Genomic DNA, 138,239 nt, shown 5'->3' with positions numbered 1-138,239 from the left:
TTGGCAGCTGAGTTCAGTAAGAGCCAATCAGAATGCTCCATTCAATCACGAGACATCCTTTCTTCTGGGATGTAGGAGCCTATACATACGGCCAGAACGTTTACCATTTCGGAGACGTTTGTTGAAAGTAAGATTTCCATGAAGGTTAACACGTGAATCTTTAGGACCATCACGAGCAATGCATTAGGCGTTATTCTCGAGTATTTTTGTAAATGGGTCCTGTTGGGACCAGAATTTATATGCTGACAAATACAGAAGCAGCTACAGCAACAGCAAAAGCGACCAAGAACTACTTCTGTGGCACTTTACTGTTTCCAGGAAAGGTTGATATTTAATGGATGGGCTGTCCCGTTAGGATCGCGAGGAAGAATGCGTCCTGTGTTATTCTGGGAAGCATTGCAAAAAATTTCTGTATCTCCTCCAGAGGGAGACTTCACTCTCATTTACTTAGACATGTGACGTCAGTATGTCACTGACAATCTTTTAGCTGCGTTTCAGACTGTGAGTCGCTCGGCAATTAGGTCACTGCAGGACTGCAGGTACAAAGGCACCAGCAATGGTGGTTAGGGAAAGCCGTGCGCACGGCTGGAGGCATCTCACGTGTGGGACAGCCGCGCTCTTGTCACGTGACGTGCATGCCTTGGGGCCTCTGTAGGGGACAGTTCGCTGATACATCATGGTTGAATTTATTAACGATTATTCCTATGCGCTTTTATGTGCAATGAGTGTTTGTGCACTGCATTATTTCGGCTGTTTAATCGTTGTGGGCGTGTTTGCAGAGCATTATACAGGCATTATGCCGCCAATTTTATGTCTAGTGAACGTGTCTGTTGCATAACTTTGCGAACATGTCTGTGGGTTGTGCAATGCATTATTTCGAATGTTTACAATTGGTGAGCGTGTTTGAATATCGTTTTACGAGCCTTATTTTGACACTTTACGAGTTGTTTCCGTGTCTGTACGTCAGTGTACTCCATTATTTCGGTGATTAACGAGTAGTTTGCAAGTCTGTAGGATATTTACTGTGACCCGAAGCACCCCAGGGCAAGTTTTTTGTATCACCATAATAAATATACTATGTGAAATCTTCCCTAAATAAATTGTTCAAACTTACCACTGAAAAAATAAATACACTCCTGGAAATGGAAAAAAAACACATTGACACCGGTGTGTCAGACCCACCATACTTGCTCCGGACACTGCGAGAGGACTGTACAAGCAATGATCACACGCACGGCACAGCGGACACACCAGGAACCGCAGTGTTGGCCGTCGAATGGCGCTAGCTGCGCAGCATTTGTGCACCGCCGCCGTCAGTGTCAGCCAGTTTGCCGTGGCATACGGAGCTCCATCACAGTCTTTAACACTGGTAGCATGCCGCGACAGCGTGGACGTGAACCGTATGTGCAGTTGACGGACTTTGAGCGAGGGCGTATAGTGGGCATGCGGGAGGCCGGGTGGACGTACCGCCGAATTGCTCAACACGTGGGGCGTGAGGTGTCCACAGTACATCGATGTTGTCGCCAGTGGTCGGCGGAAGGTGCACGTGCCCGTCGACCTGGGACCGGACCGCAGCAACGCACGGATGCACGCCAAGACCGTAGGATCCTACGCAGTGCCGTAGGGGACCGCACCGCCACTTCCCAGCAAATTAGGGACACTGTTGCTCCTGGGGTATCGGCGAGGACCATTCGCAACCGTCTCCATGAAGCTGGGCTACGGTCCCGCACACCGTTAGGCCGTCTTCCGCTCACGCCCCAACATCGTGCAGCCCGCCTCCAGTGGTGTCGCGACAGGCGTGAATGGAGGGACGAATGGAGACGTGTCGTCTTCAGCGATGAGAGTCGCTTCTGCCTTGGTGCCAATGATGGTCGTATGCGTGTTTGGCGCCGTGCAGGTGAGCGCCACAATCAGGACTGCATACGACCGAGGCACACAGGGCCAACACCCGGCGTGATGGTGTGGGGAGCGATCTCCTACACTGGCCGTACACCACTGGTGATCGTCGAGGGGACACTGAATAGTGCACGGTACATCCAAACCGTCATCGAACCCATCGTTCTACCATTCCTAGACCGGCAAGGGAACTTGCTGTTCCAACAGGACAATGCACGTCCGCATGTATCCCGTGCCACCCAACGTGCTCTAGAAGGTGTAAGTCAACTACCCTGGCCAGCACGATCTCCGAATCTGTCCCCCATTGAGCATGTTTGGGACTGGATGAAGCGTCGTCTCCCGCGGTCTGCACGTCCAGCACGAACGCTGGTCCAACTGAGGCGCCAGGTGGAAATGGCATGGCAAGCCGTTCCACAGGCCTACATCCAGCATCTCTACGATCGTCTCCATGGGAGAATAGCAGCCTGCATTGCTGCGAAAGTTGGATATACACTGTACTAGTGCCGACATTGTGCATGCTCTGTTGCCTGTGTCTATGTGCCTGTGGTTGTGTCAGTGTGATCATGTGATGTATCTGACCCCAGGAATGTGTCAATAAAGTTTCCCCTTCCTGGGACAATGAATTCACGGTGTTCTTATTTCAATTTCCAGGAGTGTAAAAGAACTCATGTTTCTCTCTGCTGCACCTGGATGCAGACTGAGTCCTTTTTCCAGCCATTTTTCCCCAGACCGCCATTTTGGATTATGTCACAGGAGAGACGACAGCGTCCCATGAAGGCGGTACTGTGTACTGGGTCAGCTGAACTCCAGAAAATAAATGCAGTTGCGGTCTTGCTGCGCCGACTCGGTTACTATTACTGGAGGCTCTTGCCCAAACAGTCTCTCAGCCTCCAGCTGAGAATCTAGATTAGCCAGCATCTCAGGGATGAAGGCTCTGAGACAAGAAAAAAAAAAGCAAGGGCTGTAATACCAACTACAGAATAAAACTGCGTCACATACTAAAATTACAGCAATGAGCTTTTAAAAGCCTGGTAGTGTGCAGGTTTGCCTCTACTGACAACGGCCTAAACAAATACTGTCATATGTACTAAAATTACGGGGTATACATAGGTAAATTGAATGATTAGAACAATTGACTTGCGTGGTAGACTGTTCTGGCGAAGGCGTTTGCTGCTCCCACTGCTGATGCTGTCGCTGGCTGAACTCTTCATCTTGTAATGTAAATGAGTAGCACACACAAGCGACCAAGGGGAGGCTGGGGATGCTGGTAAGCACACAGTCAACCACTCAGGTGAACTGACGATGTCGGAATGAGAGCGACTGCACATCGATGAAGGTTTGTATAACCTCCACTCCCTCCACCCGACATTTAACCTGGGGAGCCAATAGGAGTGCAGCATTCTACTCCACCTGCAGATGAATGCTGGCCTGAGCATGCAGGACAAGTTGATGCTTGTCTGGTTTTGACACACTAGTGGATCCAGCCATAAAACCCCACTCTGAGGCGAACTGTGTCCACAACAACAATGTTTAACAACATTATTTTTTACATGATACAGGATCATCTTCACACTTTTGACACTAAAAGGGAACGAAGTGGGATGATTTCACAAGTGTGCCGCGATCTGTTTAGAGTCCGTGTTCAAGTGTGGAGGTGGCGGTATTCCTGAGAACAAAATTTGTGATTACGTCACAGACTGTTTATTCTTGTGTCATCTGCGAAGCTCTCTCTCTCTCTCTCTCTTTGTCCAGCGGCACATTTAGTTCCTGTGACCAAGTTATGTATATGAGAATGTTCCACACATTGCTCACACACCAGATGTAATAACTTCCAAAGCAGGGAATGGGAAGGACAGCTGCGGGTATTTCCAACACAATAGGAACTACGCGACTGCTTCTTCGGCTACCACACGGCCCACAACCGCCCTGCAGCTACTGCATGTCCTCTTCTAGCAGGCACGGAGACTCCTGGGGCAGGGAGCTCGGAATATTACCTTTCTTCCAGTGGGACACAGATACTCTGGGGTGAACATCTTGGCTCTTGTGCTTCGGAAGACTGGACTTTTACTGAACGACCTATAGTTGCAACACATGTATTTAGCAGAATTAGTTGCAAGTTCATTATTTGATGAAGTGCATTCATCTTCACCAAATATATATCAGAGCTATGGACACAATCCTCGGCTACATGATTACAACTCCAGCACAGACACCTCAACCATTGAGCACAGTAAACAATTATGCCTATCCTCCTAGTCTAGCAGCTAGACGCAGACTGAATCCTTTTCCCACCATTTTTGTACCAGACCACCATCTTGGGTTACATCACAGGTGGGGAGGGGGAGAGCCAACAGTGCTCTCTGGTCATGGTGTTGTGAACTAGGTAAGTTGGACTCCAGAGCTCATGGTGAACACACAGGATGGAACTACCATCTTTGACAACTCAAATTGCTTAAATCAGCAAAGCTTACTTACAACCATCCTATCTGACAGCCCAGCACAGAGTCCTTTTCCAGCTGATTCCCAGATAGGGGCAGAGAGGGGAAGGGAACTATGCATACAAAATAAAGACTCACATCCATCCTAGCTGGCACCCCATCGCAGACTGAGTACTTCTCCGACCAGTTTCCAGATGGGGTAGGGGAGGGGAGAGGGAGGGGCGAGGGGAGGGAGGTGGGGTTAGGTTAGTGGAGTAGCCCAATACACCTATTTTCCCGACATATTTTGTTTTGTGCAATGGTGTCACTGTGCTGTTGCCACATCTATGGCCGCCATATTGGATCCGCCATCTTGAATAAATTTGGCAACAATGCCGAGTGGGGCCATGCCTTCTTTGCCCTAGTGCTAATGTCGCACTCGTGGACCCTGGCAGCTCCAGGAAAATGTGGAGGGTGCGCCATGAGCAAGCGATTGCTGGTCGAGGTGGGATTCCAAAATCACTTCTTCTGACGAAAATGAACATGACAGGAAAACGAGACGCCGAAACAGCGAAACCTGAACTGTGAATCAATAGAAGAAAGTCTGCACACTGTTTCCAACTTCTGACTGAGTTTACATGGGATGAGTGAAACATGGCGGAAGTTCGGTGACCACTGCGAAGGATTATGCGACCATTTTCGCTGATCGGGTCGATCTCATCATACAATGTTTGTCCTCCAGTGCTGAGGCTGTGTTCAAAGACGGCAGAGTGCTGTTCACTCATCTCGCATCGCCCAGGACTGGTTTAGCGAGCGCAGGCCGCCATCATCGTTACCTGAAGTTGCCACTGTTTCCCAGACACAACGATGTGAGGTTCCCTTGAAAACGAAACAGGCTCTGCCTCTATCGATTCCGAGATTTTTTGAGTGCCAGCGGGTTTCCTACATGTACTAGCCAGGGTACTGTACTGTGAAAAGCATTCCACTATATCTGATGGATTTTTCCTATTCCGCCGGCCGCGGTGGTCTAGCGGTTCTGGCGCTGCAGTCCGGAACCGCGGGACTGCTACGGTCGCAGGTTCGAATCCTGCCTCGGGCATGGGTGTGTGTGATGTCCTTAGGTTAGTTAGGTTTAAGTAGTTCTAAGTTCTAGGGGACTTATGACCTAAGATGTTGAGTCCCATAGTGCTCAGAGCCAGCCATTTCCTATTCCATTTGAATATGGATTTGACAGGATAACTGCGTAAACGCGTCTGTGTATGTTCTAATTAATCTAGTATTCGTTGCCAGTACAATATCGGTATGTACTGATTCAGAAAATGGCTCTGAGCACTATGGGACCTAACATCTGAGGTCGTCAGTCCTCTAGAACTTATAACTACTCTGAGCTGTGGGGTTGTGATCTGTTATTCTGTTATTCTACACAACGGACTAATCTGAGATGTATCCTTTACCCTGTGGCTCCTGCAAGATGCAATTTCCACCCCCACACTACTACAGAAGTCAGACAGACGCTCATAACATTCTAAAGAGATATGCCTGAAAAACTTTCAGCAATAAATATCTTCTGGAGTCGTCCGCTGTAAGGAAATGACACAAAAATTCACAAAATTTCTTACGTAACTAGTGGGATACTTGGGTACTGGAGTAGTGCTAGTTAGTGTAAGAAAAACATGAAACTAATGAAAGTTATTATTTATTTTGCAAAAATTCTGAGAAATCACAATGACACTTTTAGTTATGAATTGAACATGTTATATCCTGATTCTTTTCGGAATGTGAAGTTACCTTTCAAGGATAGGATTTCTATACAAAGTTTAAGATGCTTGTTGCCTTGGCAGAATGGCTAAGAGGCGCGCCTACTCACCTTGAATAATTATCCTTTAGAATGTTGTTAGTTACGGTCGAGGCTGTCGCGTGTGAAATGCAGTGAAGTGTACTGTTGTGGAGGAAATATGGGGCTCATAATAGCTGTAGCGCACAATGCTGTAAGCTGCGATGACTGCTGTCTGCGCCGCTCGCTGCTGACAAATAAGATTCGTTCTATCTGGATTGACCTTGGCCAATCAAACTCTCGCTATGCCTTGATGAAGTCAAGGATTACTATTCGCCCCTAGTCTAACTATTGGTGTGGTACGGCGGTCACATAACCAGCCCACTGCGATGGCACTCAAAATTCGCTCGCAGGCGTTTAACCATAACTCTGTCCGTTCGCACCACACAATAAGTGTGTCGGCCAACACAGTGAACAACGCTTAATCGCAAGGACTCAATATAGAGTCGCCCTAAATTCGCTCTCGACAGAGGTGCTCTCCCAGTGAAGTACTGAGGAGAGACTTGTTCCTCGCTCTTTCGAGTACACGTACGAGCGTGCACGCTCTCGTTACGTATTCTCGCTCCAACAGCGACAGCGGAACGGCCCCTCTCCACGCCAGACGTGAAGGGGTATATCTTGCGGTTTCTTCCATTATTCCTTCACTTAAGGCGTCAGAAATAGCGTCTGCCAATCAGCATTGCTCTTCTAAAACGGGAGAATGACGTTTCGTTTAAGGCGACCAATCCGGGAGCTTGTAGCTTTGGCATTTGGCGTCTGCTGTCTCCCTGTGAAAATCTCTGAAACTGCATGCTATGTGTAAAGAATGCATAGGCTGGCCGCTCCCACACAATGTAGCGGAATTTGCTTTTAAGCCAAACACTGGGTTGTTCACCCCCTTTCCACTCGGGCCCACACTGTTCGCTACGGGCGGTCACTGGCCGACATGGGCTGGGTCGTCCTCTGAAGGGCCTGGCATCCCATTGTGCGGCCTCTCTCCTGAACTAAAAGCCTCTGTGACCGTCGTGTCTGGAATGTATGTGTCCACGCCAGCCTCAAGTATTTCAACCACGGTGCGCTCACTTGTCAATTGCATATCATTTACATGAATTTGTGCAACATTGACTTTATCTTATCGAGTTTGGGTTCGAATGAAGCACCTTGATGTGCGGAAGATGATTGTGAGGTCGGAATATGTAAGCAATGAAGGTCAGGAGACCACGACGTCTTACACTACTTAAACCTAACTAACCTAAGGACATCACACACATCCATGCCCGAGGCAGTATTCGAACCTGCGACCGTAGCAGCAGCGCAGTTCCGGACTGAAGCGCCTAGAACCGCTCGGCTACACGTAGTGATTCAGTGTTGACTAACTTTGCGCAAGAGAATTTCTGTCAGTATGTGAGAGAAATCTGCGACTTTGTTGTTCCCTCTCTGAGCCATGAAATGGAGTGATGCATTGAGCCATAAACCGTGGACAGTTATTTGTAGTAAGAATGGAGTATGTCCACTAGCAGACGTGATCGACAAAACTACCTTCCAATATAACTCACATCCATCTCTTTGCAGAAATTCAGAACATATTGTGAGCTCAAAAGTGGAGTTTCAAAAACTGCAGCAATATTCTAGGAAGGATTGCTCGACTACTTCGTAAGATCCTTTGCACATTAGGCAACACAGTTGAACGGTCACTTTTTCGAAACCACTTTTGGTACAGACATGTTTGAAATTGGGCGCAAAGGTGTCCACAAATTTCCGCTTTAATGGTGTAAAAACGTGGTTCTCTGCGACATCACCCTCTGGCTCTGCCACGCTTCAAACAGGAGGTGTCGACACGTGAGAGAGAAAGCTGTCACATCGTCGCTTAGGAATCAATAACCAACTGCAGGTTTCCTTTGGTGCTGACCTTACATATCGAATGCTGTTGGCGTAGCTACGACAACATGCTCCCATTTCCATCAAATGGTCAAAAAACGGTCCTGTCGCACTAACTCAGTTTACCCTATTTCCACACAGGTTGCAGAATGTGTTAATATAGCTCTAGCTCTCTCCAACTTCTTCTTAGTTCCGACTTAAACTGGAACGATAACATGCGCAAAGCTGCAGGATGACAGTGCAGAATCTGAGGCGTAGCTGCAAGATGCATAGGGACCATCTAAAATTTTACTGTAGCAGGTATTTTCGAAAAAGGTGACTCGTTTCGAGATATGAGAGTGCCAGAAATATGATTCACTAGTGGCTGTAATCATTGATAGACTTCTCCATAGGATCCAACGCAGATCACTATGTGATCAAAAGTATGTGGACGCTCCCAAAAACATACTTTTTTCATATTAGATGCATTTTGCTGCCACCTACTGCCAGGTATTCCATATCAGCGACCTCAGAAGTCATGAGCCATCGTGAGAGGACAGAATGGGCGCTCCACGGAACTCACAGACTTCGAATGTGGTCAGGTGATTGGGTGTCACTTTGTCACTTGTGTCATACGTCCGTACGAGGGATTTCCACACTCCTAGACATTTGTAGATCCACTGTTTCCGATGTGATAGCGATGTGGAAACATGAAGGGACATGTACAGCACAAAAGCGTAGATGCCGACCTCGTCTGTTGACTGACAGATTCCGCCGACATTTTAAGAGCTGTAATGTGTAATATGAAATCTATCCACACCATCACACAGGAATTCCAAATTGCATCAGGATCCACTGAGAGTGCTATGAAAGTTAGGCAGAAGGCTGCTCATAAGCCACACATCACGGTGATAAATACCAAACGACGCCTCGCTTGGTGTAAGGAGCGTAAACATTGGACGATTGGACAGTGGCAAACGTTGTGTGGAGTGACTAATCACGGTACACAATGTGGCGAACCGCTGGAAGGCAGTTGGTGTGGCGTCTGCCCGGTGGACGTCATCTGCCAGCGTGTGTAGTGCCAACACTAAAATTCGGAGACCGTGGCGATGTGGTGTGGCTGTGTTTTCCATGGAAGGAGCTTGCCCCTCTTGTTGCTTTGTGTGGCATTTTCACAGCACAAGCTTACCTTGATGTTTAAAGCGCCTTTTTGTTTCCCACTGTTGAACAGGAATGCGAGGATGGCGGTTGCATCTTTCAAAATTGTCGAGCACCTGTTCATAACGCACGACCTGTGGCGGAGTGGTTACACGACAACAACATCCCTGTAATGGACTGGCCTGCACAGAGTTCTGGCCTGAATCCTATAGAACACCTTTGGGATGTTTTGGAACGCCAACTTCGTGGTAACCCTCACAGACCGACATCCATACCTCTCCTCAGTGCAGCACTTCCTGAAGAATGTGATGCCATTCCCGAAGAAACCTTCAGCACCTGATTGAACGTATGCCTGCGCGAGTGGAAGCTGTCATCAAGGTTAAGGGTGGGCGAACACCATATTGAATTTCAGCATTACCGATGGAGGGCACCACGACCTTGTAAGTCATTTTCAGCCAGGTGTCCGGATACTTTTGGTCAAATAGTGTATATGTTGAATGGAAAGACTTGATTCCAAAACAAAGACATCATTTCTACCGGAAAGCGTAGCGGTAAAGACCTGGAAAACTAGTACACATTTCTTACGTTCTCAATCAGCAAACCATCTACTGTTTGTGATCCTTTTGAATCAACCATCGCCTATAACCCAGTGGATATATCGCAGAACCTCTGACGTGAATTTGAGGCAGAATGAGTTGCTGGTTCCGGCGGAGGTTCGAGTCCTCCCTCGGGCATGGGTGTGTGTGCTTGTCCTTAGGATAATTTAGGTTAAGTAGTGTGTAAGCTTAGGGACAGATGACCTTAGCAGTTAAGTCCCATAAGATTTCACACACATTTGAACATTTGAGTTAGAAATACTGGAGAAATATCTAGTAGCAGCATGAGGCAGTTGCAAATACCGGCTTCATACCTCGTTCCTTAGCCGAATCATTTTCTAAATTCGGTGATTTTAGTAGGAGTTTAAACCCATCAGCGACATGTAACCGCACTGTTGGTCTGGTAATAAACACTCCGGCGGTCACCAACTGTATTCAGTGTCGCTATCTTTGTCTGGAAAAACTGCTTCATTCGGAGATAATGCCATACCTCGATTTATAAGGCTTGTATAGGTTTTGACATGGATATCGTTAGCGGTGCTTCTGAGCACCTGTAGAAACAAGACTGCTTGTGACATTAACATCGTCTTTGCCATCGTTTTTTCAACATATGGTGGCTTGTAAGACGATTAAGTTTCTCTTTTGAAGACACAGTGGTACCACTCACAAGAAAAACTTATGAGACATCGCTGATTTTCTGTCAGTATTGTTGCGTATCCCCAGCAATCACTTATTGGGCAAGAATTATATTTAGTAGTAGGGGATGCGTGATAGTTTCGCCTTGACGATCAGGCTTATAAAGTATGTGTGTGTGTGTGTGTGTGTGTATGTGTGTGTATGTGTTCTGAGATGTGCAAAACAATGACTGTGTCTAATAGTAAGGGAAAGTATGGATCTGACGTGGAATACTGCGATAGCAAAGGGAATGGGAGATTTTTTTTTACTTGGAAAAGTATGTCAAGTCGTAAGGATGGTACAGATATTTCTATTTCCAGAGCCGCAGCCATCAGCAGGGTATATTAAAGATACTTCGCTCATTGTCGAATGTCGTCCAGTTTAGACCGTGATCATAATATTTAATTGTAAGTATAGCGATCAAATATATATGTAGTCGGTTTCCTGGGACGATTCTGTCTGGGGGGTGTGTGGCGCTTGGCGGGCGGCTGTGGCCTTTGGCGGGAATGATTCACGTTTCCGGCTAACGTCAGGAGCTGTCCGAATGGAAAGGCCTGTTGGGGTAAAGGGACGTACCTGACCTAACCGTGTCGTCCTCCAGACGGCTGAGTAGAGAACAAATACTCAGCACGTGTTGGAGAGTCTACGTGATCGCGCGAGTCCCCCTTGGAAAGCTGAGAAGATGCAATATGGACGTGTGTCTGCGCTGGACCGTTTTTCCCTCCCACGTGAATTGTCCAGTTGACTGCTTCTGCACATCTTTATTTGGTTGAGAGAACATAGATTGTGGTACATATTGTGTGCATCTAGCAGGTTAAGTCGGATGGAAGACATATTTACTGGTTCTCTAGACATAAGACTCACCTTATGTGACCTTGTAAATTATAAAGATGATTTGGAATCTGTTATATCACCGACGTCGGTATTTGCGAGTGGAAATATCAGTTTCCTCTACTTTTTTCGATTTTTCACCTAAAAGTCATCACTGACGAGATAAGTTTCTAGTTACTCAGTGGTTTAAAGCACGCTCCACCTGGCTAAAGTTTCGAGTTTCTAGAGAAATAATTTCCAGTCTATATCTTTAGAATCATACTGCGCAAGCGATACTGCTATGCAAGCGATATTGCCATGTTCTTCATATCGAGAAGTATAACATAAATGGTATGGTACTCTGGCAAAGCATGTGAAAATACATACTTTTTTGTAATCCCAGAGTCTGGAGATGGGTGTAGAAAACAAACGAGCAAGCAGGCCGGAGCCAGAAGAAGTAACACCTTTGTGCCAAGGGGATCGACCCAGCCTTTGTACAACAGTTCAGAGAGTGACCCCGGTTCACTGAGATTACTCTGGTCATCTGTCGGGCCGGTGGATGTGCGGGGCCAGATGACCAGTGACTGTCAGCTGAGGTGGATGACCACCCGACCTCATTGGAAATATCTAGTGCTTCGGCTGTCTGTCTAAGCGGTATATGTACGAGTGTGGCTCTGAGCACTATGGGACTTAACATCTATGATCATCAGTCCCCTAGAACTTAGAACTACTTAAACCTAACTAACCTAAGGACTTCACACACATCCATGCCCGAGGCAGGATTCGAACCTGCGACCGTAGCAGTCGCGCGGTTCCCGACTGAGCGCTTAGTACCGCTAGACCACCGCGGCCGGCATATGTACGAGTGTCTCGCGGTCGATAGCTATATGCATGATGCAGAAGTGGCGATTTTGTATGGCGCAGCACACAAATTATATGTTTACTGCGTCGACACGGTACATGGTGATATATACCTGGGTTTGTGTTCGGCTTCAGTCTGTAATATTCAAGCTTCCGTCCTCAGCGGCAGAACAGTGTAATTGAGCAAGTGTCTTTCCGTATTTGACAATCTGTATACCACATTTTCAGGTTTAAGTGTCAGTGCAATATAGGCATCTGTATAAAATAGTTATACTGCAGGAAGTGTTATCTACAGAATTCAAAATGGAGGATAGTGCTCTGGCACTAGTAGCAGCAGCAGTTTGGCAGGTAAATTCCATAAAACCGAATCAGAATGCACCACTCATTCACAAGTCATCCTTTGTCTGGGATGTAGGAGCCTCTACTAGTGGTTAGAACGTTTGCTGTTTCCGAGGCGTTTGTTGAGGGATGTTGTCACGATTTCCAGGAAATGTAACATAGAATGGTTGGGGTACCTCGTTAGGACCATCAGTAGGAATACAATCGGCATTATTCTTGGCTATTTTCTTAAACGGGTCCTGTTAGGACAAGAATTTCTATACAGACAAAAAAAAATGGTTCAAATGGCTCTGAGCACTATGGGACTCAACATCTTAGGTCATAAGTCCCCTAGAACTTAGAACTACTTAAACCTAACTAACCTAAGGACATCACACACACCCATGCCCGAGGCAGGATTCGAACCTGCGACCGTAGCAGTCCCGCAGTTCCGGACTGCAGCGCCAGAACCGCTAGACCACCGCGGCCGGCTCTATACAGACAAGCTGAGGCATCGCGAAAGCTGCTACAGCAACAGCAAAAGCGACTGTGAACTATTTCTGGAGCATTTTACTGTTTCCAGAAAGGAACAGGCTGTCCCATTAGGATCGCTAGTAAGAATGCATGCTGGTATGGGTGGAGGTTCGAGTCCTCGCTCGGGCATGGGTGTCTGTGTTAGTCCTTAGGCTAATTTAGGTTAAGTAGTGTGTAAGCTTAGGGACTGATGACCTTAGCAGTTAACTCCCATAAGATTTCACACACATTTGAACATTTTTTTTTGAAGAATGCATCCTGTGTTATTCTGGGAAGGATTGCAAAGAATTTCTATAGTGCGTCCAGAAGGAGACTTGGCTCTTATTTACAAAGACATGTGAGATCAGTATAGCACTGACAACCTTTAAGCTGCGTTTGAGATTGTGAGTCGCTCGGCAACTAGGTCTTTGCTGGACGCCAGCAGTAGTGGTTATGGAAACACGTGTGCACAGCCGGAGACATCTCACATGTGGCACCACCGACCTTGCGCTGCCCAGCGTGCTCTCCTTAGGGCCTATGTAGGGTGCAGTTTACTGACACATCGTCTTTGAATTTCGTAACGATAGTTTCATACTGAGGGAATTAGAATAGGAAATGAGACATTTACTGTAGTAAAGGAGTTTTGCTATTTGGGGAGCAAAATAACTGATGATGGTCGAAGTAGAGAGGATATAAAATGTAGACTGGCAATGGCAAGGAAAGCGTTTCTGAAGAAGAGAAATTTGTTAACATCGAGTATTGATTTAACTGTCAGGAAGTCGTTTGTGAAAGTATTTGTATAGAGTGTAGGCATGTATGGAAGTGAAACATGGACGATAAATAGTTTAGAAAAGAAGAGAATAGAAGCTTTCGAAATGTGGTGCTACAGATGAATGCTGAAGATTAGATGGGTAGATCACATAACCAATGAGGAGGTATTGAATAGAATTGGGGAGAAGAGGAGTTTGTAGCACAACTTGACTAGAAGAAGGGATCGGTTGGTAGGACATGTTCTGAGGCATCAAGGAATCACCAATTTAGTACTGGAGGGCAGCGTGGAGGGTAAAAATCGTAGAGGGAGACCAAGTGATGAATACACTAAGCAGATTCAGAAGGATGTAGGCTGCAGTAGGTACTGGGAGATGAAGAAGCTTGCACAGGATAGAGTAGCATGGAAAGGTGCATGAAACCAGTCTCAGGACTGAAGACCACAACAACAACAGTTTGAAAGCGATTTTACGTGCAATGAATGTTTGTGCACTGCATTATTTTGCCTGCTTAAGTATTTTGAGCGTGTTTGCAGACCGTTATACATGCTTTATTTCGTCAATTTTACACATTGTGAATGTGTCTGTTGCATTATTTTGTGAACATGTCTGTGGGCTGTGCAATGCATTATTTTGACAGTTTGCATAGTGTTTTGCAAGCAATATTTTGACAATTTACTGGTTGTTTGAGTGTCTTTACATCAGTATACTGCATACTTTCGGTAATTCACGAGTAGTTTGCCGGTCTGTATTATTTACTGTGACCCCAAACATGCCAGGGTGAGTGTTTTATGTCAGCGAAATAAACGTACTCTGTGAAATCCATTCGAAAATAAATTGTTCCAACTTCCCACTGAAAAAACAAATGAAGTACAGTCCTTCCTTGCTCCAGCACCTGGATACAGATTGAGTCCTTTTCCCGTCATTTTTCCTCAGACCACCGTCTCGAATTACGTTGCAGGAGGGACAACAGTGCCCTCAGGTGGCAGTACTCTGTACTACGTCAGTTGGACTCTGGACCTCATGGTGAACACAGTGGATGGAGCTACTGATTGTGACAGCTCAAACTGTTTCAATAAACACTGCATGCAAAATAAAGACTTACATCCATTGTATCCAGCTGCCCAGTACAGGCTGAGTCCTTTTGCTACAAAATCCAAGGAAGAGGTGGTGGCCGAAAGACTTGGGTTAAAGGAGGTAACCCAGGTGCCCTACATTCCCACCATTTTCTTAGGTTAGTGGAGGTGCCCAATTGACCTTTTTTCCTTACAAAATTTGAACTTCCTGCCAAGACGTCATTGCGACATAGCGACTTCTATCGCCGCCATCTTGGATCGGCCGATTGAACAAATTCGACAACAGTGCAGACTGAGGCCATATGAACTTTGTCCCACTAATGTCATTATGGTATATAATTATTATTGTTATGAAATGTTTCTATTTGTGTACATCGTATCTAATTGTTGTGAAAAATCTTGAGCATTGTACTTAATTTGTACTCGTTATTTGTATGTTACCACAGTCTGGCGACCAGCACCACAACAGCTGGCTGTGGTACGACTGCCTAGAGCAGTGGTTGTGGGGGGCAGGAATGAAATTCACCCGAGTGTCATGCACCACTGTGCAAAGCACCACTGGCAGCTGCAGGAAAGATGGCAGCATCAGCTGCGGCCGCTGCAGCACCTGCCCTGTACCATCACCTATTCCCTGGCGTCCACGAGGGCTTCAGTCAGAAGAAGAAGATGAACAGCAACGGTCTGCCACCCCTCATGTGGGCAGAGGTGAAGGTACCGGCACGCAACAACAGCAGCAGCAGCATCGCCGGACACGGTCCCCACAAGCAGGGTGTTCCCACTGGCCCTCACCGCCGCCGCCTCATCCTACTCTGGCTCTGACTGGTCGCCATCGCCGGTCACGGAAGGTATGTGTGTCTCAGTGCATACCCCTGTACACTGCGCCGATTCCATCGTCGGCAGGATGGACACCATCACCCTGTAGTAGAAGTATTATGAGTAATAGAGAAGATACTGTGGTCATCGGCAGTTCCCTCTCCCATCCTTTTGGTGGTGGACCACAGGTGAGTGACACCATTCAGCAGTTATAATGCTCAGTAATTGCAGACGCCTTCGAGAAGCGAATCTCGTTCACAAGGTTCGAGAATCCAGCAGGAGGTACCGCGACCCTGTCCGATTTCTAAGGGTGTGCCTTCCTGTCATGCAAACATAGCTCCTCAGTGTAGTCAATGATCCGTGGCATCCCTCCATTAAATGCAGTGCGGTACTCTGCGTCGAACTATGGCACCACCCAAAGTTGTCTCTGGCACTGAAAAGACGTCTCCATTATCTCTGGGTGGGGTGGGGGTGGGGGGGGAGGAGGAATGGCGTGATATTGCGGAGCACACCAGTCGCCGAGTGGTTTCGTAAATTCACCTTGGGTGCTGTAATGGGCCTGTTTTCCAAGATGGAAATGAGAGGGTCAGCTAAAGCACTCAGCCGCATACTAAACCTGGACATCCATACACATGTCTATGATCCGGTAAATGGAGGGTCTAGCCCTCTGAGGATATAGTTAATAAGCAGACATGCATTACTGTCGAAAATAGAAAGGATCAGGCTTGTTTTGCATGGTCAGTCCTGGCTTTGGAGAGATATGACGATCGTCGGGATCATCCTGAGAGTCCCACTACATACCATCTCAGTGATAATATTCGTGGGCGTTATAACCTTGATGGTACCGAGTTCCTCGTCAAGATCCAGGACATACCTAAATCTGAGGCGCAGAATATCGGAATGTCGGCTCATGTTTGTAGTCTGGAGAAGAAGAGCAAGTCAGATGAGCAAGACAAGCACATTGTCGTTAGCGGCATCTATTTCTCAAAATTTATTGGTGCGTTTGAGATACATTTACACATGCTACTCTTCTCTGAAGCCGCGTGGGGTAGACGTGCGGTCTAGCGCGCTTTGCCATGGACTGCAGGGCTCCACCTGTCGGAGGTTCGAGTCCCCCCTTGGGCCTGGGTCTGTGTCTTGTCCTGCTGTCCTTAGCATAAGTTAGATTAAGTAGTGTGTACGCTTACGGATCGATGACCTCAGCAGTTCGATGCCATAAGATTTTACTACAAATTTACGATTCTTTTCTAAAGGTGATAATTATCATCATGTTTCGATCAAAGACATGTCCCACCTTCTCGCCTCCCAGATGAGTAAACAAAAGGGTAAACAACATATTCGCTTAAGGTGCTTGAATTATTTTTTCCCAGACAAGTTATTTGTGGTGAATCTAGTAGACTCCTCTTCCAAGGACCCAGCATATGTTATTAAGTCTACTGAGGAAAACTAATTCATAAAGTTTAAAATTGCCCATCACCAGGAGCGACACCCGTTTATAGGGTACGCCGACTGTGAATGCCTCCTCACGCCTTTGACCTGCTGCAAAGGTGACCCCACGTTGCCTTGATGTGCCTGGGCATTGAGTCAAACAGAGCTTGGGTGGCGTGTACAGGTACAGCTGCCCACGCAGCTTCAACAGACACCACAGTTCATCAAGAGTAGTGCCTGGTGAGAGATCTGGAGAATGTGCTGGGCAGGGCAGCAGTCGAACATTTTCTGTATCCAGAAAGGCCTGCAACATGCGGTCGTGCATTATCCTGCTGAAATGTAGGGTTTCGCAGGGATCGAATGAAGGGTAGAGCCACGGGTCGTAACACATCGGAAATGTAACGTCTACTGTTAGAAGTGCCGTCAATGCGAACAAGAGGTGACCGAGACATGTAACCAATGGCACCCCATACCATCACGCCGGGTGATACGCCAGTATGGCGATGACGAATACACCATTCCAATGTGCGTTCACCGCGATGTCGCTAAACACGGATGCGACCATCATGATGCTGTAAACAGAACCTGGATTCATCCGAAAAAATGACGTTTTGCCATTCGTGCACCCAGGTTCGTCGTTGAGTACACCATAGCAGCCGCTCCTGTCTGTGAGCCAGCATCAGGGGTAGCCGCAGCCATGGTCTCCGAGCTGATAGTCCATGCTGCTGCAAACGTCGTCGAACTGTTCGTGCAGATGGTTGTTGTCTTGCAAATGTCCCCATCTGTTGACTCAGGGATCGAGACGTGGCTGCACGATCCGTTACAGCCATGCGGATAAGATGCCTGTCATCTCGGCTGCTAGTGATACGAGGCCACTGGGATTCAGCACGGCGTTCCGTATTACCCTCCTGAACCCACCAATTACATATTTTGCTTTCAGTCATTTGATCTCGACCAACGCGAGCAGCAATGTCGCGATACGATAAATCGCCATCGCGATAGACTACAATCCGACCGTTATCAATGTGGGGAAACGTGATGGTACGCATTTCTCCCCCTTACACGAGGCATCACAACAACGTTTCACCAGGCATCGGCGGTCAACTGCTGTTTCTGTATGAGAAATCGGTTGGAACCTTTCCTCGTGTCAGCACGTTGTAGGTGTCGCCACCGGCGCCATCTTTGTGTGAATGCTCTGAAAAGCTAATCATTTGCATATCACAGCATCTTCTTCCTGTTGGTTAAATTTCGCGTCTGTAGCACGTCATCTTCGTGGTGTAGTAATTTTAATGGCCAGTAGTGTTACTGCATTGTCCAGCAATCTTACAGGCGGTCCCATAACGGATGCAAAGTATGAGTATGCGGTGAATGTCTGGCGGGAATTCAACATCTCCACATTACCAGAGTATGCCCGGCTTTATTTGTATGCAGACGTGTGCTTACTTACGGACGTTTAGGAGAAATTCTGGAGTCTTTGCATGACAACATATTCTCTGGATACCGCCTTTTATAACATGGCACCTGGGTTGTCTTGTGACCCAATGCTCAAGAAAACGAAGTGCAGCATTGAATATTGAGCGATGCTGACATGCTCCTCTTCTTTGAACGAACGATCCATGGGGGACTTTGGCAATGTGTCCACATGCATGGGAAGGCAAATAAGCCATGGTTGGGTGACAGGTTCAACGCATTTCTTGATTCAAGGTACGTAATGTACTTGTATGTAAATAACTTATATGGGTACGTCATACAGAAATCACTGCTGATTGGATGGGTGCCCGAAGACGAATGCAAGGAATTCGGTGCAAAAATCATTGGAGGTATGGCAGTTGATTCCGATGTAGTGTATGCGGTGGAGGCAGAATTCACATACCCTATTAGTTTGCATGATACGCACCCCGATTTGTCACTGTGTCCAGAGCAACTAGTTCCATAAGGAGCCTCCATGGCCGGCCGCCGTGGCCGAGCGGTTCTAGGCGCATCAGTACGCTACGGTCGACGGTTCGAATCCTGTTTCGGGCATGGATGTGTGTGATGTCCTTAGGTTAGTTAGGTTTAAGTAGTTCTAAGTTCAAGGGACTGATAACCTCAGATGTTAAGTCCCATAGTGCTCAGAGCCATTTGCACCATTTGAGCCTCTATGCCAAAACTGATGACAACACTGGGGGATAAGCGGAGATACATCGCTCATTGTCGTAATCTCCAGCAGTATCTCAGCTTGGGTATGAAGCTGGTTGGAATCACCTGGGCTATCTCCTTCAAGCAGTTCCCCTGGTTGCAGGAGTATATTGATTTGAATATGAGACAGTGAGCTTCGTGGCGTGTGACTTTGAGAAAGACTTTTACAAATTAATGAATAACTCCATTTGCGATAAAACAATGGAAAACTTGAGGGTACGACGTGAATTTTGATTAGGAACGAATGGGATGGCCGTTAAAGTGTTAGAAAATGCACTGCTAGACCAATTTTTAATTCAATAAGAACTTTGCTGCTGTGGAGATGGCAAAGACTGCAGCAGAGTTTATGAAACCTATTTATGTGGAGATGTGCAAACTAGACCTATCCAAATCTACATGTACCACTTTCATTATGAGTTTGCGAAAACTCATTTTGCAGATCCTGAATTGCTTTATATGGATACAGATAGATTCATCTATTGGGTGAATAACTGCGATCCGTGTGAAGTAAAAAGGTACCACGGTAATGAATTCGACATTTTCTCATACACGATCGATAATGCTTATGGTATTATTCCACAGAACAAGAAGGTTATCGGCATTATGAAACACGAGGTGAATGGATTGCCGAATGTGTAGTTTGTAGATCTGTGATAAAAAAATGTATGCGTATCGCCACCCAGAGGCGGGTTAAAGGTGTGCATCGTATTGCCTTCTCTATTGAAGACTATTTGCGGTGCCTGTTCGCTGTGGTGCACCGCAGCCTCCACTCCGCCCTGGTAGCTGAGTGGACGCCGGCATGGTAGATCAGCGTGTTCGGTCAGAGGGTTACGTGCCCTCTGTAATAAAAAAAACTGAGTTAATCGATCAACAACGAACTTCAATGGATGCCTTACGACGTCCGCCCCGAGCAGATGAAACGAACAAAATGAGTCTAAAAAAAAAAAAAAAAAAAAAAGGTGGTCAGCGTGACACACTGTCAATCCTAAGGGCCCGGGTTCGATTCCCGGCTGGGTCGAAGATTTACTCCGCTCAGGGACTGGGTGTTGTGTTGTCCTAATCATCATCATTTCATCCCCATCGACGCGCAGGTCGCCGAAGTGGCGTCAAATCGAAAGACCTGCACCAGGCGAACGGTCTACCCGACGGGAGGCCCTAGCCACACGACATTTACATTTTTACCGCAGCCTCCGCATGTGGTACGTCAAACTAGTATCCAATAAAGAGGACACGAGGTGTACATTGTGCCGTCGATTAGATTTTGTTTCTAAGGAATTATTTCAGCTTCATTTAATGATGGCGGCTAACGTTTCTGAATTTCTTGGGATTGGGTGGACGGTGCCTCTTGGTCGCAGTCTGACTGGGAATTTCAATCCGTAGCTGCTCGTCATTCGGTGAAGTTTGAACGTTTCCTTGGCTCAGTGTCTAATTCTGATTCTCGACGTTCTGTGATCAATCTCACGGAAAAAACGTTTGACGACGCAGCTTTGTCTGTGCTGGGGAAAGATTTGCACTTCGCACCGACGCCTAACAGTTTGCCAGTCGTTGATTTTATTAGTCCTATCAAACAGGCTGTTTATAAACTACCTTCCGAGGCTGCGGAAGAGGTTAGGAGGGAAGCTTGTCGTGTGTTGACTGGGGCCCGTCCACCCAAGTGTAACATTACAGCGGCTGAGGCGGCTGCTTTACGTTCACTCAGAATGGATCCTGATATTGTTATTTTACCTGCGGACAAGGGTAACGCCACCGTTTTGTTGAACAAGCACGATTACATTCAAAAGATGCAGTGTCTACTTTCTGATTCGGCGTATCGCAAAATCGGTGCTGACCCTACTAAGAGTGTTGAGAGAAAGACAAATAACCTCCTGAAGAAAAGTTCTTTGTCACAGGAAACTATCAAGAGTCTTAATTCTTACTGTGCTGTACCACCTAGATTATATGGCCTCCCTAAGGTCCATAAAGAGCCGGCCGCGGTGGTCTAGCGGTTCTAGGCGCTCAGTCCGGAGCCGCGCGACTGCTACGGTCGCAGGTTCGAATCCTGCCTCGGGCATGGATGTGTGTGATGTCCTTAGGTTAGTTAGGTTTAAGTAGTTCTAAGTTCTAGGGGCTGATGACCATAGATGTTAAGTCCCATAGTGCTCAGAGCCATTTGAACCATTTGAGCCAAAGTCCATAAAGAGGCTGTCCCGTTGAGGCCTATTGTTTCTAATATTGGTGCTCTTACATATCGTGTAGCTAAACATCTTGCTAGTTTGTTGAGCCCACTAGTAGGTAGATTTCTTACGTCGATTGCAGGGATTGCGTTTGAATGACTCTGATATTTTAGTCAGTTTTGATGTGGTTTCTCTTTTCACTCCCGTTCCCCTCTCTGATTCGTTGCAGCTAATTGAGGTTGAGTTTGGTGTCGAGTTAACAAATTTGTTACGACATGTGCTGACTTCCACTTACTTTTCATTCAATGGTCAGTACTACGAACAGACTGATGGAGTTGCAGTTGGAGGCCCATTGTCACCTATTGTGGCCAATTTGTTTATGGAGGACTTTGAGTAACGTGCATTGGAGTCAGCGACCTTGAAACCTGCGTGGTTCAAATGGTTCAAATGGCTCTGAGCACTATGCGACTTAACTGCTGAGGTCATCAGTCCCCTAGAACTTAGAACTAATTAAACCTAACTAACCTAAGGACATCACACACATCCATGCCCCAGGCAGGATGCGAACCTGCGACCGTAGCGATCGCTGGGTTCCAGACTGTAGCGGCGAGAACCGCACGGCCACTCCGGCCGGCCCTGCGTATTTTTTTCAGATATGTAAACGATACTTTTGTTGTGTGGCCTCATGGTAGTGAGAATTTAAACCGGTTTTTGGAACATCTGAATTCAATCCATCCGAATATTCAGTTCACTATGGAGGTGGAAAAGAATGGATGCCTTCCCTTCCTTGATGTGTTGGTCAAAAGGAAGACTGATGGTACGTTGGGACATTTTGTTCATAGGAAGCCCATCCACATTGACTTGTATCTGCGAGTTGATAGTTGTCACCATCCGGCTCAGCGTGAAGGAGTACTTCGCACCTTGGTTCAAAGGGCCCACGTTATCTCAGACCCTGAAAGTTTGGCAGCTGAGCTAGCACATCTCGAAGTCACCTTTCGTCAGAATGGTTATAGTGAGAGGCAGATCAAACGTGCGTTGCGCCATCAGCCTTCTGTGCAACGGGTGAGTGACGACAGCAACGAAGTGGCACCTAAGTCTACGGCCTTTTAGCCTTACGCAGGAAGAATTTCCAACAGGATTGCCCGTATTTTACGGAAATATGATGTGAAATGTGTTTTTCGACCACCTTCCAAGATTAAGGCCCTGTTGGCGTCCGTAGAAGATGATCTTGGTTTGCGTAAGACTGGGGTCTATCGGATTCCTTGCAGTTGTGGCATGTCATATATTGGTCAGACAATCAGGACTGTGGAAGACCGGTGTATTGAACATAAGCGTCACATACGCTTACAACAGCCGAGCAAATCCGCTATTGCAGAACATTGCCTTGACACCGGTCATCCTATGGAATACAACAACACGGAGATTCTGGCTTGCACGTCCAGCTACTGGGATAGTGTTATGAAGGAAGCTGTTGAAATCAGACTATCAAGCAACCTTATTAACAGAAATGGTGGATTTTGTTTAGATGCTGCTTGGAGTCCGGCTCTGTCTCTCATCAAAAAACAGAGGGGCAGAATTAGTGCTACCTCACCTGTTGACTAATATTAACTATCGATATTCTGATGTTGGTTATCTTTGGTTGTGTTGACACTTGTTCTGTGTGTGGTGTCTTCCTTGTTTCTCCTCTGTGAACCGAGGTATTAAATTTGCTTGCACATTTCTTTTTCCTTGCATTTGTGCCTTGAGAATGGCAGGGTGTGCTCCTGTCGAAATGTCGGCGGTGTTCGACGACGTCACCCGGCAGCAAACCCGTAAGTCATTTGAACAATATTATTGTTATTGCTAACCGGTTTTCAGTTTACAAGGCTATCTTCAGACACTTACTGAGTATTATCACCAAAGAAGTTTCTTTGCAAACATTGTAACGTCTTTGGTGATAATACTCAGTAAACGTCTGAAGATGGTCTTGTAAGGCGAAAACCGATTAACAATGAAAGTAATATTGTAGAACAAAAGCAAACTTTTGCTTTTCATTTATTATAACTTCTATGTTTATTTATTCATACGCAATGTATGTGCTGCCTGTAAAAATATAAATGTCTACGCACCATTTGCTTCTTGTAAATACAATAGTTTTTAAGTTTTTAACTGCTGCTAGCCATCCATCCAAGTCAAATTAGTTTTTAATTGTATATGTCGATACATCGATATAGCTCACAGTCCATCAAAATTACTATTATTGTAAAAACCTTTGCTATTGGAACTGTTGAAATTATATTCTAAGTGTACACAGTCCATCAGAATTATTGTGAAAGCTGTACTACTAGGACTATGGAATTTATTTGTAGTAAAAGTATCTCCATATTAGTTTTTAGCGTAGATGTATACAGCTGGAAAAATTGTAAACAATCTCATCCAGTGCTACTGAGAAAAAAATTGTAAAATAATATTCTCGACTGGTGTTACTGTTGTAGCGTGTAACTTAAATGTATCTCTGCACTGGAATAGCAGAATGAAATTGTACCACAAGTACCATATTGTACCTCAAAAACTGAATTGTAATCTCAAGAATAAGTTGTACTTGTGTGAACTGAATAAACGAAAAAATTCGTTACCATACGTCTTTGTTGTTGCTGTTATTTACAAAAATAGCCTATCCTCTATCGCATTATGTATGTATATATAAAGACTGTTCGTGACACAAATGACATTAGTTTTTCTGAAGATGAGTGCTGTTAATAAGGTGAAGTGTAAGACTGAGAATAACGAAATACATGGAATGGTTGCATGGAATTATACCCACTGTGCAGCATGAACTGGGTTATGGGAGCAGGAGGTACGTGACTGCGTCAGCAAACATTCTAAAATTATATTTCCTGTGCTTGAAGAAAACCACAGACACACTATGTGGACGAAATTGTACACTATCAAAGTGGGAACAGGGCGAGGAGAATACACATATTATGAGGTAAAAATTCATTTATTTCTCAGCCAACTTAAAAGTAATTCAACATTTTCATAAGCAGACACAGCAACATTATTTTCACACATCTACTTCCTGAGCCAATGGAGAACAGGACACCTGTAGAATTCCGGGTCCTGAATAGCAGCAAACCTGAAGATTCCATGCATCCATGAGATCTTCTTCCCCTTCACGTATCCATGTGAACGAATAATCGAAGAACGTCACGATATTTCTATAGGGTATACCAGGATCATCCCAGTGAATTCAATGGTAGAAATGTGTTAACAACTTTGCGCTCTTCTGTGTTTTAGCGCGCTTCACATCCTCGAAACACATCAGTGACGCAATGTTTGCTGAGAAATTATTCTGGCATCTTCTGCGTACACTACGAATGCAGCATCTTTAAGTATGAAACTGTCTACGCTCATCACCATGGAAACCCTGAGCGTCTGCAATGACGTTCACACCTTGAGATGCCATTATGGAGTTCTCTGGGTATGGTGCAGAGCTACACCACTGAGCGGGCAGTAGGTAATCACACAGTTATGTAGAATTACTGCATATGCTGCAGTGTCTTCCGGGAAATTTGCTGAAAGTTCAAATTCACTTTGTACATCTACAGGTCCACTCTTAATTATCTCGTTCTCTTTCGAGCAGTCTATTACGATGGTGGGTGATAGCTCGTTGAATTTCCGTGGACCCAGTAGACATCCGCCTTCTTCTTCAGCACGTCATAGTAGGAAGTACGGAACCTCGGATACATGTCAAATGCTATGCTTAATACATTTTCATCCCTTTGTAGTTGTAAATTGTCATATGGGTAGAATTCTGAATTCAGGTAGACTCTGGCATTAGTTAACTTGCAGTTGTCGAATACATTGGAATCATTTGCTATATCCCTTATTTTATCAATATGAAAAGCAAGTGTAATGAAACTAGGCATCTCTAGCTGCAAAGAGGTTTTAACAGTCCATGTTTGTCTGGTTGCAGTCAGTAGCACTGAGTATTCGAAAACATCCCAAGAGCAGAATGTTTCTGATAGATATGTGTCAGAATTCATAACTTTTAAAAGCTTCAAACGCTCCTCGTCTGATTCACTGATTTGAGGCTTTTTCCATATTATCTTGCTGATTGTGATCATATTCTTCTCTTGAGCTCCTTGAATGTAGGAGTTATTATTCCTCGCACTCCGTACCAGAATAAGTTCCTGCTTAGCACTCATAATAATCTGCTTCATGTCCTCAAAGAAGCCCATAAGCATTTTTAGGGGTGTGAATGCAGTAAATCGTTTGCACCTTGCAGCTGTTCTATCCACCGTATCGTCTATGAACCATCCCGCATTTTCTAAACCATTCAAATCCGTGGGTGATGCAGAGACGTATGTTTTAAGGGTTGATGTTACGCTGACATTGCGTGTACGCTCGATCTCAGACACACTGAGTTCACAGCATATCTCTTGAAACAACAACGCTAAAGCATTATTTGTAAGTTTGGATCCGACTGTAGCGCTTCCGTCGGTTTTCTTGAATAATCCCTCCGAATATATGAGTCTCTTGCATGGAAACGTCAGTGCGTATTTGTGTTGGATGACAATCCTAATTTCATCATTTCTGTTGAAAGTGTTATTCACTCATCATACTCTACTGGACTGATTATATTCGGTGAAGACGTCATTGCGAGGTTTGAAGCCAACTGATTTTAGAAACTCGTAGTTCGCATGTGTTATCACATTGTGATTCGGTAGGGAAGCGATGTGCTGTGGATTGTGTGCACTGATTTTATACCTTACGCCCATCTTGCCTTAGATGCAATCGTATAATGTTTTCCTCACCACGAAAGTCAACAAATTGATTATTCTGGTCCAAAATACGCAATTCGAAATATTAATGTCTGAACTGTCGCTAGAAGGGTTATCGCATTGGTGGGAGTCCCAACAATTCTATTTCCTGTTGCAACTGAGAGGAAGAATCTGTAAAAAGTATGAATCAGACTGTGGTTGAGATAGGAGTTCATTGCAATGTTACTGAGCCAAGTTGCGGCTCGCTTTGTTCCCGTTGGTAGGTTGGCATCGTGTAATAGAGGTTAGGGACAACTGCACCGGTAAGCAGTACCAGGCCCATCTTAATCAAATTAAGTTTCGTTAGGCCAGTTGTTGGGTTACGCCCGAGTTTGAGGGGGGGGGGGGGAGGAGGTTCAAATGTATTGCGGCTCGCGTTGTTCCCGTTGGTAGGTTGGCATCTTGTAATAGGGATAGAAGCATCTCGTTTTCTTCTCGTGTTTACTGGCGCCACCACGTTTGCTAGCGTTGTCTGTCCGCGAATGGCAGCAGCAGCGGTTGTATTTGGAAGGGCGTCAAGTGTTTACCGGGTCAGAGTGTGTCGGGTAGTTCGGTTGGGACGGAGCAGCAGTGGGGTCCGGCAGCGCGGGGCATGCCGGGTCCGCTTTCGGCAAGCAGGCACTGCCGGATCGAGGGGCTGTAGTTGCGAGGGCCACAACCTCGTCTGCACCAGACCCAGGACGTTTGAGTTGAGTGAACATTAACACAGTACTGAAACCTCCACTATTTTGAGATCACGCCGTTTGTTCACGCGTTGCTGCTCGCAGAGTCGCTGAGACGAAGAGCAATGAGTGGAGTGTTTGGAGATGGCGAAATTAATTAGCCATCCTCCACCTTTCATTATTAATAATTGAATTCCTTGTGTTGGGGTGAAGCTCTACCAGCGGTATTTTTCTGCCTAATGGCCGCCAACGCCCCAGTTATCTGCCGCGGAGGTTAGCGTATTTTCGCCGCAGTGTACCTTTCCTCGTCTTGCCGTTGCTGTTCGGTAAGGCGTGTTGTTGGACAGCCTCCTTGTTTGTGGTGCGGACGTTTGTTTCTTTTGTACTACTTTGGTCGTAGTGGGCCCTTCTGCTTCTGGATGTTCTAAATTCCGGATCCGGAAGACGCAGTGCTGTCCGCCGGTTCCGCCTTGCCTGGGTTATTCCATCGTTGTGTTGGTTATCAGGCGTTAGGTAGATGTTGCAAAAGTGTTGGCCGGCGTTTAAACTGTCACTAGTTTTAGTCGCCATCCAGTTAAGCGAATACAACTCTTGGCTGCCTGTCTCATCGTTTACGAAGCTGAGCGACTTTCCCTGGTCGATCCTTGGAGCACTGTCTGAGGCCCACTTCTCTCTTCATTTGGGCACATTGTGATGATGGTCAATAATGCTGTCAGCCGTGAATGCAATTTGTTTTAAGAAGTTTTAATTAGATGTTGTCTCTTAATAGAGAAAATTTGATGATTGTCCTTTTTACAATATTTCAGTATCTCCTGGAGATGTTAACTCGTTCTTAAGAATTTGCTCTCTAGGCCTATTATTCCTGTTATTACTGTTGGGGCCTTCAGCCGACAAATAAGTTGAGTTTCTGGTCATAAGGCCTTCAGCCGTGAGTGCAACTTGCTTAAGAAATTTTTTATTAGACATTGTGTCTTAACAGTCAAATTTGATAATTGTTCTTTCTTGTCAACCTTATTTGCAATTATTTTTAAATAATGTGTACGTGATTATTTAAAAAAACTGAGCAACAAACGGTAGCTGAGTACGGCCCTGTGCGGCATCTCAGTTACACTCGACTGGGATTGTACTGACGGCCAGTATGTCCACAGTCTGATCTGACTTGTAAAATTTACTAGGATCCTCCTTCAAAAATGTCCATTTGTGGAACTCAGTAAGTTTTAACCTTTCTGGTTAAAGTCAATCGTTTCATTCACAGTCCTTATTTCAGATTTAAGTGTACTCAATGTCTTCACGTAGCCCAATACCTTTTCCAGACTGTTTTAAGACTTTGTTTAAATTGTCGATATCGTATACACCAAGATCTATTTCCACAATACCCGTTTCACCAATAATATACAGATGCAGTTTGTTGTTAGCCTCGGTAATATCTAGGATGCTGCTGTACATCTCCAATCCAATCAATGGAATACTCCATTCTCCTGCGCTCAGATCAATTGCCGAGAAGTAATTTGCAAGTAATACAGATGATGGTTCTTTTAAAGTCAAAGTGTACGACATTGCATCTGAACTTCAATTGATGAAGGTATGTTTAATGTTTCTCCTTATATATTCTGCTTCTTCTTCTCTGTGAACGTCAAGAGAAACATGATGCATAGATGCCCAAAGTCCCGAGAGTTCCGAAAATTATAGAACACACGTCTTCTGCAAGTGATGTATCGTTGTAATTCTTCTGGTGATTGAAGCTCACATGAGTCGAAATAGTAGACGATATTTGCATTTTTCATAACATATAACACCCAGTGGGTGTCGAAACCTCCGGCAAAATCTAAATTCACAATACCACATTCACCAGTTTTCCACGTAGTCTTCCGTAACGTATCCCATATAAACACACCACGGAATCTTTGAATATTGAACTTTTTTCTAACAAACTTAAGATCAGTAATTGTGAGTGGCGGATCTAGTAGACAGCTAATGAGCTTCTTTCATTGATGAATAAACCAAGCTCTTTCCTGCACGGTTTCGAGTGTAGTTATTTTCCAATGGCTAAGTATTCCATCATGCGGGTATGTCTTTCTTGCTTTTTCTAACTGCACTCGGGAGTTACAGGTTCTCGGCTCTTCGAGCAATAGTTGCAGCACCACCAGTGAGGGACCGTACCACCGAGAGAGTGGAGAGGGCTGGGATGAGGAATCGAAGAAAATCACCAGAGGTCTTGGGTGTTGGTAGAACTCGAGTTGCTTCAACCGATCCTGCACCATTCTGCTTGAGAGCGTCTTTAGATGCATACGTCGCAGTCACGGTACAGTTCTTCAGATACCTCTGCTTCCAGCTCTTCTTCTTCTTAGTGCACAACGTGCAGCGTTCATAATTCGCTTGAAATTCATCACACCTAAACTAAACTTAATTTTTCCATCCATGGTTTTATCAATTGCAAATGCTGCAATGCGTTGACCTATACCAATATCCTTTCTTGTGCGTATCGCCTTAGTCTTATCTGCTAAAATCCTGTCTCCAATGTGACGACTTGGGAGATCTTTATTTGCAGAATATGCAATATGATGTTCCACACACGCTTCGTCGAGCAGATTAATCCCCTTATCACCTGGTGCCAAGTGTTTTAAAGCTTTGTTCCTTGTGCATAGGCCTATTAATTATGTCCCGGAATGTGTAGTTCCATTCATAGCTTGTCTAGAATACCACGCCATCTCTTTGCAAGCATGTTATGCTACAGCGGTGGTTATGGAGTGCGCGCCCCAACATGTAGCAGATCGTTAGCATCAATCCAACTGTTCCGTGCTGCAGGAATACCAAGCCATTTGACTGGCGCTCTATTTGCCCGATGCATGTTGACTCTCTCCACGAGAAACACATTCGGTTCTGAGCTTTTCTGCAGCTCCTCGGTGTAGAAGAAATCTGAAACTTCTTCATCGTTACTGTCCTTCAAGACACAAGTTCTAGAATTCGTTCTTTGCACCTTTGAAACTATCTCTGTTGACCAGTTCGGTAGATACGATTTCTCAAATGGTGTCCTGTGTTTTGAAATACATATCAAATCAATTACATTAAATTTCTGTTAGCGTGGATACAGCATTTTACCACGATACTACACCATATCCATGAGCCCACTATCTCTATCATCGATTCGTCTCGTTTTTATTGTACTATGTTTGGTTCGATTATACTGATTAACTATTTCTGGGAGGATGTCTGTCCGTTTGTATCAGCCATGAATATTAAAACGCATTGTTCTGTTCATACGTTCCACCATACTCGGCTTTACTCGATACAGCGGTATTCCATATCGCTGGATCAAGGTCTTGGAAAACCTAATGTAAAACTCTCCACCATGATCGGCTTGGAGGTTGCCCAAGTATCGATACGTCCCTATCTGCAGCAAATGCTCAAATACATCCTCAACATTTCTTCCCGTTTTTGTTTTAATAGGTAATGCCCAGGCAAATTTGGAGTATGTATCAATAAGCATTAAAATACATTTGAATCCATTATTATCATGTGAATATTCCCTCATAAGTACAAGATCAGCCTGCCATAAGTAACCCAAAGCTTTAATCATAACACGCCTACGAGGGTATATTTGGCATGCTGGTTTGTGCATTTCTTCAACTATTGTCTCCATAATTATTCAATGATAACTTTCTCTCTAAGCTAAGAGAGTCTTGAAACAGCGTCATTCGAATGAGTTGTATTACCTGCAGCAACTGATGCCATGAGGAGCCGTAGTCGACCTATTAGCTCGTTGTATTCGTCATAGTATATATACTACGGAATTCGATTGTCCATTGCTTTATGCTCAATGTCAACACCATCGCCGCTGCTGCTGCTGTTGTCATTTTCACAATCAGTTATTGGTTTTTTAGTGATTTTGTATTTCTTGTTGCTCAGGCTTTTTGCGATATTATGTACGTCAGTCAAATGCAGTATTTCACTGTGATTAACTGAGTAATTTATGGATTATTTCGCGCGTCTTAGGAAAATAAGATTCATGAAGCCAGGTGTTCTCTCAAACCGCCTATCAGCAATCTGTATTGTGTCATCAGTTACACTTATGGGCTGCATACCCAGCACGTACGGTCTTCTCCCGCTGACACCGAACTTCGTGTCCACGTGGCCAGGGGCGTGACGGATAATGAATTCGTCAACGGCAACACCATCGTTATCGTGTGGTTTTGTTTCTGCTGAGAGCTGCCTGAGAGATTCAGTAACCGGCTTGAAGGCCTCTCTTAATGTTTGTTGTCGATCAGTATGCCCTAAACGTAGCAGCCGTAATTTCTCTCGAACGGCTTTTCGCCCTTGAATGACTTTTTGCTTCGTTGACATATCGGTGTATACTAATTAGACGTAACTGCAGCGTGAGGCTTTATATATTAGCTCTGCTTCCTGTTATTATGTTCCGCTTCTCAACCAGAAGAGATCCTACCTCTATTTTCCCCTCAATAGTGTCAACCTTTCTAGTTAGGTCTGTTACTTTCTTACCGATTCCATTGACTAACTCATTTAATGTGTTGATAATTCTCAGAAGAGTCTAGTAATACGTCTGTAGTACTCTGCGCATACCTCCAACTTTATGCACAACAGCTTGAATTACCGCATTCATGTACAGGCGAATGTTCCGTCTGTGTACACCCATTCTCTCGGGTTGAGAGCTAGACATGCGCGCTAATTTGTCCATGATGTAGCGTATACTGATGAACTCACCTCTCTTAACGGGTTATATTTCGAGAAACTCTTGTAAGTTTATCCTGTACCTACCATCATTCAGTTTTCGTAGTTTATCAATAAAGAGAAACCCATGCTGTAAATTATTCCAGCAATCGGCACATATCTTTACAAAATCATTGAACGACCTGTCAGTTCCTGCATGTGCTTGGTAAATGTGTTTTAAATTCACATTGTCTTGTTTGAAGCCCCAAAAGAGGTTTGAATTATCGCTAACCAACTCTTTTGGAATTCTCGAATATGTTTGGCTCGATAAAATATTTTCGAATATGGTTTTGGTTTTCCACAGCGACATCATCTAATATGAAGACAGTGTTTGGTTTTCCTTTTTAAGATGTGGAGGATATCACAGCTTTCACTGAATGTCGTGTATGTAACACCATCTACAACGCGCAATATCTCCTGAAATGGCTGATACTTGGGCTGAAACACTGTCTTTGAGAATACACAAACATGTACAAATCGGACTCCATCTACATGTGTTAGCAACGTCGTAAGGACGTTAGTCTTGCCGCAATTGAGTGCACCTACAATAATTGCTCTTCTATTATCAGGAAGGAGTATTCTGTTCTTCTTTCTCTTCAGGTCTTCTTTGGCATCTTCACAGGACCAGTCGCCGACAGCAAAGTCCTTGTGATGAGGATGTTTCGCCCACCCTGCCATGATACTCACTATGGCAGGTACTGACAAGCAGTTGGCACATACAGGGTGTTACAAAAAGGTGCGGCCAAACTTTCAGGAAACATTCCTCACACACAAATAAAGAAAAGATGTTATGTGGACATGTGTCCAGAAACGCTTAATTTCCATGTTAGAGCTCATTTTAGTTTCGTCAGTATGTACTGTACTTCCTCGATTCACCGCCAGTTGGCCCAATTGAAGAAAGGTAATGTTGACTTCTGTGCTTGTGTTGACATGTGACTCATTTCTCTACAGTACTAGCATCAAGCACATCAGTACGTAGCATTAACAGGTTAGTGTTCATCACGAACGTGGTTTTGCAGTCAGTGCAATGTTTACAAATGCGGAGTTGGCAGATGCCCATATCATGTATGGATTAGCACGGGGCAATAGCCGTGGAGTGGTACGTTTGTATCGAGACAGATTTCCAGAACGTAGTTCTCCCGACAGGAAGACGTTCGAAGCAATTGATCGGCGTCTTAGGGAGCACGGAACATTCCAGTCTATGACTCGCGACTGGGGAAGACCTAGAACGACGAGAATACCTGCAATGGACGAGGCAATTCTTCGTGCAGTTGACGAGAACCCTAATGTCAGCGTCAGAGAAGCTGCTGCTGTACAAGGTAACGTTGACCACGTCACTGTATGGAGAGTGCTACGGGAGTACCAGTTGTTTCCGTACCATGTACAGCGCGTGCAGGCACTATCAGCAGCTGATTGACCTCCACGGGTACACTTCTGCGAATGGTCCATCCAACAATGTGTCAATCCTCATTTCAGTGCAAATGTTCTCTTTACGGATGCGGCTTCATTCCAACGTGATCAAATTGTAAATTTTCAGAATCAACATGTGTGGGCTGACGAGAATCCGCACGTAATTGTGCAATCACGCCATCAACACAATTGTCTGTGAACGTTTGGGCAGGCTTTGTTGGTGATGTCTTGATTGGGCCCCATGTTCTTCCACCTACGCTCAATGGAGCACGTTATCAAGATTTCATACGGGATACTCTACCTGTGCTGCTAGAACATGTGCCTTTACAAGTACGACACAACATGTGGTTCATGCACGATGGAGCTCCTGCACATTTCAGTCGAAGTGTTCGTACGCTTCTCAACAACAGATTCGGTGACCGATGGATTGGTAGAGGCGGACCAATTCCATTGCCTCCACGCTCTCCTGACCTCAATCCTCTTGACTTTCATTTATGGGGGCATTTCAAAGCTTTTGTCCACGCAACTCCAGTACCAAACGTGGAGACTCTTCGTGCTCGTATTGTGGACGGCTCTGATACAATACGCCATTCTCCAGGGCTGCATCAACGCATCAGGGATTCCATGCGACGGAGGATGGATGCATGTATCCTCGCTAACGGAGAACATTTTGAACATTTCCTGTAACAAAGTGTTTGAAGTCACGCTGGTACGTTCTGTTGCTGTGCGTTTCCATTCCATGACTAATGTGGTTTGAAGAGAAGTAATAAAATGAGCTCTAACATGGAATGTAAGCGTTTCCGGACACATCTCCACATAACATATTTTCTTTCTTTGTGTGTGTGGAATGTTTCCTGAAAGATTGGCCGTACCTTTTTGTAACACACTGTATTTAAAGATACACTTGAAAGGACAGTAATAGTACGCGTAGCCACTTTCGCTCCATCACTTAACCAACTGAGCTATATTGGCTACACAGAGAAATTGGCTATATATGTTTTACCCATGAAGAGCATCATTTATTTTGTCAGTGACTGGTGAGGAGATGTTCGGGGCAATTGCCTGCTGCTGCATCATTATAGGTGTAGCACTGAAAAATAATGATATTAATAGGAGCAATTCTTGGACTATAATGAGAGATGGTATGAAATAAAACACGAACAGAGATGCATTATTTATTTAAATATCGTAAATCAGATGCAGTATTTAAAAAAACTGAAGAAACTGGAAAAAGGTGGGAATTTAGGGAGATGGGACCTGCATAAACTGAAAGAAACAGAGGTTGTACAGAGTTTCAGGGCGAGCATAAGGGAACAATTGACAGTAATGGGGGAAAGAAATACAGTAGAAGAAGAATGGGTAGTTTTGAGGGATGAAATAGTAAAGGCAGCAGAGGATCAAATTGGTAAAAAGACGAGGGCTAGTAGAAACCCTTGGATAAGAGAAGAAATACTGAATTTAATTGATGAAAGGAGAAAATATAAAAATGCAGTAAATGAAGCAGGGAAAAAGGTATACAAACGTGTCAAAAATGAGATCGACAGGAAGTGCAAAATGGCTAAGCAGGGATGTCTAGAGAACAAATGTAAGGATGTAGAGGCTTGTCTCACTAGGGGTAAGATAGATACTGCTTACAGGAAAATTAAAGGAACCTTTAGAGGAAGGAGAACCTCTTGCATGAATATCAAGAGCTTTGATGGAAACCCAGTTCTAAGCAAAGAAGGGAAAGCAGAAAGGTGGAAGGAGTATATAGAGGGTCTATACAAGGGCGACGTACTTGAGGACAATATTATGGAAATGGAAGAGGATGTAGATGAAGATGAAATGGAAGATATGATACTGCGTAAAGAGTTTGACAGAGCACTGAAAGAGCTGAGTCGAAACAAGGCCCAAGGAGTAGACAACATTCCATTAGAACTACTGACAGCCTTGGGAGAGCCAGTCCTGACAAAACTCTACCACCTGGTGAGCAAGATGTATGAGATAAGCCAAATACCCTCAGACTTCAAGAAGAATATAATAATTCCAATCCCAAAGAAAGCAGGTGTTGACAGATGTGAAAATTACCGAACTATCAGTTTAATAAGTCACAGCTGCAAAATACTAACGCGAATTCTTTACAGACGAATGGAAAAACTAGTAGAAGCCGACCTCGGGGAAGATCAGTTTGGATTCCGTAGAAATGTTGGAACACGTGAGGCAATACTGACCCTACGACTTATATTAGAAGAAAGATTAAGGAAAGGCAAACCTACGTTTCTAGCATATGTAGACTTAGAGAAAGCTTTTGACCATGTTGATTGGAATACTCTCTTTCAAATTCTGAAGGTGGCAGGGGTAAAATACAGGGAGCGAAAAGCTATTTACAATTTGTACAGAAAGCAGGTGGCAGTTATAAGAGTCGAGAGGTATGAAAGGGAAGCAGTGGTTGTGAAGGGAGTTAGACAGGGTTGTAGCCTATCCCCGATGTTATTCAATCTGTATATTGAGCAAGCAGTAAAGGAAACAAAAGAAAAGTCGGAGTAGGCATTAAAATCCATGGAGAAGAAATAAAAAACTTTGAGGTTCGCCGATGACATTGTAATTCTGTTAGAGACAGCAAAGGACTTGGAAGAGCAGCTGAACGGAATGGACAGTATCTTGAAAGGAGGGTATAAGATGAACATCAACAAAAGCAAAACGAGGATAAGGGAATGTAGTCGAATTAAGTCGGGAGATGCTGAGGGTATTAGATTAGGAAATGAGACACTTAAAGTAGTAAAGGAGTTTTGCTATTTGGGGAGCAAAATAACTGACGATGGTCGAAGTAGAGAGGATATAAAATGTAGACTGGCAATGGCAAGGAAAGCGTTTCTGAAGAAGAAAAATTTGTTAACATCGAGTATAGATTTTAATGTCAGGAAGTCGTTTCTGAAAGAATTTGTATGGAGTGTAGCCATGTATGGAAGTGAAACGTGGACGATAAATAGTTTGGACAAGAAGAGAATAGAAGCTTTCGAAATGTGGTGCTACAGAAGAATGCTGAAGATTAGATGGGTAGATCACATAACTAATGAGGAAGTATTGAATAGAATTGGGGAGAAGAGAAGTTTGTGGCACAACTTGACTAGAAGAAGGGATCGGTTGGTAGGACATGTTCTGAGACATCGAGGGATCACCAATTTAGTATTGGAGGGCAGCGTGGAGGGTAAAAATCGTAGAGGGGGACCAAGAGATGACTACACTAAGCAGATTCGGAAGGATGTAGGCTGCAGTAGGTACTGGGAGTTGAAGAAGCTTGCACAGGATAGAGTAGCATGGAGAGCTGCATCAAACCAGTCTCAGGACTGAAAACCACAGCGTCTGCACTTTCACTGCACTATCACAAGGATGATCTGCTGGGATGAGTTGTATGTCAGTGACCAGGACTGTCCTCCATCTTGCTGTTGTTTAGGATCACCAGTAGCTTTTAAGGTGTTTGGAGCAGATTGCGCATACTCATCACACAAATTGTTGAGAGGAACAGACAATAAAAGCTTCGTGGCTACATGCGCTACAGGATCCCACGTGATCGCTACAGGTTTAGACGTGCTGGAGGTTGTTGCTGCCGCAGGTGCAGAGGTCGGTGCAAGTCTCAACAAGATGGCGGCTGTGGTTGCTGCATGTTAAGATGTTTCAGAGATCGACATGTTGGCATTCTCCATGAGCTCACTGCTACGTTGTCACTTCTGAGGCCGCCAACTTGGATCGACCATCTTGAATAAATTTGGCAACAATCCAGAGTGGGGCCATGTCCACTTTTCCCTACTTCTGAGATCGACCTGAACAGCCAGAATTGTCACATAATACTTCTGCGACACAGACATACAGAAAACAGAGCAAACGCACTGCAACTGTAGGATATGGGGTTGGAGGTGTGTGGATGGATTCGACTACAGTGCTAGGCTACGCCATCCATCCAGAAAAATAATGTATTTGCGCTAGATGTTGGCAACTGCACTACATTTACAAGCAATTTTGGAATACAGTGCTAGAAGTGATGTCATGACCGTATGGGCAGAAGTGATATAAAATCCATAAAATTACGAAAAATTACGGAACATACGTATAAATTGAGGAAAAATACGCCGAAATGCGGGGAAATTGAGCGAGTACGTGCATGTCTTCTATTTGGTGTAGGATAATTCCTGTAAATGGGAAAGAGTATGTGACAGCAAGATCAATACAAGAAAAAGTTGACGTGGAAGCACCGGTCACCAGGAAACAGTCATGTTTCATCGGCAGCTACAAGACGGTTGGAATAGAATGTTTAACGTGGATTACCACCAAAAATACAGTAATAAATTTATATATGTCGGATCACAAGCCCATGTCATCAGCAACCAGCTTATAGATTTTTATGAAGTGTCCTTAGCTAAAGAGCGTAGTATTACCAGCTGGCGCAACCGCAATATACAGCTACAGAATGGATCGTGTGTTTGACCCTGTGCAGGACTGTTTCGGTTTTTTAAACTCTAAGAAACAGCATTTACATTGTGCTTCTCTGCGTCAATAGCAACCTCGCGGTGTCAGCTAACGAGCAATTGCCGTATGGTTTTTTTTTTTCTATTTTAAGAACGCTCTAGTGTATGTCTATTGAGGTAATAGTGATATTTTCAAGCTCGCTTTAATACTTTCATGGAAATGAGAGCCATCTACCTCTAAACTGACATGGATCTGCGTTAAAGGATGATAGAAAGTAGATGGAGTGATTGGTTGAGAGGGAGAGAGGTAGATGTTGCTGCAGGTCTTTCCATTGTTCTCTCGGGTTGTATCAGTCGTGTGGTATAACCTGCGATCGATCCATATACAACTGCGTGTTCTGTGTGTGACTTAGAGCACTATCTACCTGAAATCGTTAACAATGAATATCCCCAAACCACAGTCATCAGAGGACTTCCAACTCATATGTGCTGAAACGTGTCCATCGATGGAAAACCTGTTTCCGTACCCTCCTCTAGAAGAACGAAGACGTATCCGAAGTAGTCCATGTCTCTGCCACGTCTTGGATGTAAATCTAGTCTTCAGTTTCATATAGGTATGAAGTAACTGTTACGAAACTTTTCATGTTCGTCCTCTCCTAAATGCATGCAAGTGGATCATTGGGGGAGAGCAAGTTGTAGGAATTTTTAGTAGGTTGGTCTATAAGATCTGCAAAAACATCTCGTAAGAAATCAAACAGTACATGGGTATGTTAGCGATATGACCGTATACATGTGGAAAACTGTGGAAAAAATATGGAAAATGACAATAAATCGGTGAAATTCGAGGAAAACCTGGTATAATCACTAGAAATTGATGTGAGATGTGTAAAAACTGAGGTAAATACCGTGAAATATGTAAATCTCGAAACCCCAGTAAAGTTACGGAAAATGACTGAGAATACATAAAAAAGAGACAAATATGATAAAAATAATTCTGAGAAAAATCAGTAAAACTGCATATTCAGGAGGATCGGGGTAGATTGATGCTATATATACATACCTTAATAGTGCAGAGAGGAGGCATTCGAGAGACACGGTGTCAAGGGGAAATGGCAGTACTATCCTGCACATGAGCAATACAACCTTACATCAGACCATGACGTCTGTGTGCAGGAGGAAGGTTACCAGGGCCCGTGCTAAACTACGGTAAGACTCTTACATCTCCTCTAGGAACTGATCATAGTGTTTATTCCCTCGTAAGATATTGTTTCTTCTCATGCATTTGACGATCATTTTATAGGGCTGTTGTGATCATAATTTCCGAAAGGTTATCTGGCTTGAGGTTCATTAACAGCAGCTCTGGAACCCCCTGTAGTGTTTGCGTTACAAAAAATCTATGTTTTCTTTGGTGTGCAAGATTTTTAGTTTTGTTACTTTGCAGTTTGTCACAAAAGCGTCGTAGAGAAACTTGCAGGGAGAATGTATGTCATGTGCTGGGAATATATTTTTTATTTTGGAATATTAACAGCATTGCATTCCACATCACTAATAGGTCGGAAACAGCGCCACTCTAGTATTATAGCGTGTTTTAAGTGCAGAACCATGTAGCCCTAGAACTGCATGTGTTCACGTTCGATGATCATTTCTCTCTTACCAATACCTTCCTGGTACTGACCCCAGACACTAGAACAATACTTTATAAATGATAACAAAGCTGATTTACGCAAAATGCTTCAAAATATGTACATAAAACCACACATTCGTTGTTCATAACCGTCTGTCATATGGTTAAAATGGCTCTGAGAACTATGGGACTTAACATCTAAGGTCATCAGTCACCTAGACTCAGAACTACTTAAACCTAAGGAAATCACACACATTCATTCCCGTGGCAGGATTCGAACCTGCAACAGTAGCAGCAGCGCGGTTCCGGACTGAAGCGGCCAGCGCGTCTGTTATATCCTCACGACACTCTCATATCTACTATTCACCGATAAGGGGGGCTAATCTCATCGACATGCGTACATCTGGAGAGATATCGTGCGTTTGGATGGGCGCCATGAGTAATACTGGTGCGGCATAGTCTTCGCCAAGTAGCAGTTATGGACTGGGCTCTCTCTGTTCTTTCAAGAGACGTGGAAGTATCGGTCTACTTTTGGTCTGCTACAAACTAAATCGGTGACAGTATTGCAGGGAGGGTTGGTCAAAGACAATGTGGGGAGATCTTTCAATCTTTAACTTTATCCTAAGAATGTGAGAATCCTCTGTACCTCTCATCCACATAGGAAAAAAATGGCAATCGTGATTGTAAATTAAGCACTGTGATCGAAGTGCTATAAATCTGAAGATCGGTATAGGATACTGGAATACTTTGGTACATGCATATATTTGAGAATTAACAATGAATGGATGTACTGCACAGTATATATCTACATTAGCAATTTAATATATGCTACTCGCAAAGTATAGAGGGGTGGTTTAGCGATTATAGAGAAACTGGGAATCGTATTGCAGCGTCATTGGTTGGCGTTGAAGTTACAGAAAAAACTTGCAAAATTGCTAAAATTGATCGCACTATCAACTATCGTGCTTATCACAATACATCAACGGGGTCTTTTCCATCCAATCCATCGTCGGGTATGGTGTTGATTACCACATATTGAATGACTGACGTCACTTGTTCGAGATGGAGAGAGAGCCTTAGTGGAGAAAGCTCAACACGCTCTGGGGATGGCCTGCTTTGAAACAATGATTGCATATATGACTGCAATATGAGGGGTCAATCGAAATGGAACACCTAGACATCTGCTACCCCATCACTGTGAAAGATAACTTTAAGTGTAGAGGTCATCAGTAACCCTCCGACAATTTTTCCCTTATCGATTTTCCAATAAGATGACATCTCCAATCTGCATCAGTGTAATTACATAATTAGGACATGTAATTGCTGTATGTTAGCTTTTACTACCAAATAAAAGTCAGATCCAACCCCTGTGAATTGAATTTTATAAATAAACAGTATATCCTGTACTATGTAATTGAATTTCCTGCCACGAGATACTTTCTCTCCAGCACAGACTGCGTCCTTTTTCCGCCAATTTCCAGAAGTGGGAAAGGAGGGGTGGTAGTGGTGGAGGGGGGAGGGCTGGTGGATTTTACTAGAGATGGAGGGGTTAATTAATTGATAGATTTAATTAAATAGTAAATCAAATTGATATCAAAAGCGTTCCTGTCTCGACGAGTGGCGTTCCCAGAGGAATTTGGGGGTGAGGATTTCTTGGAAAACCACTTAACTGAACAACAGATTAAGAACCTGTCAATCAAAAGGGCAGATTATCCACAGAGGGTCATAAACATCTTAGTACAACAGTAGGTTAAGGACATGTCAATCAAAAGAGGACAACAGGTTGGACCCTGAATGTATACTTGCCCCTGATGTAGGTGATTGTGTTCATAAAAAAGCGTTATGAGTAAAGTCCTGCTCACCTCGTCCAGATCCTTGTTGACTGTCTGCAACTGTAATGCACACTGATGCAACTCATGACGCTAACACTGCTAACGACGGACGTCCTGTAGCGCAAAGTCAGAGAATCGTTCCTGTATAATTGGTTAACAAAGCGATAAATAGTTTTCTGTGTACACTGGTCAAATAGGGAAAGTTTAACTATAACCACCTTGTGCAACAGCGCAACCTGCACGCGTGGCTGGCATCTGCGTTTACGTTCGGGCACGCACTTCTCGCGATGTATCTACACTTTCGTCCAACCTCTGTAGACGTAAGTGTAGGTGCAAGGGCGGGTATGCAGAAGGTAATGGCTGTTGCTCGCAAGTTGCTCTCGGGACATTACAAGCCTTGGGAGTTGGGCACTGCTTGCATAAATGAGAGTTTCAATTGATTAGATAACCCATCTGTTATATGCAAGCAATCACTGTCGCAGTTTCTATCAGAATGTTCATACGAGTGCATGAATTCAAGGACTCATCTATCTTCAAATAAAAGGGCTATGAAACCTGGTGAGTAAATTAATTAACTTCACCACAACAATGCGGCTTTTCGCGGATGATGCTGTAGTATACAGAGAAGTTGCAGCATTAGAAAATTGTAGCGAAATGCAGGAAGATCTGCAGCGGATAGGCACTTGGTACAGGGAGTGGCAACTGACCCTTAATATAGACAAATGTAATGTATTGCGAATACATAGAAAGAAGGATCCTTCAGGGTATGATTATGTGATAGCGGAACAAACAATGGTAGCAGTTACTTCTGTAAAATATCTGGGAGTGTGTGTGCGGAACCATTTGAAGTCGAATGATCATATAAAATTAATTGTTGGTAGGGCGGGTGCCGGGTTGAGATTCATTGGGAGAGACCTTAGAAAAAGGTAGAAAAGGAGGTGGCTTACAAAACACTCGTTCCACCTATACTTGAGTATTGTTCATTAGTGTGGGATCCGTACCAGATCGGGTTGACGGAGGAGATAGAGAAGATCCAAAGAAGAGCGGCGCGTTTCGTCACAGTATTATTTGGTAAGCGTGATAGTGTTACGGAGATGTTTAGCAAACTCAAGTGGCAGACTCTGCAAGAGAGGCGCTCTGAATCGCGGTGTAGCTTGCTGTCCAGTTTTCGAGAGGGTGCGTTTCTGGATGAGGTATCGAATATCTTGCTTCGCCCTACTTATACCACCCGAGGAGATCACGAATGTAAAATTAGATTCGAGCGCGCACGGAGGCTTTCCGGCAGTCGATCTTCCCGCGAACCATACGCGACTGGAACAGGAAAGGGAGGTAATGACAGTGGTACGTAAAGTGCCCTCGGCCACACACCGTTGGGTGGCTTGCGGAGTATAAATGTAGATGTAGATGTAATGCGTTTGAAATATCAAAACTAGGTTCGTTGGACGTTCCAGATAATTTTAAACAAAGCCTACAACCTCACCAGGTGCTACATAAAACTTTTTCACTGCTCTTCATGTGACCGAAATCCCTCCGATGGACGAATGACAGGCTCTGAGAAGTTACTTAAACAACGTGACCGAACGTTTTCCTAGACGTCCATCGCCAAATATTGGCATTGCTGCCCACTAGGTGAACACTAGCACTGCGTTATGTACCTACTCATGACGCGGGAAGGGCCAGTATGTGATTAAATAGAGTAAGGCTAGTCATGTTTTTTTATGGTACCAAGTTCGTTGCGAACCGCACCAACATCGTCACAGTTACTCTGAAGAACCAATTGTATGCACTGCAAACAATACAGAATTATTTGCAACGTATTAATTGAAGAAAATTTTATTCGTTCTCTACTTTTGGATGGCAGTTTATTTTTCGCTTTGTTTAATAGCGTTCATCCTTGTATTAACTTAAAACGATAATTTTGCTATTAATACAAACGATGGTTCGACAGTCCGCATTGCTCTGTACTACATATTTGTCGGTACAGGATAGTTAGCTGACATATATTTTTCAGATAGCAATTTCAGTTGTGTTAGCTGCAGGTGAATTGCTATTGGCATACACATTGGTGAAGCAATTTATATTCATTGGCTGAAATGGGAATTGTGTAGAGCAAGATAAAATATACAAACAGTACAAACAGGTGCACTAAAGAGATGTGTTCGCTTCTGTCTTGGTCAAAAGAAATCGTAAAACATTTCTGATATCATTTGAAATGCCTAGGGACAAAAATATCAAAGTTGAAACTGACATTGAGATTATAAAGTATATTATTGCATCCAAAAGGAATAGCTGTATGGACAGTTACCATACTTACACTCCAAGTCCTCTCTGTTGAAGTAAAAACCAGTATTGCATTGGACATAAGTCCACACAAACATAACACTGCACTCATAGTAACTGTCGCACTTTTCAGGATCAGGAACTTTTTCCAGTGGTGTGGAACATGGACTTCCGTCAGATGGAGGAGTTGTTGTTGAAGGTGTATTTGAGGGTGTTGGTGTTGCGCTGGAAGGCAACGTTGGGTCAGTCGAGGGCTGTGGTGTTGCACTGGAAGGTGATGTTGGATCACTCGACGGTGCTGGTGTTGCACTGGAAGGCGATGTTGGATCACTCGACGGTGCTGGTGTTGCACTGGAAGGCGATGTTGGATCACTCGACGGTGCTGGTGTTGCACTTGATGTTGGGTCAGCTGAGGACGGTGGTGCTGTACTTGAAGGCGATTCTGTTGCACTTGGTGAAGTTGTAGTTGAATCGACACACCCACAAGTTTTCGTTGAATCGATGCAGCTGCAAATTAAAATAGAAACATAGATATCTAATAGCGTTTTAAGGCACCAGTCTGAATTACATTAACCGATGCTACTTAGGTAATATGCTCTTATGTCCAATTTACCTTATATATTATGTATGAACACGTTGGTCCACCTCTGATACCTATCCAGTTATTTGGCTTGGCATTGCTTAATGGATATGGGATATCTTGCTAAATTCTGACCAGTTGATGCGTTAGATCCTCAGAATCCCTAGATGATTGGAAGGCCCTGCCCGTAATATTCCATTCTCAGTCAGATCCGGCGACCTTGCTGGCTAAGACGAGTTTTGCAACCACGAAGACAGGCAGTAGAAGCTCTCTCCATTGCCGGAGGGCATTATCTTGCTGAAATGCAAGCCGAGGATGGGGATGGCTTGGCAAGAAGGGCAACTAAATAAAGAGCAGAATACCGTCGACATACCAGTGTGCTGTAAGGGTGTCGTGGATGGCGACCAAAGGCGTCCTGCTATGAAGTGAAATGGCACCCTAGACCGTTGGCCGTATGTCAAGCAACATCCAGGCTCGTATCCCACCACTGTCTAGGGCGTCACCAGACACGTCTTCCACGATCATCTCGGCTCATATCGAAGTGGGACTTATGAATGAGGACAACTGTACTCCAGTGATTGATTTTCCAGGTCAAATACGTGTCTGCAGAGGCCCTGGACAGTGGTTGGATGCCAACCTGACTGTAGGATCCTGGCGCACCCATTCCTGAATACTGCTGGAGTGTTTGTGATTCGCAGCAAGTCTGATTGAACGAAGACAAGGAATAAATGCAGAGGCGAGCTGCTGCATTAGTTGTCAGTAGGTTCGAACAATACGCAAGTATTACGGAGGTTCTTCAGAAACTCAAATGGGGATCCCTGGAGGGGAGGCGAGGCTCTTTTCGAGGAACACCACTGAAGAAATTTAGGGAACTGGAATTTGAAGCTGGCTGCAGAACGATTCTGCTGCCGCCAAATTACATTTTGCGTAAGGACCACGAAGAGACAGTAGGGCTTGTACAGAGGGATATAGACAGTCATTTTTCCCTCACTCTGTAAGTGGAACACGAAGGGAAATGTCTAGTGGCGGTACAGGGTACCCTTCACCATGCACTGCACGGTGGCTTTCGGATGTACATGTATATGTAGACTTCACAACAGTCAGTGCTTTTATTGGAGCCTGAGGCAGTTCTCTTTCCAAACATTGAACTTTATAAGTTTTCTTGATGGAACTTCCGTTAGTCGGCATTCGCAACATTCCGTGATGTAATGAAACCTAGTTTGTTATTATCAAGCGTCGGTTCTCACTTCCTTAACTTGGTGCAGCAACTCTTTCCTGATAGTGACCCTTACGAGGTGCGATATACAAAAGTAAAGGAGAAATTAATTGACTATTTTGAGATTAATACCCTAATGGTTGTGAACCCCATACATTTTGTAGGACATATAACAACCCCAATCTTTATTTAAGAAACGAGTTTCCGTGTTGAAAAGCATCACCCGGAAGTGTAAATTCAAGTGTGAAAGCCAGGATTGTAATCTTTCTAATGCTGATACAGTGATTAGGGATATGCTTATCATTCATGCTCCAGACGCAGACTGCGAAATTATATTCGCTTGAATAATCCCGTGTTTCAAAGTGTTTACGAATTATTCGAGCCTTTTAACTGGCAAATCAAATGGAGCAAGCTGCCGAACGCAGAGGAACCGAAGTTTTCCAGTCAGACTTTCATAGTGGCGACACATCTTTCTACATCTACATCTACATCTACATCCATACTCCGCAAGCCACCTGACGGTGTGTGGCGGAGGGTACCTTCAGTACCTCTATCGGTTCTCCCTTCTATTCCAGTCTCGTATTGTTCGTGGAAAGAAGGATTGTCGGTATGCCTCTGTGTGGGCTCTAATCTCTCTGATTTTATCCTCATGGTCTCTTCGCGAGATATACGTAGGAGGGAGCAATATACTGCTTGACTCTTCGGTGAAGGTATGTTCTCGAAACTTTGACAAAAGCCCGTACCGAGCTACTGAGCGTCTCTCCTGCAGAGTCTTCCACTGGAGTTTATCTATCATCTCCGTAACGCTTTCGCGATTACTGAATGATCCTGTAACGAAGCGCGCTGCTCTCCGTTGGATCTTCTCTATGTCTTGTATCAACCCTATCTGGTACGGATCCCACACTGCTGAGCAGTATTCAAGCAGTGGGCGAACAAGCGTACTGTAACCTACTTCCTTTGTTTTCGGATTGCATTTCTTTAGGATTCTTCCAATGAATCTCAGTCTGGCATCTGCTTTACCGACGCTCAACATTATATGATCATTCCATTTTAAATTACTCCTAATGCGTACTCCCAGATAATTTATGGTATTAATTGCTTCCAGTTGCTGACCTGCTATTTTGTAGCTAAATGATAAAGGATCTATCTTTCTGTGTATTCGCAGCACATTACACTTGTCTACATTGACATTCAATTGCCATTCCCTGCACCATGCGTCAATTCGCTGCAGATCCTCCTGCATTTCAGTACAATTTTCCATTGTTACAACCTCTCGATACACCACAGCATCATCTGCAAAAAGCCTCAGTGAACTTCCGATGTCATCCACCAGGTCATTTATGTATATTGTGAATAGCAACGGTCCTATGACACTCCCCTGCGGCACACCTGAAATCACTCTTACTTCGGAGGACTTCTCTCCATTGAGAATGACATGCTGCGTCCTGTTATCTAGAAACTCCTCAATCCAATCACACAGTTGGTCTGATAGTCCAAATGCTCTTACTTTGTTCATTAAACGACTGTGGGGAACTGTATCGAACGCCTTGCGGAAGTCAAGAAACACGGCATCTACCTGTGAACCCGTGTCTATGGTCCTCTGAGTCTCGTGGACGAATAGCGCGAGCTGGGTTTCACATGACCGTCTTTTTCGAAACCCATGCTGATTCCTACAGAGTAGATTTCTAGTCTCCAGAAAAGTCATTATACTCGAACACAATACGTGTTCCAAAATTCTACAACTGATGGACGTTAGAGATACAGGTCTATAGTTCTGCACATCTGTTCGACGTCCCTTCTTGAAAACGGGGATGACCTGTGCCCTTTTCCAATCCTTTGGAACGCTACGCTCTTCTAGAGACCTACGGTACACCGCTGCAAGAAGGGGGGCAAGTTCCTTCGCGTATTCTGTGTAAAATTGAACTGGTATCCCATCAGGTCCAGAGGCCTTTCCTCTTTTGAGCGATTTTAATTGTTTCTCTATCCCTCTGTCGTCTATTTCGATATCTACCATTTTGTCATCTGTGCGACAATCTAGAGAAGGAACTACAGTGCAATCTTCCTCTGTGAAGCAACTTTGGAAAAAGACATTTAGTATTTCGGCCTTTAGTCCGTCATCCTCTGTTTCAGTACCATCTCGGTCACAGAGTGTCTGGACATTTTGTTTTGATCCACCTACCGCTTTGACATAAGACCAAAATTTCTTAGGATTTTCTGCCAAGTCAGTACATAGAACTTTACTTTCGAATTCATTGAACGCCTCTCGCATAGCCCTCCTCACACTACATTTCGCTTCGCGTAATTTTTGTTTGTCTGCAAGGCTTTGGCTATATTTATGATTGCTGTGAAGTTACCTTTGCTTCCGCAGCAGTTTCCTAACTCGGTTGTTGTACCACGGTGGCTCTTTTCCATCTCTTACGATCTTGCTTGGCACATACTCATCTAACGCATTATGTACGACGGTTTTGAACTTTGTCCACTGATCCTCAACACTATCTGTACTTGAGACAAAACTTTTGTGTTGAGCCGTCAGGGACTCTGAAATCTGCTTTTTGTCACTTTTTCTAAACAGAAAAATCTTCCTACCCTTTTTAATATTCCTATTTACGGCTGAAATCATCGATGCCGTAACCGCTTTATGATCGCTGATTCCCTGTTCTGCATTAACTTTTTCAAATAGTTCGGGTCTGTTTGTCACCAGAAGGTCTAATATGTTATCGCCACGGGTCGGTTCTCTGTTTGACTGCTCAAGGTAGTTTTCAGATAAAGCACTTAAAAAAATTTCACTGGATTCTTTGTCCCTGCCACCCGTTATGAACGTCTGAGTCTCCCAGTCTATATCCGGCAAATTAAAATCTCCACCCAGAACTATAACATGGTGGGGAAATCTACTCGAAATATTTTTCAAATTATCCTTCAGGTGCTCAGCCACAACAGCTGCTGAGCCAGGGGGCCTATAGAGACATCCAATTACCATGTCTGAGCCTGCTTTAACCGTGACCTTCACCCAAATCATTTCACATTTCGGATCTCCGTCAATTTCCTTCGATACTATTGCACTTCTTATCGCTATAAACACGCCTCCTCCTTCACTGTCCAGCCTGTCTCTGCGGTATACATTCCAATCTGAGTTTAGGATTTCATTACTGTTTACCTCTGGTTTCAGCCAACTTTCTGTCCCTAGTACTATATGGGCGTTGTGACCGTTTATTAATGAGAGCAGTTCTGGGACCTTTCTGTAGACGCTCCTGCAGTTTACTATTAGCACATTAATATTGTTATTCCCTGTTGCATTTTGCCTACTCCTACCTTGCCGCATCTCAGGAGGCGTCTTGTCGGGCCTAGGGAGGGGATTCTCTAACCTAAAAAACCCCCATGTGCACTCCACACGTACTCCGCTACCCTTGTAGCCGCTTCCGGCGTGTAGTGCACGCCTGACCTATTCAGGGGGACCCTACATTTCTCCACCCGATAGCGGAGGTCGAGAAATTTGCACCCCAGATCTTCGCAGAATCGTCTGAGCCTCTGGTTTAAGCCTTCCACTCGGCTCGAAACCAGAGGACCGCGATCGGTTCTGGGAACGATACTGCAAATAGTTAGCTCTGATTTCACCCCGCGAGCGAGGCTTTCCGCCTTCACCAATTCCGCCAACCGCCTGTACGAACTGAGGATGACCTCTGAACCCAGACGGCAGGAGTCATTGGTGCCGACATGAGCAACAATTGGCAGTCGGGTGCACCCAGTGCTCTCTATCGCCGCCGGTAGGGCCTCCCCCACATCTCGGATGAGATCCCCCGGCAAGCAGACAAAGTGAACACTGGCCTTCTTCCCCGACCTTCCCGCTATTTCCCTAAGGGGCTCCATCACCCGCCTAACGTTGGAGCTCCCAATAACTAATAAACCCCTCCCCCCGTGTGCCTGCTCGGACTTTGCTGAAGGAGCAGCCACATGTCCACTCACAGGCAGAGCGGGCGATGCCACACGGCCAGCCTCCACATTGACCCTCCGCCTCGTGCGCCGCGAACGCCGCTGAACCCGCCACTCCCCTTGGGGAGAGGGTGGCCCAACCGCGCCCGATACCCGCGAAGATGTCTCGACAGCAGAGACAGTGGGTGAAGCATGTAACACTTGGGGTGTACCTTGCGACGCACCAGACTCCCCACTGCCGCTACACTCCGAGGCAGCAGCCTGAAGACGGCTGACCGCGGCCATCAACACACTCAGCTGTTCGCGAACAGTGGACAGCTCCTCCTGCGTCCGTACACAGCAGTCACACATCCTATCCATCCTAAGGAATCAATTTACTGAAGAGAGTTGTTCAACCTTTAACTAAACTGCTAATTCACTAAAGGCGGCTGTTTATTCACTAAACTGTGGTTGCTAGCCACTTCTTGTAGAAAACAATGAAAATAGCACTACCTGTCTCTGGACTGTATGGAAAACAAACACTAGCACTACTGGCACTATGGTTGACTTAAGGGACTCTCTCTGACTGTATTCAAAACAAACACGAAATCTATGGAACACTATTAATAGCACCCGACAATTAATGCTTCCTAAAAGCAAATACACACGGAAGAAGAAGTGACAAGTAAGAAAAATACAGTCGGAAAGGTCAACGGGACGGAAAATCCTACCGTAGGTCTAAGGACAATATTGTCTCTCAAAAACAGGAGCAAACAGCTATTGGACATCTGTCTCCTAAAGTTAAATCTTGTGCTCTAATAATAGACAGACAGGTTTTTACAAAAACATAAAGTGCGTATTCCAGCGAACAAGACGAGGTCACAAAGCAAGTGTTTGCTTACAGGGGGCAACGCCGCACCATCAGGTGCTCCGCTTGTACCGGTGGCACCTAATGTGTGTTGCTTTAGTTTCAATGTGATAGTCACGATTTTGAAAATAATGTGTGCGATATTCTTTCTGAAGGTAACAAAGCAATATTATTAGATGTTGATCTAAATGGATTCAACGTCCGATTTCAAGTTGACGCTGGTTCTCGAAAGCTGTCATAAACTGTGCTATATATGTTGTCATTGCTGATCAACAATTATCCAGTTTTCACGACAAGCAAACGAGTTCTAGCAATTAGACAATTCAAATCGATGGTCGGTGTAATGTGGGTGTAATGTGGGTGCTGGGTACACTCCGCATAATTACGAACAGCTGTGTATTAATGAGACTGATCTTTTTCAACTGCTTGGCTTCACATAACAAGATTTGGCAAAGAACCTCTGGATAACTGGTGGGGAGGATGCATGTGCACAAATCTGTGGCAAGTACAAAATGCTTCTTTCAGGTTCCCACGGGAGCGTCAAGGGCTAAAACGTACACCTACCTTGCACCTTGACATGATCCCCAAAAGTTGTAAACGTCTTCCCATTCCGTTTGTCTTGTGGCACAAAGTTAAAGAGGCGCTAGACAGGCAGGCGGTGGATAGCATCATCAAACCTGTCTATAAGAACTCGTGGGCCGCCCCACTGGTCGTTGTCGAATCTTCGTCGGTGTAGGTATTTCAAGGAAACTTTTGTGGTTGGCACATACTCCATTTCTAAGTCAGAAAAAATCATGACGACTTTGAATCACAGACGGTTCTTCTCCTGCATCGATGTGACTGATGCTTACTTTCTATTACCCCTCGATGTGAAGAGACAGCAGGTGACGGTCGTCAACCTGCCCGTTCGGCCCGACAACTGCAATATTTTTTTTTTTTTTTTTTTTTTTTTTTTGCCATCAGCTCTGCCCTGGTATTGTTTCAGAGGTATCTTGAGCTTCTGATTCGAATGAATCTAGGGTCTGCGAACTACCTCGACGATAGCCTTCGCCAGGAACGCCACCCACCATCACAGCTACAGCTTCGGCCAGTTGCTCTATACTATGGTCTGGGCAAGGCTCTCCATTATCCACAATGAGAGCAGGTACTAGGGACACGTTCTCTATCCCACAACCAAACAGCAGTCTTACTGATGTCGAGGTTTCCATATGATCCAAAGAAACCCTTGATCCTGGCTGCAGATGCATCAGACATGCGCGTCGGGGCAGTATTGGTACAGGAGGCAAGCATATTGTGTTTGTATCGAATACAATGAACACGGTACTGCATGGCTATCCTGAAATTGAACAGGCAATCCTGACCCTAGTTTTCTCATAAAGAAGTTTCACAGCAATGTGTATGGGTTTAAATTTCTGCCTCTGCCCCAAATCCCTGTTAACTCTTTTTAATCCTGAGGCTTAGATTCCCATTAGGACACAGCAACATGTGCAACATAGGTGTCTCTTTCTGTTGGGTTACAACTAGGAGATTTGGTTTTGGACATCCGCCACTCACAGTAACGTCGGCGATCTGTCACACAGCGTGCAGCAATACAGTTTTTTATGCTTCTCGAGAAGTATGTGTCAGAGTTGACGCCATCTCCAACAAGGCCTCCCGCTCGACGCCATGGCCACCGCTGCTGCTGCCATGGGCAGAACGGTCAAACAGTTCACGCAATCGCAGTTGCCTTCATCTAAAAGTCGTTAATTCATCCTGAACCTGTACTTTATTGGCCTCTACAAACTGCCAGGGGTCATCCTCTTCCACACTGTGGAGTGCAAGGCGCAGATGGTCACATGAATGGCGCTATGTTCAGACGTCTCGTAGCTATTAACATAGATGTCATTGGGCTTTACTACTCGCCGACATGTACACTGTAAAATGATGGAAAAGGGTACTGAGTCCATGCTTTGTACTTGTTTGCTTAGCTGAAAGTACCAAGCAGCACCTCTGAAATCCTATTTTTCTTGGCCTCTGGCAATGGAGCTCCATCTGCATTATGCCAACATTTTCTGGATATGAATTAGTTAATTCTTGTACACCCCTACACAACTTACTCTTATCTAATCACGATGAGCATACAGGAACACTTCAAATGGTTCCTCTTCTGAAACAAATTTTTGCTGAAGAGGATCTCCCTACAGCAATTATCGCATATAATATCGCCCTGTCCACCGGACTAAAATTCGAAATTTTCTGCATAACCTGTGGGATCCAGAAGCTATGCAGCACGCCATTTCATCTGGATCGAAGGGAGATGCTTAATGCTTCATTCAGACATTCAAGGCACAGAAGAATGAACTCACACCTGACTATGCATTAGAGAACTGTTTACTAATGCTTCTTCTCTCCATGTGGGCGCTTCTGCTGCAGAGATGTTGCACGGTTGAAAGATGAGACCCCTCTCACAGCGCTCCACTAATGGTGCAGCACTGTCCCCAGAGAATTCGCCAACAGCATATGGGATTTTGAGGGCTATAATGGTCCCATATGGTGTAGGAATAAGAAATGGTGTCTAGAGACAGAGATCTGTCATCACAGCAACACAGTGTACATGCATACTGATGGCAGACAGACGGACTTGACAGAAACATGTCAACTAGCTACCACCACATGTCAATACACTGGAGCTGACGAACATAGAGCCCATCAGAGTCTGTATGGAGCCTCAGATAGAGTTGGAACTCGTTCACCAAGCGACAGTAGCAGCCAAAGCCGCAGAAGAGGAAGAGGCCTCACCTCGCCCCTTGGGGGGGGGGGGGGGGGGGGGAAGGATGTTATATACCACGTCACTACCCATCCAAGAGAAGTAGGGTAGTAGTTTGTGCTGCTTCAAAACTGATGGATCAGTGAATCGGCAGCCATTCATTGGCACAGTTCATCAGGAGACGAATGGAGTTCGTCATAGGTGGAACCAAAATTTCAGAGCCTCAACAACCAGCAGTTTATCACTGACTGACAGAAGTCTGTCTTCGTCAGTGCTCCATCAGAAGGCATCAGCTACACATGCCAAAGATCATGGCGGTGACAGTTTGTAGATAGTAGCCACCAGTCAGGAATCTGGCACCAACCATCAAACGGCCTACAATGATAAGGACCACTGAATCCTCGGTATCAATGACATAACTAGCTTCGTCTCTGGACAGGTGTTCACTTCTGGAAGTGACTGTTATTTACCATACTTGGTTCTCAGCCCTGAACAGTTTCGTATAAGTTTAGTCCAAACTGCAAGTACATTGTTTTAGTATTGCAATGAACAAATTTCCATTTACTTGCGCTAATTTTTTTGTGCAATGGTGTTGCACAACACTTACAACAAAAAGTCTGATTTGATCATTGTACCACAGATATTGTAAGGCAAGTGAAGAATCAAACTGAATGTTTCCATACCTAAATTGTCTATATTATGATTCTGCGAAACATATATTAACTAAAACAATATGCTTTTCACGTGTAATAATGTTATTACCATGTCTAAAACATATGTAAAAAATACATAATGGTATATAGAATACTGTTGGAACTTTAAGTACTTCCATAACTAAACTGTTTGTACTATTTCTCAAAAATGCGTTAACACACACACAAACACACACACACAATGATTATCTCAATGTTATAAACATGTCTAAGTTATTTATACTATTGTGCTACACTGAAGAGCCTGCCTAATATCGTGTAGGGCGCCCCCACACACGCAGAAGTGCCGCAATAAGACATGGCATGGACTCGACTAAAGTCTGAAGTAGTGCTGGAGGGAATTGACACCATGAATCCTGCAGGGCTGTCCATAAATCCGTAAGAGTACGAGGTAGCGAAGATCTCTTCTGAACAGCACGTTGCAAGGCATCCCAGATATGCCCAATAATGTTCACGTCTGGGAAGCTTGATGGCCAGCGGAAGTGTTTAAACTCAGAAGAGTGTTCCTGGAGCCACTCTCTACCAATTCTGGACGTGTGGGTTGTCCCATTCTCCTGCTGAAAAAGCTCAAACCCGTCGGAATGCACAATGGACATGAATGGATGCAGGTGATCAGACAGGATGCTTACGTACCTGTCACCTGTCAGAGACGTATCTAGACGTGTCAGGGGTCCCAAATCACTCCAACTGCACACACTCCACTCCATTACAGACCTTCCGCCAGCTTCAACTGTCCCCTGCTGACACGCAGGATCCACGGATTAGTGAGGTTGTCTCCATACTAATATACGTCCATCTGCTCGTGACAATTGGAAACGAGACTCGTCCGACCAGGCAATATGTTTCCCATCATCAGCAGTCCAATGTCGGTGTTGGCGGGCCCAAGCGAGGCGTAAAGCTTTGTGTCGTGCAGTCATAAAGCCCATATCGATGATGTCTCGTTGAATGGTTTGTACGCTGACACTTGTTGATGGCATAGCATTAAAATCTGCAGCAATATGCGGAGGAGTTGCATTTCTATCACGTTGAACGATTCTGTACTACCGTCGTTGATCCCGTTCTTGCAGATCTTTTTCCGGCCGCAGCGATGTCGGAGATTTGATGTTACCGGATTCCTGATATTCACGGTACACTTTGGAAACGGTCCTATGGGAAAATGCGTATCTCATCGCTACCTCGGAGATGCTGTGTCCCACCGATCGTGCGCCGATTATAACAACACGTTCAAACTCACCTAAATCCTGATAACTTTGCACTGTAGCAGCTGTAGCCGGTCTAACAACTGCGCCACACACTCGTTGTCTTACATAGGCGTTGCCGACCGCAGCGCCGTATTCTGCCTGTTTATACAGCGTGTTGGAAAAAGGTATGGACAAACTCTCAGGAAACATTCCTCACACACAAATAAAGCAAATATGTTATGTGGACATGTGTCCGGAAACGCTTACTTTCCATATTAGAGCTCATTTTATTACTTCTCTTCAAATCACATTAATCATGGAATGGAAACACACAGCAACAGAACGTACCAGCGTGACTTCAAACACTTTGTTACAGGAAATGTTCAAAATGTCCTCCGTTAGCGAGGGTGCATGCATCCACCCTCCGTCGCATGGAATTCCTGATGCGCTGATGCAGCCCTGGAGAATGGCGTATTGTATCACAGCCGTCCACAATACGAGCACGAAAAGTCTCTACATTTGGTACCGGGGTTGCGTAGACAAGAGCTTTCAAATGGCCCCATAAATGAAAGTCAAGAGGGTTGAGGTCAGGAGAGCGTGGAGGCCATGGAATTGGTCCGCCTCTACCAATCCATCGGTCACCGAATCTGTTGTTGAGAAGCGTACGAACACTTCGACTGAAATGTGCAGGAGCTCCATCGTGCATGAACCACATGCTGTATCGTAGTTGTAAAGGCACATGTTCTAGCAGCACAGGTAGAGTATCCCGTATGAAATCATGGCGGTGAATCGAGGAAGTACAGTACATACTGACGAAACTAAAATGAGCTCTAACATGGAAATTAAGCGTTTCCGGACACATGTCCACATAACATCTTTTCTTTATTTGTGTGTGAGGAATGTTTCCTGAAAGTTTGGCCGTACCTTTTTGCAACACCCTGTATATCTCTGAGTAGACATACCTATACCAGTTTCTTTGGCGCTTCAGTGTATGAACGGTTCAAATGGCTATGGCTCTGAGCATTATGGGACTCAACATCTGAGGTCATCAGTCCCCTACAACTTAAAACTACTTAAACCTAACTAACCTAAGGAAATCACACACATCCATGCCCGAGGCAGGATTCGAACCTGCGACTGTAGCAGTCGCGGGGTTCCGGACTGCAGCGCCCAGAACCGCTCGGCCAAAACGGTCGGCCAGTGTATAAAACATTGTGTTAGGTAGACATACATGTGATCTACTGGAGAGTGCAGTTATTGTATAATTTACACTTGACGCTTAAAACCTGACTGTGTCTCTCAAACTGACACACTGCTCTTTCCATGTCTAAATTCTTCTACAACAGCTCAGTGCACATATAACTAAAAATAACATAATATGCAGCCAAGGCAGTGAAGGTCGAAACAAACAAATAATCATTGTTCTAGCAGTAGAAGCTGATGTTGAGTGTGGCATATAACTTCACAATGGAGTTTTATCCACTGGGAGTGTGCAGTTACTGTGTAACTTTGACGCCTAAATTATGGTTGTGGTCTTTTAAATAAAGCGAAAATGCTTTTTCCAGGTGTAAGTTGTCTATACTATTGTTGTAGCTAAACAGATGTGGCTACAGTAACATGCTCCAGTAATATCTGACACTTCATCTCAGGCTTAAATAAGGACATGTTTCAAGATGAACTGACCAAGCACCGTTTTAGAGATAAAAGGTAATAATTGATCAAGATAAATACAATTAACGTATTTGACTGTCCAGTCTGTCTTTTGATCTTGAACCCACCTGTTCCACTAGTATGTTTATCCTCCAACATCACATTTTCTGTCACATCGACTCAATCCAAAAGCACATCAAACTTGGCTGAGTTCACATAAATGCACGTATGCTTCCTCAGGTGTGTTGGGGATAGCTGATGTCTGCACATGCACAGTCAACGTATTATAATTTTGTTGGGGCTCAGTTTTGGTAAATAAAACAGATGTTTTTGGTTTCTTTACATTAGGTTTCTCCAAATCAGCTTTTAAATATCTAATTAGATTGTCACCATCTGGTGTAGCATTGCAGTTACAACATTCATTAGGTGACACTTACTGTAAGATTTTGGCACATACACTGTCAGGATATCAGGAAATTTGTTACAATTTCGTGTAACATTTCGACATCTGAGGCGCTTTGTTACAATTTTGTGTAGAAGGGTAATCTATTGGGTACTTTCTTACAGTATTGTGTAACATAGCAACTTATGATGCGATTCATTGTCGATGTATGAGGCACTTTGTTACAGTTCTGCTGTAATACAGCGAGGTATGGAGCATTTTGTTAGAATTTTACTGTAACACAGCGATGTATAGAGCAATCTGTTACGATTTAACTAATATTATTATGTACAGGGCAGTTTACTATAATTTCGCTGTAACATGCCTTTGTTTGGGGTCAAATATTTACAATTTTAATGTCATATGGCGATGTTTGGGGCAGTGTATTAGAATTTTGCAGTAACATGGTGATGTATAGGGCAATTTGTTTCAATTTCATTTCATTTTTGTCCGTAGCCGAATATAAAATAAGGCATTTTTTACGGTTTTGCTTTATAATGGTGATGCATGGTGTGAAGTGTCATGTAGTCCCAACGGTGTCACAGCATTTGGATAGCATCATCAGCAGATGATGACAAACGTTTTGTATGGCAAGATAAAGTTAATAGTCTACTATGGCATCACTATAATGTTTGGGTGACTCTGGAAAGTACGTGAAAGTTGTGAGCTCAAAGAATAGTAATCTTCATTTCTTACACATGTGTATAAGTATTACCGCCGTTCAGTGTCCTATTTCAAATGTCATGTATTTTCCATTGTGTGACTGCATACATCAGCTGTTGCCAAGTGCACATTAACCTGTAAGATACCTTATAAGTGCCAAGTATGTTTTCAAATGTTATAGAAAAAGTTTTTACATGTTTTTATAAATAATACAGTTTTTGTTTTTTCTAATGTTCAGTACAAAGATGAAATAATTCTCATCGGCAACTTCAGCTTAATCTGTAAGTAATATTAGTTATATCAATATGCCAGCCTCGTACATTTCTTTACTGCTGTTATAGAACAATACAGCTACAACAACAGCGCTATACATATTTTGTACTCAAAATCTTTATGTACGAGGGTGAGTCAAATGAAAACATTAAATATTATTCACTGTGCAGTAGTGGTACAAAGCTGTATCACTTTTCAACATAATCTCCCCCACACTCAATGAAAGTTCTCCAGCGCTTATAAAGTGCAGAAATTCCTTTAGATAAAAATTATTTTGGTAATAGACGCAAACGCTCATGCACCGCGTGGCGTACCTCTTCATCAGAACGGAACTTCTTTCCTCCCATTGCGTCTTTGAGTGGTCCAAACATATGGAACTTGGGGCAAAGTCTGGTGAGTATGGTGGATGAGGAAGACACTCAAAATGCAGGTCTGTGATTGTTGCAACTGTTGTACGGGCAGTGTGGGGCCTTGCATTGTCATGTTGCAAAAGGACACTAGCTGACAGCCATCCACGTCACTTTGATTTGATTGCACGCCGCAGATGATTTTTTAGGAGATCTGTGTATGATGCACTGGTGACAGTGGTCCCTCTAGGCATGTAATGCTCCTAAATGGCGTCTTTTTCGTCCCAAAAGAGATTCAGCATAACCTTCCCTGCTGATGGTTCTGTTCGAAACTTCCCTGGTTTTGGCGATGAGGAATGGCGCCAATCCTTGCTCGCTTTCTTCGTTTCCGGTTGGTGGAAGTGAACCCAGGTTTCGTCCCCAGTAACGATTCATGCAAGGAAGCCATCACCCTCTCGTTCAAAGCGCCGAAGAAGTTCTCCACAAGCGTCAACACGTCGTTATCTCATTTCAGGAGTCAGCTGCCGTGGCACCCATCTTGCAGACACTTTGCGAAACTGGAGCACATCATGCACAATGTGGTGTGCTGACTCATGATTATTCTGTAAACATGCTGCAGTGTCATTCAGTGTCACTCGGCGGTTTTCCTTCACTATGGTTTCAACTGCTGCAATGTTCTGTGGAGTCACAACTCGTTGTGCCTGACCTGGACGAGGAGCACCTTCCACTGAAGTCACACCATTTGCGAACTTCCTACTCCATTCGTAGACTTGCTGCTGTGACAAACATGCATCACCGTACCGAACTTTCATTCGTCGATGAATTTCAATAGGTTTAACACCGAATAACAGAACACTGTTCTTCTCTGGTGCAAGTCGCAAGTGGGGCGGCCATCTTTATACTGATACTGCGACGGTATGTGTGCATCTGCACTATGCTGCCACCTACAGGCCATTCTACACGCTGTTTGTGGCACGCTTATCAATTTACAGGATAATGCCGCGAAATTTCGATTTGTTATAACAAATTTAAAGTTTTCATTTGACTCACCCTCGTATGTTGATAAATGATATTATTTTGGTTCAAAAACTGAATTTTTAAGTGAACTAACATTCCACTCTGTGGAACCACATTCACCATTGGCTTTGACTGTGTTGTTTAACAAGTACGTATTGTATTTGGTACATTCTGAGGCATATTATGAAAATACTATGAGGCATATTATGAAAATAAACAGTTCAAGTGATACAATCAATTAAAGACATCGTTAACATGCACTATTTTAAATATGGGTTGTTGTACTAAAGTGTCGCAAAATTCTAGTGGAAAATAAGAAAGATAGGTTCGAGATAACAAGATGCCTTTGCCTCGCAGTCGTCGCCGTCATCATCTCGTTTTTCAAGCGTTCGCCATCTTCTTCTTTCATACATCTTCTGTTCCAGGACAACTTCCCATTTGTGACCCATATCCTGTGCGTCTGATATGACAGTCTCTATCCATCGTTTTCTTGGTCTTACCCGTGGTCTTCTTCCTATGAGGTTCAGGTAGAAATACTCTTTAGCAGGTCTTTGGTTCACTGCCAATTGGCTTCTGTCTCGGGTTCTTCGGCCGACGTTCATCCAATGATTTTACTGACGTTTCGCCAGCACGAGTGGCTGGCATTGTCAAAGCTTCACCCTCCGTTGCCGATTCACCACCGGCAATGGGGGGTGCAGCTTTGACAATGCTTCCTTCAGGGGGCTCAGCATTCATTTGCTGGGTACGGGCTTGGAGAACCCGGGGTCCTTGAGCTGTGGACTGGTGTGCTCCGCCAGTCTGCTGATACCGTAAGCGCTTCAGCGACCACGGTGTCGCGCAACAGTGGAACGTTGTGTGTCGTAGGGACCGGGGATCTTGGCTTGATTGCCTGGATCGCGAGGACGGTACATACCTCTATAAAAAAAACCTTCAATCTTAAGGTGTGCTGCGCGCCGATAAGATGCGTGCCTGTTGAGGTGGAACAGTCGCTAGCGGTCAACCTCTGGGGAACCTGCTGTACCTCAGTTGTACAAGGCTTATCCAGGCATGCGGGGCTCTGTCTTGATGGACATAAGTTTCCCTAGCTGCTCGTGGGACGACCATGGATACCACGAATTCTTCCTCTTTTTCTCCTTCTAATATTTCGCTGGCCAGTGGGACGGGAGGACCGCTGGTAGGCACTACCACCCAATCAAACAAGAGGGCTAGGTTAGCCAGTCCTCCTGACTCAGGCGTCAGCAAACGTACAGCAGTTCAGAGTAACAGAGCACATAATGACAACCAGAATGTGTTTTTAATAATAAAAAGGAAAGAGGGTTCCTTTGAAAAGGTTTCGCCATTCTATATCCAAAAGGGTCTAGAAGGTATAGCTGGAACTTTAAAATCAGTGAAACGTTAACGGAATAGGAAGCTGCTTGTTGAAACATCAACTTCTCAGCAACCAGTTAACCTTCAATCAGCTAAAAGCTTGGGGGAATACTGAATTGATACAGAGCTTCACAGCACCCTGAACTTCAGTAAGGGTGTTGTGTCCTGTAGGGATCTCGTTGACATTCCTGTAGAAGAATTAAAGAGAGAGTGGTCTCAGGAGGGAATTGTTGACGTTCAGAACATCATGAAAATGGTGGACGGGAACGTGGTGAAATCTGACTCCTTCATTCTTACTTTCAATACCCCCAAACTCCCAGAACACGTCAAGGCAGGATTTCTTCGCCTAAACGTACGGTCGTATGTCCCAAACCCAATGCGCTGTTTTAAGTGCCAGCGTTTTGGGCATACAACTCTAGGGTGTAAAGGAGAAGCGATTTGTGGCAACTGTAGTAAGGCTGCCCATGATGGATTTGACTGTTCGTCTCCTGTCAGACGTATAAACTGTTCTGAAAGCCACCCTGTTTGGAGTAGGGACTGTAGAATCTTCCTAGAGGAACGTAAAATACAAGAAATAAAAACAACTAAGCGTATCCCCTACAGTGAAGCCAAAAAGATCTTTAAGGCCATGCAGCCCGCCACATTCGTTACGTCTTTTGCCTCCATTGTTCAGAAGCCGCCTCCACAAGTCGATGCATCTACACGGACAGAGGTTGTTAGTGTTGGCACGAACACCTGCACGTGTCAGTGCACTTGCAAGGCAGCAAGTGTATCAGAGCCTGTAGCCCTTCCTCGAACAGCAGAGAAAGGTACAGTAGCTAACATTGAAGAGCCCCAGGCATCTACGATGGCTGAGGCTGTTCCAAAGCCCAGCATGGTCATAAACACCCCAGCTCCAGTTCCAGCAAAGCCCCCTAAACAAAGGAAACCACATGTCAAGCAGCACCAACAGATTACATCGGCTGGTGAACCCTCGGATCATGTTAATGTGGTCCCACCAGACGCTTCATTAGACTCTTCCCCAGAGCTGATGGAGTCTGAGAATATGGGGCAATCATCTCGCCCCAAGACTGGGCATCCACCCGCTGCAGTCTCCCCACCCCGGCGGAAAGAGAGGCAGAAAATACAACCACCGTGATGGCTCCCATATTACAATGGAACCTGCAATGGCTCAGGACACATGTGGAGGAACTACGACTACTGATTCAGAATAGACCTACGTGTGTATGTCTGCAAGAGGCAAATTTCAGTGAAGCATACACCCCTGAGCTACGTGGTTATGTCCTCCACAAAAAGGACGATCCGAGTGGACAGAGAGCTCGAGAAGGAGTAGGTATCTTCGTCAACACCGACTACCACTCCTCGCCTCTCTCCCTCACGACGAATTTACAGGCAGTTGCAATATTAGTACATGTGCGTCATATGCTAACAGTATGTTCGCTTTACCTGCCCCCACATGATGTGCTCGACGAAGCGGCTCTCAGTGATCATCTTACACAGCTCCCCCACCCCTTCATCCTCTGTGGTGATTTTAATGCACACAATGTGCTTTGGGGCTCTGTGAGTACTTGCCCCAGGGGTAGAGCAATCGAGTGGCTTCTTCTGTCGTCCAGTGCCTATTTGCTAAGTATAGGTCAAAGCACGCATTTTTGCATTGCAACTGGGTCGTTCTCTGCCATTGATCTCTCGCTTTGCTATCCAGCCATCTCCCACATTGCTGAATGGGAAGTGGTTGATGACTTACACGGCAGCGATCACTTCCCCATCTGGATTCACCTGCCACATGCAGTGGAACCGGAAAGGAAACCGCCTCGATGGGTGCTCGGTAGAGCCAACTGGGCACTGTATAGTCAGCTAGCCCAGTTTGAACATCGGGTCAGTGTCCAGGAATGTGTGGATCATATTACTGAAGTGATCCACCGCGCCAGTGAAGCGTCCATCCCACAGTCCACGGGACAACCGAAGCGGCAGCCTGTCCCTTGGCGGAGCGACGAATGCCTCTCTGCACTCAGGGCTAGGCGGGCAGCTCTGCGTTGGTTCAAATGCCGGCCAACTGTAGGGGACCTTGCAGCCTTGCGGGTGGCGGGGGCAAAGTGTCGTCGGATTATACGAGAGAGCAAGAACAGGTCGTGGCAGCAGTTCCTGAAAACCATTAATCGTTCTACACGAAGTTCCACTGTATGGGAGACGATCAGGAGGATTTCTGGGAGAGGTGGGAGGTGCCCTATGGCTGCTATAATGTGGAATGGTACTCTCCAAACGACCCCAAAAGATATTGCCCAGTCTATGGCGGCTCATTTTGCAGCTATTACTGCAACCGCCAGTCAGAATCCAGCTTTCCAGCCCCACAGAGTGGCTGCTGAGAGGAGCAGTTTTGACTTCCGCTCACCCAATACAGAAGAGTACAACTGCCCGTGTGGGAACTGGATTCTGCATTGTGTGGGGCTCGTGATACATCCCCTGGTCAGGATAGAATCCACTATAGCATGCTGCGGCACCTCACAGGGAGAAATAAAGAAATCCTCCTCCGACTTTTTAATCTTGTTTGGATGTCCGGTCACTTCCCCGACTCGTGGCGTGAAGCAATTTTCTCTTTTAAAACCTGGGAAAGACCGCACGTGCCCGAGTAGTTACCGTAGTGTTGCCCTCACTAGCTGCGTGGGAAAGTCCTTGGAGCGGATGGTCAACCGCCGCCTTGTCTGGATGTTAGAATACAGACAACTTCTTAGTCGCTTTCAGTGTGGGTTCAGGAGGTATCGCTCCACCTTTGATAACCTGGCCCTCCTGGAGGCGGCTATACAACAGGCTTTCCTGCGCCAGCATCACCTGTTGGGAATATTTTTTGACATTGAAAAGGCATACGACACTACTTGGAGGCATCTTATCATCAGGCAGCTCCACGAATGGGGTTTTCGTGGATGGCTTACCAATTTTGTTCGGTCCTTCCTGTCGCCACGTTATTTTCGGTACCGAGTCGGAGACGTACTGTCTGGTCGCTTTGAACAAGATAACGGTGTCCCTCAAGGTAGTGATTTAAATGTGACGGTCTTTGCCATTGCTATTAATAGTATTACGTCTGTCGTGAAAAGTCCTGTGCAGTGTTCCTTGTTTGTGGACGATTTCTCTGTATTTTGCTCTTCTTCAAGCCTTGCAACGACGACCCGTCAGTTGCAACTCACTCTGCGACGTTTGGATGAATGGGCACAGAAGAGTGGTTTTAAGTTTTCAACTGATAAGTCAGTGTGTGTTCTTTTTAGCCGTTCTCGTTCCATTTTTGACTTGCCTGAGCTGAGGATGAGGGACACCGTTCTGAATTTTAAAGACACGGTGAAGTTTCTGTGCCTCACTTTTGATTCTAAGCTTACGTGGCTGCCACACATTAAGGAACTGAAAAAACGGTCTCTAAAGGCGCTGTCTATTTTAACATGTCTTAGTCACCACACATGGGGAGCAGACAGGACTTGTCTGCTCCAGTTTTACAGAGCCTTCGTGCGGTCCCGGCTTGATTATGGATGCACGGTGTATGGATCTGCAAGACCCACTTATTTAAAGCTGTTGGATGTGGTGCACCATGAGGGGATTCGGTTGACCACTGGGGCGTTCAGAACGAACCCCATACCGAGCCTCTGTGCAGAGGCAGGTGAACCGCCACTTCACCTCCGGCGGCGTCTACTAATGGTGCGCCAGGCCTATCAAACATTAACCACACCATAAACACCTGCATACCACACTGTTGCTCGGCCTCCACTGGAAAGGCTTTTTCGCAACCGGCAACGAGCAACAAGCCCCCATGGGATTCGTGCAAAGGATTGCATTTTAGAGATGGGTGTGGCCGCTTTTAATGTTTCACGTCGAGGTTGGCTCCTCCAGAGGCCCAGACTGATTTTAGATTTGGCAAATTTTAAGAAAGACAGTACATCAGATTTTACTTTCAAATCTTTGTTTTTTTAATATTGTAGATAGGCATCATGATTTTACAGTAGTCTACACTGATGGATCCCAACAGGGGGATTTTCTTGGCTGCTCAGTAGTGTTCCCCGAAATTGTCATCGGGATTCGCCTTCCCCAAGAAAACACTGTTTTTTCCGCAGAACTTCACGCGATCCTGAAGGCATAGGAGCAGATACGGTGTACTCAGGGCAAACACTTCCTAATTTGCTCTGACTCACTGAGCGCATTACTGTCACTGCAGAACCTGTACCCAGCGGAGAAGTTGGAACAGCTGATTTACGACCAACTGTACATCCTCCAACGACAGGGCAAGCAAGTGTCATTTTGCTGGGTGCCAGGGCATGTGGGAAATGAACAAGCTGATCGAGCTGCCAAGGACGCCTGCAGATTACCGGAGGTGATACAATGTTCTATTCCTTTGCAAGGTGTCGCTTCTGTGCTGCGGCGGAAGTCTATGCAATTGTGGGAAGAGGAATGGCTGGCGGTGAGGGAAAATAAGCTGCGGTTGGTGAAACCCACCATCCAGCGGTGGTGTTCCTCGTGCCGGTCACCTAGGCGGGACGAAGTGACCCCTACACGTCTTCGCATAGGGCACTGTCCTCTTACGCATGCCTTCTTACTACAGCGAGAGGAACCCCCGCCGTGTGATACCTGTGGCGTACGAATCATTGTACGCCACATTTTAGTTGACTGTGATTTATATCGTTCTGTCAGGGCGGAAGCTAATATTAGTGGGGATCTGCCCTCGATTTTAGCCGATGACGAGGCGAGTGTCAAGAAAGTTCTAAGGTACTGTGATGTTTCTGGGCTTCAGCCTAAAATTTTAGGTCGGAATTTTTAGTGAGTTGCCGAGTGGCTGACCACTCCTTTTTCTTCTTGCAATAGGCCAGTTCCAAACGTGTGCTATGTGTTTCATTTTAACCCCTTCCCCTACGTTCTCTGGCAGTTCTCCTCTTTATGTGCTGCTTTCCACTTTGCTACTGTTGACGTGGACACTGCCTATGTAGACTGTCACCTTTAATTTTAGTCTTATTTTTGCACTTGCTGCATTTTAGTGACACTCGTCCGTTATTGTTTCCGTTCGGGTGCTAAAGACTACACTGTTGAGCGCCCATAACACCATATCCATCCTTCATATGAGAATGCCAGCCACTCGTGCTGGCGAAACGTCAGTAAAATCTATACGAAGACAGTAACTTGTTCTCGAAAGAACAGTTACTATTGATGACCGTGCAGCTTTTCCCTGGAATAAATGATGACTAACTGAAAACCTCAGCTGCCGACAGGTGTTGATATACATCGATGTGGACAGCTGAAAATGTGTGCCCCGACCGGGACTCGAACCCGGGATCTCCTGCTCACATCAACAACACCTGTCGGCAGCTGAGGTTTTCAGTTAGTCATCATTTATTCCAGGGAAAAGCTGCACGGTCATCAACAGTAACTGTTCTTTCGAGAACAAGTTACTGTCTTCGTATATATAGTTAAAGGCTACCCGGCCATTGACCTTCGTCTGTGCGAATGCGCACAGGTTGCCCAAACACTTACGGGAATCGCCATAGCGTGCGCGAGTAATGAGTGGTTGGGCAAATGTCTATAAGGTACAAAACAAATGTAGAATTGTGGACAGTTGGGAATGTGAGTCTCACGGGAAGCGTGCAAGGGATAAGTCCCTGCAGTCGCGCTATTCATCTGTGTCCTCGATGGCTCAGATGGATAGAGCGTCTGCCATGTAAGCAGGAGATCCCGGTCGGGGCACACATTTTCAGCTGTCCACATCGAGGTATATCAACAACACCTGTCGGCAGCTGAGGTTTTCAGTTAGTCATCATTTATGTCAGTAAAATCATTAGATGAACGTCGGCCGTAGAACCTGAGACAGATGCCAATAGGCAGTTTGTCAACAAGTGGACACGAAAGCCTTAACAATTTTGTATGTCTTTGGCTGTTCTTTCTCATTATGTGCCCATACCATGGAAGCCTTTTTTTTATGAGACTGGTGACAGGAACCTCAATACCAGGTACTTTTCTATTTACCTCATTCCTCATTTTGTCCTTTCTAGTTGTTTGGTTCATAGTTCTAATGAACCTCACTTCTGTTGCCTGAATTCTGCTGAGGTTTTTGTTTAGTAGGGTACATGTTTCCAAACAGAATTGATTTTCGTAGCATTTTATCATCCCAGAGAAGAGTTTTGATTTGACTGTAAAAACTGGATGCTTTCTGTTTCCTATTTAGTATTTCGTGCTTAATGGTGTTGTATTTCGAGATCATACGTCGTAGGTACTTGAAATGGGAAACAGATTGTACTTAAACCCCTTCAAGTTGAGGTTGTTCCTTGTGTGTTGATGGTCATTTTTACTACCTTCGTTTTACTTATTTTTAGTCTGTCATTTCTGTATGTGTTGTTCTAATGATTAAGTTCTTCAGCTTCTGTGTCTCCCCATTCTATCAAATCACCAGCAGAAACCAGGGCATTGGGTTAGCTGTCTATTTTCCTGGCAGGTTTTATTTCGTACTACTTTTGCGTTATTATTATTACAAAGAGAAATGGTGATAGTTCACTTCTTTGTTGGACACTTCTCTTTGTTTCAACCATTCTGATCGTCCGTTGCCTATCTGGACAGAGCTGTAACACTTTTGGTATAGCACCTTGACTTCATCAATTAGGTACTTTGGCACCTTTAGGTCTTCCAAACATTCACGTATCTTCTTTCAAGGAACACTGTCAGTCACAAGATTTCTTCCATATTCTCAGTACTCTTCTGTCAGAATTCTTACTGCAAAAATAAGGTCCATAGTACCTCGGTCTTTCCTGAATCCAAGCTGTTCTGTCTCAGGCAAAGGTTCTATTATCTTTCTAAGTCTCATTTCTCTGATCTTTCCTAACAGCTTCAGGCTGTGTGACAGCAGCGTGGTGCCCTTTATTGAACGGAGGGATGATGACTCCTTTACCCCAATCTTCTGAGATTTTGTTTTGTTCACAAACCACTCATAACATACTATACAGGGTGTTACAAAAAGGTATGGCCAAACTTTCAGGAAACATTCCTCACACACAAAGAAAGAAAATATGTTACGTGGACATGTGTCCGGAAACGCTTACTTTCCTTATTAGAGCTCATTTTATTACTTCTCTTCAAATCACGTTAATCATGGAATGGAAACACACAGCAACAGAACGTACCAGCGTGACTTCAAACACTTTGTTACAGGAAATGTTCAAAATGTCCTCCGTTAGCGAGGATACATGCATCCACCCTCCGTCGCATCGAATCCCTGATGCGCTGATGCAGCCCTGGAGAATGGCGTATTGTATCACAGCCGTCCACAATACGAGCACGAAAAGTCTCTACATTTGGTACCGGGGTTGCGTAGACAAGAGCTTTCAAATGGCCCCATAAATGAAAGTCAAGAGGGTTGAGGTCAGGAGAGCGTGGAGGCCATGGAATTGGTCCGCCTCTACCAATCCCTGATGCGCTGATGCAGCCCTGGAGAATGGCGTATTGTATCACAGCCGTCCACAATACGAGCACGAAAAGTCTCTACATTTGGTACCGGGGTTGCGTAGACAAGAGCTTTCAAATGGCCCCATAAATGAAAGTCAAGAGTGTTGAGGTCAGGAGAGCGTGGAGGCCATGGAATTGGTCCGCCTCTACCAATCCATCAGTCACCGAATCTGTTGTTGAGAAGCGTACGAACACTTCGACTGAAATGTGCAGGAGCTCCATCGTGCATGAACCACATGTTGTATCGTAGTTTTAAACGCACAGGTAGAGTATCGCGTATGAAATCATGGAGGTGAATCGAGGAAGTACAGTACATACTGACGAAACTAAAATGAGCTCTAACATGGAAATTAAGCGTTTCCGGACACATGTCCACATAACATCTTTTCTTTATTTGTGTGTGAGGAATACACTCCTGGAAATGGAAAAAAGAACACATTGACACCGGTGTGTCAGACCCACCATACTTGCTCCGGACACTGCGAGAGGGCTATACAAGCAATGATCACACGCACGGCACAGCGGACACACCAGGAACCGCGGTGTTGGCCGTCGAATGGCGCTAGCTGCGCAGCATTTGTGCACCGCCGCCGTCAGTGTCAGCCAGTTTGTCGTGGCATACGGAGCTCCATCGCAGTCTTTAACACTGGTAGCATGCCGCGACAGCGTGGACGTGAACCGTATGTGCAGTTGACGGACTTTGAGCGAGGGCGTATAGTGGGCATGCGGGAGGCCGGGTGGACGTACCGCCGAATTGCTCAACACGTGGGGCGTGAGGTCTCCACAGTACATCGATGTTGTCGCCAGTGGTCGGCGGAAGGTGCACGTGCCCGTCGACCTGGGACCGAACCGCAGCGACGCACGGATGCACGCCAAGACCGTAGGATCCTATGCAGTGCCGTAGGGGACCGCACCGCCACTTCCCAGCAAATTAGGGACACTGTTGCTCCTGGGGTATCGGCGAGGACCATTCGCAACCGTCTCCATGAAGCTGGGCTACGGTCCCGCACACCGTTAGGCCGTCTTCCGCTCACGCCCCAACATCGTGCAGCCCGCCTCCAGTGGTGTCGCGACAGGCGTGAATGGAGGGACGAATGGAGACGTGTCGTCTTCAGCGATGAGAGTCGCTTCTGCCTTGGTGCCAATGATGGTCGTATGCGTGTTTGGCGCCGTGCAGGTGAGCGCCACAATCAGGACTGCATACGACCGAGGCACACAGGGCCAACACCCGGCATCATGGTGTGGGGAGCGATCTCCTACACTGGCCGTACACCACTGGTGATCGTCGAGGGGACACTGAATAGTGCGCGGTACATCCAAACCGTCATCGAACCCATCGTTCTACCATTCCTAGACCGGCAAGGGAACTTGCTGTTCCAACAGGACAATGCACGTCCGCATGTATCCCGTGCCACCCAACGTGCTCTAGAAGGTGTAAGTCAACTACCCTGGCCAGCAAGATCTCCGGATCTGTCCCCCATTGAGCATGTTTGGGACTGGATGAAGCGTCGTCTCACGCGGTCTGCACGTCCAGCACGAACGCTGGTCCAACTGAGGCGCCAGGTGGAAATGGCATGGCAAGCCGTTCCACAGGACTACATCCAGCATCTCTACGATCGTCTGCATGGGAGAATAGCAGCCTGCATTGCTTCGAAAGGTGGATATACACTGTACTAGTGCCGACATTGTGCATGCTCTGTTGCCTGTGTCTATGTGCCTGTGGTTCTGTCAGTGTGATAATGTGATGTATCTGACCCCAGGAATGTGTCAAAGTTTCCCCTTCCTGGGACAATGAATTCACGGTGTTCTTATTTCAATTTCCAGGAGTGTATTTCCTGAAAGTTTGGCCGTACCTTTTTGTAACACTCTGTATAGCCACTTTAGCCGCTGAGTAACATTAATTACATTTCTCTTGACGCATTATCTTCTCCGCCGCTAAAATGTCGCTTGGTCATTTAGTTTTAGTAACACAGCCTGGTTTTCTTACAGACATAGATCAGTGATGCAAACAACTTAACATGGGAATAGCATTTTGGCACTTAATTTGAGAATCAACAGTCACGTTTTAGGCATCATTTGTATGTTAAATATTAACTGCATTAATTGCAGTAGCTAACACATTGAAACTTCCTGGCAGATTAAAACTGAGTGCAGGACCGAGTTGAACTCGGGACCTTTGCCTTTCGCGGGAAAGTGCTCCACCAACTGAGCTACCCAAGCACGACTCACGCCCCGTCATCACAGCTTTACTTCTTCCAGTACCTCGTCTCCTACCTTCCAAACTTAACAGAAGCTCTCCTGCGACCCTTGCAGAACTAGCACTCCTGAAAGAAAGGATATTGCGGAGACATGGCTCTCAGTTGGTAGAGCACTTGCCCGCGGAAGGCAAAGGTCCCGAGTTTGAGTCTCGGCCCGGCACACAGTTTTAATCTGCCAGGAAGTTTCATATCAGTGCACACTCCGCTGCAGAGTGAAAATCTCATTCTGCCAGCTAACCCATTGTTTTAACTGAGTTGTGTTTCATAGATCAATAATGCAGATATTTTAGACATGGTAATAACATTGTGACACTTGAAAAACATATTTTCTTAGCTAACATAGATTTTTAGAGCAGTAACGCAAACAATTTAGATGTGGAAATATTTAATTTGGAACTCCCTTGTGGTACCTGCGTGGTACAATGATATAACGATGCTCATAGTCAAGTGGGAGGTATAGACAACAAGATAGAAATTAGTGGTTTCGTTTCAATGGCTGGTAAAATAATGGGAAGGAAATGGCTACTTACTTTTGAACATGGCATCATTTTACACAAAATTCAGACTCTGTGGATAGTTTGAGCATAGCCAATATGTTGGCTCTGGAGCTTTCATACTGACTAGCGGTTTCGTTGTAATGACGGTAAAATACTGGGCTGTGACTGTAGGGGCGGAGAGGGGAGTACGCAAGGAAGGTAGAGTGGACGGGGGGAGGAACGGTGTGATTATGTAACAAATTCAAGGTCACTGACAACATTTAGTGCTCACGCGTACGGTCATAGAAGGCCTCATGTGTTTGCCCCTGCTCCTGACTTTTCGATGTGAGAATTAAAATTTTTTGACTAGGCTGTCCTGAGTGCCCAATGCCTTCCTACAACCTTCTTTCCTTAGTTAAATATTATTTCTCATGGCAATCCTATAATATTCATTTTGTAGAACAGTAAAATTTCTGTATATCATGCTGCATGCACTGAAAATGATGCTCTGGTCTGGTCAACGATGGTAAGATCATGTCTGACACTTTAAGTTGACGTTCAGGATCAGTCTTTTGGCTTTTTATTTTCTGGTTTCACATTATTAAAGATATTCGAAACAATTTGAAATTTAGTCTGGAGACAAGTCCACTACTGCATACACCTGCTGTGACACATAGCACGCTCCCTTAAACAGGTACATGTGTACAGTAATTGTGATGATATGCACACTATGATATACCAAATTATTACTATAGTCCCTGTTTATAAGAAACATCTGTACTTCCATCAAAACATCAGTAACAAATAAAATTTTGTAGCTACTTTCTCCCCACCCCCAACTAAATCGAAAATAATGTCAAGAAGCTATACGAAGTTTTTCAAAACGTCAGGAAAGCAGAAGCTATACCAAAGGATTCGAAAGCATTATGAATTAACTCAGTTCACAGAAAAAGAAATAAAGCTGACCTGAAGAACTATTGAGGTGTTCCCTTCTCCCATTGACTTACAAAATTATTTCAAAACTGTCTTACAAAACAGGCTAGAGAGCTAACTGTATCAGCAACTAGCAGACTAGCGAGAAATGTTTAGAAAAGGGCGCTCCTGTGTGGAACAAATTGTAAATCTGAAATCTGTGATTAGGTATAGAAGAATAAGATCCAAAATTATTTATATAAGACTTGTAGACATCAAAAAATCAAGTGCTCCGATTGAGGGAAACATTATTCAACAGTTTGTAGCTGACAACAAGTCAATGACACTCACAAAATGTGCACTAGCAAATACAAAATGCGAAACTGAATTTCTGGTGAAACCTTCAAGGTATCTGCGAGAAAAGGGGATATCCAGAAAACTAATTGTTTAGCTTTTGCAGGTAATCTTGCCATCTTACCTGGAACAAGTGATTCCACAAAGCAGGTAATTCTCTATATGAGACAGCTTGTGTACATACGAATATCTCTTTTAAAAAACAGCACAGTATACGATGCTTGCGAAGAAGGCACCAAAATGCAAGAAAACTGATCAAGGACGAATAAATAAGTTTACAAAATTTAATATCTAGGTGAAATAATACGGACAAATGCTTTGGCCACAGAAGCTATCTGTGCAAGGGCAAGAAAAATGAAAGTGACTTTCCAGTTAACAAAAAGACTGTATAACAGGAAATCTGTATCCATAAATACTGTACTCTGGCAGTACAACAGTGGCATTAGACCAGAATGACTTTACGCTTCAGAATGCCTTTCTATATATACATACAAGTAGTTAGATGAAATAGGAGAGAAGGGAAGGAAATAATCAGGAAAATCCAGAGACCAAAATTTGGTGATAGTAAATGGGGATTAAGAACTAATAAAGAAGAATTATGAAACAATAGAATGAATGTTAGAGACAATCATGAAGGTGTGAGATTTATTCTATGGGCTCCTAAAAAGGCTAGATGAAAAAAGAATAATAGATTTTGAAACAATCCCAAAAGCATCAATAACATGGATCGAAGTTGTTAAAACAGACCTGAACGAAAGGGAAACAAAGGAGGAAGAAATATGAGAAAAAGAAAATTTCAGAGTAAGAATAAAAAGTTTCAAGGGCTCCTAGAAGAAAAAAAAGTTAAAAAGCGGCATAATGTGGACAGAAAAAGAAGAGAGTAACATGGAGAAATAATGAAAACCTAATGAAGGAAACGAAGGCTAAAAGAAAGAGCACATGTCATTTCATGTGGTTCTAAGAAGGCCAAATCAATAATAATAAAAAATGTCGCTATTAGTAGAGGCATGTGATACCTGACATATTCATTGCCGTTGCTTACACACCGGAGCAGGCACAGTGACGAAATTCAGCGACGTCATTAATCATATCAGTGACGTCATCGTATCAGCGACATCAACATCCTTTTCAGTGAAAAGTAACGCCCCTTTTCCCTCCACCTTCCCTCCCCACCCCTTTCTGCAACACCTAGTGCAGTACTCCTTATCTCCAACCAATCACTGTGCAACATCAAAAATGACAAATCCAAGACTGTAGAACTGACACAATTGTGCTAATGGGAAATTGAAAGACCCTCTCCCCGTTCTGCCCTCCTCATCTCTAGCCATTCATACCGCAGTATTAGAAGTCAAAGATGATGGGACAGTCTAATGTTCTTTCTACCCCTCGTCCCCTCCTCTCTGTTTCAAAACAATCACAGTATAATATTAAAAATATGTTTAAAGAAAAGATGTCAATTTACATAATTTCTGACGTATACATTGAATTCGTTAACTCTCTTTTACTTTCGAAAAATCTTGCACCATTTTACATCGTCGAACTCTTTTTCCAGGCCGACAAATCCTATGAACATCTCTTGACTTTTCTTCAGTTGCTTCCATTATCAACCGCAGCGTCAGAGTTGCCTCTCTTGTCTAAAGCCACACTGATTGTCATCTAACAGCTCCTCTGTTTTCTTTTCCATTCCTTCTGTGTATTGAACTTGTCAGCAACTTGAATGAATGGGCTGTTATGTTGATTGTATGATAATTTTCGCGCTTCTCGGCTCTTGCAGTTTTGTGCGTAGCGTTGATGCTGTTTTTCCGGAAGTGTGATGGTGTGCCAGACTCATACATTCTACACAACAACGTGAATAGTGGTTTTATTGCCACTTTACTCAATGATTTTAGAAATTCTGATGGAATGTTATCTATCCCTTCTGCCTTATTTGACCTTAAGTCCTCCAAAGTTCTTTTCTGATTCTAATACTGGATCCCGACTCCAGTTCTTTTTCTGTTACGTCATCAGACAATCCCTTCCCTCAATGAACTCCTTCCGCCTATTTGCTCTATCCTCTGCATTTAACAGTCGAGAATTCCACTTCCTCTTTTGATATTACTGCCTTTGCTTTTTTGTCGAAGGTTTTTTTTTTTACTTTTCTGTGTACTGAGTCAGCCCTTCCGATAATCAATTCTTTTTTGATTTCTTCACATTTTTCATGCAGCAATTTCGCCCTAGCTTCCCTACACTTCCTATTTCTTGCATTCCTAGGTGTCTTGTATTTCTGTATTCCTGATTTCACTCAATATTTTTGTGCTTCCTTCTTTCGTCGATCAACTGAAGTATTTTTTTCTGTTATCCATGGTTTCTTCCCAGTTACCTTCTTTTTACTCAGCTTTTTATTGAAAATGGTTCAAATGGCTCTAAGCACTATGGGACTTAACATCTGAGGTCATCAGTCCCCTAGACTTAGAACTACTTAAACCCAATTAACCTAAGGACATCACACACATCCATGCCAGAGGCAGGATTCGAACCTGCGACCGTAATAGCCGTGTGGTTCCGAACAAGCACCTAGAACCGCTCGGCCACAGCGGGCGGCTAGCTTTTTATTTCCAGCCTCTGATATTGCCTCTTTTGTGATTGTATGTCACACCTCAAACTGACGGATAAAGATTGATGCCTAGCGCCTAACGCCTAAGAGCTACGGGCTAATATGCAAAGTTACGTAACAAGCGTACTTCTGGCGTAAACTTAAAAACGAATTCGAGGTCAAAGATATGCATTATTGCTTTCCAAATAGATATACACTATTCGCCTCAAGTTAAAAAATATTCTTGATATAAAACCCATCGTCCTCCATAGTCTGTACTGATACGTTCAGTTTGCAACAGAGACCACCGACTGCTGCGTTATTCTCTGCTAACGACGTAAGTGGACGTCCGCCGTCTGCAGACTGCGCTGTACAGAGAATGAGTGGGAGGAAGGCCGTCTCGTAGCGGATTCCGGTCCTGTCCCGTGGAGCTGACTACCTGTATATGAGCTACAATTTCTATCTCTGTCTTATCGTGGTGATGCTGTAAATTCCTTGTAAAAAATTATGCTTCAAAACATCTCGAGGATATCCCGCCTTCACTCGTGTCAGATCACAATCTTCTCAACAAAATAGTCTGAATTTAAGATAGAGGACGGAGTATAGTTATTTGGCAAGATATCGTACATGAAAAACGCGATCTGTGGTAGAATTATCATGTGCTGCTACACCAGATGAATGTGTCACAAGTACTGGAGAGCATACATGCCTCAAATCCACCTCAGAGAGAATTATCGCAGGGTTAGTATTATCCGTTGGATTATAGATTCTCTCAAGCTGGGAATCAAGGTAATAAAAACTTCCCAATCCAAGAAACCAAATAGGGCTTGGGTCTTCGAGTAGTATCCGATCTAAGGTAGGCTGACAGTTATAAGTGTCCTCTCCTGCCGCGTGAAAAAACTGTAATACATTACAATTTTGTTCACGCCACGGTGTTTCATTCACATCCTGATCTTGTTAGCTGGTTACACAAGGCACTGCAGAGAGACAGGGTGTTATTCTGATTGGAAGGAAGGAGTCGGGTTCGATTCGCGGTACCACCTCAGATTTTTCAGAGGGAGAGCTCTAGAACGTTTAGTCGAAAAAGAGGAGTGGCTAGGAAATATCCAAAATCGCCATTCCCATGGTCGTCTTCTGATGCTGATGCTTCCATTTTGGTTTGTCTGCCAGAGTAGATTTGTGAGGGACTGTCTTGACTCGTGAAGAGCTGGCCTGTACACTGGGGTCTATTTGTTCAGGTGCTGGGAACGCCACAATGTCAGCAACTGCGCTCTTTTCTGACGTTCTGGGTGGAGCTATTGGCTTTGGAATACCACCATCGTTGCAATTGCACGTACAAACACAGGCATTAGTGTGAGCACTATTAATCTCTGTGTAGAGGCATCGAGTTTTTGAAAAGGCTTGTTGAGAACTGAAGTAAACGAAGCAGTGAAAGTGGGAGGCTTCATTCCTTTATAGATCTTCTTCGCCTGACGCTTCGTATTTTTTAGACCCTGTATCTTCTTTTCTTCGAAGTAGACACTGCAGTCTCCACTAGCGGCAGGGTGATCCCCAGAGCAACGAAGTCACATCGGAGGAGAGGAGAAAATGACTCTTTCGTGGGCGGCCGTACCACATCTGCCCCTAGTGGCTTCTCCCTTAACCGCTAGAGTGGTGCGTCCAAAGCGATGGCATTTAACACAGCAGATTAGTTTGGATATACAGGGCATATAATAATAAAACCAAAAACCTGCAAGGACGCATTCCTGTTTGTAAATGGAGGAAAAAAGGTCCTATGAACATGTGCCTGGAAACCCATCGTTCCCACGGTAGATGGCGCTGACTAATGGAAGTTCCTCTGACCACGTGCCGTGTGTTCCTCGTGTGTTGCAGGCTGTGTGAGTGACGGAGCGTACTGTGAGCAGCAGGATGGTCCGGTATTCATGTCGGAGTCAAGCCGAGGTGGTGTCAGTGTGCGGCCAAGCAGATGAAGATGGTCATGTGAAGACGGTCATGTGAAACCCAGCTCGCGCTATTCGTCCACGAGACTCAGAGGGCCATAGACACGGGTTCACAGGTAGATGCCGTGTTTCTTGACTTCCGCAAGGCGTTCGATACAGTTCCGCACAGTCGTTTAATGAACAAAGTAAGAGCATATGGACTATCAGACCAATTGTGTGATTGGATTGAGCAGTTCCTAGATAACAGGACTCAGCATGTCATTCTCAATGGAGAGAAGTCCTCCGAAGTAAGAGTGATTTCAGGTGTGCCGCAGGGGAGTGTCATAGGACCGTTGCTATTCACAATATACATAAATGACCTGGTGGATGACATCAGAAGTTCACTGAGGCTTTTTGCAGATGATGCTGTGGTGTATCGAGAGGTTGTAACAATGGAAATTGTACTGAAATGCAGGAGGATCTGCAACGAATTGACGCATGGTGCAGGGAATGGCAATTGAATCTCAATGTAGACAAGTGTAATGTGCTGCGAATACACAGAAAGATAGATCCTTTATCATTTAGCTACAAAATAGCAGGTCAGCAACTGGAAGCAGTTAATACCATAAATTATCTGGGAGTACGCATTAGGAGTGATTTAAAATGGAATGATCATATAATGTTGAGCGTCGGTAAAGCAGATGCCAGACTGAGATTCATTGGAAGAATCCTAAGGAAATGCAATCCGAAAACAAAGGAAGTAGGTTACAGTACGCTTGTTCGCCCACTGCTTGAATACTGCTCAGCAGTGTAGGATCCGTACCAGATAGGGTTGATAGAAGATATAGAGAAGATCCAACGGAGAGCAGCGCGCTTCGTTACAGGATCATTCAGTAATCGCGAAAGCGTTACGGAGATGATAGATAAACTCCAGTGGAAGACTCTGCAGGAGAGACGCTCAGTAGCTCGGTACGGGCTTTTGTCAAAGTTTCGAGAACATACCTTCACCGAAGAGTCAAGCAGTATATTGCTCCCTCCTACGTATATGTCGCGAAGAGACCATGAGGATAAAATCAGAGAGATTAGAGCCCACACAGAGGCATACCGACAATCCTTCTTTCCACGAACAATACGAGACTGGAATAGAAGGGAGAACCGATAGAGGTACTGAAGGTACCCTCCGCCACACACCGTCAGGTGGCTTGCGGAGTATGGATGTAGATGTAGATGTAGATGTAGATGTAGGCAGTACGGCTACAACAGAACTAGTACCCTCACACAACACTTCGTGGGCGTCTGTGTGATGACTCTGGCCAACACCATGTTGGCGGGCTACTTGCCTGTAGCTTTCACTAGGGTTCGTCTCAATATGCTGTAGAACCTGGTCCTCCAAATGTGGTGTACCCACAGTCCGCCGGCTCTCTACACATTCGTGTGTCTGAAAGGATCCATGATCACACGAAAACCGAAAAAGAGCTTGAAATGTTGTGTGATGTTGTTTGGTGTCTGTGAGGGTACTTGTTTTGGAACAGCCCGTTCCTGACATTATTACCGGCCGATTCTGCTGTTTACAGTAAGCTGCGTCACTCACACAGTATGCAACACGCAAGGAACACACAGCACGTGGTCTGAGACACTTTCGTTCGTGAGCGCCATCTACCGTGGTAACAGAGCATTTCCGGTCACGTGTTGATAGGACTTTTTTTCCTCGATTTCCACTCAGGAATCCGTTCCTGCTGTTTGTCAGTTTTACTAGTGTTCACCCTGTTCACGTTTAAACGACGAAACGTAATGTACTCTCGAAGCGTAATGCTACGGAAAGTAAGAATAAAGGCATCTCGTTTTACCAGTTCGCCATCTACCCTTTTCATAATATTGAGCACGTCAGACCCATCTTCTCAAGCTCAGTCATCTTTCACTTCTCCTTAGCGGGTATCTACGATATCTATAATCAGAAAACACCTTGCTGTGATTAAAAAGCTGTTGTGTAGCTCTGTTTCGATGCCATACGCTAAAGGTATTCAGTTTCCTGGAGGCGTGTTGATATTTCAACCAAGACTGCCATTCCTCAGTCAATGAGGTGGCAGTAATTGCCTCTAAATACTTTTGAATGTAGAACAGTGAAGCTTTCTTAAAGACAACCTCTGTTCTTTTAACTATTCAAATACTTTCTATGTGGGAACAAGTGTTCTGTTACTGCAAACTAAAGAATTAGGAATAATCTCTGTTTGAGGAGGATTGGCTAGACGAGACCTCTTCTTGGGTTTTGTGTTCATATACACCACCGGTACACCCACTGTACTGGGAAGTGGCTGGTTAAAGTTCGATGGTTCCGTATCGGTCCGGTGAGCAGCTGGGGAAATGAGGCTCCGCCCAGACAGGGCCCCACTTGCCTAGGTAAGGCTGATACAGCTGGGGTGCTGCAGATTAAGCCGAAGTTCCCAACCCCTGCGGAAGGCAGCGCCGCTGTAGCCCTCACTCACTCACAGTGTGGCGGGCGCGCGCCGATTACCGCGGCTCAGGAAACCCAGGTTCGCCGAACCCGTAGCCAGCAGGCGCAGGATGCTGGCCTTCCTGAGGTGACCGCCGTTTAGAACGACGCGGGGCTGTGTGTGGGGGGGAATTCGGCAATGTATGAATATGTAATCTTTGTTATCAGGGCTTTTCTTATACTCCGTTCATCATAAGAATTAAGAATAAAGCTCATGTAAACATTACACTACGCCGGCCGGAGTGGCTGTGCGGTTCTAGGCGCTACAGTCTGGAGCCGAGCTACCGCTACGGTCGCAGGTTCGAATCCTGCCTCGGGCATGGATGTGTGTGATGTCCTTAGGTTAGTTAGGTTTAATTAGTTCTAAGTTCTAGGCGACTGATGACCTCAGCAGTTAAGTCGCATAGTGCTCAGAGCCATTTGAACCATTTGAGCCAAACATTACACTCCGTATTCTTCCGCGTTTGCTGGAATCTCATTGGTCTTTGTCTCACGTGGAGCAGAAGCCAATCTGTTTCGAGTACAGTCAAGTACTATACGATAATGAGGATATGTTTTACGCTGTGCGTTAAGCGTACATTGACTCGGCGATAATAAGGGACAAAAGCTTTACCGGCGCATTTAACTTGGACAGCACTGGCCATCCACCTGTTCCAAGCAGCCTGCAGTGATGTGGACAGTTGTAGTAAAGACATAAACGTCACTTAATTTTTGAATAGAAGGAAGTAAACATTCTTAGGTAATCTGAAGGACAACATGCTCTCAATCTTAGCTAACATAGTATTGTAATTAAAAACGAGAGTGATGAAAATTCCTGACTTTAAAACAGTAATTTTTCTGCATGAGCTATGTGCGGCTTAAAACCGAACTGCTGGGATCTCGCCATGTGATTAAATTCTGAAGCCACTGAAGGTATTACACTACTGGCCATTAAAATTCCTACAACAAGAAGAAATGCAGATGATAAATGGGTATTCATTGGACAAATATATTATACTAGAACTGACATGTGATTACATTTTCACGCAATTTGGGTACAAAGATCCTGAGAAATCAGTACCTGGAACAACCACCTCTGGCCGTAATAACGGCCTTGATACGCCTGGGCATTGAGTCAAACAGAGCTCGGATGGCGTGTACAGGTACAGCTGCCCATGCAGCTTCAACACGACACCACAGTTCATCAAAAGTAGTGACTGGCGTATTGTGACGAGCCAGTTGCTCGTCCACCATTCACCAGACGTTTTCAATTGGTGAGAGATCTGGAGAATGTGCTGGCCAGGGCAGCAGTCGAACATTTTCTTTATCCAGAAAGCCCCGTACAGGACCTGCAACATGCGGTCGTGCATTATCCTGCTGTATGGTTTCGCAGGGACCGAATGAAGGCTAGAGCCACAGGTCGTAACACATCTGATATGTAACGTCTACTGTTCAAAGTGCCGTCAATGCGAACAAGAGGTGACCAAGACGTGTAACCAATGGCACCCCATACCGCCACTATGGCGATGACGAATACACCCTTCCACTGTGCGTTCACCGCGATGTCGCGAAACACGGATGCGACCATCATGATGCTGTAAACAGAACCTGGATTCATCCGAAAATATGACGTTTTGCCATTCGTGCACCTAGGTTCGTCATTGAATACACCATCGCAGGCTCTTCTGTCTGTGATGCAGCGTCAAGGGTAGCCGCCGCCATGGTCTCCGAGCTGACACTGCGTGCTGCTGCAAACGTCGTCGAACTGTTCGTGCAGATGGTTGGTGTCTTGCAAACGTCCCCATCTGTTGACTCAGGGATCGAGACGTGGCTGCACGATCCGTTACAGCCAAGCTGATAAGATGCCTGTCATCTCGACTGCTAGTAATACGAGGCCGTTGGGATCCAGCACGGCGTTCCGTATTACCTTCCTGAACCCACCGATTCCGTATTCTGCTAACAGTCATTGGATCTCGACCAACGCGAGCAGGAATGTCGCGATACGATAAACCGCAATCGTGATAGACTACAATCCGACCTTTGTCAAAGTCGGGAACGTGATGGTACGCATTTTTCTCCTCCTTACGCGAGGCATGACAACAACGTTTCACAACGCAACGCCGGTCAACTGCTGTTTGTGTATGAGAAATCGGTTGGAAACTGTCCTCATGTCAACACGTTGTAGGTGTCGCCACCATCGCCAACCTTGTGTGAATGCTCTGAAAAGCTAATGATTTGCATATCACAGCATCTTCTTCTTGTCGGTTAAATTTCGCGTCTATAGCACGTCACCTTCGTGGTGTAGCAAATTTAATGGCCAGTAATGTACATCAGTCGTCTGTTAGTCTCTGAACTCAACAAACTTCAAAGCTCATTTTTTTGTGTAACGTCGTCAAAAGCGTTAAGAACAACTTGTTTCCAGCCATTAATGTTGCTCCGCGTGCGTGCTTCACTACGAATAGGAAGCAGTGTCATCCATTTTCGCCGTACATATGAACAGTGAGACAATCAGAGCACTAGTAGCGCTTACAGAGACTGTGTAGCTAAGGAGATGGGACCTGGATAAACTGACTAAACCAGAGGTTGTACAGAGTTTCAGGGAGAGCATAGGGGAACAACTGGCAGGAATGGGGGAAAGAAATACAGTAGAAGAAGAATGGGTAGCTCTGAGGGATGAAGTAGTGAAGGCAGCAGAGGATCAAATAGGTAAAAAGACGAGGGCTAGTAGAAATCCTTGGGTAACAGAAGAATATTGAATTTAATTAATGAAAGGAGAAAATTTAAAAACGCAGTAAATGAAGCAGGCAAAAAGGAATACAAACGTCTCAAAAATGAGATCGACAGGAAGTGCAAAATGGCTAAGCAGAGATGGCTAGAGGATAAATGTAAGGATGTATTGCTAGGGGTAAGATAGATACTGCCTACAGGAAAATTAGAGAGACCTTTGGAGAAAAGAGAACCACTTATATGAATATCAAAAGCTCAGATGGAAACCCAGTCCTAAGCAAAGAAGGGAAATCAGAAAGATGGAAGGAGTATATAGAGGCTCTATACAGGGGCGATGTACTTGAGAACAATATTATGGAATGGAAGAGGATGTAGATGAAGTTGAAATGGGAGATACGATACTGCGTGAAGAGTTTGACAGACCACTGAAAGACGTGGGTCGAAACAAGGCCCCGGGAGTAGACAACATTCCATTAGAACTACTGACGGCCTTGGGAGAGCCAGTCCTGACAAAACTCTACTATCTCGTGAGCAAGATGTATGAGACATGCGAAATACCCTCGGACTTCAAGAAGAATATAGTAATTCCAATCCCAAAGAAAGCAGGTATTGTCAGATATGAAAATTACCGACCTATCAGTTTAATAAGTCACAGCTGCAAAATACTAACGCGTATTCTTTACAGACGTATGGAAAAACTGGTAGAAGCTGACCTCAGGGAAGATCTCTTTGGATTCTGTAGAAATGTTGGAACACGTGAGGCAATACTGACCCTACGACTTATCTCAGAATCTAGATTAAGGGCAGGCAAACCTACGTTTCTAGCATTTGTAGACTTAGAGAAAGCTTTTGACAATGTTGACTGGAATACTCTCTTTCAAATTCTAAAGGTGGCAGGGATAAAATACAGGGAAGGAAAGGCTATTTACAATTTGTACAGAAACCACATGGCAAGCCAGCCACTGTGGCCGAGCGGTTCTAGGCGCTTCAGTCTGGAACCGCGCGACCGCTACGGTCGCAGGTTCGAATCCTGCCTCGGGCATGGATGTGTGTGATGTCCTTAGGTTAGTTAGGTTTAAGTAGTTATAAGTTCTAGGGGACTGATGACCAAAGATGTTAAGTCCCGTAGTGCTCAGAGCCATTTGAACCATTTGCACCAGATGGCAGTTATAAGAGTCGAGGGACATGAAAGGGAAGCAGTGGTTGGGAAGGGAGTGAGACAGGGTTGTAGCCTCTCCCCGATGTTATTCAATCTGTATATTGAGCAAGCAGTAAAGGAAACAAAAGAAAAATTAGGAGTAGGTATTAAAAGTCACGGAGAAGAAATAAAAACTTTGAGGTTCGCCGTTGACATTGTAATTCTGTCAGAGACAGCAAAGGACTTGGAAGAGCAGTTGAACGGAATGGACAGTGTCTTGAATGGAGGATAGAAGATGAACATCAACAAAAGCAAAAAGAGGATAATGGAATGTAGTCGGATTGAGTCGGGTGATGCTGAGAGAATTAGATTAGGAAATGAGACACTTAAAGTAGTAAAGGAGTTTTGCTATTTGGAGAGCAAAATAACTGATGATGGTTGAAGTAGAGAGGATATAAAATGTAGACTGGCAATGGCAAGGAAATTTGTAAGATTGATTATAGATTTAAGTGTCAGGAAGTCGTTTCTGAAAGTATTTGTATGGAGTGTAGCCATGTATAGAAGTGAAACATGGACGATAAATAGTTTGGACAAGAAGAGAATAGAAGGTTTCGAAATGTGGTGCTACAGAAGAATGCTCAAGATTAGATGGGTAGATCACATAACTAATGAGGAGGTATTGAATAAGATTGGGGAGAAGAGGAGTTTGTGGCACAACTTGACTAGAAGAAGGGATTGGTTGGTAGGACAAGTTCTAAGACATCAAGGGATCACAAATTTAGCAATGGAAGGGAGCGTGGAAAGTAAAAATTGTAGAGGGAGAACAAGAGATGAATACACTAAGCAGATTCAGAAGGATGTAGGTTGCAGTAGGTACTGGGAGATGAAGAAGCTTGCACAGGATAGAGTAGCATGGAGAGCTGCATCAAACCAGTCTCAGGACTGAAGACCACAACAACAACAATAAGGTATGATTAAGAAAAACGTTGATGGTTGTTAGTACATCAGAATGTTTTAAAGTTTCATTTACAGTGGCATAGTAATAAAATGTCTAGTATATAAGCTGGACCTACTTCCAACAGCGGAACAGCACCAGTGCACGAGAGCTACGGCTGCTGACCAAACATCGCGTTTGTTTGGGTCAGGTTTATTTTAACGATGAACGAAGTATAGAGTCGAGAATGAACTACCAATGCTGAATTGTCGGGAACGAGGCACGTTCTTCTCTACGACTGCTACTGATGTATGATTTATACCATTACTGGTATCATACCCAAGTTCCTTGCTCGTAGGTTGATGTATAAGAACAAAATATAGAGTGAGATTTTACATGAGGTTAGCTCAACTTTTTCGCGCTTAAACATCACAATAGCGGATCACATCACCGTACACACGTATTAATGGATAAATCAGTGTTCCCAGAAAGAACATTGCCCGTTACAATGGCAGATTTTTAGGAAGAAATTATCTGCTGCTGTGAACAACACAAATCGTTACCTTCCTTGATGCACTCGAAGTTTCGCCGGCTCACATGCCCGCTATATACCCTAGAAGTAATAACCTCAGCTTCCGAACGCAGCATCTGTAACCACTAGAAGCAGCCTTTTCAAGTTCATTGGTGGAATAGAAGGTAAATCATCATCAACTACTTTACAAGCTTAGCAGTTTATAAGAGGTACAGTATTTCTGTAGGGTGTTTCCTTAATTTCCAGTTTACATAGACATTTAATAACTCTAGCTATGTCCAAGAATTCTTTAATTACAGTTACACGCAACTGACGTAAGAATGCCACATGAAATTGGAAAGAGCGTAATAGTAGCTGAGGAGCCGAGCCCAAGTTTGACAACCTGACAGCTACAAATTGCGCTGATTTTTAATTATTTTTTAATATTTTTTAACGCTAAACGAGGTTTAAAACTGAGAATACGACGCTCAGTATCGGAGTGTGTTGTATGTAGAGGATAGTGGACTAGGATCACATCAAGTTTTTTGACCGGGACGTCAGTCTAGAAGCTGATTTTCGAAACATATGCAGGGATGCGCCCTAGAGACCCTTTTCTTCAGTGTTTGTTGTTGATAGAGACAACGCTGTATTTTGTGTAGCATTTGTAAATATATCGCATTCTACACATTTGTTGTTGTTGTTGTGATTTTCAGTCCAGAGACTGGTTTGATGCAGCTCTCCCTGCTGCCCTATCATGTGCAACCGCCTTCATCAACCGAGTAACAACTGCAACCTACATCCTTCTAAATGTGCTTACTGTATCCATTTCTTGGTCTCCCTCTACGATTTTTACCCTCATCGCTGCCCTCCAATACTAGATTGGTGATCCCTTGATGCCTCAGAACATGTCCTACCAATCGATCCCTTCTTCTAGTCAAGTTGTGCCACAAACTTTTCTCCCCAATCCTGTTCAATACCTCCTCATTGATTACGTGATCTACCCATCTAATCTTCAGCATTCTTCTGTAGCCCCACAATTCGAAAGCTTCTATTCTCTTCTTGTCCAAACTATTTATTGTCCATGTTTCACTTCCATACATGGCTACACTCCAAGCAAATCCCTTCAAAAAGGACTTCCTGTTCGCGCGGCTCCCCCCGTCGGAGGTTCGAGTCCTCCCTCGGCCATGGGCATGTGTGTGTTGTTCTTAGCCTAAGTTAGTTTAAGTAATGTGTAAGCCTAGGGATCCATGACCTCAACAACTTGGTGAAAAAAAAAACGACTTCCTGATAGCAAAACTCATTTACTACTTTAAATGTCTCATTTCCTAATCGTTCAGCATCACCTGCTTTAAGTCGGCTACATTCCATTATCCACGTTTGCTTTTGTTGATGCTCATCTTATATCCTCGTTTCAAGAAGATGTCTATTCCGCTGAACTGCTCTTCCAGGTCGTTTGCTGTCTTGACATTACAATGTTGTCAGCAAATGTCAAAGTTTCTTCTCCATGGATTTCAATTCCTACTCCAAATTGTTCTTTTGTTTCCTTAACTGCTTGTTCAATATACAGATTGAATAACATCGGGGATAGACTACAACCCTGTCTTACCCTTTCCAAACACTGCTTGTCTTTCGTGCCCCTCGACTCTTATCGCTACCATCTGGTTTCCGTACAAATTGTAAATAGCCTTCCGCTCCCTGCATTTTACACCTGCCACCTTGAGAATTTGAAAGAGAGTGTTCCAGTCAACATTGTCAAAAACTTTCTCTAAGTCTACAAATGCTAGAAACTTAGGTTTGCCTTTCCTCAATCTATCTTCTAAGATAAGTCGCAAGTTCCAACATTTCTACAGAACCCAAAGTGATCTTCACCGAGGTCAGCTTCCACCAGTTTTTCCATTTGTCTGTAAGGAATTCACGTTAGTATTTTGCAACCGTGACTTATTAAACTGATAGTTCGGTAATTTTCACATCTGTCAGCACATGCTTTCTTTGAGGTTGGAATTCTTACATTCTTCTTGAAGTCTGAGGGCATTTCGCCTGTATTGCTGTACGATATATTAAAGCTATTTGGTATATATTGTTACTTTTTCAGTTCCACAATTTGTGATGAACTAAAATCTATATGCAATGCGCAACAGTATTCAAGGATCACATTTTAGAAGCACCGTGATTAGCTACCAGTGAGACACAGTAATTGGGCGTTTGGTTCAAAGGTGCCTGCAGCCTTCCTCTGTAGGGGCGTCGGCGTGCAGGGTAACCCTCGCGCTGAAACGACGCTCCAAACAGCGCGGTCTCGACACGTGCGGAAGTGGCCGCGGCTCACGAGTCCGCGTGACGTGTAGCGTGGCTTGACGGAGTCGCGCCGGCACCAGACATCACCACAGTTCTGTTCAACGGCGTCACGGACGCGTCATACGACGACAAATCGTCTCAGCCCGTCTCAGCCACATTTCGGCCCTTCTTTTGACGCCACGGCGATGGAGGTCAGAACCGCGACGGCCAGCACTGAAATAACGCGGTTCCCTTATGTGGCCGAAGGAGACGGACAACTGCCGCTCAAAGCCGACGTGAAAAGGCCTCAGAGGGCGGCATAGAGAGCCTCAGTGAAACCACTCCTTTCATTGGGGCGTCGATTCCCACACATTTCGAAGTGGCACGAGCGCTTTCTTGACAAACCGTGACACTGCAGAGCCCCAACCATTCAACCCACCTCTAAGGACACTGAGGGGCTGCGTTCCCCTAAACGTGATCCCACCTCTCTGGAGTGCTGTGAGACTGTAGTTTTTCCTCGCGTGCACAGGCAGGAACCATTAGGACCATTTTAAGCCAGTCGAAAAAATTTGAACGTGAACCAAAATACTAAATGTTGCTTATACTTTTTCAGGTCACCTGTTTTGAGTGTGGGTGATATATGTGAGTGAAACTTCAGATGGCCTCCATAAAACCCAGTTCAACAACATACTCAGTACCACCTACCCATGTTTGTTGAGCACTTTACAAATTTACCTGTAGAGAGGAATCGTATGACGAGAGTCCTAGGCGCCTGCAGGCAGGCAACCCCATTACAGCCCTCCGAGTCCAGCTGCCTGCTTGCAGGCACCTAGGACCACTCCACAGGTTGCCTCTGTACTAGATTATTTTTAAAATTCTCAATGAATGGGGGTGGGTGTCGCCAAGGGTTTTGTCGAACTATGGTTGGGCGTGCGGGGATTGGGTCTGAGAGGGACCACTTGCCAGTTTATTCACCCAAATGTCGACGTCGCATCCCACCATGATCACGCAACAGGCTAAAGATGCATAAGCTGAAACACATTCAACAGGAAGAATTGCAGTCTCGCTGCGTTCGAAAGGGGTGAGGTCACGCTCAGTGGGGATGTGGCCGCGCTGTGTCCTTAGAAGTAGGGTCAGAAAACTGGGGATGTCAGCAGTGTCAGAGGCTGTCAAGAATGTCGCCCTGTTGCTCACCACATTGTGAACTGTCGTCTTCGACTGCAAAATGCTTGCGAATCAACGCCTCAAGGAAAAGGATGCTTTCACTGAGCCCTTTGCATCAAATCCTGAGGTCTTTTTGTGTCTCTTCTTACCGACGGATTGACTAAAATGTTTTCTTCGGTCAGCCACAGGAAAACCATGTTGTTTCAACTGTAGGCGCTGCGATTTTGACCTTCACCACAGAGATGTTAAAAGAAGGAGTGGACTGCAGAGAAGCCACCCATTCACAGGCCGAAGAGTCACCCACCCCCCATCCCCGCTCTGGATCGGTTGCCGACCCGTCTGACTGTGTGTGGGCACCCTGTGGCTGTGTGGCGGGCCCTACCTGCTCCCACTTGCGTGGCAGTTTTCAGCGTGCCGAAACATAAGGGAAAGGACGGAGTGTGGGGTGGCTGGTAGAGATTGGGGCTAACAGGGGGGAGCAGTGCACCGGTGGAGCCTACACACCCGGAGGCTACGGAGGCTGGACACCAGCACTGCAAAGTCTTACACCGCAAAGGGGAAGGTGTCGGGGGCAGGGGGGTGATCTCCCCATCTTGTGACACAATGTCCCACATTTGCGTGGGGAAGAATTGCGGTGAAGTTTTGTGCCAATGTGGCATCATCAATCCACGTTACACATAACATAAACTTCTCAGCTCTGGCCTTTTTTTCGCATCTCAAGACACCTTACTATTTAAATTGTCACCAAGCCCAAGTGTTACGTCACAAGGCACCACGTTTTTGTGCTGCTATACAGGAAGACTGTGGGCACTCTCAACCAAAGTACGAATTTCTGCAACACAGTGAGAGTTTCGAAAAAGTGATCCTTTATTTCTGCCGCACAGTGTATTTCAGAACTGTTTGTATTCAGGTAAATGTGAATAGTTATAACTTGTCGCTCATGCACCACAGCACCTTGTATCTTGAAATATAAGGACACCTCTTACCATGGAACATGCAATACTTGTTAATTAGCTGAGTTTCTTTGATGTCTTAACAACTTTACTTTTCTTGAAAAGTTTTTATGTCCCTCCTCCCACTATCAATATTATTTAATAGCTGTTGCTGCAGTCTATAAAATTTATCATTGAGTAATGAATTTGTTATCCGTTAAAAAGCGAAGAGAGCTTCTTTTCTAATAAATCAAAATGACTGTGTTTTAACATTCTTATTTTCATAATTAAGAAAATTCTTTTTGTCCCTCCTCCTCCTATCATTATTAATTAATGGTTGCTACTGAAAACTATCACTTCTTCATGTGTCATGATGGGCCATAATTTACTGTATCAATTTGGCTATGGAGTTAGTTTTCCACAACGAAATTGGTAAATTAATGTTGAAATGGCGTAAACGTAATTCCACCAGCAGATTGCCAGGTTCTTCCGAGTAATGTCAGATTGCATGAGAACAGTATTAAAAAATTATTTTGCTCTGCAAACAAGTGCCAAACCAAAAGTGATAAAGTGCAGTCATGTCGCTATTATTATGTACTGCACCAACAAAGCCAGCCACAGAGTTAACAATTTCTCAGAATTTTCCGCTAAGAAACTTCCTGTAATTTCCATAAAAATACTCGCACTCATCACAAGTCATCCAGTGTAAACTACAAAACTGACAGATGGGAACTTAGACCGTGATAAATAATTAAGGACAAGTGTACTTTTGAATGGTACAGAAAAATGGATTTTTTAAATAATTTCATTAAATTCTATAGCCTGTCCTGATTTCATTTATATAAACATTATTAGATTTAAAATGAAAAACGACTACTCTATACTAAATTTCAGAGTTAGAATTGTGCACGCTGTCACACTCCTTTATTTCAGTTGTAGAAAACTATTAGTATTTCAAAAAAGCAACTATTAAATTTTTGTTTCAAATGATTCTGTTTGGGCTATATTGTATGTGTTGGTATTTCCAGCATGTGTAAACTATCTGTTTGCTCATCTTTAGTTTTTCTGAAGTGGTTTATTTACGGTCTATTAAAAGTTTGTTGCCTAACAGCTGCATATATATTTGTGGATGTAGGTATTCCATAGCGTGCAGTGACGTTTTTCAGTGCTGGAGTGAAAGCTAGATTCGTAATGTTCTAACAATTGAGCATAAAATGTGACTCTTGATATGAAAGACCAATATTTCTTGGCTTTGGCACACAACAAGTTTAGCAAGCTGAAATAATTGCTCTTGAAGCCACCTAAGGAGCAAAAAATATTAAAAGGAATGCCAAGAGTAAGCCTTAAGATGAAGAAATGTAGCGTAATGAAGATTATGCTTCAGGAATGTTCTGAGGCACAATTTACTATGTCTCACATTCTCATTTGAAGTTTCCCGCAAGTTAAGTTCATGTATAAAGCGTAGCACTAATTTTTCCTGTAACCTGCAATTTTCTATACCCCTTTGACAGATATCTACGTTATTACAGCTGCAACAAAATTACAGAGAACTAAAATTTTTTATTAGAAAAATATTTTAAAAATTAAAATTTATGATATAGTAATATTTTCTCCCATCAAGTCACACATACCTGGTAAAATTTGGTCTTCTTCACATGTGGATTATGGGATTAAACGAAACCTAAGTCTGAGGAAGCATTTTACAAAATTACAAAGTTCTGAGTTATTATCTTTTATAAATTTTAGTATGTCTAAAATTGTTAGAATACCTGTAAATAGTTTAAAAAGTATTCTGCATTAACTGTGATAAACAACAAAACTGTAAAACATATGCAAAATGAATGATTCATGAAAGAAACAAGTGCTGATTTTCACATTATCGATCTCTTCTTGTGACATGTGTCTGAGGATAACCTAATTCATTCACATCAAACAATAAGTACATATTATTTTGGCTCCATGTTGTCCTATGTGACGAAATGTTTTTAATTTGAGTAAGAGTGTAGGCTGGTATATGCGCAAAGTTGTATGGGTTTTGATTGAGATAGTTAAGTTCCATTTTTTGTAACATGTGGGATTACATCAATTCTAACATATTCAGTTTGCTCACTGCCACTTGTATTCACGGTCAATTCTATTATTAAAATTGGGCGGCCATCCGCCTTATGTATATATACAGGGTGAGTCACCTAACGTTACCGCTGGATATATTTCGTAAACCACATCAAATACTGACGAATCGATTCCACAGAACGAACGTGAGGAGAGGGGTTAGTGTAATTGGTTAATACAAACCATAAAAAAATGCACTGAAGTATGTTTTTTAACACAAACCTACGTTTTTTTAAATGGAACCCCGTTAGTTTTGTTAGCACATCTGAACATATAAACAAATACGTAATCAGTGCCGTTTGTTGCATTGTAAAATGTTAATTACATCCGGAGATATTGTAACCTAAAGTTGACGCTTGAGTACCACTCCTCCGCTGTTCGATCGTGTGTATCGGAGAGCACCGAATTACGTAGGGATCCAAAGGGAACGGTGATGGACCTTAGGTACAGAAGAGACTGGAATAGCACATTACGTCTACATGCTAACACCTTTTTATTGGTCTTTTTCATTGACGCACATGTACATTACCATGAGGGGTGAGGTACACGTACACACGTGGTTTCCGTTTTCAATTACGGAGTGGAATAGAGTGTGTCCCGACATGTCAGGCCAATAGATATTCAACGTGGTGGCCATCATTTGCTGCACACAATTGCAATCTCTGGCGTAATGAATGTCGTACACGCCGCAGTACATCGGGTGTAATGTCGCCGCAGGCTGCCACAATACATTGTTTCATATCCTCTGGGGTTGTAGGCACATGACGGTACACATTCCCCTTTAACGTACCCCACAGAAAGAAGTCCAGAGGTGTAAGATCAGGAGAACGGGCTGGCCAATTTATGCGTCCTCCACGTCCTATGAAACGCCCGTCGAACATCCTGTCAAGGGTCAGCCTAGTGTTAATTGCGGAATGTGCAGGTGCACCATCATGCTGATACCACATACGTCGACGCGTTTCCAGTGGGACATTTTCGAGCAACGTTGGCAGATCATTCTGTAGAAACGGGATGTATGTTGCAGCTGTTTGGGCCCCTGCAATGAAGTGAGGACCAATGAGGTGGTCGCCAATGATTCCGCATCATACATTTACAGTCCACGGTCGCTGTCGCTCTACCTGTCCGAGCCAGCGAGGACTGTCCACGGACCAGTAATGCATGTTCCGTAGATTCACTGCCCCGTGGTTTGTGAAACAGGTGAAAAGGTAGAACTGCAACGCATTCTCTGTTAATGCCCATTGACAGAATTGCACTCGATGATTAAAGTCATCACCATGTAATTGCTGATGTAGCGACACATGAAACGGGTGAAAGCGGTGACGATGCAGTATGCGCATGACATTATTTTGACTCAGTCCACCGGCTCTCGTAACTGAACGTCGGAGGTTTCAAGCGTCAACTTTAGGTTACAATATCTCCGGATGTAATTAACATTTTACAATGCAACAAACGGCACTGATTACGTATTTGTTTATATGTTCAGATGTGCTAACAAAACTAACATGGTTCCATTTAAAAAAACGTAGGTTTGTGTTAGAAAACATACTTCCGTGCATTTTTGTATGGTTTGTATTAAACAATTACCCTAGCCCCTCTCCTCACGTTCGGTCTGTGGAATCGGTTCGTCAGTATTTGATGTGGTTTACGAAATATATCCAGCGGTTGCGTTAGGTGACTCACCCTGTATGGGCGCCACAGCGTTTCAGCAGCAGTGGTTAGCTCTACCTTACCTGAAAGTGGCCGGATCGTAATTTTCCCCATGCTCGCATTTGTACAAGTTTGGAACGAGCTTTCCATTCTTGTCCTGAACACAGATGTAGTATATGCTGGGGTTCGCCGGGACTACGTCACTCTCTCTGAGTTCGGTACACGTGAGTGGGAGGTCAGTGCACACGCTATCCGTCGGCTTTAGCCTGGAACAGAATGAATGCACCAGTCAAATAACGCACTGCTGAGTTGTGAAAGTCACATTTCGGTAAACGTAGTCCAAAACATAAAAAATACCATTAAGCTCGTATACAGCCTCATCTCCTAATGTCAAGCAGAAATTTAGTTTCACAGTGGTAAGGATGATGTGTTCTTATTTCTAAGAAATCCTCTAAATATATGGATCAGTAACAGTGCTAATGAAAAACAATGTCGGAGATCGATATTTGGTATCTCTGAGTTCAACTGACGTTACCGGCTACGTTTCATGAACTGCGGTCGTTGGTTGTGGGAAAGGGCAAAATCTGCGACGTCGTGTACAACAAAGAGCAAATTGTGACCGTTTTTTTTTTTTTTTTTTGAGAAATTACGAATACAGAATGGACATAGCACTAGTTAAATTTCACGTGTGCTACCAGACAATTCTTGAGATTTGCGATGCTGACACGAAATGGAATGGGAAACAAGTTACTTAACGCCAAAGTTGTAAATGACACTGTGCTTAAATACATGAAGAAAATTTCGTCCGTGAAAAGTGGAGTTATACATATGTGCTTGATTTGGTGGAATAGTTGTGCCTATGTAAAATATTGATACGAGAATATAGCATTTTCATTTGTTTAACAACTTACAAGGCCAAACTGTATATTTGATAGCAAATTATGTGATATAAAATGATCAATTATCCTTACATACACAGCCTTTTCAATACCTTTAGCAAACACTTATGGCAGAGAAATAGGCAACATTAATACGGCGGTGTGTCTATCCTTCATCTTTACGACCGCTTGCTCTCTTCTGGAGACACTTTGAGTGGGGCGTGTGAGTGTCTGTGGAGAAATGGCAGCCCATTCTTCCTCGGGACCGAAAAGCAGAATAAGATGTAGGTGTTGGACGCTCGCGTCTGGACCGATCGACAACCGAACCCATCCGAGACGAGTCCCACGTGATTCGGGTCGGTCCTCTGGAAAGGCCAGTCCATTTAAGGAATGTTTCTATCTGCAGACCGTTGCCTTACTGACTCTGCTTTATGATAGGAGCAGTTACATACTGATAAAAAAGATCATCGTGTGCAAACTGTTCTTCCACCGCACGCACTACGCAATGCTTTAAAATTTGATAAATCTTTCCACATTCAGAATTTGCTTACGCGCAATAAAGGGAGACACCACCCCCCTTAACCTCGCTGTTGGCGCTAGAACGTTGGCAGCTAAAGTTCCCCAGGTGTTCGCCAAAACCAAAAGCTTCCATCGAATTGCCATAGAACATAGCGAGATTCACGACTCCAAATCATTTATATGTACAATCGACCACGGTGCAATGGCGTCGCTTTATACACGACCTCTGGCGCCACTTAGCACTGACGACACGTGTGAGGAGGTGTAGGCAACTGTCATGTCCCACTGTGTCTGGCTGCCCCTGCACAGGCGCCGGGCTGGCCGTGCTGCCAGGGATTCCTTCCGGTGTCCTCGTGCGGTATGTAACAGCTACCCTACAGAATCCTCGACGGTCGCTACTCGTCAATACATGGGGTCTGTCTGGTCTTCCTTCGCATTTCCACTCCAACATGAATTCACAAACGGCACACCTGAACCATTTTAGAAGGGTCGGAATGTGTCTGATGGGGCTGTTCCTCGTGTGACGTCCAGTGGCTGGACCACATTCCAAGCCACTGGCCACTCCACCCCACCCCGCTGTCACAGCTTCCCCACTATAATAATGGCGTGTGACGAGGGCCTCCCGTAGGGTAGACCGCTCGCCTGGTGCAAGTCTTTCGACTTGACGCCACTTCGGCGACTTGCGCGTCGATGGGGATGAAATGATGATGATTAAGACAACACAACACCCAGTCCCTGAGCGGAGAAAATCTCCGACCCAGTCGGAAATCGAACCCGGGCAGGATTGACAGTCTGTCGCGCTGACCACTCAGCTACGGAGGGTGGACACTGGCGCCACCATACGCCCCACCTCCCTTTGTACAGGCCGGTCCGCCAACCGAGACATCTAGTGGTCAGTTGCGCAATACATTAGGCTGTCCGGACACTTTTCATCAAATGTATGCCTAAACTTAACTCGATCAACAGGGTACAAAACGAAGGTGTACTAAGAAGAATAAGTTTAGATAGAAATTTTACCAGAAACAGGATTAGGTTATTGGGACACATGCTACGACACCAGTGACTACTTAACTTTAGGCTCAACGGAGCAATACTTTGCAGGGGCAGAAAATGGATCAGTTTAGTAAAAGAGATGAGATGATTAATGGTGTTAGACACGTAGCGATGACAGGAAGAGCATATAACCTGTGAAACACTGAAGACAAAGGTATTAATACTACGTATGGTCTCACTAAAAATCTGTTTTCTCTGATGAAGGTACACGTACAGTAAACTAATCAGTTACTTAAATTAACATTTTTGTATGTTTTTCTTATGTATCTGGTATTACACTCGTTCATAAGTTAGTAGTTGATTGCAGAAGTTTTAGTATTACACTTAGTATCTAAGTCAGAATACGTATCTAGTATAACACCTTCACCTGAAAGAAATGTCCGACTTTTGCTGTATGGGGCAATGAAGAAATTCAGCGGCTTAAGCGCTCTGGGTATCCAGCACGCCTCCCGTCCGACGCAAACATGCGTATGCCACACAGAACACAGGGTGGTCCATTGATAGTGACCGGGCCAAATATCTCACGAAATAAGCATCAAACGAAAAAACTACAAAGAACGAAACTCGTCTAGCTTGAAGGGGGGAACCAGATGGCGCTATGATTGGCCCGCTAGATGGCGCTGCCGTAGGTCAAACGGATATCAACTGCGTTTTTTTCTTTATATAGGAACCCCCATTTTTATTACATATTCGTGTAGTACGTAAGGAAATATGAAAGTTTTAGTTGGACAACTTTTTTCGCTTTGTGATAGATGGTGCTGTAATAGTCACGTTGTATCACGTAACATTGCGCCAGTGCGGACGGAATTTGCTTCGTGATACATTACCCGTGTTAAAATGAACCGTTTACCAATTGCGGAAAAGGTCGATATCGTGTTGATGTATGGCTATTGTGATCAAAATGCCCATCGGCGTGTACAATGTATGGTGCTCGGTATCCTGGACGTCATCATCCAAGTGTCCGGACCGTTCGCCGGATAGTTACGTTAGTGTTAAGCCACATGTGAAACGTCAACCACGACCTGCAGCAAATGATGGTACCCAAGTAGGTGTTTTAGCTGCTGTTGCGGCTAATCCGCACATCAGTAGCAGACAAATTGCGCAAGAATCGGAAATCTCAAAAACGTCTGTGTTGAGAATGCTACATCAACATCGATTGCACCCGTACCATATTTCTATGCATCGAGCATTGCATGGCGACGACTTTGAACGTCGTGTACAGTTCTGCCAGTGGGCACAAGAGAAATTACGGGACGGTGACAGATTTTTTGCACGCGTTCTACACTCCTGGAAATGGAAAAAAGAACACATTGACACCGGTGTGTCAGACCCACCATACTTGCTCCGGACACTGCGAGAGGGCTGTACAAGCAATGATCACACGCACGGCACAGCGGACACACCAGGAACCGCGGTGTTGGCCGTCGAATGGCGCTAGCTGCGCAGCATTTGTGCACCGCCGCCGTCAGTGTCAGCCAGTTTGCCGTGGCATACGGAGCTCCATCGCAGTCTTTAACACTGGTAGCATGCCGCGACAGCGTGGACGTGAACCGTATGTGCAGTTGACGGACTTTGAGCGAGGGCGTATATTGGGCATGTGGGAGGCCGGGTGGACGTACCGCCGAATTGCTCAACACGTGGGGCGTGAGGTCTCCACAGTACATCGATGTTGTCGCCAGTGGTCGGCGGAAGGTGCACGTGCCCGTCGACCTGGGACCGGACCGCAGCGAAGCACGGATGCACGCCAAGACCGTAGGATCCTACGCAGTGCCGTAGGGGACCGCACCGCCACTTCCCAGCAAATTAGGGACACTGTTGCTCCTGGGGTATCGGCGAGGACCATTCGCAACCGTCTCCATGAAGCTGGGCTACGGTCCCGCACACCGTTAGGCCGTCTTCCGCTCACGCCCCAACATCGTGCAGCCCGCCTCCAGTGGTGTCGCGACAGGCGTGAATGGAGGGACGAATAGAGACGTGTCGTCTTCAGCGATGAGAGTCGCTTCTGCCTTGGTGCCAATGATGGTCGTATGCGTGTTTGGCGCCGTGCAGGTGAGCGCCACAATCAGGACTGCATACGACCGAGGCACACAGGGCCAACACCCGGCATCATGGTGTGGGGAGCGATCTCCTACACTGGCCGTACACCACTGGTGATCGTCGAGGGGACACTGAATAGTGCACGGTACATCCAAACCGTCATCGAACCCATCGTTCTACCATTCCTAGACCGGCAAGGGAACTTGCTGTTCCAACAGGACAATGCACGTCCGCATGTATCCCGTGCCACCCAACGTGCTCTAGGAGGTGTAAGTCAACTACCCTGGCCAGCAAGATCTCCGGATCTGTCTCCCATTGAGCATGTTTGGGACTGGATGAAGCGTCGTCTCACGCGGTCTGCACGTCCAGCACGAACGCTGGTCCAACTGAGGCGCCAGGTGGAAATGGCATGGCAAGCCGTTCCACAGGACTACATCCAGCATCTCTACGATCGTCTCCATGGGAGAATAGCAGCCTGCATTGCTGCGAAAGGTGGATATACACTGTACTAGTGCCGACATTGTGCATGCTCTGTTGCCTGTGTCTATGTGCCTGTGGTTCTGTCAGTGTGACCATGTGATGTATCTGACCCCAGGAATGTGTCAATAAAGTTTCCCCTTCCTGGGACAATGAAGTGACGGTGTTCTTATTTCAATTTCCAGGAGTGTATTTAGCGACGAAGCGTCATTCACCAACAGCGGTAACGTAAACCGACATAATATGCACTATTGGGCAACGAAAAATCCGCGATGGCTGCGACAAGTGGAACATCAGCGACCTTGGAGGGTTAATGTATGGTGCGGCATTATGGGAGAAAGGATAATTGGCCCCCATTTTATCGATGGCAATCTAAATGGTGCAATGTATGCTGCTTTCCTACGTAATGTTCTACCGATGTTACTACAAGGTGTTTCACTGCATGACAGAATGGCGATGTGCTTTGTACATGATGGATGTCGGGCACGTAGCTCGCGTGCGGTTGAAGCGGTATTGAATAGCATGTTTCATGACAGGTGGATTGGTCGTCGAAGCACTATACCATGGCCCGCTTGTTCACCGGATCTGATGTCCCCGAATGTCTTTCTTTGGGGAAAGTTGAAGGATATTTGCTATGGTGATCCAACGACAACGCGCCACAACATGCGTCAGCCATTGACAATGCATGTGCGAACATTACGGAAGGCGTACTACTCGCTGTTGAGAGGAATGTCGTTTCACGTGTTGCCAAATGCATTGAGGTTGACGGACATCATTTTGAACATTTATTCTATTAATGTCGTATTTACAGGGAATGACGCTGTAACAGCATGCTTTCTCAGAAATGATAAGTTCACAAACGTACATGTATCACATTGCAACAACCGAAATAAAATGTTCAAATGTATCTGCGTTCTGTATTTTAATTTAAAAAACCCACCTGTTGGCAACTTTTCGTCTAAAATTGTGAGCCATATGTTTGTGACTATTACCGCGCCATCTATCACAAAGCTAAAAAAGTGGTGCAACTAAAACATTCATATTTCTTTACGTACTACAGGAATATTAATAAAAATGGGGGTTGAGATTTGAAAAAACGCGGTTGATATCCGTTTGACCTATTGCAGTGCCATATAGAGGGCCAACTATAGCGGCCTCTGGTTTCTCCCTTCAAGCTAGACAAGTTTCGTTCTTTGTAGTTTTTTCGTGAGATATTTGGCCCGGTCACGATCAATGGACCACCCTGTATAGAGTGGGGTCCCTATCCATTATTCCTGTTCTCTCACAGCCCTACCGTTCCGCGAAAGAGGCTGGCGATTTTTGTGCGTCTACACTGAGAGATCGGGTTGCCGTCAGGCGCGTATATTACATAGGTACGGTGTCTGTTCTTTCTGAAATGCATGTCCGAAAGAACAGACACCTTACGTATATAATAACTCCTTCAGTTACACGGCAATGAATCGCTATTCACTGCGTCAAATCGCTAAGCACACGTCCTCGAAAATCCACGGGAAGCTTATCGGAACATATCATAGAACGGATATCAAATGGGCTGAGGCGTGAATGGAAACTTAGATTTAAGGGGGAGGCGTGCTGGAGTCGTCCGTGCAGCTGTACAGAGCCGCTGTGGCAGGATGGCGCAGTGGTTAGCCCATTTGCCTGGTGGGCAGCGAATCCTGGCCTCGGTACAAATTGTCAGTCATACCTGCAGTCTGAACATACACTCCTGGAAATGGAAAAAAGAACACATTGACACCGGTGTGTCAGACCCACCATACTTGCTCCGGACACTGCGAGAGGGCTGTACAAGCAATGATCACACGCACGGCACAGCGGACACACCAGGAACCGCGGTGTTGGCCGTCGAATGGCGCTAGCTGCGCAGCATTTGTGCACCGCCGCCGTCAGTGTCAGCCAGTTTGCCGTGGCATACGGAGCTCCATCGCAGTCTTTAACACTGGTAGCATGCCGCGACAGCGTGGACGTGAACCGTATGTGCAGTTGACGGACTTTGAGCGAGGGCGTATAGTGGGCATGCGGGAGGCCGGGTGGACGTACCGCCGAATTGCTCAACACGTGGGGCGTGAGGTCTCCACAGTACATCGATGTTGTCGCCAGTGGTCGGCGGAAGGTGCACGTGCCCGTCGACCTGGGACCGGACCGCAGCGACGCACGCATGCACGCCAAGACCGTAGGATCCTACGCAGTGCCGTAGGGGACCGCACTGCCACTTCCCAGCAAATTAGGGACACTGTTGCTCCTGGGGTATCGGCGAGGACCATTCGCAACCGTCTCCATGAAGCTGGGCTACGGTCCCGCACACCGTTAGGCCGTCTTCCGCTCACGCCCCAACATCGTGCAGCCCTACTCCAGTGGTTTCGCGACAGGCGTGAATGGAGGGACGAATGGAGACGTGTCGTCTTCAGCGATGAGAGTCGCTTCTGCCTTGGTGCCAATGATGGTCGTATGCGTGTTTGGCGCCGTGCAGGTGAGCGCCACAATCAGGACTGCATACGACCGAGGCACACAGGGCCAATACCCGGCATCATGGTGTGGGGAGCGATCTCCTACACTGGCCGTACACCACTGGTGATCGTCGAGGGGACACTGAATAGTGCACGGTACATCCAAACCGTCATCGAACCCATCGTTCTACCATTCCTAGACCGGCAAGGGAACTTGCTGTTCCAACAGGACAATGCACGTCCGCATGTATCCCGTGCCACCCAACGTGCTCTAGAAGGTGTAAGTCAACTACCCTGGCCAGCAAGATCTCCGGATCTGTCCCCCATTGAGCATGTTTGGGACTGGATGAAGCGTCGTCTCACGCGGTCTGCACGTCCAGCACGAACGCTGGTCCAACTGAGGCGCCAGGTGGAAATGGCATGGCAAGCCGTTCCACAGGACTACATCCAGCATCTCTACGATCGTCTCCATGGGAGAATAGCAGCCTGCATTGCTGCGAAAGGTGGATATACACTGTACTAGTGCCGACATTGTGCATGCTCTGTTGCCTGTGTCTATGTGCCTGTGGTTCTGTCAGTGTGATCATGTGATGTATCTGACCCCAGGAATGTGTCAATAAAGTTTCCCCTTGCTGGGACAATGAATTCACGGTGTCCTTATTTCAATTTCCAGGAGTGTATATACATTGTACACACTGAAGGAGCTCCGTTAGCAGATCCAAGTGAAAACTTTCTCGAGATAGACAGTCAACCTAGATTTAGTAGCAAGTACCGTATGTAAGCAGGCAGCGCTGACGGCAGGCTCACCTGCACGTGGCAGTGAGTGGGTCGTAGGCCCAGCCACTGTCGCACTCCACTCGTGTCGAGCTGCCGCCCGTTTTGATGCACATGTGGTACACGGTGCAGTCGTTGGGATCCGGGAAAGCGCCCACAGCGTTGCACGTGATGTTCGTGTGGGGCGGGCTGCACGTCGTAGTGTTGGTGGAGCACCGCCTCTCCTCGGCGCTGCACAGCGCCGGCGGGTCGCACGTCTCCAGGACGGTGGGCGCGATGGAGCCGCCCATGCACAGCAGCACCTGGCCGGCAGAGTCCGCCCGCGTAACGCTCTCTGTCCACCGTCACACACGAGTTTCACACTGTAATTTACAAGCCCCTATTAAAAAAGTGCCAAAATATGTCAAGTTTGCAGGACGTCTCTACGTAACCTATCTATTTCGACGAAATTTCTACATTCTATCCGTATATTTGTTCATTTATTTGCACACGGAAAAATTATAAGAGGTACAATGCAGCGATTTCTCGTAAATCGTCTCAGTGATACCGATGCTGACGGAAAATATCGTTATTTGCGGTATATCTGCTTTTCGGTAGACAAAAAAAGGCTGTTCCTGATTGGAAACAGGCTTTCAGGTTTGAGACAGGAAGCCGTTATAATTTAAATTTATTGGATGAGATATCTGTAGAAATTTTCTCAAGAATTTTGTTTAGCTATCAGTGGACAAATTTTAAGGTCGTACTTTATTTAAATAAAAAATATTTATAGGTCTGTTTAGTTACATAAACCTTTATTATTCCAGATTGAAATGTCCCCTTAGAAAAATTTGTGAATTACTGTGCTGATAAACCACTTACATTATTTGATTTTCAAACAGCTGAGCAACACTGAACGTACTCAGACATTTCTCTCTTTACTTATTCTGATCAAGACTAAACTGACAAACATTGTTTTTAGCGCAACGCAATCTGACTTTCAATAATCCCTACGGAAGAATGGCCCTGACTACCAATAACCTATACCTTTCATGAATCACTTACCTCACAAAAATCTTCGTTACTCGAACTACTGCAATACAGCGAGCGCCAATACTGCCAGCTAAATAAAAGACTCTAACTACTGAAGGCACTAACAGCTGATAGGCATACTTAGCAAATGAAAGATTTTGATAGAGAACAAACAATATATTTACCTTAATAGTGTTAAAAAGTCACTATATGTGTAAGTTCATGCAACTGCCCAACACTACAATAGCAAAAATTCCAGCGATGCAAACCAGCCACAGACTGCACACAGCACAGTCAGTGATTTTCATACAGAGCGCTACGTGGCGTCACCAACATAAAAATCTAAACAGCCTACTTACAAGATGTCCGACAGAAAAGAGGTTTTCTAAATTACAAATAGCACACGCAAATCAGCAAGATTAAAATTTTAAACTTATTGTTGATTTAACTAAATAAATATCAGTTCAAGGACCTTGGGTCAAAACATCGGTAGAGAAACTAAGTTTGTTTGCCCCTTTCCTTCAACCATTTGTCTAATTCCATCACGAGAATAGCTTTTAAACTGCTGGTCAACCTTAATTTTGGAGGGCATGCATTTACTGACTGTAGGAAACAATTCGCTTGTGATTCTGACTCTGACATACGTTTCTGCCTGAAATTCTCTTGACACGCGCTCTAAATATTACGAGTTGCCAGTACTTTCCACCTCCATAGCAGTCAGCAAGGACGGAAACTCAGACATAGAAACAAGAATGCTGCTGCCAATATTTAACAAAGCAAAAATTGTTCCGTCATGTTGAAAAGCGTTCATTGGTCCGCTTCATGAAGGCTCACTGAATACAGCACCTGTGCATCACGATTGTGGCGGACTGTGGAATCTGCCGCGCTAAATTCGTCTCCTGGCAAGACTGCCGTGATTCAGTCGTTCATCATGGTTACGAAACCAGCAGGCGGGAAAGCTGACATGCAGAAGAAAAATGGCTCTGAGCACTGTGGGACTCAACTTCTGAGGTCATTGGTCGACATGTAGAAGAATGCGGAAGAAACGAGTCAGTCCTCACATTAATTTTAATGTTTATACCCTTCTGCCGTAGAAACAGGAACAGGTTGCAGGCGGCCGTTCTTCCATGCTTTCCTGCCGGGATCCATGTTAGATCAAACAGTAACGTTTCACTTTATTGTTTTTGTTGTGCTTTTCAGTCCAGAGACTAGTATGTTGCAAGTCTCCATGCTACTTTATCCTGTGCAAGCTTCTTCATCTCCCAGGACCTACATCCTTCTAAATCTGCTTTGTGTATTCATCCCTTGGTCTCCCTCTGCGGTTTTTACAATACTAAATGATGATCACTGGATGCCTCAGAACATGTCCTACCAAACGATCCCTTCTGCTAATCAAGTAGTGCCACAAATTCTCTTTTCCCCAAGTCTGTTCAGTACCTCCTCATTAGTTACGTTATGTTTCACTTAGCCTATCGTAAGTCAACCGAATTCAAACACGCTAGATTATTGATATGCATGCTTTCAATTAGCTTACTCAACCGAGAGACATTTTAGATGACTAACAGGCTACTTTCAGTTGACGATATTCCTGTAAGGATTTTACCTTCACGCATTTTAGGCAACGGAACGACACTATACTTTCACTTAGTTCACCCTACCAGGACGTGTATTAAATGCATAATACTGCACTTTCGGTTGCCGACTTCTCTGCTCAGGACAGCGATTTCGCCGGAGTCTTTTGTAAAGGAGAATTATTTTAAAGACGTTCAAAAAATTCTGTGACCTGAACAAGAAATTAGATGATCATGTTAAGACCTTAATTGAGGGACAAGGAGCACTAAGAAAAGAGCTAGGTCAGAAACTGGAACGGAGACTCAACATTTGCAGAAATCCGAGCTATCCGTCCATCGGCGTCAGGGACGTCGGAAGTCGTGTACTGCAATATACAGCAGGAGCAAGGAATGTGTGGACAAACGCGGCAAGGAATACGCGGAACCTTACAGCCAGTGCGGAAACGCGTCTCGATATTCATGTTATAACCCCTCTTTTAATTAAGAACAATATTATCAGGCTTATTCTCAATAGGGGAGAGGTGATCGATTACATCGGAATAAATTAATAACATTGAACAAGTTTTAATTAAAATTATCGATATTTAACCTCTCATCAGAATAACGCCCGCAGCAAAGTAGTGCTTCAGGGAAATCGAAGAGGGCTTAACGGGGATACTTTTTCTTCTAAATTCTACTACATAAACCATGCGCGGGTATTGTCACTTCTCGTGTCTTGTTTTCTGCGCTCTGAATAAGTCTACGTAGCTGCGGCGTGCGGTATATCGGGCATTTCCTTGTGAAATGCTACCGAAGGGATCAGGTCACATCCGTTAAACTGCAAGAAAATTGACTAAGTTAGCTTTTACGGAACAGAGTTTTGCATAAGGTCACAGAATAATAATATCTGAGGAATTGTATGCGGAAGAGAAAGTAGCGTTCATTATTAAATTCTACTACTTGCCGAATAACTGATAATAAGATCTGTGGACTATACGAAGGTACGTTAAGTTGAATATGAGAACGGAACTGGACACTTGGCTTTGTGGAAGTGAAAGCCTACGAAGTTTGAATGACTGTATCGATGGATAGTAATGAACCATAGTCCTTGCTATAATATCTTTGGGTGACGAACTACAAAAACCACGGACATTTTAGTTGCCGTAATTGCTTAGAGTAATTGGAGGATAAACCCTCCTTTTCTCTTTATGCAAAACACAATCATTCATGATCATTTAATTATTATTGAATGTTGATAATAAGAAACTAAAGTGATTTCCGTAACTGCGTGTGTATTAGTAATAACTAACACCGAAAGACGTTACTAACTATCTTGTCTTCGGTAAAGCAGCAACAAATGAAGGGTGATCGACTGAGCAAAAAGTTAACATTAATTATCATGAAAACCAGAAATTGAGCAGCGCGGGATTAACCGTGCGGTCTTTGGCGCCTTCCCACGGTTCGCGCGGCTCACCCCGTCGGATGTTTGAGTTCTCCCTAGGGCATCGGTGTGTGTGTGTGTGTGTGTTGTCTTAGCGTAAGTTAGTTTCAGTTAGATTCAGTAGTGTGTAAGCCTAAGGACCGATGGCCTCAGCAGTTTGGTACAATAGGAACTTACCACAAATTTCGAAAATTTCCGAATTTTAGTCGCCGTTACAATGAAGATGTTTGTGGCTGCTGCATCTGAGGCACACGTATAACGAACAGTTGGACATATACGGTACGTAACAACATCAGTATCGAACGTCAGATAAATCGACGCCAAAAGATCGCCGGAGGGCGGCTACAGTGTCCACGCTAGCAGAAAGTCGCTGCACCGCAGAACCTCGCGAAGAGGGTGACATAACACCCCACAAGCGTCCAGAGTGTGGATGAATCTGTCGCTGCCGAAACCCGCAGCTCCGTAGTATTCATGATGAGAATAACTCAAGCGAAATAACGATTCGTGTAACAGGCGTAGTGATAGTAGAAGATAAAGTGTGAGAATCACTATCGCAAGGAGATGCATGCATGCAAACAGCGGTGAACAAAGACAGAAAAGCTGTAACGTGTATGATGAAAGAGAAGATTACTTTGTATCACTGCAAGGGGCAAAGACTGTAACAGTCAAACAGTTCCACAGACGTTCAGAATGAGGTTAACGCAGGCGAGATAGGCGTTCATGTAACGAACAAAACGGGACCTGGAAGATAAAGTGCGGAAAGAACCACTGCAGAAAGATGCATGCATTCTGTTAATAATGAGGCTGAAAGGCAGAGTTTAGTGTGTACAACCCATCAGAAAGATGTCACGACACTGCAGAAACCACAGGCGCTGACAGACGAAATTCGTAACAGTTCTATTGAGGTTCTCGATGTTTTGCGTCCGCCGACAGTCAGCCGCAACAACATGGGTAACATGGCACCTTGACAGCGACCACACCACATATTCGAGAGTGGGCTTCTTGCACGTTTAAAATCAAAAAATTCAACGAGGCGCTCTTGCAGCTTTTACGCTGTTCCGTGATGTGCAGAAAGAGGCGACAGACGAAGGGGCATACAAAAGTAAGGCAGAGAGCTCGCGAAAGAGGCGTGAGAGCTGCTTCCGCAAGGACGGCCGGCGTCGTCAAAAAACGGCGTCTGGTCGAAGGTGTGAGTTCTTCGGAGAGACGAGAAGCAAGACTCAGATGCTGGCTCCGTCACTAAGACTTGTGTGCAGAACTGACTACTTGGTGATAGCATTTTAGTGGGAAAAGGGGAGTGATGTGATGTGTAGTTTTGTAAATGTTTTCCTCTTCCTGTATAGAGGTGCAAAGAGGTAGGTATTTAAGAGACATGATGTACGTGCATAAAGGTTAGGGATGTATACTGGTAGAGGCATGTTCGTGAATGGCAGACAGAAAGTGTCGGTCGCATTGCAGTTAAGCGTTTATTGCTGGTAGTATGTTTCCTGTGATAGAGGTAGAGACATGTTTCCTGTGACTGAGGTAAAGACATACAATTCCTGGAGGAGTATAAGAGCCTTAGTCGTCATTGTTAGCACGCTTGTTGTAAGAGTGTGTTAGGGAAGTTGCCATTGGAAAGAGGGAGAGCGAATATCCACATGAAGTTAACGAAGTTAAATAATTCGACTCATCAGTTCTACGAGGGAAAGGAATAATTACAAAATGGACCTGATGTGTAGGCGGCTACAAGGATGTATAACTACTCTACAAAATGGTTTCTCCAATCTGCAGCGGTATTGTAAGATTGTTTGTGGCGAAAGACGAAACTTTGTGGCTGGATTAAGTGGTGTATGATGTGGATTGACGAATTCCCTACAATGTTTGTTGTAAGTGTGTGTTACGGAAGTTGTCATTTGAGAGAGGTAGAGTGAACATAACGAAATTAAATAATTCGAGTCATCAGTTCTGAGAGGGAAAGGAATAATTAAAAATTGGACCTAATGTGTAGGCTGTCACAAGGATGAATAACTACTTTACAGAATGGTTTCTCCAATCTGCAGCAGTGTTGTAAGATTGTTTGTGGCGAAAGACGAAACTTTGTTTGCGGCTGAATTAAGTAGATATAATGTGAACTGACGAATTCCCTACAATGCTGAAGAAGACCTCTGTGATTTGGATTACCCTGAAGACATAGTAAGAGTTATAATCACGATAAGTGTTTTCCTCACAAATGGAAATTGTTGCGGAAAGATGCTGTTTCTGATAATTCTTGATTACAGTAGGCAGTAGTCTGGAAGATTGTTCTGTACTCTGACTTGTCCTAGAAAGTTGATGTTGATACCGAAGGCACTATAGAATATGTTCTCGAGATTATTTGAGATGATTTTGTGGAAGAATTTTGCTACTGCTGGTGGAATTACAGTCTACGTTGCAAAAGCTTTTTAGAGGATTTTCTTTCTTTTTTTGTGGAAGTATTTAGCTGGTGCTGAATGCATTACAGCCCATTTGAGATGTTGTAGATTTACTCCGTCCATTTGGCAGAGGATGTTTTCATTGATTGCTGATAGGATGCCCGGGTTCCCGGGTTCGATTCCCGGCGGGGTCAGGGCTTTTCTCTGCCTCGTGATGACTGGGTGTTGTGTGATGTCCTTAGGTTAGTTAGGTTTAAGTAGTTCTAAGTTCTAGGGGACTAATGACCATAGATGTTAAGTCCCATAGTGCTCAGAGCCATTTGAACCATTTTTTTCTGATAGGATTCAGGAGAGCACAGTAATTTGTTAAGGGCGAAGCACCTCACTTGTCATTCAGACTGTATTATGATAAAATATTTTATGTCAATTGGAAATTTGAAATAGTGTCAATGTGAATCTGCTTGGAAGGACGGACCACACTACGTTACTGATGTTTTTGTTAAATGCAATAGAGCTCCCACATGAATAATTATGGCAACTCTTTGGAAAACAGTGGATGATTCAGGAATGAGATGGATCGAGGAATATATATGTATAAATATTTTTGGACTACGGCGTCGTAATGGTAACTGTTGTGAAAGTTACGGTGTGTACTGCCTGGGCAAAGGATGCTTCGGTACTCATTTCTACACTCCTGGAAATGGAAAAAAGAACACATTGACACCGGTGTGTCAGACCCACCATACTTGCTCCGGACACTGCGAGAGGGCTGTACAAGCAATGATCACACGCACGGCACAGCGGACACACCAGGAACCGCGGTGTTGGCCGTCGAATGGCGCTAGCTGCGAAGCATTTGTGCACCGCCGCCGTCAGTGTCAGCCAGTTTGCCGTGGCATACGGAGCTCCATCGCAGTCTTTAACACTGGTAGCATGCCGCGACAGCGTGGACGTGAACCGTATGTGCAGTTGACGGACTTTGAGCGAGGGCGTATAGTGGGCATGCGGGAGGCCGGGTGGACGTACCGCCGAATTGCTCAACACGTGGGGCGTGAGGTCTCCACAGTACATCGATGTTGTCGCCAGTGGTCGGCAGAAGGTGCACGTGCCCGTCGACCTGGGACCGGACCGCAGCGACGCACGGATGCACGCCAAGACCGTAGGATCCTACGCAGTGCCGTAGGGGACCGCACCGCCACTTCCCAGCAAATTAGGAACACTGTTGCTCCTGGGGTATCGGCGAGGACCATTCGCAACCGTCTCCATGAAGCTGGGCTACGGTCCCGCACACCGTTAGGCCGTCTTCCGCTCACGCCCCAACATCGTGCAGCCCGCCTCCAGTGGTGTCGCGACAGGCGTGAATGGAGGGACGAATGGAGACGTGTCGTCTTCAGCGATGAGAGTCGCTTCTGCCTTGGTGCCAATGATGGTCGTATGCGTGTTTGGCGCCGTGCAGGTGAGCGCCACAATCAGGACTGCATACGACCGAGGCACACAGGGCCAACACCCGGCATCATGGTGTGGGGAGCGATCTCCTACACTGGCCGTACACCACTGGTGATCGTCGAGGGGACACTGAATAGTGCACGGTACATCCAAACCGTCATCGAACCCATCGTTCTACCATTCCTAGACCGGCAAGGGAACTTGCTGTTCCAACAGGACAATGCACGTCCGCATGTATCCCGTGCCACCCAACGTGCTCTAGAAGGTGTAAGTCAACTACCCTGGCCAGCAAGATCTCCGGATCTGTCCCCCATTGAGCATGTTTGGGACTGGATGAAGCGTCGTCTCACGCGGTCTGCACGTCCAGCACGAACGCTGGTCCAACTGAGGCGCCAGGTGGAAATGGCATGGCAAGCCGTTCCACAGGACTACATCCAGCATCTCTACGATCGTCTCCATGGGAGAATAGCAGCCTGCATTGCTGCGAAAGGTGGATATACACTGTACTAGTGCCGACATTGTGCATGCTCTGTTGCCTGTGTCTATGTGCCTGTGGTTCTGTCAGTGTGATCATGTGATGTATCTGACCCCAGGAATGTGTCAATAAAGTTTCCCCTTCCTGGGACAATGAATTCACAGTGTTCTTATTTCAATTTCCAGGAGTGTATTTTCATTTCAGTATGGGGCATTTATTTTACAGCTTCATTGGTTCACGGGCTTCAAGTCGGATAATGTTGTGGAAGTTGCACAATATTTCAACGAGACAGCTTCAGTAAGCGCCGGCAGATGACGAGCAGCTATCTACTCGAAATACTGTACTACTTCCAAAACTGTATCCGATGCGACGCCCGCGAAGCAATGAAGCAGTTACTGTGCCGGGAAAGTCTCAAACAGCACATTTATTTTTCTGTTTCAAGACGTTATGAGATGGATCCAGTGGTGAGAGATTTTGAACGTAGTGTGTCTTGCTTTTTTCTCAGAGAAGAGCGTGTCTGATGCACACATTGGTTGATGGAGCAGAGTGTTGGTCTTTGCGTACGAGGATTCGCTGTTTAGCGGTGTGATGAATGTCTCTGTGGATTTGAGATAATATTCTACTTTTTATATGGTTGGTTATACTTGCCTCTCTGTGTTCAGATTTTGATGTTTCATGAGTGGAATCACTTCGGAGAAAATTGTGTACTTATCTGGTACTGATACGTGTTTGTCTTATATTTGTCATGGCCTTGACTCCATTCTTTATCTTTCTCGTATGTTCCGGAGCCCCTTTCTCTTTTGTTCGATTAAGCGCTAAGATTGTGATTAGGAAGCACTTATCCTGCGTGTGTGTGGTAACTGTGGGTACGGAGCCCGTGTCTGTGGACATCAGGCCGATGTGTGTTGCGTCGCTGCTAGGCGGTATTCTCGTGCAGCCACCAGCACAAAGGCGGAAGGGTACGTCAGTTTTTGGGTCAAAATCTTTCTCAGTGAGTTTGCTGGGCCTTTTCAGCATAAAGCGTGGTGGCACCCAAACGCATTACCATTGAACCACTGCGCGCCAATCGGTCACAAATTTACACCCTGTGAGGAACCTAAAATTGTTCAAGGTGTAAAAAGACATGTGTGGTATTCCCCCACCATTTCGTGTTATGTCATCTTTGTGCTCCTGTCGATATACCCTACGGGCCATTAAAATTGCAACACCAAGAAGAAATGCAGATGATAAACGGGTATTCATTGGACAAATATATTATACTAGAACTGACATGTTATTGCATTTCCACGCAATTTGGGTGAATAGATCCCGAGAAATCAATACCCAGAACAACCACCACTAGCCTTAATAAGGCCTTGATACGCCTGGGCATGAGTCAAACATGCAGCTTCAACACGACACCACAGTTCATCAAGAGTAGTGACTGGCGTATTGTGACGACCCAGTTGCTCGGCCACCATTACCCAGACGTTTATAAATTGGTGAGAGATCTGGAGAAAGTGCTGGCCAAGGCAACAGTCAAACATTTTCTGTATCCAGAAAGGCCCGTACAGGCCCTGCAACATGGGGTCGTGCATTATCCTGCTGAAATGTAGGTTTTCGCAGGGATCGAATGAAGGGTAGAGCCACGGGTTGTAACACATCTGAAATGTAACGTCCACTGTTCAAAGTGCCGTCAATGTGAACCAGAGGTGACCGAGACGTGTAACCAATGGCACCCCATACCATCACGCCGGGTGATACGTCAGTATGGCGATGACGAATACACGCTTCCAATGTGCGTTCACCGCGATGTCGCCAAACACGGATGCGACCATCATGATGCTGTCTCTGATGCAGCGTCAAGGGTAACCGCAGTCACGGTCTCCGAGCCGATAGTCCATGCTGCTGCAAACGTCGTCGAACTGTTCGTGCAGATGGTTGTTGTCTTGCAAACGTCCCCATCTGTTGATTCAGGGATCGAGACGTGGCTGCACGATCCGTTACAGCCATGTGGATAAGATGCCTGTCATCTCGACTACTAGTGATACGAGGCCGTTGGGATCCAGCACGGCGTTCCGTATTACCCTCCTGATCCCACCGATTCCATATTCTGCTAACAGTCATTGGATCTCGACCAACGCGAGCAGCAATGTAGCGATACGATAAACCGCAATAGCGATAGGCTACAATCCGACCTTTATCAAAGTCGGAAACGTGATGGTTCGCATTTCTCCTCCTTACACGAGGCATCATAACAACGTTTCACCAGGCAACGCTAGTCAACTGCTGTTTGTGTATGAGAAATCGGTTGGAAACTTTCCTCATGTCAACACGTTGTAGGTGTCGCCACCGGCGCCAACCTTGTGTGAATGCTCTGAAAAGCTAATCATTTGCAAAGCACAGCATCTTCTTCTTGTCGGTTAAATTTCGCGTCTGTAGCACGTCATCTTCGTGGTGTAGCAATTTGAAAGACTAGTAGTGTAGTATCAATTTACGAATATGATGAAAAGAACACATTGATCCAGCAGGGTACCGAGCGCGAATGCCCTGCTTCCTGGACTCGGGTAGGCACGCCGGCCCCGGATCGAATTAACGACGAGGGCCAGTATGCCAGCCAGCCTGGATGTGGTTTTTAGGCGGTTTTCCACATCCTGCTAGGTGAATACCAGGCTGGTCCCCACGTTCCGCCTCATTTACACAACTCGCAGACATTTGAAACACGTTCGCACTATTCCATGGCTTACACTAGGGCACCTGGCCACCCTCTGCAACTAACACAGCCAAATGAATAGTGACACGACCGACCCGGCACTGTCGCGGGAATAAGACCCCAAGGAAAAGGTCATCATGAATGAAAAGGATACATTGCTACTCACCATAGAGATGACACGTTCAGCAGCAGACGGGCACAGCAAAAAGACTGTTACACATTAAAAGCCTCCTTCAGCTACGGCCAGAGATAGCTGTCATGTGTGCATGAAGTGTTCCTTCTCGTGTGAATGTGTGAGTAGTTTTCTTTCCTGAAGAAGGCCTTCAATGTAAACAACCTTTGACTGTGCCTGTCTGTTACACAATGTTTTGTCTTTACGGCGTGTAGCAATCCATCCTTTACATAACATTGTTGCTATTCCAACGTGGACTTTTCTTTGTTTGAGTGTGCGAATACAGGCATTTACAATATATTGACATATCACTACCATCTACAAGGTAGCAGTGGTAAAAGACAGCGACTGAATGTTTATCTACAAATTGAACAAGAAAAAAAAGGCTCTGAGCAGTATTGGACTTAACATTTGAGGTCAGTCCCCTAGGTTTAGAACTACTTGAACCTAACTAACCTAAGGACATCACACACATCCATGCCCGAGGCAGGATTCGAACCTGCAACTGTAGCAGGAGCGCGGTTCCGGACTGAAGCGCCTAGAACCGCTCGGCCACAGCGGACGGCAATTGAACAAAAGCCAGACTGCAGTTGTAAGAGTGAAAATAGAGGAAAGTGAGGCATTACTTCAGAAGTAGGTCTGAGATTACTGTATTTATCCCAGATGTTATTCATTCTGTTTGCAAAGCAATGAAAGAACCGATGGATAAGTTCGTAAATGGTATTAAAATTCAGAGAGAGGACATAAAAATTTTAAGATTTGTCTATGATACATAAAAACTTGGAAGACAGTCTAAAGTTGTCGATTGGGCCTTAAGAAAAGGTTATAAGATGAATATAGTATAGTACAGTCGAATTACGTAAGATGGCGCTGAGAGAATTAGAGATCCTGAACACAGTAGACTTCTGCTGTTTGAGAAGCAAATTAACTGCCGCTAACAGAAGTGAAGGGAATAAAAATTTGAGGCTGGGAATATAAAGAGCAGCTTTTCTGTAGAACGTGTTAACATCGAGTATAAATTTAAAGATCCAATACAAAATTAAGATTGGAAAATACTTTCCTGTGAGTATTTGCCTGGAGTGCAGCTCCGTCTGAAAGGGAAATGTGGACCCCGGGCAGGTCAGAGAAGAGAACAGAAGGCTTTGCTTTATGGTGCTGCAGAAGATAGCTAAAGGGTAGATTGAATAACTAATGAAGGGGGACTGAAAGGAAATTTAATTCACAAATGAGGGATTTATTAATTGGACAAACTGTGACGCAATAAGGTTGGTTTTTGTTTGGTTTGTTCTGGGGGAGGAGACCAGACAACGAGGTTGGTTGGTTGAAATGGCTCTGAGCGCTATGGGACTTAACTTCTGAGGTCATCAGTCCCCTAGAACTACTTAAACCTAAGTAACCTAAGGACATCACACGCATCCATGCCCGAGGCAGGTGTCGAACCTGCGACCGTAGCGGTCGCGAGGTTCCAGACTGTAGCGCCTAGAACCGCTCGGCCACTCTGGCCGGCGACAACGAGGTCATCGGTCTCATAGCATTAGGGAAGGAAGTCGGCCGTGCTCTGTCAAAGAAACAATCCCGGCATTTGCCTGGAGCGATTTAGGGAAATCACGGAAAACCTAAATCAGGATGGCCGGACGCGAGATTGAACCGTCGTCCTCCCGAATGCGAGTCCAGTGTGCTGACCACTGCGCCACCTCGCTCGGTAACGCAATAAGGAATATTTAGATTGATCGTGTAAAGGATAGGGAGAATAACTGTAGAGCAGACGAAGATTTGAATGCAATAGTCAATTTCAGCTGGCTGCGAGGGACAAGGTGTACGTCCATACAGCTGCATCGAACTATTCTTCAGTCTAAAGACCCCAATTGTCATCGTCTAGTTGAGAGCTAATGATACGCTAGTAGGAAATGAGTTATAGAAACCTCTAATCACATGAAACTTCCTGGCAGATTAAAACTGCGTGCCAGGTTGTGACTCGAACCTCGACCCTTTACGTTGCTACATAGGATAACATTGTTGTTGCTTACAACGACTTGGCACCGACATTCTGGACTTTAGTGGACTTTGGCTCGGCACAGTCGGATTGAGATTCCACTTGCCGTCGTTTCAAGGCATTGAATAAATTAATTGATCACAAGGCTGCTAATGCGGCCACCACGAATAGTTCTTCTTCCCCACCGTCTTTACCTCACAGTAACCCTTCCACCCTACATGGATGTGTTCCAGTCTCTGTCTGCCTCAACAGTTTCTTTCCCCTCTCTAGCACCACGGAGGCTATCCCATGATGTTTCACCACATGTCCTCCCATCCCGTCCCTCCGTGTCAGTGGATTTCGTATTATGTTCTTCCCTTCGCCTATTCTACGCACAACCTCCTAATGCCTTACCTTATAAATCCACGTAATTTTCAGTACTCTTGTACAGCAGAAAATGTCAAACGCTTAGATTCTCTTCTTTTTCGGTATTCCCAAGTGACTCGCTATCGTGTGCTTCAGCGGCACATCCCCGGTAGCTGCCTCAGCTGGAGCGGTGGGCCGCCCCCGCAGGCCTCAGAAAGGAGAGTGGGGCGGCTTCCGTCGCAGACTTCAGGCGTATAATGTCACGGATGTTGTGCCGCACCGTCTCTCCCTATCCGTTGCCGCCCCTGCACGAGCGCAAAATATTTTTGTCTTAGAAGCCTTTGAAGCGCTGGTTTTTCAAACAGACGACAAATGTATTCTCTTCGACACTTTGGAGGCGTTGCGTGACGAATTTTCTTCTCTCTTTGGTGCTGGCATGGAATAGCTCCTGCTTGGATGACACAGTTTTAGGGGGCCGTACAGAACAATTTGCCACTCTATGCCTATTCGTCTCGAAACTTCAGCAGTATCGCCCAAAGTGGAATTTAGATAAATGTGAATTCTTCCAATCTCAAGTGAAATATCTACTTGTATGTCACATCTTTAGCAAACAGAGGCTTAGAAGCGACGCCGAAATACACTACGCGCCAAAAGTATCTGGACACTCCCAAAAACATACTTTTTTCATGTGACGCGCATTGTGCTGCCACCTACTGCCAGGTACTCCATATCAGCGACCTCAGTAGTCATTAGACATCGTGAGAGCAGAATGGGGCGCTCCGCGGAACTCACGAACTTCGAACATCGTCAGGTGACTGGGTGTCACTTGTGTCATACATCTGTACGCGAGATTTACACACTCCTAAACATCCGTAGGTCCACTGTTTCCGATGTGATAGTGAAGTGGAAACTTGAAGGGAAACGTTCAGCACAAACGTGTACAGGCCGACCCCGTCTGTTGACTCACAGAGACCGCCGACAGTTGAAGAGGGTCGTAATGGGCCGCGCTTGTGACCGAGCGGTTTTAGGCGTTTCAGTCCGGAAACGCGCTGATGCTACAATCGCGGGTTCGAATCCTGCCTCGGGCATGGATGTGTGTGATGTCCTTAGGTTAGTTAGGTTTAAATAGTTCTAAGTCTAGGGGACTGATGATCTCAGATATTTAGTCCCATAGTGCTCAGAGCTAAGGAAAGGGTCGTAATGTGTAATAGGCATCTATCCAGACCATCACACAGGAATTCCAAACTACACCAGGACCCACTGCAAGTACTATGAGAGTTAGGCAGGAGGCGAGAAAACTTCGATTTTTCGTCGAGCGGCTGCTCATAAGACACACATCACGGTGATAAATGCCAAACGACGCCTCGCTTTGTGTAAGGAGCGCAGACGTTGGACAATTGAACAGTGGAAAAATGTAGTGTGGCGTGACGAGCACTGTACACAATGCGGCGATCGGATGGCAGGGTGTAGGTAAGGTGAATGCCCCGGGGAATGTCATCTGCCAGAGTGTGTTGTGCCAACACTAAAATTCGGAGGCCGTGGCGTTATGGCGTGGTCGTGTTTTTCATGGAAGGAGCTTGCCGCCCTTGTTGTTTTGTGTGGCGCTTTCACAGCAAAGTCGTACATTGACGTTTTAAGCACCTTCTTGCTTCCCACTGTTTAACAGCAATGCGAGGATGGCGATTGCATCCTTCAACACGATCGAGCACCTGTTCATAATGCACGGCCTGTGGCGGAGTGGTTACACGACAATAACATCCCTGTAATGGACTGGCCTACACAGAGTTCTGGCCTGGCCTGAATCCTTTGGGATGTTTTGGAACGCCAACTTCGTGCTAACCCTCACCGACCAACATCGATACGTCTCGTCAGTGCAATACTCCGTGAAGAAACCTTCAGCACCTGACTGAACGTATGCCTGCGCGAGTGGAAGCTGTCATTAAGGCTAAGGGTGGGAATTTCAGTATTACTGATGGAGGGCACCACGAAGTTGTAAGTCATTTTCAGCCAGGTGTCCGGATACTTTTGATCACATAGTGTATGTGGAAGCCATTACTCACTGAGCTACACCAACAACCCGGAGAATCTATTAAGTCTTCTTTGGAAAAGTAAAGTACCGTTCCAAGTGCATAACGCAGGTATCTGAGACTGATAAATATTTAAATAATTTACATAAAAATGAGCATCAGTCGCTTGGTTTCGACTTCCGCCTCTCACGCAGCATTCGAAGACTAAAAACAGCGCCTCGAAAGGTTCCACTCCTAGCTACTCTAGATACCGCCAGACCTTTCATCCTATCTGTGGTGTCACCGCCAGACACCACACTTGCTAGGTGGTAGCCTTTAAATCGGTCGCGGTCCGTTAGTATACGTCGGACCCGCGTGTCGCCACTGTCAGTGATTGCAGACCGAGCGCCGCCACACGGCAGGTCTAGAGAGACGTCCTGGCACTCGGCCCAGTTGTACAGACGACTTTGCTAGCGAAGCTACACTGACAAATACGCTCTCATTTGCCGAGACGATAGTTAGCATAGCCTTCAGCCACGTCATTTGCTGCGACCTGGCGAGGCGCCATTACCAGTTTATATTGAGGTTGTAATTATGTACCATCAAGAGCGATGTTCACCAATTGTGGATTGGAGTTGAGTATTCCAGAAGCTATGTATTATTTTTGGCTACTATAATTCCTTGTCATTTTCCAGACCTCACGCCGGCCTGCGTGAGCTTGGGCGCGTGCCTTTCGGCTTCCTCCAAACTCCGTGAATTGGCTCCTGCCAATTCACAACACTATCCACCGAAGAATCACAAAATGACGTAGAAGTAGTTCTCTCCCATGAGAGCCATCTGCTGTTACGCACAAAGCCTTCCACGCCGCGCATTCGTGCGCACGATGTCTGTCTGCTAGGGCAATGGATTTCTGGGTGCGGACCTGCCCAGTAGTACAGTCCCTTTGGCTTGTGATAGCGAAATGGGCACATCCATCAGACTTCGTCATACCGTGGTTAGATTTTTGCTGACTTTCCGTATTTTCACTCTCTTTTCGTGGTTGTTCGTTACCAAGCTTCCACATTATGGAGCATTAGATTTATTTCTGTGATACATTTTGGAGTGGGTTTTAAATCAGGAAACGTTAGGTCTCTCTTTGCATGTTCAACTTATTTGGAACACGTAGATATCAATACCCAACTTCCAGGAAGTCGTCAAAGATTTCGAGACTTTATCTCATCGCCCTTCCAGTCGCAGAGTAATGTTTGAGGGCTTAACACTAATTTGTGGCGATTTTTAAAACACGACTCATTGCTGACTGAACTGCGTGTGCACAAGAAGAAATTCATCCTGTAACGAAACACTGATCACCACACAGGGTTTTTACGGATTACTGTCACTCCCGCTGGTGTTTGTTCAAGTTAACCCGTCACATGTTCCACACCTCCACATGCTCTCACTGAAGAACCACTCTCTTGTGAAGTGTCACATTCATTTTAATTACATTTAAGGCTGTGAGGAAATATCCTACCTTGAGCAGATTTGCAGCTTTATTAAACAAAATTTTCAGACATGCTGGTAAGTTTGTGCTGCCGTTGAAGCTCGAGACTCGAGCCTTCAGAGACGGGACACCGAGGCAGTTCCTGCTACCACACGAGCTCAGGGTTTTCAGATTATTACCAGATGATGTAGTGCGCAGATTGCAGAAACATCTGCACTGCGTGACGTGCAATTGCTTTAGATACATAGTTAGTAACTACATGAAGTCTAGAGTCACGACAGTGAGGTGTGAACAACACATTGCTTATGCCTCTAAAACTCGCCGTTATTTTTGGGATTAAAAAACACCACATCTTCTAATATGGAACCAAATTTCACTTAATCGAATACCAGAATCCACTCCTTGCTCGTTTTGGATATAAATCCAAGTTGCCTGACAAAATATTCCAACACTGAGCAGATTTACAGCTTTATCAAACAAAATTTTCAGACATACTGGTAAGTTTGTGCTGTGACATGTATGTGAGGGAATCGTCTTTCACGTTTTCTTTTCGACTTGCAATAGTAAACAGTTTCTTCATTGGAACTGTAATAATGGAAGAAAATTTGACGCACTTTCTCTTCACCTTCTTTTCGTAACGAAGCTGTCAACTGCGAGCAACATAAAGACAAGGAGAAGACCAACATTCATCACAAAAAAAAAACTTTCATATCAAATGAAGGGGCGGCCGGAGTGGCCGAGCGGTTCTAGGCGCTACAGTCTGGAACCGTGCGACTACTACGGTCGCAGGTTCGAATCCTGCCTCGGGCATGGATGTGTGTGATGTCCTTAAGTTAGTTAGGTTTAAGTAGTTCTAAGTTCTAGGGGACTGATGACTTCAGAAGTTAAGTCTCATAGTGCTCAGAGCCATTTGAACCATACCAAATGAAGGAAAATAAACTAGGATTGCAGCACCGAATGAAATGTATAAGACTAAAAGTTTAGACACAAATATGAACAAAAGGCACAAATAGAAGTTCTCTGCACACATTGGTTTAAAGCAAAATCACTAAATCAGTTTAAAAGTGTTTTATCAATAAACACGTGAAAGTTGTGTGTCTCTAGCAAATAGTATAAAAAAGACAATAAATAACATTACTGAGCTTAAGTATTGCTAACGGGGAAAAATTACATAAAACCGCCCGAACATAAGGCACAGTAACGCGGCTGACACACATAAGCAATATCTCGCTGATTACGTGGCAAGCAGTGAGCCTGTTGGTCCCCAACGGTTGATACATTCGGCACCACACAAGTGTGGGACTTTTATATCCCTGTGAACTCGGAGATAAATTTATATGCGATACGCGTATGCCCCACTGCTCACGAGAGCGTTAACATTATTCCCTCTGTACAGCAGTTATTTTGGACCAGGTTAATTTTAGGGTAGCGCCTTTGAAACTATAGTTTTTTGTGGTCACCAAGATTGCGGAGACCGCAACAGAAGCTCCTCTCTTGATGAAGGACGCCAGGAGCGTACAGGCACATTCCTGGAATGTGGGAGGAGACATACAGGTGACGGGGACGTGACGGGCTTTGGGGTGTGCCCCAGAAGGCGCTGAGGAGACGCCGTCTCCTTCAAGGACGGCCGTTCAGGGTCACAGTGCCTGCCTCTCTCTCGTCTCCACTTTATAGGTATTTCATTGTTTGCATCTTTCTCAGCTGCTTCCAGCTGATGCTCGATAACCATTGAGTTTGATAGTGAATACTCCTTCTTGATTCTGAACACACTTTCCTACCAATTTCAGTGATTAATATTCTGTTTATGCTACCTTTTAAGTCGGAATGCTGAATAAATCCCAGACATTTAGTCGAATTTGGATTGCGGAACTACCCTTTCTCTTCCTCTAAAATCCCACGGTTGTCTTCGAGGAACGCATATTCAAAGTGCCTGTTTTATTCACGCCTGCAGGTAGGACTGAGCTATGGCACACGGTATGGCATCGCCTGTTACCGGAAGCGGCGGGCAGCCGAGCTGTAACAGCACAAACTCTGTCGCTACTCTCATTTCTGCTGCGCCACATTACATTCGCCTTTCTTCGGCTTACTCTCAATCCGTATTCTGTGCTCTTTAGACTGCTCATCCCATTCAAGACGTTCTGCAATTCTTCTTCATTTTCACTGAGGATAGCAATGTAGTCAGCGAATATCATCACTGACATTCTTTCACTCCGGATTTTAGTCTCCCTTCTCAGACTTGCTTTTATGTCCATTACTGCCTCTTCGACACGAAGATTAAACAGTAGAGGAGAAAGGTTGTATCTCTGTATTACGCCCTACATGGGAGGTTCTCGATCAGAAGGCCACGGGCTCTCTGAGCCGTACAACTCTTTGTTTTCCTTTTTAGGAGTATCGAGAAAGAAAAGAAGGCGACACAGTAATGGGAGTTAAGATCCAGTTACACAAGCAACTGTTTTTTTTAATAAATTCGCAAACAAATTTCAGCTTTTTTGTACCGTCACTAGTGTATGTGTGTGTGTGTGTGTCTGTGTGTGAGTCTGTGTGTGTGTGTGTGTTTGTGTGTGTGTGTGTGTGTGTACACCCCCGCGTTTGCTTATCTACGTGCCGCTTTTTTTTTTTTTTTTTTTTAGAGTTTGTTATACAATTTCATAGTCGATTACCGATTACTGAAGCGAAATCGATGACGACACCAAGCATCGGACGCTTTGACTCCAGCCAGTATTGTTGTTGTGGTCTTCGTCGAGAGACTGGTTTGATGGAGCTCTCCATGCTACTCTATCCTGTGCAAGATCCTTCATCTCCGAGTAACTACTGCAACCTACATCCTTCTGAATCTGCTTAGCGTATTCACCTCTTGGTCTCCATTTATGATTTTTACCCTCCACGCTTCCCTCCAGTACTAAATTGGTGATCCCTTGATGCCTCAGAACGTGTCCTACCAACCGATCTCTTCTTCTAGTCAAGTTGTATCACAAATTCCTCTTCTCCCCAATTCTATTCAGTACCTCCTCATTAGTTACGTCATTTACCCAGCTGATCTTCAGCATTCTTCTGTAGCACCACATTCCGAAAGCTTCTATTCTCTTCTTATCTGGACTAGTTATCGTCCATGTTTCACTTCCATACATGGCTACACTCCATACAAGTACTTCAGTAAAGACTTCCTGACACTTAAATCTATACACGACGTTAACAAATTTTTCTTCTTCAGAAACGCTTTTTTTGCCATAGCCAGTCTACATTTTGTATCCTCTCTACTTCGACCATCATCGGTTATTTTACTCCCTAAATAGCAAAACTCCTTTACTACTTTAAGTGTCTCATTCCCTAATCTAATTCCCTCCACATCACCTGATTTAATTCGACTACATTCCATTATCTTCGTTCCGCTTTTATTGATGTTCATCTTATATCCTCCTTTCAAGACACTATCCATTCCGTTCAACTGCTCTTCCAAGTCCTTTGCTGTCTCTGACAGAATTACAATGTCGTCGGCAAACCTCAAAGTTTTTATTTCTTCTCCATGGATTTTAATTCCTACTCCAAATTGTTCTTTTGTTTCCTTTACTGCTTGTTCAATATACAGATTGAATAACATCGGGGATAGGCTACAACTCCCGCTCCAATCACTGCTTGCCTTCCGTGCCCCTCCACTCTTATAACTGCCATTTGGTTTCCGTACAAACTGTAAATAGCCTTTCGCTCCCTGTATTTTACCCCGGCCACCTGCAGAATTTGAAAGAGAGTATTCCAGTCAACACTGTAAAATGCTTTCTGTAAGACAACAAATGCTAGAAACGTAGATTTGCGTTTCCTTAATCTATCTTGTAAGATAAGTCGTAGGTTCCAACATTTCTACAGAACCCAAACTGATCTTCATCGAGGTCTGTTTCTACCAGTTTTTCCATTCGTCTGTAAAAAATTCATGTTAGTATTTTGTAGCCGTGACTTGTTAAACTGTTAGTTCGGTAATTTTTACACCTGTCAACACCTGCTTTCTTTGGGTTTGGGATTATTATACTCTTTTTGGATGTGTGAGGGTATTTCGCCTGTCTCATACATCTTGCTCACCAGATAATAGAGTTTTGTAGCGACGGCATCTCCCAAGGCTATCTGTAGTTCTAATGGAATGTTGCCTACTGCCGGGGCCCCAAACCAAAATTAATATTACACAAATTCTTATTAATTAAAAACGAAAATACTTCCTGCTGTTCTACAAAATCATATTTATTTGGTAGGAACCGGCTTTCGGCTTCTTAGGCTATCTTCAATTGACAACTGAATCTCGCAAACACAGATGTGAATGATGTGCGACTTAACAGGTTTTTGTTTATATAGAAGATACAAAAATGACAGAGCATTTGCATAACAAAACATCACATAGGAATAAGTACACTAACTGTATCTCCTTTTTCTGTTAGTTGAGATACAAAGTTTTTACGTCGAGAAATAAATAACTACAGACGCGAAGTAAGATGAATTTGTAGCCTGAATCCAGTATTTGTAACGAAAACTTAATTGAACGAAGGGGAAAATGGAAACCGAGTTTGATAATTGAATATTTGACTGGCATTCTGTGCCATGTGTTTCCTGATTTCCAATATTTCCAGTAGGTTCATCTTTCTGCTTTTCTTAACAGGATGCATAACTTCACATTCTACGTCAGATGTATCGTTTTGTGCTAAGGAATCATCAGCAAAGGTTGAACCTTTCTCTCTTAATGTTCAGCTTATCTCAGGTTCGCGTAGCCTATTAATTGCCTCATCCCTGCCTGACTGACCAAAGTACACTTTTTCACGCTGCTTGCGAGAGACTTTATGCACACCACTCTTTCCAGAGCGTTGCAGGCTGTCTTCGCTACTCAATAAAAATTTTGCTATGTTACTGGTATTATAAAGTGCGGGTCTGTAGTTGCGGGACTTTAACTACCTACGAAAAAAGAAAACGCGTAAAATTACACCATTTCTGTACGCTGGCCAACAGTGTTCGTTCAGTAATTTCAAACCCTGTTGCAAAATCCCATATATTGGTCACATTTCAGATAACCTTTGCAAAAAAGTTATTCCTTCAACTAATATTAGAGGACAAAAGATAATGTTTTACACACGCAACCGCAACTCAAAGGCTTCAGGTGAATTAATATGTTTAACATACTACTCATAACATTAAATTCTAGATGAGTGTGACAGACTCGCAAAATCTAAGACCAGGCTCGGAGTCTGCAGCGCAGCGGTCAGCACGCTGGCTGGAGTCACATCTGGGAGGACGGCGGTTCGAATCCTCGTCTCATCATCCAGACTTAGGTTTCCCGTGATTCCCTAAATTGCTTCACATAAATGTCTGGATGAGTCCTTCGGAATGTCACGGACGATTTCCTGTACCATCCTATCGTAATCCGAGCTCATGCTCCGTCTCTACTGACCTTGTTGTAGATGGCACGTTAAACACTAATCTTACTTCCTTTTTTGGCAATAGGCACAAAAATTCCTTTAAGATGAGGTATTGTACATTTCACAAACGTTTTAAGTTTCTCAAAAATTACATTTATTTTATTTTGCTAAGATGCCAGAACGAGTTGTGGAAACAGTAGTCGACTTAAATACAATTGTTCCACAGTTACATATATTACAAGTAATTTAATACACAGAGGAAAATTTCTTTTGAGGTAAAACTAATACAAATCAAAGTAGTTTTGACCATCAGGCAGCCTAACCCTACTTTTAGGTACATATCTACATCTACATCTGCATCTACATTTATACTCCGCAAGCCACCCAACGGTGTGTGGCGGAGGGCACTTTACGTGCCACTGTCATTATCTCTCTTTTCTGTTCCAGTCGCGTATGGTTCGCGGGAAGAACGACTGTCTGAAAGCCTCCGTGCGCGCTCGAATCTCTCTAATTTTACATTCGTGATCTCCTCGGGAGGTATAAGTAGGGGGAAGCAATATATTCGATACCCCATCCAGAAACGCACCCTCTCGAAACCTGGCGAGCAAGCTACACCGCGATGCAGAGCGCCTCTCTTGCAGAGTCTGCCACTTGAGTTTGCTAAACATCTCCGTAACGCCATCACGGTTACCAAATAACCCTGTGACGAAACGCGCCGCTCTTCTTTGGATCTTCTCTATCTCCTCCGTCAACCCGATCTGGTACGGATCCCACACTGATGAGCAATACTCACGTATAGGTCGAACGAGTGTTTTATAAGCCACATATCAATACTGTGACCTCACATACCTTAAACTGATAGGCTACCAAGAAAGTAGATTACCTTTTTGGTATCAAAAAAATACAGTGGATGGGAAAAAATGTTTCGTTCATGTGACAGTGACACTGAAAGACTGCTTTTCAACATAGTCTACACACAACTACGGCATTTATCATAGCGCCGAACACTTTGAAATATCACTGTCACAAAATTTTGTAGCACGACTCCTCAGCCACTTAGTCATCCCCTCCCGCAGCTGCTTCGATAGGCTAGCTTCCGTGCAACTATTTGATGCAACAACCTCCTGGAATTTGTGGAAAACGAAAGGAAAACTCCGGTGTTGTGAATGGACGGTTTCCTTAAATCTGGTCATCGACTTTTACGACTAGTTCATTTGTCATAATTAGAGCTGCTCTCTACCAAAACTATGGTTCGGTAGTTTTGATACACTACATAAATGACGTAGGAAATGTATGATTACCAGTAGAAATGGTAGCATTGGTAGGCAACGGAACATAAATGGATGTGTGAGAGAGTAACCAGGACCCGACGACTTCTTTTTGTTTTTTGTTTTTCGCATAATTAGAATCTTGCATCGTTCGGTGTTAGACTACTGTGTATTTTTTATCCTTAAAAAGTGAAAACTGCATTTTCGAAGCAATTACTTTTGATCCACAAACACGAAAAACACTGTATACTTGTTGTTTTGTTCTCAACAGAACGTTAGTCATCACGATTAAAGGCAAAAGTTGCTTGTTATTATCAATAAGTGCGAAAGTTGTTTAGCAATAACAGAAATATGTTTTACGTAAGCTCGACAAAGTATTGAAGCGATGTTTGAGATGTTTCCGTTTCGCGTTTCTTTTTAAGTTTAAATTTTTTGAGGGAATTGCGTTTTGTAACGCCATTTGATGAGTCTGTACTGTTTTTTCTGTTTTTACAACATCCTTCTGTTTCACGTTACAAGTTAACAATTTTCTTAAAAAACTCAATTAAACACTGACAGTTTCAATTTTGCTATCAAAACTTTATTTTTAAGTAACAGACACATGGATAACTATCTAGAACAAAAATGTTCCGTAGATTACGCAGCCCTTATTACACCCTCATTCAGTTTCTAGACGGTTCACGACTTCCAGTTTCTAGGGAACTCTGGTAAGACACTGATTGCACATGCAACCAAAGCTGTGTAAAGGGGGTTACGCCCAATTGGAACGTAGAGTTTATGCAGTTACCATTTTAACTGACCGTAGCTACTTGTAAAACTACCGTAGTCAACACTTACTTACGATATTCTACGGTAGCCTAGGGTAGTTCCACATGTCCAGTCACAACGCTTGGTCGTCCACCTCGCTCTTCATCGTGAACACTGGTTGCGCCACTTTTAAACCTAAGACACCACTGACCGTACTCCACCTACCTCCAGTGATTACTTTGTATCCGTACACTTCACACAGCACAGCTGCCGTCTAAATTCGATCGGTTTACGGATTTTTGCACAACAAAAACCTTATTACTGACTGAACTTGGTAACTCGTGGGATTTTCAGCTGGGGCCCACATTTAAAACTTATATTGTGAAAGAACAGGGAACGACAAGCTGGCATGGCTGGGTTCCTGAGCCGTGGATGGCTCGCATCATGCCTTGATTTTTTACCATTTGTTGCAGTCCAGAGGTGTCTTATTTCTTCTTCGGTTACCGCCATAAAGTTGCTGTCTTCTCTTTGTGAGTGGCAGCAGCAACGTGTATCGATACTAGTACTGCTGTACAATCTTCGGTGTCGCGCATGTATTTTTCTGGGTGGGCTGTGTGTGGCAGCCGGTCGGCTGAGGCAGAGAGGCGTGGACGCCTCCGTGGCGCGTGGTCAGGCCAGAGCCGCTGGCGGCGCGGCGTGCGCGCACTGTCCAAGTTGTGAGGCGCTTCTTGCCAGAGTTACGAAGTTCGTCGCCCACCGATCCTGGACACTAAAGGTGAGTGCTCACTTAACCTACTATCATGCCTCAAATGATGTCACATCTCTTTGTTTGATCCTGGTTGTCGCTTTCTGGGAGATTCCTGCGAGCAACAACGTGTGTGCTCTGAAGTCGGCTAGAACTGCAGCCGTCTTCCTGTGTGGTGTTTAACTTCATTTAATTCATTCCTGCATTAATAAAGTGTACCAGCGGTATCTTCTGCCTTGTGGCCGTTGACGTTCTCGTCACCTGACCTGGTCGTTGATGTAGTTTTTGCCAGTGTACTGTCCAGCACGGCGTGTAGTTTGACAGCTGAGGTGTTGTTGGTAGTTTTGGGCGTTTATTCTGACTTGGCTGGATGGGGCACCAGTATCCAGAACGTTGTGCTATTGCCATAGTGTTGTCGTTTTGCTGGTCAGGTGGAGCAGAACTGATCTTGTCGGTTGGTTCGTCGGCTGGCTTTCGGTTGGGTTGCGTCCGATTAAGAGGTTGTCGGTCTGTCTGGCTGTCTCACCTAAACGTGTGTTAGTGTTAGCTTCCCAGGCCAATCCTTGGAACCTTCTGAGCACCGCTCCTTGTGTTTTACATAGTGATTTCCTTTTTAGTCTTAAGTACGCTGTGTGGCCTTCAGCTGTAAAAAGATAAAATTGATTTTTGTATGGTATGTGACCTTCAGCCGAGTTTTCAACCTTTCAAAACTAAAAGTGAAAATTTCTTGTGTCTAGGTCTTAAGCCATAAATTTGTTTCAAGTTGGTATTTGGCCTTCAGCTGAGATTTCATCCTTTGCAAATCAAAAGTTGAAAAATTTAGTCTAGGCCTTAAGCTGTAAGAAATATTTTCTAGTCTGTATGTGGCCTTCAGCCGAGTTTTCCAGCTTAAATTAAAAACTGGAAATTTCGTTGCCTGGGCTTTAAGCCATAAGATTGTTTAGGTTTCGTATGTGGCCTTCGGCCAAGTTTTATGTGAAGCATTTTAGGATGAAGCCTTTAGACTATTTCAGTTGAAATTTAGAAGCTCTTCCCTTTAGGCCTTAAGCCTTAAAATTGTTTTCTGCATGGTGTATGGCCTTCAGCCAAATTTTAATCTCTCTTAAATTAAAAATTTAAAATCCTTGTCTTGCCTTAAGGCATAAGAGTGCTATTCTTTAGTATGAGGCCTTCAGCCGAGTTTTGCAGGAAATATTTCAAGATAAGGCCTTCAAAATTTTCAAATTGAAAGCTCTTCTTAATACGCCTTAAGCCGTTAAATTGTTTTGCTGATACGCGGCCTTCAGCCGAGTTTTCAGCCTATTCAGATTAACCATTGAAAATCTTTGTCTTGGTCTTAAGCCGTAACAATGTTCTTGAATAATGTGTGGTCATCAGCCGATTTCTATGGGAAAAATTTAAGCTAAGGCTTTCAGCTCATTTATATTGAAGATAATGAATTATTTTTCTAAAGAAGTAAAACCTCCAGAAGAACTCCTGTACCTCAATTCCTTGCTTAGGCCTTGTGCCTTGGATTTTCGATGCGGTCTTCAGCCGATCTAAATTAAATCAAAGGAGGTCTTTCGTTAAAATCTTGAGAGTTTTTGATTCTTGCTTGTATGATGCTGTGTTTTAACAAATAAAGTTTATATGTTGAGTGTAACTGACAGTAACTTATTTTGGCCTCTTTCCACTCATATAACCTTATCCGCTCTGTTCTGCTAGCCCAGGGATTTCAGTGCCGACTGAGGGAACGAATGCTCAGACAGCAATATGGCTCCCTGACCCCGCTCCTTGTCGCAGAAGGCGAAAACGCGACCTGCTTCCTGGACAGGCCTCGCAGATTTTTGAGAGGTGGCAGAAGGCAGTTCAGTGTGAGCTGGTGCTGAAGCGGGCCACTGAGACCGACAACCGCATGTAATTTTGTGAATGCCTTCCAAAAGTACAGGATGTCAATTATTGCACTAATGGTTTGCGTTAGGACGTTGAAAATGCACAGTTGCTCGCGGCGGTTGTGAAGGCCTGCTATGCGAGCAATAAGAGCCCAACTGTGGCTCAAAGGAAGCGTGCGACCCGGTTCAAGCTGAAGACAACCGATCCAAGTGTGTCAACAATCTTATATTTTTTTCGCGAGTTTTAGAGAACGGGCAGCGTTCGTGATGACAGTGTTGGCAATGTCGGTCGTCCAAAAAGGGTTAAAACCTCTAAAATCATCGAGAAGACTCGACCTGTCTTTCAAACCAGTCCAAGGAAATCCATCAGACGAGCCACACAACAGGTGGACTTTGTAGGACTTGCAGTTGAGAAGCTATCAATAATTTTAAGAAGATGATGCCTCACAGTTCGCAAATAATGATTTACCGCCAAGAGCCTTCTAATAAAAATTTCTTTATTGAACAGCCAGTTTCGGTCACAGATCATCTTCGGGTTCATAAAAATATTTACACCACCACACTAGACGGTAAAATCTATGCTGTCAAATAATAAAATCCGTGAATTCGTCACTAGTGTGTAATAGCAAAATATTACGTCAGCAGTAATGAAACGTGACAGACAGTGCACTCATTCGTGTTATATTAACAGACAGGTTTAAATACGAACAGAGGCATTCTAGATACTCAGAATGCCTCAGAATTTTCGCGCATGATACAACTATCTATAATGAAGTACAGTCTGAAAGAAAACTAGAAAAATATTCAGTCTGCCCTTGATAAGATTTGAAAGTGGTGCAATGCTTGCTTTACATGTCCAGAACTGTAAAATATTGCAGTTTACAAAATGGAAAAATACATAGTATGCTATGACTACGAACAGAGGCATTCCGTTCGCAATGTTAACGCCAACTGTAAATACTCGTATAACAGGACTGAGTACACTGCCTCGCACGTTATGGTATTTTACTGTCTGACTCCTGTGACAAATTCAGGGATTTTGTTATCTGGCGCCACTGATTTCACGAGTTCATCACCTAATATAAATAAATGTTTTTATGGGCGTGATGGTCCACGCATCGAAACTGGTTGTTCAATTTTGAAAAAATTATCCGGAGCTCTTGGCGGTAAATTGTGACATTTTCAAAGGCAAGCAGTCGGTATACCATAACGTTAAGAGGGTCCTGCACAACCCAATATTGTAGAGAAAAGGTAAGAGCCGCATCAAACTTGGCCACACCGGCCGGCGAGTAATTAGTAATTAAAATATGTTTGCAGAACTGAATAAAAATACCCACTGGCTATGGCATGAGGGTATTGAAACATGTTTGGGGAATAGTAAACAACAGTTGTTTGTGCAGTAGGTTAACACGAATCCTGACAATTTAGTCTGCAAACGCGGTTGCTGCTGGTGTAGTGCTCCGAAACAAAACGACGATTACATACAGCCACGTCACAGCCAGTGAGCTTAGCACCCCTCACCGTCTGGCAGTCGTCGGCGCAGGCCACCTGCCCAGCCGCCACTCCGTCGCACTCGGTGTAGTCGGCCCGCGGCTGCCGCCGCGCGGGGACCGCAGCCACAGCCAGCGGTGACGTCACGGGCTCCCCCAGGGCGCCAGCGGCCGCACACACCGACACCTGCGGACACAGAGAGGTGTGCTGACGTCAGACTGTGGCGTGCCTGAGCAACACCTTCTAACATACAGGCCTCCCAGCCAAGACGAGTAGGCCATGTGACGTCACTTTCACTAGGCCAGTGGTGGAAAGACAGATTTTGCTACAACTAGCGCTGCTGGTGGCCAAAACTGGATCTAATAGCCATACCAACCATGCAACAAAAGGCACCGGTAGAATACATTGTTCGTTTAATTGAAAATGAGTATATGAAGCACTGCAAGAAAACGTAGCACCGTTTACAAAGCAATATGTGATAAGAAATCTGCACCGTGAGATGCTGTGCTTAATTTGTGTGGATTTACCTTTACAAGCAATTCGAAATTCTGTGTTTATGTTGGCTAAACTACCCGGGAAACAAAACTTGTGTTCTGTTTACTTTCAAAGTATAGTGGTTGATTCGTCGAAATTACATCTCCGTTTAACTCTGAGATTTGATTTAATCGTTTGAAATGGTGTATAAGTGTTGTGTTCCACGTTGCAGAGGAAATTATGAAAATGGGCCACGAGTAGCGGTGTTTCCTTTTCCTAAAAGCACTGAACTACAGCAGAAATGGATATCTGCAATACATGGTGAAAATTTCCAGGTTACACAGAATTCGAAGGTAAGCTCAGGTTCTTTACAATTCAGTTGGATTGTCTCAGGGTGTGTGTTCTTTAATTTAGAGAGCGGGAGCAACTAATCACATATTTAAGTAGCATGCTCTTTAGATGTTCATTAACAGCTGAATTCGATTGACTTGATGCCCTTCTCTAGAAGATCAACTGCATTACATACATTACTGAGTCACTGGAAAACTGTGATTTACTTATGCTAGAATAGCTCTAGCATTTTAACCTGAAATACCGAGTGAACAATAATCGATTTGATCTGAAGATAACTGACACTAATCCCATGTGTTAGCATTGGTACCCCTCGGGATTATTACATGTAGCTGATAAAAGATTTTCTCATTATTTCAAGGTCTGCGAGCTCCACTTCACTGAAGACCTCATTCTGAAACATAGTGAATATTTCGACAGTTCCACAGGGAAGAAATATTCTGTGCCACTTCCAAAACCTCGCCTTAAAACAGGAGCCATACCATCCATTCTGCCTAACTGTCCGAAGTATCTTTCGTCATCTTCTTGTTCGAGGGAAAGTGGAGATGAGAGACGAAAGCGTCTAGAAAATAGAGACTTACAAATAGCTATTGCAGCGAGAGTAGCAACTCATGCTCAGTATGAACAGGAAAGACATTTTGTGGACTTTAATGGTTTTGTTAAGTGTTTAGTGAGTATCAAGCTGCCTAATGACTGGCATCTGATGAAGTCAGAAAGTTCCATAACTTTTGTTCTAATAGACGTCAAAGGTATTCCTACACTTTTGTGTTCTGTTGTGGTGACTACTGACCTGAGCATGTCTTTATATGAAGGTAAAAGTGTAATCTCAAAACTTGGTACAAGAAAGTTCCCTTTAACTATAAACCATTTAAATGACTTAATTAACACTATTGATAACTTGGAGAACTTTACTAGGAAAAACAATGGTAGCACTGGAAAAGACCACTTGCTATTCGTTACTGATTATTTGAAAGATATGGCAAAACATTTTGATGAGAGTGACAGTAACAAAATAAAATTTTTATGTGAGCAATTGAATCTAATGGGAGTCCACAAGAGCCATTACAGATACTCAACAGACTGTATTATATTTTGTAGTATTCTGTTTTCAATATCACCACATGCTTATAAGTTTATAAGAAGTACACAGTATCTTGTGCTACCTCATCCTAATACCCTGCATAAAATCTGTTCACATTTTCAAACAAACCCAGCAGCTGAGCAGCTAGGTGGCAATTTTCTGATGTATATAAAACAGAAATTCCAGTTTCTCTGTGAATCAGATCATGTTGTTTCACTAATGTTAGGTGAAATACACTTGAAACCTTATTTAGACTTCACAGGAGGTAACATTTTGGGTGCTGCATTCAATTCTAAAAATGCGGCAACTAGTGCTCAGGTTTTTATGATACAGAGTTTGTTGTCTTCATATATAGATGTAGTCCATATTCTTCCAGTAAAAAATATAAATGGTGAAGGACTTTTCACTGTAATAAAGAAAACAATTTCCGGACTGCATGCAATAGGTTTTAAGGTAGTCTGTGTTGTTAGTGACAACAATTCAGTTAACAGAAGGGCAATGTCATTCTTTGCTTCCCCTCCTCAACTGTCAATTGTGTACAAACACCCCTGTGAAGACACTGATCCTCTTTTTTATGTTTTAGATTCTGTTCACATTTTAAAATGTGTCAGAAACAATTGGATTAATAAAAAAGATCCTGATCAGACAATTATGAATCCCCAGTTTGAAACAGATTCAGAAAATACACAGCTGTGTATGGCCAGATTCTCTTCAGTTAAAAAACTTCATGACATAGAGTGTACACAGATAGTAAAATTTGCCAATAAGCTTCATTTAAAGTCTCTTTTTCCAAGTAACCTGGAGCAACAAAATGTCAAACTTGTACTTAATATTTTCAATGAGATGACTGTCCAAGGTTTGCTAGCCTTGGGGGATCATCATCATATTGAAAGTTTTGAGATGACTGCTAAATTCATTAAATTAATTTGTACATGGTGGAACATTGTTAATGTTAGCTCACCTGGTAAAAATATCCGTTTCAAGGATGCAATGCTGAAACCACTCTCGAGCACAAATAATGAAAATATCAGATATTTAGAAAGATTTCTATCGTGGGTGGATAAATGGAAACATATTTCTGATAGTACATTTGGATTATCCAGTGGTACACATTTGGCCATATCACATACCACTCATGCCCTTCTAGAACTGACCAAGTATTGCACTGAGGAGCTGAATTTTAAGTATCTTTTGCCAGGTAAGGTTCAGACAGATGCTCTAGAAGCAAGATTTAGAAAATATCGAACAATGGCAGGATCTCAGTATTTGGTATCTTTGAGACAGGTATTTGAAATTGAATCCAAGCTAAGAATTCAGACTCTGCTTTCCTTGAAAATTTCATCCTCTGCTCTTGGTGAAGTTGGCATAGATTTAGATTCTTTTGAAAGTGATTGTGTACATGATATTAACTTACCACCACCATCAAACTTTGAGAGCATAATGATTTCAGTGAAGAACAAGTTCAGTCTGTTCAGGAATACTTGCCTGTTTTCACATACTTGTCAGGATACTGTGCCAGAGCTGTTCTTAAGAAGCTGAGGTGTGAAACATGTAAAACATACTTAGTGCTTGATAAAACATTATCAGCAATAGAAAATGATGAAAGCTATGGACTTCTAAGAAACGTAGATTGAGGTGGATTGTATTGCCCTAATAATGAGGTCATTAATGCTGTTATTTTCACTTATTTGGTTGTTAAAAACTTGGTGTCTGGAGAACATAAGCTCTCCTTCATGAGATGTACATCCCAGCGAAATCTAGTTATAAGATTAGCTGTTGATGTAGTTAAAAGGGAAGACTTTTTCCTAAGGGAGTTTTCTTGTAGTCAGGTAAATCACACTGATGACAAAATTCTTCAGTCTGTAGTAAAAGTAGCATGTAATATATTTCTCAATAATTATGTTAAAAAAATTAATGACAGCCATATTGGCAGTAAAATGAAAAAGAGAAAACTGTCAACTGTAAAGTAGTTTAGAATAAATTTTGTGACAGGTTAACAAACATCTACACTTGTCATTCTCTCCTAATTCCTACTTTTCTCTTCTTGATGTGTGTAGCTGCATTGCTTAAAATGAATGTGCATAAAATTAGGCCTATATTCTATTTACAATGATGTCATATCATTATCAAGAATATTCTGTTAAATATTTGAGAGTTTTGATGAGAGAGACAGACAAAGGTGTCAAACTTACAAAATCCCTGATTTTGCTTTGTGGGTTAAAAGTTAGAGTAGATTCAGTTTTTGTACTGTAGACTCAAAAATGATATGAGTCTCATGGGTGTGGGACATGTCAGAAGATATAACATAAAAACATAGGACACTTTAATATAATACTCACTTCCCTGATCATTTTGCCAGTAGATTGTCAAGATATCCAGATACTTTACAGTAAACTGAAACTGCTAATATCTACAGAATCCTACGGTCGCAGGTTCGAATCCTGCCTCGGGCATGGATGTGTGTGATGTCCTTAGGTTAGTTAGGTTTAAGTAGTTCTAAGTTCTAGGGGACTGACGACCTCAGAAGTTAAGTCCCATAGTGCTCAGAGCCATTTGAACCATTTTCTACAGAATGTACACAGTCAGAACGAAACATAATTATACACTTTTATTAAATATCTCATACACAAATTACCTAATCTTGACTGTTGTGGCCAAGTGCTGTCAGAGCTTAAATCTAACTGACATTTTTACTTCAGCTGTTCTAACAGTCCCTGTTAAAAAATTCATCTGTAGAGTACAAAAGGAGTTACCTACCAAGAAGCTTTTCAACATGTGCTTTATCTTAAATTAAGTTTTTAATGGTTGCTGGTAATTTATTGAAAATGTGTATTCCTGAATATTGGACCAAGGTAAGTGATTTTAGGTCTTTATGTAGATTGTTCTTATTCCTAGTATTGGTACTATGTATTGAGCTATTGGTTGGAAGTAGAGACATATTGTTTGCAACAAATTGCATTAAGGAATAAATATACTGAGAAGCAGTGGTTAGAATACCCAGTTCTTTGAGTAGGTTTATAGATTATGTTCTTGAAGGTACACCACAAATGAGTCTTATTTCACGCTTTTGCATTGTTAAATGAGCGTTTGTAATTAAACTTCTCACTGTGACAATATCTCCAATATCTATGCGATCATTGATGATCCATTCATGCCGCAGAGAATTACATTTTTGCCCCAGTAATAAACTTATGATCACTACAATAATTTCGTCATCCTGTCTGTTAACTCTTACGAAGTATCTCCGTTAGTGTCATTTACTGACTAATGGATCTAGGTTTCTGTAGCGACGTTTTCCTTAACAAGTAAGTCAGATTTTGCATACGATTTTAAACACAACAGAAGGAGATCACACTGTGTTGTAATCAGTGTGCCACATTGCGCGCGATATCATACAAGGGCGGCACAATTTCTGTGTAAGGGGCAAATTTAACGATCAGTGAATTTGTTATGGTTTCACGAAAGAAATACACGTTCATCGGCTCTAGCGCACAGGCTGTGTTGCAGCGGCAGAAGGTGTTAGCCTAGCGCTGATGACGTCATAGTTCCGTCGTGAGGCCTGTGTATCAGAAGGTGCTGGCCTGAGCCTACGCGCAATTTCCATCTTATGCAGGACGCAGCTGATTCATTTGTCTGGCCGCTACGTGACTCACTTTATGTGCTATCTACGGTGGTTTTCTTTTTATCAGCCTGCGTAATTTTTCTGATGTCATGACAACGTCAATATTTTATGTCGTGCCAACGTCTTGAGGTGGTTCATATAAATTCAGCTTTAAGCTATATCTGTACAGGGCGGTGCAGGGAGACAGTCCACCGCCTATACAATGGGTGGAGGATCAACGACAGACGTACAAGCGGCTTCGGGAGTGCCCCACGGAAGCCCGCCCGGCTAGCCGCGCGGTCCAACGCACTGCTACCCGAGCGGGAAGGCGCGCCGGCGGATCAGTGTCGAGGTCCTGTGTGCCGGCCAGCCTGTGGATTGCTTTCAAGGCGGTTTTGCATCTGCATCTGCATCTGCAATGGCGAATGACGGCTGGTACACCTTATTCCGCATCAGTTACACTATGTCGGCGATCGCTGCGCAAACACTGCCTGCACGTACGCGTACACCATAATTACTCTACGACGCAAACATCGGCTCCGTCGTTTCTAGGTCCCCAGTTCAATACACACATACAAACACACCCCATGGAAATGCTATTGCTATTCTACCTGTATGTTAATGACCTTGCAGACCATGTTAATATTGACGTCAGACTTTTCACAGACGATACGGCTGTTTGCAATGAAGTACTGTCTGGAAGAGACTGAACAAATATTCAGTCGGAACCTGATAAGATTTCAGGATGGTGCAGTATTCAGAAATGTAAAATTTTGTACTTCACAGAATGAAAAATACAGTAAACATCCTATGACTACCACATCACTCAGTCACAGTTGGAATCGATAAGCTTATACAAGTGCGTGGGTCTAACACTTTTTAGGGACATGAAATGGAACCGTCTCTTAAACTCAGTGGCAGGTAAATCAGGTGACAGACTCCAGCTGAAATTCGATCAGCCTACAAAGTGGACTGCTTAAAAATCACTCGTGCCATCCATTCCACAAAGGGCGTTCAAAACGTTTTCCATAGTCGTCTCTAATTTTCTTTATTTTTTGCAGCAGGACTATGAAATTTTTTGTAAACATACTTGGAACATTTAGCTATAAGTTGGTGTATAAAAGTATTTTCTTTTGTTTACAGGTGAGCCATAATGGACCGTGAAGTAGATGTCAGGTTGCGACAATGGTCAGTGATGGAGTTCCTCTTCAAGAACGGCAATGACTCTGCCACATCGATTCACAGGACGTTTCTCCCTCTTTATGGGGAGGACACAGTGGCTGAAATGGTTCAAATGGCTCTAACCACTATGGGACTTAACATCTAAGGTCAACAGTCGTCTAGACTTAGAACATCCATGACCGAGGCAAGATTCGAACCTGCGACCGTACCAGCAGCGCTGTTACGGACTGAAGCGCTTAGAACCGCTCGGCCACAGTAGCCAGCGGACACAGTGGATCGCAGCAGTTCCTAGCGGTGGTTGCAGAGGTTTAAAGAAGGTGATTTCTCTCTAAAGGACAATCCACGATGCAGTAGACCATCGATGGCAGTGAGTGACGTGAATAAGGAGACCATTGATCAAATCATCCAAAATGACAGATGTGTGATGACACAACAGCTTGCTGAAATGACTCGTTTGTCATTGGGTAGTGCGGTATCACTGGTACAGTCACTAGGGTACAGAAAAATCTGTGCACTTCGGGTGCCTAGATTATTGACAAGAGAGATGAAAACGATGAGGATGAATGAGTCCGAGGGTCGCATGAAGACCTTTACTGAAGAGTGGAAACAGTGTTTTGACGGCGTCATTACTCACGATGAAATATGGTTGTTTTTGTCCGAACCTGACAGGAAAACTCAATCCATGGAATGGCGTCATCCAGGTTTCCCTCGGAAGAAGAAGCCAAGACTTTCACGAGCAGCAGGCCGAAAGCTGATGGCTTCCTTCTTCTGCGATCAGTGTGGTCATTTCCATCGACTTTTTGGGATCTGGCTCCGCGATTAATCGGGACCATTATTGGTTGTCATTGCACAAGCTGCGACCTACCATCAAGACCGACGGACCACAGCTTCAAGGTCAGCTCACCAGACTACACCAAACCCCATATAACCCTTACAGCAGAAAATCACGAAAATGTTTGGAAAATTGTTCCTCATCCTCCATACAGTCCGGACATGGCTCCGTTTGAATTTTACCTCTTTCGTCCTCTGAAGGCCTACCAGCACGGTAAAACATTTGCTAGTGAGAATGATCTTATTTCTTGTATCACGCGATGGTGTAAGAGTCAATCTCCAGTATTTTACCAAAGTGCATTTACATCATTTGGTGACCGATGACCTCGCTGTCTGGTCTCCTTCCCCGAAACAACCAACCAACCATCATTTAGTGTACTTGCAGAAAATGTACCTGTAACTGGAGACACTACTTTGTACTATAGTTATTAATAAAGTGTGATCCTTGACCTCTGTAACCGCTAGTCGTACATCGCGAACCGGGGGCTCAAGGATGCAACAATTTGAAAAAATTCGAAAACATAGTGCCGCACTGCCCGCTGAGCGCCTAGCGAGTCGGTGATGCAACCCGCCCGACATGGCTTGGCGCCACGTGGCGGACGCACCAGCGTCACAGCTGAGGAGGCTACAATGAGTCGGCTCAGTGTATAGCTAAATGTTCCAAGTATGTTCACAAAAAATTTCATTCTCCTCTCCCAAAAAATAAAAAAATTAGAGACGACTGCGCAAAACTTTTTGAACGCTCTTTGTAGAATATTGGTCAACTGTGTGGGATCAGTATCAAATAGGGCTAACAGGGGATATTGAGTGTATGCAGAGAAGGGCAGTCCCACTGGTCACAGGTTTGTTTGACCCGCTGGAGAGAATTACTGAGACGTTGAAAGACAAACGTAAATTAACCTGCTTACAAGAACCTTGTTTAAACAATGACTCTACAGTATACTACAACCCCCTACGTGTCGCTCCCGTAGGATCTTGATGACAAGCTAATTTTTTTCTTCATGAGTCTAGTGTTTGGTTTGATGCGGCCCACCACGAATTTCTCTCCTGTGCAAACCTTTTCATCTCAGAGTAGAATTTGGAACCTACGTCCTCAATTATTTGCAGTTTTCATCCTCTACAGATCCCCCTAGTACCATGGACGTTATTCGCTGATGTGTTAACAGGAGTCCTACCATCCTGTCCCTTCTGCTTGTGAGTGTTTTCCGTATATTCCTTGCAGATTCTCTGGAGAACCTCCTCATTCCTTACCTGGTCAACCCATCTAATTTTTAGCATTCTTCTGTAACACACATCTGAAATGCTTCGATTCTCTTCTTTTCTGGTTTTCCCGCAGTTCATGTTACACTACCATACAATTCTGTGTTCCAAACGTACATTCTCAAAACTTTTCCCTCAAATTATGGCCCGTGTTTGGTACTAGTAGACTTCTCGTGACCAGGAACGCCTTTCTTGTCATTAGTAGCTCGTGCTCCTTGTTCCCAACATCATGGGTTATTTTGCTGCCTAGTTAGCAGAATTGTTAAACTACGTCTACTTCCTGATCACCAATCCAGGTGTTAAGTTTCCTACGGTTCTCGTTTCTGATACTTCTCATTACTTTCGTCTTCTGTTTCCTCTCAATTCATATTCTGTACTCATTAGACTGTTCATAACGTTCAGGAGATCCTGTAATTCATCTTAATTTTCTTTGAGGATAGCAATGTCAACAGCGATTCTTATCATTGATATCCTTGATTTTAGTCCCGCTCTTGAACTTTTATTTCCGTCATTGCTTCTTCGCTGTACAAATTGGACAGTAGGGCGGAAACACTAAACGCCTGTCGTACACCCTTTTTAACCCGAGCACTTCGTTCTTCACTCTTATTATTCTGTTTTAGCTCTTGTGCATACTGTATATCATCCGTCTCTCTCTATAGCTTACCAATATTTTTCTCAAAATTTCGAACATCTTATACTAACTTACATTGTCGAACGCTTTCTCCAGGTTGACAAATCCTATGAAAGTGTTTTGATTTTTCTATAGTCTTGCTTCCATTATCAACCGTAATGTCAGAATTGCCTGTCTGATG

The 138,239-nt window shown here is 44.5% G+C and overlaps 2 protein-coding genes across 2 annotated transcripts; one reads left to right on the top strand and one right to left on the bottom strand.

The window, feature by feature from the left end:
- Positions 1–42,768: 42,768 nt before the first annotated feature.
- LOC126188822 (mucin-2-like) lies at positions 42,769–128,928 on the bottom strand. The gene is made up of 5 exons (XM_049930435.1): positions 128,896–128,928; positions 128,678–128,833; positions 100,168–100,436; positions 92,015–92,197; positions 42,769–43,613 (listed from the first exon to the last, which is right to left on the bottom strand). Exons 1-5 carry the CDS (start codon positions 128,926–128,928, stop codon positions 43,094–43,096), a joined length of 1,161 nt encoding a protein of 386 aa, XP_049786392.1. The 3' UTR covers positions 42,769–43,093.
- Positions 128,907–132,186, top strand: LOC126187745 (uncharacterized). The gene is made up of 2 exons (XM_049928997.1): positions 128,907–129,474; positions 129,834–132,186. The coding sequence occupies exons 1-2, from the start codon at positions 129,322–129,324 to the stop codon at positions 132,090–132,092; spliced, it is 2,412 nt and encodes an 803-aa protein (XP_049784954.1). The 5' UTR covers positions 128,907–129,321; the 3' UTR covers positions 132,093–132,186.
- Positions 132,187–138,239: the final 6,053 nt, after the last annotated feature.

Source organism: Schistocerca cancellata, chromosome 5 (genome assembly GCF_023864275.1).
Source record: "Schistocerca cancellata isolate TAMUIC-IGC-003103 chromosome 5, iqSchCanc2.1, whole genome shotgun sequence".
In the NCBI taxonomy this organism is placed as follows: domain Eukaryota; kingdom Metazoa; phylum Arthropoda; class Insecta; order Orthoptera; family Acrididae; genus Schistocerca; species Schistocerca cancellata.
The sequence above is the reverse complement of the archived record's forward strand: the minus strand, read 5'-3'. Positions and strand labels throughout refer to the sequence as shown.

Excerpts from the sequence above, each read along its gene's own strand:
- LOC126187745 (XM_049928997.1), top strand. The coding sequence starts at position 129,322 with ATGGTGTATAAGTGTTGTGTTCCACGTTGCAGAGGAAATTATGAAAAT. Across the intron at positions 129,475-129,833 it reads AGGTTACACAGAATTCGAAG|GTCTGCGAGCTCCACTTCAC; the intron begins GTAAGCTCAGGT and ends CATTATTTCAAG.
- LOC126188822 (XM_049930435.1), bottom strand. The coding sequence starts at position 128,928 with ATGGCCTACTCGTCTTGGCTGGGAGGCCTGTAT. Across the intron at positions 100,437-128,677 it reads GCGCCGACGACTGCCAGACG|GTGCTGCTGTGCATGGGCGG; the intron begins GTGAGGGGTGCT and ends TCTGCCGGCCAG. Across the intron at positions 92,198-100,167 it reads CCACTCACTGCCACGTGCAG|GCTAAAGCCGACGGATAGCG; the intron begins GTGAGCCTGCCG and ends ATTCTGTTCCAG.